The sequence below is a fragment of the Enhydra lutris genome, unplaced genomic scaffold (genome assembly GCF_002288905.1).
Source record: "Enhydra lutris kenyoni isolate GAN:26980312 unplaced genomic scaffold, ASM228890v2 scaffoldscaffold14, whole genome shotgun sequence".
NCBI classification, from domain to species: domain Eukaryota; kingdom Metazoa; phylum Chordata; class Mammalia; order Carnivora; family Mustelidae; genus Enhydra; species Enhydra lutris.
In genome coordinates, this window is record NW_019154098.1 from 49,775,813 (window position 1) to 49,910,501 (window position 134,689).

The 134,689-nt window shown below is 39.0% G+C and overlaps 2 protein-coding genes across 2 annotated transcripts; one reads left to right on the forward strand and one right to left on the reverse strand.

Moving 5' to 3' along the window:
* Positions 1-25,382: 25,382 nt before the first annotated feature.
* On the reverse strand, positions 25,383-70,203 carry LOC111146695 (ATPase H+ transporting V0 subunit d2). The gene is made up of 8 exons (XM_022502360.1): positions 69,834-70,203; positions 57,289-57,460; positions 38,982-39,160; positions 37,488-37,567; positions 36,007-36,084; positions 29,004-29,180; positions 27,732-27,809; positions 25,383-25,796 (listed from the first exon to the last, which is right to left on the reverse strand). Exons 1-8 carry the CDS (start codon positions 69,961-69,963, stop codon positions 25,635-25,637), a joined length of 1,056 nt encoding a protein of 351 aa, XP_022358068.1. The 5' UTR covers positions 69,964-70,203; the 3' UTR covers positions 25,383-25,634.
* Positions 70,204-88,936: 18,733 nt separating this feature from the next.
* LOC111146507 (protein serine kinase H2) lies at positions 88,937-108,629 on the forward strand. The gene is made up of 3 exons (XM_022502045.1): positions 88,937-89,121; positions 94,006-94,672; positions 108,288-108,629. The coding sequence occupies exons 1-3, from the start codon at positions 88,937-88,939 to the stop codon at positions 108,627-108,629; spliced, it is 1,194 nt and encodes a 397-aa protein (XP_022357753.1).
* The last annotated feature ends 26,060 nt before the right edge of the window (positions 108,630-134,689 follow it).

Sequence of the window (134,689 nt, forward strand, 5' to 3'; positions counted from 1 at the left end):
AGTATATTTATTATATTTTCTAATAAACCTAGGCCATCTATTGAATTCGAAACTTTAAAGTTTAACTTATCAGGCCTTTAACTTTAGAATGATTTTTAGTAGTATTTGAAAACTCTTAGTTTGAAAACAGAGTGGGAAAACCCAACCCATCTGGTTTTAATTAGCTCAGCCAGGGTATATTGAATTATGATGGTCAATGAAAATTAACACTGATTTTTACAAAATAAAATAAATCATGCTCTGAGCATTTGCAAAACATCTTGTTTTGATCGTTATAACCTTAAACAACCTAGTTCTCTGAAAAGTTTCAGTAAATAAGCTTCTCTAATGTTAACTTACTTGAGGCTTCTCAAAAATATCTGGTCACAGGAAGTCTTTTAATTGTCCTACTTATTAAAACAAAATGGTACACAATTTGGAAAGCCTACACATAAAATAATAAATGAAAAAAATTTTGTCCTAGAAAGTATAAAACCAAGATGATTCTCTTATTTTAGGAATATTTATAGGCCTACTGTTTGCCAGGCAAAACCTTTTTAAGACTTCAAATGTATTCTGAGGGTAGAAATGGGAAGTAATTGAATAAATAGGAGGCTATAGTATCAAGCCCCATTCCAACATGATTAATCCTCTCTCTGCAGTGTTGCTTTCCTGGTACCTGGAGAAAATGCCATGAGTCAGTGTGGAGTTTATATGGTACAGTTTCAGTTGTGACTAAAGACAGAGGTACCAAAGAGACCAGGTCAGCATTATGCCTTGTGTAGGACCAAACTTATTTCTGTAATTAGTCCAGCTAAAAGTTACTTAATTCATGAGAAGAGAATCTAAGTTTATTGGCTTAAAGCTTAAGAGGAAAATTCAGATTAACTGGCTAAAGTTTTTTTTTTTTTTTTTTTTTTTTAACTGGCTAAAGTTTTAAGAAACGTCTCACAACTGACTTCCTGCCAAATAGTGGGTAGAAACGCAGATCTGGTCAGACATGAAAGTGGCAATTCCTCTGTGCAACTTGGTTCACGTTTCTCTGAGTGTTACCAGTGATGGCACTGCACTGATCTATCCATCTAACTAAACATTTAGGAGCCAGAGAACTTTCCAAGGAGCTGGGGCCGTGTGTCACCTTCGCAAATGGTAGTCCCAGGAGTTGTTTCTAATTGATGGTGGTGGTGAGGGTTGGGGAGCTGCTCCCGCCTGAGGCTAGTGAACCCATTTCCAAACAGTGGAGGGGCTGCAGGCGTGGCCCTAAGTACAGTTTATTGTAAGAAACCCTGGGAAAAGTCTTGAAGCAGAAGGAAGAGAAATGCAGACAAATGAGGAGCAAATTCTGCTGTGGGAGCCTTGAGATTTCATTTTTGCTGCTGGAATTCTGCCATGGGGAAGAGAATCCATCTCTGCCGGATGAGAAGAAAATGTTGACTTTAACTCATCTTACCTCCTAAATTACCATTAGCATGGTCATCATCAGTGTATAATTATTGAGTGTCTTCTGGATAGCTGCCCTTTAACCAGGAGTATGCAGCCTTTATAAACCACAGAAGAGGGATCGAGACTTTCTAGGAGATTTAACAGAGAAATGAGCAGTTGCATATTCAACATAAACATAAAAATTGAATGTAAATACACACATCCATGTAAAATGAATGCATATTGATAGCCAAATGGCTATTTTAGCTTTGAATGAGTGTCCAGACTGGAGATGATACATTCAAATTGAGAACAAGTAATAATGAGTTTACATGGAAAGCAATATAAGTTTTAAAAAGCCTTTCATAATCTTTTTTAATAGTTAGTGAACTATTTACTGTGACGTTAAGCTTAGGAAATAAATGATATTTAATACAAATCCACCATGAAACTGCCTTAGGTCCTTAGAGTACTGTGTTCTGTGAATGCAGAGCTTTATTATGACACCTAACTTCCCACCAGTGATCTCACGGATCTCTGGGACTACTTAGATAACAATAACAAACGTAAATTGTTTAATATCTGTGGGCTCTCTGGCCTTTTACTTCTAGGCAAACACTTTGGAAATGAAGATGTTGAGAACAAAGTGAGCTACAGTTATAGTCCTTTTCAGAAATCTGAAATCAGAGAAGGAGACAAACCGTGAGAGACTATGGACCCCGAGAAACAATCTGAGGGCTTCAGAGGGGAGGGGGGTAGAGGGAGGGGATAACAGGGTGATGGGTATTGAGAAAGGCACATGCTGTGATGAGCTGTGGGTGTTATATGTAACTAATGAATCACTGCATCAAAAACTAATGATGCACTATACAGTGGCTAATGGAACATAAATTAAAAGTAGATAAACAGAATTCTGAAATCTCTGAACTTTTTGACATGTTAACCCAAATGTGATTGAAACAAGGAGCAATTTAGAGAAAAATCATCTGCCTGTTGGGGAAGGAGAGCTGCTTTCTGTGATTTGAAATCTTGCCTCCTTCTGTGTGGGAGTGCTACCCCCGGCCCCCATAGCATCGTTGCCCTCTTCTGGCTCTATCCCAGGCCTGGGGAAAAGCCACAGGGCTCTGTCCATGGGCACCATGGTGGGCAAGATTAACTAATTGGGCCTACACTGTGACCACCACTCTGGTACAGAGAATAACTTTCTCACACTCGATCACATAACTCGCTGTAAGTCAAGGGTGTTACCAAGTATGCACCAAATATGACCTTTCCCAAGGTCCATAGCAACAGCACCCAAGAAGCTGAAACTCCTTATAGAGGACCCCTTTCCGACACGTCCATGTTTCTTTTTTTTTTTTTTTAAATCTTCTTTTTCAAAGATTTTTATTTATTTATTTGACAGAGAGAGAGATCACAGGTAGGCAGAGAGGCAGGCAGAGAGAGAGGAGGAAGCAGGATCCCTGCTGAGCAGAGAGCCTGATGCGGGGGCTCGATCCCAGGACCCTGAGATCATGACCTGAGCCGAAGGCAGAGGCTTTAACCCACTGAGCCACCCAGGCACCCCCACATCCACATTTCTATCTGGTTTCTTACACCCCATGCTTCATTATCTGACGTCTGCCCTGCAAATTTTTACCTTCCTTTTGAGAAATCATGCCTCTCAACTACAGAGGTTGATCTCCTCCCACAATCCATTCTTCTCTTCACTGAAAGTACATTTTCCCAAATCTGAGTCATCCGTTTCAAAATAACATTCTGGGTGGGTGGGTGGGAGGTGGGGAGTCAATGATCTGTGCGGACACTCCCTAAGTAGCTGGGTAACAGCCAGAATAGATATTGAGTTTTCCATGAAAGCACGGTAAGTTCATGGAATGGCAGTTTCTTCCCCCAGTCTTGCATGGAAGAATACTTAAAATACATACACTCACCACCTCCCAAAGCACACCCTAATTCTGATAGATGGTAAATTCCAATCCTATAATAAAATAGAGAAACATTTTTCTCATCCATAACCAAATTAATACTTCACAGTTTTTAGGTTAAGCAGAAAAAAAAAATCTTTTCCTTCTTCCTTTGCTTCCCTTGCTCCCTCTCTTGACAGAAGAGAGGAGAAGGTTTTATTTTTCAAGTTACCTTTTATTCTGTCAGTAACACAGCTCAGGAGATTCATTATTCAGTCATTAATTCCTCATTCATTCAGTGACTCATTTAACAGATATTTGTTAAGTACTACTGTGTGCTATGTAGTATTTGGGGGATTATATAAATATAAACAAGATATGCTCTCAGTCCACAAATATCCCATAGTGTAGTTAACTATAATACCCTGTGATAAGTGCTATAGAGGGTGCTAGGTGGGAATGGAGAAAGTCACAATTAAAATTTCCTGGAGAGTCATGGTCTTATTTCTCATTTATTTCAATTGATAATGAGAAGTAACAATTCAGTTGTGAAAGAGAAAAATGTTTCTTTTCCCATTGTATGTTTACTGCCTATCTCTCAGAATTAATCTATGGTTTTTGGAGATATGTGTGTCCTTTTTGACAATCCTGTGTGTTCAGCTGGAAGAAGAAATTGGCACCCCTTCAATTTAAGAGTGTTGGGTAATGGCACAATGAAAGATGGCTTCACCTGGGTAGATTCTGAAACATCTTCATTTTATCTTAGGGATTAGTGATTCACACAGCCTAAGTCTCAGTTTATCTCATCAGCTTCTGCCTTGCAAAAAGGCTATTTCCTGGGGGCACCTGGGTCACTCAGTTAAGCCTCAGACTCTTCGTGTCCACTCAGATCATGATTTCAGGGTCATGAGATCAAGTCCCATGTTGGGCTCTGTACTCAGTGGGGAGTCAGCTTCCCCTCTCCCTCTGCACCATCCCCCCCAGCCCTCTGCCCCTGCTCACACACTCTCTCTCTCTAAAATAAATAAAATAAAATCTTAAAAAAAAAAAAAAAAAGCTGCTTTCTGGGCTGCTTGTTTAGCCTCTTTCCCAAAACTGTAACTCCCCTGAGCCTCCTGATCTTCTGGGTCCACAGCTATCAAATCCTGGGGAAAAGTCAGTGATGGTATGAAAATGTGAAATCCATTCCTCCATTCATCCTTAAAAATATTTACTGAGAGTTTGCTATGGGACAGGCACTGTAGTAGGTTCTGAAGGTAGACTGTGTAGTAATAACAGAGATATTGTGGCAGACTGCTCGCTGTCCCCCTAGATTTAATTTCCCCTTCTTCCCTAGGATAGGTGATTGCCAGCTAAAGATATTTCCCAGATTCTTTTGTAATTACTTTTGGTCCTGTGACTAAGTTAGGGTTGATGAGTTATGAGTAGAAGCAGTGTAGGCTTTAGTGGTCTCACCCTTTAAAGTATTGACCTTGTGCAGCTGCTCTGGCCCTTTTCTCTTTTAATCGAGAGGGAGATAGTAAGAAATTATCAGTTCCCTTGACTTAGAGAAGGAAGCCATGTGTTGAGGAAAGGAGAGCCATCCCACCAGCTTCACATTGCAACTTGTATAAATTCCATTATTTGAGGCTCTCCTTGTGAAAGCATTTTAGTCTGTACCCCAATAAACACAATCCCTGCCTTCGTGGATCTTAAAATCTGCAGAGAAACTTAGATGTTCATCAGTGAATCTCAAAATAAGTATGTAATTACAATCTAAGATACAGTTATGTAAGAAAAGGAAGTGGTGTTTTAAGAGCATAACAAGAGATCTGACTTAGTCTTGGGGGTCGGGGAAGATTGCAGAAATATCAGGAATGAAATGAGCATCAGACATGTGTTGGGTATAGTATTTGACAACTTATAAAACAGTGATTTCACAATAAGCCTTTTGGAAGGCCTAAATACTTTTCTGCATGAATTTCTCTGCCTGATGTGGTCCTTGGACTTGAGGGAGCAATTACAAATGTTAGTATATACAGAATAAGCAAGTGAAGTAATATAATAAGCTAAAAAGTATCTAGCATCTTATAAGACAGTGAATTAGGATGAAGTTCCAAAGAGTAGTGTCTAGTAAGCTATGGAAGCTATCGGTCTTTTAAAAGGAAAAAATATTAAATTCTTACCGTATGAGGACAGCTGAAATGCATAAGAAATTCAAACAGAAACTTCAAGCTATTTCTCTTATTAAGGAAAAGAATGAAGTTATTTTTGTTCTAAATTGTTGGCTTGTTGTCCACAATGATCAAATACAACCGAAGGCCTGTGCAACTGTCTGTTCGCTTCGTGTACACTTGGAAGCAGAGACTAATTACAACTAATAGTGTGTACAAACAGGGAAAGACAACATAAAATTCAACAAATGTTTCACTGAAGAACAGAAGACACTTTTCAAATGATAGAGACATAGCAACTTTAATAAGATGATGCGCAAATATGCCATTTTACAAGCGACACTGCATTGCTGAATCACATCCAGTTATAAGAATAAGAAAACCAGTCGGGAGAGACCAACACATGCATTAAGAGTTGAGCACATCTGATCACTCTGGTTTAATTCCACTGTGGTCTGAGAACAGACACTGTATGATTTCTATTCTCCTAAATTTGTTAAGATACATCTGATGGCCCAGAATGTGATCTATCTTGCTCAATGTTCCATGTGAGCTTGAGATGATTATTCCATACAGAATCTTTATTTCTGTTATGCCCAATATGGGGATAATTTGAATTTGGAACCACAGAAGATTAACTAGATCCCTAATATTAATCTAGAATATACCTACTCGATCACACCTGGTACCAACATTAAATACAACTACAAAACTAGTGATTATGGTAAAGAGCAGCAAATTACTCCATATTACAATGTTATCCCATATTATTTTATGATGGAGCCACTTGTTCTTCCCAAAATTAAGTTGCAATTAGGTGGAAGAAATAATATATATAAAATAATATATATTAAAATAGATATGATATATATTTAAAAATATATAATACATTATTAAAATATATTTATACATAAATAAATATAAATATATATTTGAAAATATATATTATAAAATATAAAATATATATTTTTTAAAAAACTATGATGTTTGTAACAAAGTCTTGCCTTGGCTAATTAGCTCACATGCTAAAATAAATCTGATTTGCATTTAGTGCCTTAGGGACAAAAGAAAAATATTCATGGTTAGGAAAAAAGTAGCATGAAAAATGAATGAATAGTTAAAAGCATTGATAGAGACATAGTCATGAACATATTTCTTTTCCATGTAAATGGAAAATTCTACTGGTGGACATAATCTTAATAATTATGTTGATGACACAATTTTCACTTCATTAGAAGTTACTGGAAATGTTTTCCAAGACAGTTCTGATAATTTAAACATCTCTTTTGAGAGGAAATAGTTCACATTATGTTTTAATTACCTCACTGTATAAAGGGGAAGAATATGTGTTTCTGGGGGCGCCTGGGTGGCTCAGTGGGTTAAAGCCTCTGCCTTCGGCTCGGGTCATGATCTCAGGGTCCTGGGATCGAGCCCCGCATCGGGCTCTCTGCTCAGCCGGGAGCCTGCTTCCCTCTCTCTCTCTGTCTGCCTCTCTGCCTACTTGTGATCTCTCTCTCTCTCTGTCAAATAAATAAAATCTTTAAAAAAAAAAAAAAAGAATATGTGTTTCTGGAAAGCTGACTTTTGAAATGGAAAGAAGAAATTTCAAAGAATTCATTGTTAAATATTACCCTCATCTGATGTAATTTTATTATGATAATAAAAGGCATATATAATTCAAGTTAAATAAACATTAATATCATGGTTCAGTTATGACTGTTTCATAGAAATAAAAATTCATCATATAGAAAATGAATTGTGATACTATCTTAAATGGAAAATAAAAAAGCTAATAAAAATAGGAATACATTTGTTCAAGAAGCAACACATCTTTTACTATGCATCATATTTAAATATTATTTTATCATTTTCAAATCATTATCACAGGTACCACTTTGTTTTGAAATTTATAATATCCATGTGAGAACAGGGTGTTTATTGAGCATCTACCCTGTGCCAGGTACTGGTAGGCACTGATAATATAATGTTGGGCCAATAGGTAGAGTCACTGACCTTTTAGAATTTATAGTATCCTGGGAAAGAAGGGGCAATAGATTTGATATTAGGAGGAAGTATGATATATTAGAGGAACTTAAAGGGCCAATAGATTTGATATAGGAGGAAGTAGGACATATTAGAGGAACTTAAAGTTAGCTAGTGTGCTGAAAGCACAGAATTCTAACGGGAGTCTGAGGCTGAAGAGAGAGAAAAGCAGTGCGCTGATAAACTGGTTCTCCCAGGGGAAAAAGAATACCCTGTTTTGTAACATTTGCCTATTTCTCCCATTGCATCCAACTTTGAACTAGCAACTGTTCAAAAATCGGTTTGCAAAATTCTGGAGAACTTAACCATCTGTATGCCATTGCCAGCAAGTATGAGCCCACCCCAACACACACCTTTTCTCACACAAGGGCCCGATCATCCAGAGCCTTTTAGGCTGTGATAAGGAGTTTATTATCTTAAGGAACAACAGAAAGCCATATAGCCTTGGCTATAGTCTGAAGAAAAGATAGAAAAATATGATAGCATGTAATGCTATAACTACTGTTGCAGGGTCCTGTGAAAGACAATGATGGCTTGGACAAGGGTGATGGCAAGGAGAAAAAGAAGTAGAAAAACTCAAGAAATATTTTGATGGGATAATCAACAAGACTTAGTGATGGACCAGGGCATAAGGAAGAGAATGGTCTGTAGTATAACTTAGAGTTTTCTGGCTTGCAAAGCTGAATAGGTGGGTGGGTAGTGGTATCAAGACAGAAAACCCTGGGGGAAAACCAGCTTTGGAGGGAAAAGATCATGAGATCAGTTTTGAACTTGGAGGTTGTGAGTCACCTTTGAGATCTCCAAGTAAAATGTTGAGTGGGCAGTGAGATACGTAGATTTGGAGATTAGATGAGGTCTGGGATAAAGATAACCCTATGGGAGTCAAGAGTTCAATTAGGTGGGCATTGACACCATGAGTTTACATCATTGTCTAGGAAGAAAATACAGAGTAAGAAAAATGAGGACACATAGGAGTAAGCCTTGAAGACAACAGCATTTAAGGGACAGGCAGAAGAGACTGAACCAGCAAGGGAATACCATGGCCAGAGAAGTAGAATTCAATTACAGGCCCCACAAAAGAATCCAATCAGACAAGCTCATCTAAGACATATACAGAAGTCAGGTGCCTTTTCATGATCCAAACAGCTGTGTGGCCAGGGACTGAGGTCACAAAGACAGGAGGGATTTGGGACTTTTAGTTTAAAGGGAGCTATGCGGAAATAGGATTGCTGTCTGGGATGCACTCTCAGTTCTGTCTTTTGTATCTTACCTTTCTCTTGGGTCTCCTTCCTAAACATAAAAGCATGTTCCTCTCAGTATTAATTGAACACTTCTGATGATGGTAAATGACAGAAGCTCGGCTAGCATTCACTGAAGCAGAAAGGGGGAATTTTATTATAAGGATCCTAATGATCTCATACATCTCAAGAGAAAGAATGTTGCTGGATGTCAGGAACAACCAGAAGCAAGGATCTAAATGTTTCTAGGACTCTGATCTTTTCTTTTTTCTGTCACTTTTGTGCCTTTATATTCCTTTTAATCTTGGTTTTGTTTGTCTTTCTCATCACAGGTTACTTTTCAACCCATGATAAAAACATGGCTGCAAACTTATTTTTACAGCTTATAGTTTCAATCAATGGAATGATATTGACTCAATATTTCCTCTGGTATGAAATATAAAAATCCTACAGTAGAGACACTTTGGTTCATTTGAGTAACTTAGCCATTCCTCATTGATTCAACTGGTTCATGAAGTAGGATTCTTTGGATCAATTTTGATTAGATTTACCCTCTACCAATTAACCTGGACCAAGAAATAGGTCATATAAGAATATAAGATCTCAAAAAGCCATAAAAACTAGGAGGAGGTGGGAAGAGGAATCAGTTTCTAGAAGAAGATCACTCCATTGTCCTCTTTCTCATGACTGTCTTCCTGCCCTTCAGACTGCACAGAATGAACTCCATTCTCGACAGTGCTGAGCTAAGTATGGTCTTAACCTCTTACCTTCCTTTTCACAGGCCAGCTTGTTGAAAGAGGAATCTATATTCCTCTTCATTTTCCTTATCATAATGTCAGGCTTCTATCTACTGTAATTTGACTCACATTTTCATGAGGTAAGAAATTACTTTTGCCAAGGTTGTTGCTGACTAATAACAGTAAACAATTTAATTCCTTATCTTACAAGAACTCTCTTCAGTTTATGTCATTATTCACCAATTCCTATATGGCAGAGACTTCCAGTTGCTTCCCTGGATCCATTTCCCCTGTCCTCCTTAGTAAATAAAATAGAGAACCATTTTTAGCTGGACTCACAGTTGCCCAAAATATGATGTGCCTTTTCCAGTCTCCTTTGAAATCGGTGTGGCCACGTGGCTAAATTCTGCCAATGGATTGGAAGTAGAAGTGTTATACAAAGTGTAGAGTAACTATCTTAAAAGGGAGTGGTGCTCCCTTCTTCAATATGTCCTCCTTCACACTGGCCTGAATCTTGGACAACCAACTTAGACTGGTAAGATGCTGAGTATAATAGAGAAAGAATTGGATGATAACCAAGCCCCTGCACTAGCACCAGCTGCCTAACTCCACCTATGTGAGAAAGCCCTGCAACCTGCAGCTAAGTCTGATCCTAACCAATGAGGACTCTTTCTTGAAACACCTCTCCTTTCCCTCTGTTTGCTTTCTCTGATTTCTGTTCCTTATTGGTCTTCTTCCTATTATTCTTAAATTCCAGCTCTGTCTTTTCCTTGATCTATCCCCCTTAATTGTCTCCAGGGTTCCATCGTGAGGCCTATGCTTATTCTTAATATTCTACAAGTGAAACGTCATAAATATCCATACTCTAATAGCTAAACTGTGTTTTTAACTCAGAAATACAAGTCTCTGGTCTTTCTATCTTCTCTTGACTGCTGACCCAGCGCTTGACTTCTGAATACTTTCACCTTCTGAACATTCTTTTCATTAATTCCACATCTCCTTTGGTGACCCCACTCTCTAGATTATTGCCTGAGCACGAAGACTGAATTTCCCTGGACCTCCCTTTTCTGTTCTGCTGTGGTGGTCTTCGAGCTGGTATTCTTCTCTTACTCAGACTCTCCTCCACCCTTACTGCTGAAGTAGCTTTCCTAAAACCAAACTTGATTATGTCAACTCACCAAATCATAAATCATTTAGACTCTCCATTATCTAAGGCATTTAGTCCACTCACCATAATGTTTCATAATAGAAAGTTCAGGGAGTTGCCTTTCTCTTCAGACTTATTTTCAGCAACTTCTCCTTCAGATTCTGAAATTCCAATGATACCAAACTATCACAGCTCCCAAGTGAGCCATGCTGTCCTTTTCTTCTATCCTTTGTAGGTGCTGCATTTTTTTTTTTTTAAGATTTTATTTGTTTATTTCACAGAGACACAACGAGAGAGGGAACACGGCAGAGGGAGTGGGAGAGGGAGAAGCAGGGCCCCGGGGAGCAGGGAGCCCAATGCGGGGCTCAATCCCAGGACTCTGGGATCACGACCTGAGCCGAAGGCAGATGCCCAACGTCTGAGCCATCCAGGTGCCCTGGTGCTGCATGTTTTAAAAATGTCCTTTTGCTATAGGACATGCCTCTCTTCCCCTGTTACATAACAAATTCCCATTGATCCTTTAAGACCCAACTTAGAGTTTTTGATCCTCTAAGACCCAAAAACTACTACTTGGGTAGTTTTTCCTCTAGGAAGCTTTCCCTGACATCTTCAGGTGCATTTGGATTGACACTTTCCTCCGGGACTTCTTGCAACTCCCTAAATACGCATAAGCCTGAATGTATTTCTTATGATGCAAGTTACATCACTTGCACATCTACATCTTGTTCTGGAGGACGAGCTTATCTTTTTGGGCTTGGAATTTTGTCATCTCCCTGGCATACTGTATACTTACTAAAGTGTTGAAATTATTTATTAATTCTAAAACATAAAAATATAGGAAAATCAATGTTCTGTGATGACTACATAAATCTAGAGCTTGATTATAAGCTCATCACCAAAGTGGGGTTGCTGCTCTGTGCACAGTGATTCTCCAGTTGGTCCTGACTGTACTGTCTTTGCTTATTCCTCCCCTTATTCTTGGCATTGGCTGTGTTGTTAATCCAAAGCTAGAGGTGCTAAATCTAGTTGGGTCCAGAGGATATTCCCTCCCCAGACATTTGAAAATAAATTAAGATATGGAAAAACTGAAGGTTCTAGAGTTGAGTCATCTGATGTGAGTGTCCTGGAGAGAAGGTTCAGGAACAACCAATCCCTGTGATTTTCCTGCATCTGCTTGGATTTCTGTCTTTTTCAAGGTTGATGAATCCTGCCCTTCCTTTGATTTTGAGGACAACCCTTTTAACACAATGTCGTGTTTCATTTGAGTTAGCCAGTCAGTTTCTTTTGCTTGCAAATAAAAGAATCTTAACCAGAGCAACCACTAGAAAAGTACTGAAGGATTGCGAACACTATTGGTAGATTCTTTGTTCTGTGGTTTAAAGATTAGGTTCTCCTAATCCCACACAGTGAAGCTCTTTGAGTTTACAGATTTGATAGCCCCTGAAGGGATTAGGTTGAGCCGAAGCTAAGGCAGGCAAATACACAATAATCTTTTCTACAAACCATATCAACTCAACTTAAATCTTTTTTTTTTTCCCCTTCTCAGATGTCCCATTTTCTTTTTTTTTTTTTTTATAAAAAGAATATTTTTTTCCCCTTCAAGAAACTGAATTTCCACTTCAAATTTAAAATGCCATGTCAAGTTAGTAAAGGATTTTGGCTTAAATTGTTCCTAGAGATTAGGTCTACTTTCCCTCAATGCCAATTAAAATGACACGGTCTAACATAATGTAGTATCTGACGTTTCCATAGCAGCTTGCACTAAGCAGCTTTCCTTGCTAATGAGCCCAACAGTGCCCTGTGAAATACCTTCTACCCAAAGATGATACGACCCCTTTGTAAATAGAACCTCATATGACAGGAAACCAGAAAAGCAAAATTTATCCAGATGAAACAGAAAGGGGAAATGCTCTCAGCCAAAGTGTTAAATCCAAGCTGAGAATTGGCAGAACCCTGGGAAGAAAATATCCTCTCCTGTTTTGTTATCACACACTCAGCGGAATACTTAATAATCAGAAGGAATTAAAGGCTTGGTTTTGTAATGCCGTTTGGCAATTGGCATCTCCGCTACCCACAAGTCTTTACGTATCAACACAGACATTATTTAATACTGATTTAGAGGACATATCAGTCTGCTGATTCAGCCCCACCACTTCCTGTCAACAGGAATGTTAATATAAAAACTCTTCACGTACCCAGCAGTTATTTAACAAAGTAATCTCAGGTCTCAGGAAATAGAAAATAATCCATCAAGCCAAAGGGTTTACTGAGAATTCAAAGCTGCAGCACAGTGCCAGGAATTAAAGTTTACACTGAGCTCTATTTACTCTTCTTTTAGACCGAATTTGAGTCGGTATAAAAGTTTAGTTTATTGCTTCCCGTTAGGTGAGCAGCAAATCAGGTTCAATAAAAAGAAACTAGAGAAAATGATTAAAAAAAGAAAAACACGTAATTTCTATTACACTGACAGTCAGAGAAAGGAAGGGAAAGTTATAGAAAAAGCAATCCCTAAACTACAAAACATTTACTTGTCTGGAGCCATTTCAGAGAAGAACAGGGGTGCCTAGCTGGCTCACATGGTAGTCCATGTGACTCTTAATCTTGGGGTCCAGAGTTCAAGCCCCATGTTGGGTAGGGAGCCTGCTTAAAAAAAAAAATGAGAATAGGGGCGCCTGGGTGGCTCAGTGGGTTAGGCCGCTGCCTTCGGCTCGGGTCATGATCTTAGGGTCCTGGGATCGAGTCCCGCATTGGGCTCTCTGCTCGGCGGGGAGCCTGCTTCCCTCTCTCTCTCTCTGCCTGCCTCTCTGTCTACTTGTGATCTCTGTCAAATAAATAAATAAAATCTTTAAAAAAAAAAAAATGAGAATAAAGAAGGGCAAATGGGCTTGTTCAGTTTAGCAGCCCCGGAGGCAACACTGTGTTATTATTATTTTGCCTTTTTTATGACTTTTTATATTCTGAAAATTAGAATGAAAGATATTTGCTTTCTAACTGTAGTTTTTTGGAAGGGAAGTATAAATTTAATTCTTGAACACAAGTAAATACTATGCGCTGCAAATAAAACACTCATATATACAAGCTGTCAAAGGGAGGGCTGTAGAGAGGGTGCCTGCGTTTGGGTGGGCTCTGGTGTGGGGACTGGCCTCCAAGTTTTGGGCAGGAGGCTTGGGACACAGCGAGATGTACTTATGTAGTGGGGCACATTCAGGGTGCTGATGGCCCTATGGACTCTTTCACCACTCCTGGTTCAGGGAGGTGCTCCATGTCCCCAAGGACTAGACAGGGGCAGAACTCCACCTGTCCAGATTCCCTGGGACCTCTCTTCAACTCAGTCTCTGGGGCTCCACAGATACTTCCTAAAAAGGCAAATCATAAAAATATAAATTATGAAAACAAAAAAAACAAAATGGAGATAGAGGTAGTGGAAGAAAGTATCTTGAGCCATCCAGAAGAATTGATAGCCAGCATGGAGGCTTATATTTAAGAAATAGGGATATATTTGCCTAACTTTCTATTAGAATTGGTTGTGGGACTGAATTGAGGAATGGGGAGGGAAGGAATAAAAAAAAAAAAAAAAGGAGGAGGAGTGATGATTCCGCAGAAACAAAATAGGAGACTTGACTACGTCCCCCGCCCTGGAGGGCAGCAGCAGGCGGTGGGAAAGGAGAGCCAGGCAGAATAACTGTAACTGCAAGGCAAGCCCAGGACCTGCTCTAGGAGTTTGGGAGGGGAGGCCTTGGGTTGGAAGCAGAATAAAGTACTGTATACAAAAGGGACCATCCAGGGTTGTGCAGGTTGATATGAGAGGCAGTAGTCCTCATTTATTTTAATTAATTAATCTTTAGCCAACTGTAATCTGAGAATAAAGTAAAATTACTTAGTCATATGTCTATATCAGTTGAGATCAAGTAGCAAATGTTTGACTTTATTTAAAAAGCATGTATGATTTATTTTAAGCAAACATTGTTTTGTGAGACACAAAGAGATGGTCTTCACTTTCCAGGTCCTTTCAGTTGAGTGACTGGGATAGACATATGCACAAGTCAGCCTAATGTGAGTCTGTCCAAAGGAATAAGAATAGAACAATTATTGAGCTTCTACTTTGTGCCTGGATGTGTACTAAGCATTTAAATAAATTATTTTATCTAAATCTTATAGCAATTGTAAGAAGTAGATATTATTTCACTTTCACAGATGGGGAAACTGAATCTTAGAAGGTTAGTTAGCTTGCCTGGGGCCACAATGTTCTGGAAATTAGAGAAGATAGATTCAAATTCCTCCAACTCCTACTCATTCCTTAAGGCTTTTTGCTCTAACCAATTAATTTCTTAGAGTCAACTCGTGTTTGTTTGATGTCTGACAAGATTTGAAATATTTATTTTTGAGGCCTTCATCTACTGAGTTCTGCCTAGCAGAGTAAAGGCAATCTGTTTTGGAGCGTGGATCATTATCCTGAAGGGTGAATATGGGAAATGAAGCTTACCTCTGAAACCGTTTTACACTTTGATTTTTTTAACTCCCTACTCCCACATACTGTCAAGGCAAATAATAGTGTTTGAGGTAGCCTTGTCTCAGAATATTTCTCCATGACTGTGAAGTAGGTTCTGGAGAAAGGAGTTAATGATAGAAGGTTAGAAAAATAGCAAAATAATGACCAGGAAGGTCAAATATCTTTGATTACTTTCTTGCACCTAGGTCTATGCTTCACATCTTCCTAAGCTGAAGTAAATTAAAGTATTAATCTATTGAACTGGTTAACTTGGGGAGTGGTACTTGAAGCTCTCTTCTTTGGAATGATGTAATTGAGAAACATTTAGCAGATTAGATGTATTATTTAAGTGTCTGAGAAGAGCAGATGTCATTGAGGAAACAATGACAGTCCAGAGTGAGTGCATTTTTAGCATTCTTCACCTTGAAAAAGTATTGTAGAATGACAGAGGTTTCATAAGATGCCATGCATTTATATGGCTTTTAGTCTGTGTTTGGGCATGGTTTACTTAATCTTCACCTATACCTGAAGGACGCTATTGTAGAATAACTCTCCTGTTCTCTCCAAGGGTTCCACATTTAAGTAAAGAAAATTGTTTTGAACAGATATCTAAATGCTGCCTAGTATCAGGAGACCATATTAAGAGTAGGTAATAAATGTGAAACCCCCAGAACAATTATTTCAGAACACCTCTGCTATTCCTCTAGTTGAAAGTAAAGTAGCCTCTATGAATACCTTTCTGTTCTTGATAGGATGAATGGGGTGTGGCTCGGTGCCTGGTAGACCGGCAGACACTGGTTTCAGTAATGTTGGGGACTTTGCAATTAACCTTGAATGCCATTTGCAGTTGTTTGAGATAATTTCTATCTATCTCCTTTTCTAAATATCATTTACCTTTTACCCTCTTAATATACTGATTTTTTTTTTTAAATTTTATATATTTATTTGAGAGAGAGAAAGAGAGAGAGAGAGAGAGAACACAAGTGGCAGGGGTGGGGCAGAGGGAGAGGGAGAAGCAGGCTCCCTGCTGAGCAAGGAGCAAGACATAAGGTGGGGTGGGAGGTGTGGGGCTCCATGCCAGGACCTTGGGATCTTGACCTGAGCCAGATGCTGAACTGACTGAGCCACCCAGAAGCTGCATATACTGATTAATTTTCATCACTGAAATGGAATATTCTGTACTTCTGCTTTTATCTGCATGTTTTGAACCCTTTTGAAGGGGCGAGATAATATAATTAGTTGATAATATATTGATATTGATATAGTTTATAATATATATATCATATATATGATAATATAGAGATAATAGTTGAATAAACAGTGCAAAGCAGAGTAAATCTCACTTGATAATTCAGTCTAATTTTTTTTTCTTTCAATACACTCCAGAACAGGGGAACTAACCAGTTCTCTATAAATTCTTGGACTCCAATAAATTTCAAAGTAAGTGTTAGGTATTTAAGCAGGCAGGGAGATTGGATTGAGAATCATTACTCAGGTTTATCTTGGTGTTCAGGGAACACCATGAAGCAATTTTAGTGAATTTCCCTGTCCTTTGAATTTGTCCTTTGTAAACACCTGTGTTTTTAAGACCACGGGAAGTAGGCTCCATTTAGTTAAGTAGTTCTTGGCCAAAGTCTATTTCTGTGATCAAATTGGCTTGGCTTCTGACTGTGAGTGCTTATGCCAGATGTGAGTACAGGCAACAATGGCAATCTGGCTGCTCCTCTTGCTCAGCAAATGCTCTGCTTGATACAGATCCCACGTCACTGTTTCCCTCTTTTGCTGCAAGGGTCAGATGTGGGTACTGATAAAATACTTGCCTCACATATGGGCTTATTCATTTAACGGATACATGTGGTATGCCTATGAGGGGGCCGAGTATTGCAGTGCACTCCACGAGCCTCAGTGCATGAACCAGCAAGGTCTCCACCTTTCAGTGTTGTTTCTGTATTTTCACTGAGCGAGACTGTGGCATTCTTTCAGTCTAATTGTTTTGCTTTTTCTTTCTTCCTGGGTGCTGAAAATACCTGTGCCCAAAGGAAATTTATGGGTCCTCTAGCCTAGTTATGTTTTGGTCCTTCCCTCTGTTAAATGTATTAAACAAGGAGGCCATTAGCCTGAGGTGGTTCTAATACCTATGTAAGGAAACCCAAACTTAGTCCTATAAATGAATGAAGATTAAGAAATTGGAACCTAAGGACAGATCACAAATAGCCAATAGGCTTTTCCAAAGAAGGCAAATGCTTAAGCTAGAGCCAATCGAATGATTTCCTCCTTTTCTTCAGCATTTTCTGTATGTCTTTCTCCTCATTCCTGTCACTGGAGTACTTCTAACTACTTCCCATGTGGAGCTTCCCAGATGGAATCAATTTTTGCTTAAATAAACTCAGAAAATTTGTAATATGCTTTAGTTTATCTTTTAGCACTTCTATGACTTGATTTATATAATTTTACTGGTGGAAGAATTTGCTCATTCATTAAAGAAATATATATTAAATGTTGCCATATGCCAGTCTCTATGCCAAATATGAAGGACACAGCAGTGATCAAAAAGAGAAGTTTCCTAGTCTCATAGAGCACAGTTGGATGGGGAAGACCAACATTACAAAACAAACACATTCATGGTTACAAATTGTGGTAGGAATTATAAGGTGAAAAAAGTGGGGGGGAGAGAAGAATTATGAGGTGAAGAGACCAATTTGAGGTATCTCCTTAAGACTCGGGGACCTCTTTGAGGAAGTGAATATGCATTATTATTGTGTACTGGTGGTTTGCACAATTCCAAAGTTATGAAAGGTGCCCACTGGAGTTGGGTTACATGGTGACATTAAAACTGGTGGTGGGTATTAAGGAGAGCACATATTGCATGGAGCACTGGGTGAGGTGCATAAACAATGAATTTTGGAACACACACACACACACACACACACACACACACACAAAATTAAATTAAATTAAAAAACAAACAAACAAACAAATAAAAAACCTGAAGGAAAGGGGCCCTACCATGTGAACATACAATGAAAAAGTTTCCTTGTAGAGAGAAGAACATGTATGATGGCCCCAAAATGGACAAAGTTTGGGGTATTTGAAATCTGAAAGGCCAGCAAGAGTGTATTGGACAGGGAGAAGCCAATAAAGACAATGGAAAAGCAACAAAGACCTGACTAATCTGGGCCAAATAGGCCGTAGTAAAGTTTTGCTTCTATTTCATAGTTGATGGAAGAGTTTTAAATAAGAGAGTGATAAGATCTTGGGTTTTAAAAAGCTCTCTCAGTTGTAGTGGGGATAATGACAGGATAGAGACGAGTTAGAGGTTTATGGCCCTAGTCTACACAAAAATGAGATTGGATTTTTTTTTTAAATGAGATTGGATTTAAGTGGTGGATTAAAGCAATATTTTTTTTTAGTAGAATTGGGAGAATTTATTATTAATGGGTTGTAAACGACAGGTGAGGGAGATTATGATGTCATGATGTAACTTAATTATTAACATTTTAAATTTAACATCTTAATAAATCAAAGCTTTGATAACTAGCATTCCAAATAATTTTATGTATTTGGCACTCAGCATTGAACAATGGCAAAATTATTTCCTACTGGAAGTCTTAAATTACACTGAGTATATTATAATATGTATACTGAGTACATATTAAATGATTAATTAAAGCAGTAGTGTTTCTACTATTCTAATAACTTACAAAAGTCAATGCTCAGGTACATATTAAATGACTACAAAAAGTAGGTAGTGTTTCTACTACTCTAATAATTTATAAAAGTAAATTAACATACTTTTAATAATTCTTCCTGATTTCTCAGTATTAGAGTAATAAATACTATAACTACAAAACTGTACATGAAATGCTTTGACAGATCAATCACTGTAAAAATCTAGAATAGGTTTGTTGGTATTGGACAAGAAGGACAGTTTCTGCTGGGTAGCTGGTAGAATGTGGCCCTGAGCTGCTGCTGGTTACCTGTGACAGTACATGGGGAAGACAAAAGGACAATTCTTAACGAAATCTTTGATGCCCTGGGTCCAGTTCCATGAGCAATTCAAATTCCCAATCACACGAGGCAATATGTTTCCTTTTTGGATTTCAAGCTGGTTTGATAGGATTTCTATCATTTTTTAAAGGTTATATTTCTTAGTAATCTCTATACCCAATGTGGGGCTCAGACACACAACCCTGAGATCAAGAGTCGCATGCTTTTCCAACTGAGCCAGCCTGGCACACCCGATTTCTGTTGTTTTTCACAAAATGTATTTGGACCAAACAAGAACCCTAGTCTTAGACTGGAGGCTGTAACTTAAGGAGAAAATAAAAAATGAAACCACCACAAAGAAAGCAGAATACGCACACAGACACACACACACAGACACACACACACACACACACACACACACACACACAAAATGGAAGAGTCAGGACACTTGAAATCCAGTTTTGACTCGTCTACTCTTAGCCCTTCTGACTATAGTTCCCTTATTTGGAAAACTAGCGTCCACTCTGTTTCTGAAACTCTGTTTCTTGTTGCCAGTTTTAGTATTTTAGTATCCAGCTTAAATCATCTATCCTATTTCTTGGTCTTTTTAGGATAGATACACCAATGAGGAAATAAAAATGTGTTCCTTAGAGGGCTATATTGAATAAAGAAACAAAAGAATATTTACCCTAATGTACTTAAGTGGTCAGATTAGAATATAACCATTAAAGTAGAGAAATTTACTGTAAAAACTTAGTGGATCGTACATATATGTCAATTTTTTTATGGAGATGTGCTGATATGTAGTTTGAATTTGTGCTGTAAGACAAAGACTCAGCTGCAGAGAATGGGGAGAATGCTAATCCCTCTGCAACCTACAAATCAAATTGTGCTGACCAGGGTTTCTCAAGTCCATAAAGGGTATCATAAAAATATAAAAATGGGCTCTGCTAGCATTGCTTCTATCTCTTTAGAGGAACCATGGGTTACTCATCTATTATCTTACTTGGTTTCTTTCCATATCACTGTGTACACATAAAATGATAGCATTTGTTTGGCATCTGTGACAACCAGCAAAGACTGCTGTGGATCAGAGGAGACTGAAGACCATGGGCACCCCAAGGCTATTGGAATCATCATCTCTACCCCACCACCCATGCGAGGCATAGCTGTGGGCTTTGACGTTCTGGCTGAGAAACTCTGGTTTAAAAAATATTTGTGACTTCTATGTCCCCATGGTTACTACTTTTCTTAATGAATGTTCAAAAACCTTTTTCCTTAAATTCTTGCTTTGGGCTTACATCAGGTATAGTATCAGAGGTCCCTGAAACACTTTAGCAGGGATGTTAGCACTTTGCAATCTGGAAAAGAAAGACCCTGAGTTGGCATCAGCTTTAGACAATAAGCAGGCTCTTTTGTGATGTCTGTTTCATGAAAAGGGAGCTTTTCCTTTATACCTGCAAACACATTCATAGAATGCCAGAGGCGGGGGGTCACTTTCTATTAACCACTTGCTGATTTTGAGATAAGCCTTCATAAGCTCTGTGTAGAGCACTTAAGTTGCTATTAGGGTAAGTCCTTTGGATGCACAACAAAAGATGTCATACTGCCTTACCTTGGTCTCCAAGAGGTTAAACCCTGCTGTTTCCATAGTGCCTGTGAGCTACATTTGAAATCAGCATTTATTTTCTTGTTCTGAGCCTATTCTTTCCTAATTAACTTAGTGCTTATAATGTTTATATCCTACTGGGAAAATATGTAGGGAAAACCTAAAAGGACTAAGGTAGAAAAAGGTTAAAGCATTAATTTGAGTTTAAAAGAATATGCTCCTCATTCAACGTTCATGACATTTACTTTTACTTATTTTTCCTGGGGTAAGTTATCTTTCAAAGGAGTCTATTCTCCAGACTTCAGCGGAGAGCTGATTTTGAAAGAAGTCGTTTTCTCTGAATTGAGTGCTGACCTTTGCTTTATTTTTACAGAGGCATCCCTTCTCTCCTTGCTGCTGCCCTCCCATGTTTTACAATTACGCCTGTCTTAAGTCGATTTATGCTTTCTGTGTGGCTCCAGAGAGGGTTAGCCTGTGCCCAGCTGTTTTGGATTTACATACGACTTGTCTCTGCGAAGTCTTGCCAGAAAATGGCTTCATCAATGCAGGATAGCACAGGTTACTTTGTGAGCATAGAGATATACATTTCCTTCTAGGAAATATACCAATTTAAATTTCCATCTGCTCTTCCTGGATTTATAATATTTACCAAGGAGGTTACGCATCTGTCCTGCCTACTCCTCACTATTCCACATGATTTACTTTTACTTGGCTATAAGCAATAAAAGGTGATGAAGAAGATAGAGATGATTCATTTCTAGGTGCCATGAGGAAATGTGAGAGCACAGTTTTCTTCTTTTTCACCGAAGATGAAGGTTTAAAAGTAATTTTTCCCATTTGATCATTCAATCCTGAAGATAAGCTTCAGGAAATACCAGCTGCTTAGAATTTATTTTTTAAGACTTTTTTAAAGAGCAGTTTTAGGTTTGTAATACAACTGAGAAAGAGGTACAATGATTTCCAAGTTATGCCCTTGCTCCCACACATGCATAGATGGCCTCCCCCGTTATCAATATCGTTCACCAGAGTGGTCCTTTTTTTTTTTTTTTCCTTTTTACCAAGGGTGAACCTATACTAACACATCATCATCCCCCAATGTTCATAGTTCACCTTAAAAATCATTCTTAGTGTTGTATATGATAAGCTTGTGGACAAATGTATAATGTCATGTATCCATTATTATAGTATCATAAAGAGTATTTTTACTGCCCTGAAAATCCTCTGTTTTGCCTATTTATCCACCCCCCCATCCCCTCCACCTCTGGTAATCACTAATTTTTTATTGTCTCCATAGCTTTTTTTTTTTTTTTCCAAAATGTCATATAGGTGAAATCAGATCATATATAGCCTTTTCAGATTGTCTTATTTCACTTAGCAATATGCATTTAAGGTTTCTCTGTCTTTTCATGGCTGGATAGCTCTTTTCCCTTTAGTGCTGAGTAATATTCCATTGTCTGGATGTACTCCTGTTTATCCATTTATCTACTAAAGGGCATTTGGTTGCTTCCAAGTTTTGGCAATTATGAATAAAGCTGCTATAAAGATTATGTGCAGGCTTTTGTGTAGACCTAAGTTTCAACTCCTTCCAACCAATAATGAATCAGAGTTCCTGTTTCTCCCTATCCTTGCCAGCTTGGGGAGTTGCCCATGTTCTGGACTTTGGCCATTCTAATAGGTATGTAACTGTACCTTATTGTTGTTTTAATTTGTATGTCCCTGATGACATATGCCATGGAACATTTTCTCGTATGTTTCTTTGCCACCTGTATGTCTTCATTGTGGAGGTGTCTGTTAAGATCTTTGGCTCGGGGTGAGCAGGTGGCTCAGTTGGTTAAGCATCTGACTTCAGCTCAGGTCATGATCTCAGAGTCCTGAGACTGAGCGCCTTGTTAGGCTCCCCACTCAACAAGGAGTCTGCTTCTCTTTCTCTATCTCGGCTCTTCCCCCTGCCTGTGTTCTCTTTCTCTCTCAAATAAATTAAAAAAATCTTTAAAAAAAAGTTCTTTGGCTCATTTAATGATCAGGTTGTTTGCTTTCTTAGTTTTTTTTTTTAAAGATTTTATTTATTTGACAAACAGAGATCACAAGTAGGCAGACAGGCAGGCAGAGGTAGAGAGGAGGAAGCAGGCTCCCTGCTGAGCAGAGAGCCCGTTTCGGGGCTCGATCCCAGGAGCCTGGGATCACTACCTGAGCTGAAGGCGGAGGCTTTAACCCACTGAGCCACCCAGCCGCCCGTTTTCTTATTCTTGAGTTTTAAGAGTTTCTTTTTACATATTTTGGATAGCATTATTTTATCAGATATGTCTTTGGCAAATATATTCTCCTAGTCTATAGCTTGTCTTGTAATTCTCTTGATTTTCTCTTTTGCACAGCAGAAAATTTTAACAAACTCTAGCTTATCAGTTATTTCTTTCCTGGATTGTGTCTTTGGTGTTGTATCAAAAAAGGCATCACCATACCCGAGATCACATGGGTTTTCTCCTATGTTATCTTCTAGGAGCTTTATAGTTTCATGTTTTATATTTAGGTCATTATATAGGTCATATATTTAAATCATAATCCATTTGAGTTATTTTTGTGAAGGGTATAAGGTCTGTGTCTAGTGCCTTTTTTCTTTTCTTTTTTTGCATATGGATGCCTAGTTGTTCCAGCACCATCTGTTGAAGGGACTATCTTTGGTCTATTGTATTGCTTTTGCTTCTTTGTCCAAGACCTGTTGACTCTATTTATAGATTAGCATTTATTTTTTAACCAATCCACGAAGTTTTCACCTACTCTTCTTGCAAAAAATAGTAACGTTGGTTAATGCATTGGATGGATATGAACATCAATCATTTCAAAAAGGAAAGTTGGATCATGTTTTGGATCATAACTTCAGTTTAGTATGACAGCAAACTGATTGTAACCTCCGTCCTTCCATCGTCTCCAAGATTGACATGACTGACCTTGCTGGCCAGGTGGGGAGCCCTTTCTACCCAAGCATGTGGCTCCATCCTGAAAATGCTTGCTCAGCTAAACAGGATGCCCTTCCAAAAGATGGAGGGGTATATGAGTACTTATATTTTATTTAAATTAAATCCTTTCTCATCCATTACTTTCTAAACTGTTTTCTTTTATTCCTTGGCCTATGCAATGGAAGTTTTTAACCTGGAGTCTGTGGACATCTAGGCTGCACTTGAATGGATTTTAGAGGATCAACAGTCTTTTCAGAAACCACTTTGGGGAATGTGCAGATGTCTATTATTCTCAGGGAAAGTGTTCATAGTGCTTATCAGATTCCTAAAGGGTCTTGTGAACCCAAATGATTAAAGCCACTGTTAACCACTCATGTTAAATTCTATGGCTCAGATAATTCTGATATTTTACAGAATTATACCTAACACAAGGGGCAATTAAACTGTGAAGTATTAACTCTCTATAACATGATTTATGTTTAGGTATTTGCATGTGTGGATATTGCATAACTTTCCTTTGATCTTTCTTCTGAAAAACCTTTGAGGCTTTGAAAGTTTGGTTCAATGTAAATCACTGTCATCACACCACCAAGGTGAATCCTTGTGTACAACCACACGATCTGGACACTGAGAGCTGAGAATCACCATCAGCTACTCTTCCATGCCTCCATAAATCTTAAGAAAAATATGACTGAATTAAAAAGTCTAATGATAAAGATTAAAATCTTAGCTATACATTTCCTTTTAATTTCCATTTCTATGTGGAATCTAAAAAAGGGCAAAAAGTTTAACTCCTAGAAATAGCGAGTAAGAAAAGTGGTTGCCAGAGGCTGGGGGTGGGGAGATATGGAGGGGTTAGAGAAGAGGACAAACTTTCAGTTACAAGATGAATAAGGTTTGAGGATCTAACTGTACAACATGGTGACTATAGTTAATAACACTACTGTATAACTGAAATTTGCCAGGAGAGTGGAATTTAAATGTCCTCATGGGGGGTGCAGGGGGGCTGGGGAGGCAACTATGTGAAGTGATGGATGTATAACTTACTTGATGGGGGGAGTCTTTTCAATATATATATGTATATATATATATATATATCAATCAAAAGATTGATTTAAAAATCAATGTGATGATTTTATATATATATAAAATCATGCGATGATTTAAAAATCAATGGGATGATTTTATATATACATATATAAAATAAATTAAAAAAATAAAATCATCACATGATTTTATATATATATATAAAATCTCACATTGATTTTTAAATATCACATTGACATTTTAAATATCTTACAATTTTGGGGTGCCTGGGTGGCTCAGTCACTTGAGCATCCACCTCTTGGTTTCAGCTCAGGTCATGATCTTGTGTGTCATAGGACTGAGCCCTACATTGGGCTCCATGCTCACCGGGGAGTCTGCTTTAGGATTCTCTCCCTCTGCACCCCCCCCACTTGTGTGTACATGCACTCTCTCTCTCTTTCTCAAAATAAAATAAGATAAAATCTTAAAAAGAAAAGAAATACAATATTTTCAGCACATATGGTCAATACTGGCCTCGCACAACCCTGGATTTTTGTGGACCTAAGTGAAGGAAAAGTAAAGCAGATAGTAATTTGGGCCTGTGGAGAAGCAAGGGAAAGCAAGAGTAAAACACTTTAATTAGATCTGATTGTTAATACAACCAAACAAAAATAGGAAAAGTACCATAGGGTTAATTAGAATTAATGTCTAAGGTCTGGTAAAGAGTGAGACATAAATGTGGAAAAAAATTTAAGGCAGCTGGAAAAAAAAAAAAAAAGAATCACTTTGTTTCTCTTGGTTTACTATGTTCCTAGTGGATCTGCAACTCATGAAGCTGCAGTGTGAATTATTTTTGTGTAACCCAGAGAATATAACACAATTTTTAATTTCCTTGGAACCTCTTCCTAATAATTAAGATGTTCTGCATTGGAAGCCCCACACTGGCTTATAAAATTGGAATGTAACTGTTAATTTTAGTTCGATGTCTTTGTGAAATGCATTCTGCTATCCACACAATATTTCTCATTTCTTGTTCCTTCAGCTTTGTGTATGCGTAAAACACGCCATAGTGGAACTGCCTGTTGAATGCCAGCACGTTCATTTGTACCTGAGGAAGGAAAAAAACCAATGAAGACCATCACTTATCAGGAGTATACAACATTTATGAAATAATATTAAACTTCAGACTGGCTTGTATTTGTACAGTGCTTATTTGTATTTAAATAGGCAACGTCCAGGGTTGCCGGGGTGGCTCAGTGGGTTAAGCCTCTGCCTTCAGCTTAGGTCATGATCTCAGGGTCCTAGGATGGAACCACTGCATTGGGCTCTCTGCTCAGCAGGGAGCCTGCTTCCCCCTCTCTCTCTGCCTGCCTCTCAGCCTGCTTGTGATCTCTCTCTGTCAAATAAATAAGTAAAATCTTTAAAATAAATAAATAAATAAATAAATAAACAAACAGGCAATGCCCAAATTGGACCAAATACAGGAAAATGGTAGCAATTCATCAAGTTCTAAAGGGAACTTTAGTGTCACTCTACAGATAAAGATAGACAATAGTAGTTTAAAAAGTAACTTTATAAAAAATAAGTAAAATAAAGTGGGTTTATAGAATCACTAGACAAACTCCAAATCTTCACAGCATTGCTAGCACAAAGATTCCCGGGAAAATCTTAGTGTTTGTGTATGTATGTGGGGAACTTTGTAGCAAAAATATGGTTGGCTTCTAGCTAGTGGGCTTGCCTCATTTAGGTAAACCACTTTTCCTAGGCCACAACTTTGAAAATGTTAAAAAGGTTTGCAGGCTGCCTAACTCTCCTCCAGGGCAACCTCACAGGCCTCTGGAATTTGGAGCGAGTGACATAAGGAGCTTTCTTAGGATGCTTGGTAGCAATTTGACATTCGGTTAAATTGTTGTTTTTGCTGTTGTTGTTTTTCTGCAGAAGGTACCTCAGTAAAAGACAACTTAAAAAAATTGTGTAACTGATGTAAAGTCTGAAATGGAACAATTCTTTTATTCCATTCCATTTTGAAAAAAGGATGAGAGGTACTGCGTCCCTCCCACAGTTCTGAAAGTGTCAAGCTAAGTATTGAGGAAGTGGAAGACTTCCTGAATGCTTTCAGCAACAGACACTTATTTTTTCTGTGAAGGGCCACTTTCTTAACAGCCTTCTTTGAAGCGGTTGTGCAACAGTGTGAAATTTTAAAAACCTCCCTAATATATGGGATATTTTTACATTGTTTTTACTTCTTTGTATGACAGGCACTAGAGAGTTGTTTGAGGATGTCTGGAGTAGGACTTAGAGGAAGAGGCCTGAACTGCTTTCTGGAGCCAGTCCTACTCTAAATTTGGGTAAAATTTCAGGGTTTTCTGTCAATCAACTGAAAGGGAAGGGCCAGTGGTTTTAGAGAAATGAATAAAACACACTAGAAAAATTCTCCAGATTTGAGAGACCTTATCTGGTATCCCCATCTCCCTCAAAAAAAGCCCTTTGTTGAATAGTTAATAGCCCAGGAATTGACTATAAATGGATTAAATACTCTTCTGTTTTTCAGGGAAAGAGAATAGTCTAGACTCTCCAGATAGAATTCCATGCAAATAATTCCTAAGTGTTATAACTGTGTTCCTAAATTGTATTATAACCATAGACAAATCCTTCTTAAGGGATGGATTAGGGTGAGATGCACATAACAGAGTGTACACCATGAGGATAATCCATACATGATCATAAGAATGTCCTACTTCTGATTCTTTAGTTAATTATGGAATAGCTGCATTCTTTCCAGAGCTTCGCTATGTGTTCTGGATAGGACACACTGTGTTTTTGGCTAGGACAAGTCAACAGGAAGCCATCATATGTGAACCACTGGGCCTCCAAGGCAGAGAGACACTAATACCCATTTGGCTGTCAAATTGTGAAAGTACTTAATCAGCTGAATTGATCAACTGAAAAAAGAAGCCCCCCAAAAGAAAACCCAAAGTAAGAAACATCTAAAACTGAGAGTAAAAGCACACATAAGCTAATAGCATTTCCATTTATATCATACCTCATGCTCATAAAACACATCTTCCAATGTCTTTCCTCCACTGCCATCACCCACAGCCTCAAACAAAGGCTTGTATACCTAAAAAACAGAGGCTATTTTTAAACAGATTCTCATTTCTTATAAATATGTATGAAGATATTTTCCTAGCAATATAGAAATGATGTCTCTCTTCTAATCTACCCGGAAGGACTGAATGATTTTTTGTGAGATCTTTGGCCTCCTGAAAACAATACCAAAAAACCCAGATAAAAGAGTATGGATGGATATCTAGCCTACTGGCTTATTCACGCCTAGAGGGGAAGAGGCAAGAGCAAGTCTACTCTGCATATACTTAGATGAGCTAATTTCTGCATTAGGTTCTTAGGGCTGGATGGGCACATTATAGAGGATAAATGAATGCTGTGGGTTCATGAACCCATCATGGGATGGGTTCATGGGTTCTTTGAAATGAAATTGATAAAATTCACATGGAATTTCAAGTGTGGAAGGGATGGAAACTGGGGAGAAGCTCGAAATTTAATATTATGCTAAAAAGCCTCTTGTGATGACATAAGCTACTACAAAGATTTATGCAGTTTGCTGACTTCTCTTTCCCAGAAGGCTTCAGAAACCCGTAAGAAAAGATAAGAGTGTCATCCCAGTTCTGGAAAAGTTACCCGGAGGGCATCATGTCACCGTAAGTCAGAAGGAATGGAATTAGGGGATGAGCTGAGAAGCCGCAGGCTCTTAAGAGAGCATTTGGATGTGGAGTAGGGGAACAACATAGCAGCCCTCCTTTCATCCCCTATTTCTGGCCCTGATTAAAGGGAATGGTAGAAACCAGTAGGTCCATATTCTCCCTTGCATTTCAAGTAGACATCCTGTACCTGAGTGTGTCTACCCAATGGGTTAGGACTGCTGGGTCAGGCTCTTTTTTGTAACTTTGACATGAGCTCACATATCCAGAACACTGCCCCAGTCCCTTGGGGAACTTGCTCTATGAAGCACTTCAAAAGACCTGTTCAAATGACTGCTCCTTGGAGATTTAAACAAGTACTTGCTTGGCAGGAACCTCCAAAAGGAAAAAAAAAAAAAAGAGAGAGAGAGAAAGAAAGAAAGAAGAAAAACCCATGGAAATTTGAAGTACTTCTTTGGGAGAAGTTCTAGAATGACATTGCTTTCTACCTTAAGAACGTAACTGCTTTAGAGAAGACATGTAAATTTAATGTGTGAACTTCTAAAGTACAGGTAATGAAATGTGAGAAATTCAGGGTGCCTGGTGTAGTTACATACCCCATAATGCTCTGCTACTCTCCTCATCTGATCAAAGTCTTCTGCTTGAGCCAAAAGGCGCAACCCTTCAGGATAGAGCTTGCCACAGGTCGGGTAGAGGGTCTCCCGGTCGTCTTTGCTCAATTCAGTGCCAAAGGAGTTAAGAGTGATGATAAAAGCACGCCTGTCAGCCTCAAACTGAATTTGCAAGACATAAAATCAGTGAAATCTAACCATGTACAAAATGCTATAAACAGAACCCTAAGTAGACAAATTCATTTCCACAGTGATTTGCTTTTCTTTCCAGATTTTTGTCTAATTGTAATACAAACATGTGTTATTAATGTTCCCTTAGCCTTTTTTTTTTTTTTTAAAGATTTTATTTATTTATTTTGACAGAGAGAGAGAGAGAGAGAGAGTGCGCCAGCATGAGCAGGGGGAGTGGCAGAGGGAGAAAGAGAAGCAGAATCCCCTGCTGAGCAAGAAGCCCAAGGAGAGGCTGGATCCCAGAAGCCTGGGATTGTGAACTGAGTGGAAGGCAGCTGCTTAACCGACTGAGCCACCCAGGTGCCCCAACCCTTAATGGAATAATTTTGCTTGCCAGAGAAGGATGACACAGTGTTAATGGTCCATGACTCTTGAAACCCCACTGAACTTTACCTCCCAGGCACTCTGCAATTAGTTACTCATGGGTCTCTGTCGCATAGGTCACTAGAATCTCAAATGTCTCTTCCATAAAAATGGGAATAGTACCTATTTGCTGGGGTCTGTCCAGGGATAGGACAAGATAAGTGGAAGTGCCTGGCAGGGTGTCTGGTACAAAGAGTGTGTGTTGTAAGTGTTAACATCTCTTTCTGGTTCCGATGTTAGGATTTTTTTTTTTTTTTTAACCTAATGAAGCTTTATACTACTTACCATTTGTTTGTACTTTGGTGGTTTTGGTTTTCTTCTTGAAAGTCCTAGGTTGGATATCAATCAGTCTAACTGTGTAGCTCAGGATCATTTGGCCCAGGACAAGGTACCTTCCTTTCAGGCCTATCTCCTCACCTGGACCTCATGCTCTCCCAGGTCGGCCGCATATACTCAGGTCCTGTCTTTGTGCTGAGCACCACCGGGCACCTGAGCAACCAGCTCCATGTCAGGCCGATTTCCTCTAACCACTCAGTTTTTCTTGAAATTTCTTACTATTCCTTTCAACTCAATGTTTCTTTTGTCTCTTGGTTCTCTTCCTATGTCCTCTGACCATACCTTCTTAGTCTGTCCTTCATGGGATCCTCTCTGCCTATCATGGGAGTTTCTCATAGTGTCCTTGAGCTGAGAAATTCTCCATCTACCTGAAACACCCTGCACTTACAGTATTTTAAAATCTGGAAATTATTTTTCTCCTTACTACACTGTAAAATCTTTGAGGGAAATCATGTTACTCTTGTTTATTGTTTATTTTTTAATATCCAGTGCTTGAAATGTACAAAGACCACAACTATTTACTGAATCCAATACAGTGATCTGTGATTCTACTACTTTCAAAATTCTCCAATATTCTCTATAATGTTGCTACTCAAGGTGTGTTTCTTGGATGGGTAGCTTTGATGTCACCTAGAGGCTTGTTAGACATGCAGTCTTGGGGTGGCTCTGTCAGTTAGGCGTCCCACTCTTGTTTTTGGCTCAGGTCATGAGAAAAAGAAATGCAGAGTCTCAGGCCATTGTCCAGCCCTACTAAACCAGGGCTTGCATTTTAACAGGATTCCAAGGTTATTTGTTCGCAAACAACAGCTGAAATAAATTGTTCTACTTTGATCAGCTTACTTTTGACGAATTAACAAATCCAGACTTGCAACAGATTTTACTGGAACTCTCTGGTTAGAACAGGTGTTTCCTATCAGGAGGGTGAGGGTTGGTTCCTTCTGATCCTTTTGACTGACCTCATGGCAAGTATGGGTGACCCACAATCAGGAAGAGACCTCATTTAGAAGCAAAGGCAGCTGCCCCTGGACACTGAATGTAACTGTCAGGAATTTTAGGCCTTCCAGGGACAGAAGAAATGCAAGAGGGAGATTTCAAGGCAATCGGAAATCTTGAAATAAAAATTAGAGCAGGAGGACCAACAATAGAGTTAATTGTCCCACATGCCCTTTAATGTGCTTTCTAGTTCTAAGACGTTGGAGTTTTGTTTTTTTTTTTCACTCCCCCCCACCCCAGTTTTATTGAACAATCATTGACATGCACTGCTGTAGAAGATGTTAGGGTTTTCAGGAGAGCAGCAGGGTGGACTGGACTAGGCAGCATTGCAGACGAGCCTAGCAGCAGAGGCTGCTGTAGAGGAGGAAGGCGCATGAAGTTAAAGCACGACGCATGGAGGAATGGTCTTGGGCAAAGCACTGGGAAAGCAGGTGAAGAAGTAGGCTGCACTGGGTACCTGGACAGGTAGTTGGGAAGAGAAAAGGCTTCACAGGCTATGCCAAGAGAGGACTTTGATTGATACAAAGGTTCTCTGAACTTGCCAACTTCATTTTCTTGTAAATACTTCTTTCTCTTTGCCTACAGTGTGTGTCCTTCCTACCAGAAACCTCCATGTTGAAACCTTATGGGCACTGGAGGGTCCCATCAAATGCCACTTTTTTTTTTTTTTTTTAACAAGAAGCCCTTTTATTTCCTCCCCAATTTGATATGATTTCCTTTGAATTCCTATTATCCTTTAATTTCCCTTTTACTATAATTGCCTGATATATCTACCTTAGAAATTTTTTCTAGTCTGGAGGTTCTGTGCGTGCGTGCGTGCGTGTGTGTGTGTGTGTGTGTATTCTTAGTGAAAGGAGCTATAGTCTTGAAATTGTAAAAGGGCTATCTTGTGTTTGACCATCCCTAAGCAGACAGTTTGACACAACATCTGATTACGGATGAGAGTAAATGGGTGGTATTCGATTTCACTTAAGCCTTCTCTGTTATTTATGGAGGGCTGGCTTCCTGTGTGGCACAGATGATGCCAGATGTCCTATGTCCTTTCACTCTTCCTTACACTCATTCATTTTAAAACCATAACTTATTTTGTGTTATTGTTGCAAAAGTATACTGTTGATGTATTCAAAATCATTATCAGTTGCACATGATCGAGTTGGGCTGATCAGGACACATTCTTGCTAGTTCATTATTGGAGGGCAGGAATACCTCGTGGGGATAGTGGGTAGAGGGGCTGATGGCCGTGGAAGAGAGGGAAGCGAACGGGAATCGAACCCAGCCTCGCTAGCTCGGGAAGATGAAACACACTTATTCTAAGCTTGTTTTTCACTGTTTCGTTAAACATACAGGTTGTCAGAAGGGCAAAGACAAATAATAAAAGGCACAAAGGCAAACGTTAAACTGCAGTACACTTGTCTTGAACATAAGTCAATTTCTTTTTTTTTTTTTTTCATGTGAAGTCACAATCTTGTAATTAGGTCAAATTTTTGCATGCAAGCCCAGGTTAACAGTGTTCTCTTTTACCATACTGAGTTTCCTGAAGTATCCTGTCAACTGAGATTAAATAAGGACAGACTTGCAAGAACTCTGTAACTGGAAGTGCGCTACTGGTGCACAAGTAAAACGGGGGCTAATTACATGATCTGATATATTTATGTAAATATGGCAATTTATTTATTTATTTTTTAAAAATACATCAATTTATATAAATTGACAGATCTCTTCTGATCATATCATTAGAGACATCACAACTGCATGCTAGTGTAATAATGCTTTTACATAAAGATAGTTAAATGTACTTTTATTTTGTTTTATTTTTTTAAAGATTTTATTTATTTATTTGACAGAGAGAGAGAGAGATCACAAGTAGGCAGAGGCAGGCAGAGAGAGAGGAGGAAGCAGGCTTCCCGCTGAGCAGAGATCCCGATGCGGGGCTCGATCCCAGGACCCTGAGATCATGACCTGAGCTGAATGCAGAGGCTTAACCCACTGAGCCACCCAGGTGCCCCTGTACTTTTATTTTTAACACAGCTTGAAGAAAACCTAATCTAATGTGGTAGTATCATGGGCATAGGAAAGGGATAATGGGAAAACTGGGTATATAGTTTGATCAAACGCTTATAGTGATAAGGATTCTTCTAATACTGTGCTGTCCTTTCTACATTACTGAGGATTACAGAGACATAATTCTTACCCAGTTCTTATTTTTATAGCACATGCAATATGATCTTGCTCATGAATTAGCACTTTAAAAGAAAAAAGATTTTATTTATCTGAGAGAGAGAGAGAGCACAAGCAGGGGGCATGGAGGAAGGAAAGGGAGAAGCAGGCTTCCCACTGAGCAGGGAGTCCAATGCAGGGCTGGATCCCAGGATCCTGGGATCATGACCCGAGGGGAAGGCAGATGCTTAACTGAGTCACCCAGGTGCCTCGAATTAGCACTTACTTTTATCCAAGAATTGCGAATGGTGAAGTTAATGTAGAGGTAATATAGTGGACAAACACAGAGGATCTGGAGCTAGGCTACCTGGGTTCAAATTCTGACGTTACCACTTATCAGCTATGTGTCCTCTGGAAAGTTACTAGCTTTCTTTGCACTTGTCAGTTCTGAGAAATAGATACTAAACTCCCATGTTGTTGTGTTGTTTTTTAGATTTTCATTGTGCTGTTTTTTTTTTTTTTTTTCAGATTTTTTAATTTATTCATTTGAGAGAGAGAGAGAGCACGAATGGGGGGAGGGTCAGAAGGAGAGGGAGAAGCAGGCTCCCTCCCGAACAGGGAGCCTGATGTGGGACTTGATCCCGGGACCTGGGATCATGACCTGAGTCGAAGGCAGATGCTTAACCAGTGGAGCCATCCAGGTGCCCTCATTGTGCTGCTTTGAAGTCCAAGTGAATTCAAGTATATAAAGCAGCTAGGATATTATCTGGCACATAATAAATGTTAACTATTAATAGTGTCATTTTACATCTTCTGTAAGGTTATGAGTTTTGCCATAGCTCTTATTTCACATATTTTGTACGTATAAAGCACACAAGCCATTTCTAAACCACAGGAATTATGTCAGTAGAAATTACATTTTCAAGCCATAGATAATGTGGCTTCTTATAGGGTAGCTAGCAGTTAAAAATTTATGACAAGGAGAGTGCTTCATAGGGCCAGCAGGTCACTTATGTTATGTGATCAGAATGTCTGAAAGAGACTAGCTCACTTTCTGACATTTAGTATACCATAAAAAATGTTATTTATTTATCCATGCCCACTTCCTGTGTAATATAGATAAAGGCAAAAAAGATTTCTTGGAGTTTTCCAGTGATAAATTGTTACTTCAAGGACTGCTTTTGCTTGAAGAGTTTCAACAGGGGATAGCAAAGTATCTTTAACTGTAAAATTTTAATGATTAGATGTTTTGAAGGAACTAATTTTATCATATGCAGTTTTAGAAATTAATTTAAAATATATGCAGATGAAGTTATTCAGGTTTTTTGTTTTTTCCTTTTTTTGCCTAAAGGGCAGTTCTTATCAGGCTTTTTCTTGAAATCAGAAGTCATTGAACTATTTAATCTACTTACCAATGAAGTCACTGTGACAGGTAATCTAATGATTAAAGACATTTTTTTTTAAGATTTTATTTATTTATTTGACAGACAGAGATCACAAGTAGGCAGAGAGGCAGGCAGAGAGAGAGAGAGGAGGAAGCAGGCTCCTCGCAGAGCAGAGAGCCGGATGCGGGGCTTGATCCCAGAACCCTGGGATCATGATCTAAGCCGAAGGCAGAGGCTTTAACCCACTAAGCCACCCAGGTGCCCCGATTAAAGACATTCTTTAGACAAAACTTAGTTTCACAGGGCAAAGCAAAGGGCTTTTTTAAATCTACAATGGTGTCTGCCTCCCGGCTGCCCCTTATCCAAGTGAAGCCAGCAGAAGAGATTTGTATGAAACACAATGTAAACTATGCCCAGGATATCCCCAGATCCTTCTGATCTCTAGCCTGAATCTCTGAGATCCACACATGCAAGCAAGACGATCTCTGAGCACAGATGAAGTCTGTGATGATAAAGAAGAATTAAAAAGATTATAGCATCAGTCAGAGAGGCAGGTTAGAAAGAAGTGGTGGCGCCTGAAACCTAATTTAGTGAGCATGCCATCTGTGAATCACCTAACCCAAAGAGTTTTCCTACCCAGAGCAGAACACTTGAGGATTGTTTGAGCCTCCTTTATTTTAGGATTTATATAAGGAACAAGGCCTACAGTGGACTTTGGTTCCACATTGTGAGAATTCCCAGCTTGCCCAATGTTGGAGGGAAGTTGCGTTATTATTACAAGTACTCATGGTCTACCAATTGCTCATAGTATACCCAAATTTTAACTAATTATAATCTACTTCATTTATATTACATCAAAATGAATCATGACCAAACTTCTATAAGCATTATTCTTTTCTAATTCCAAAATTAGAATTTCTATGTAGAAAACTTAGAAAATGTCACTCTTAACTGAAGGCATCAAATGATATATCTGATGAAATATGTTATTTTATTTTTATTTATTTTTTTAAAGATTTTATTTATTTATGTGACAGACAGAGATCACAAGTAAGCACAGAGGCACGCAGAGAGAGAGGGGGAAGCAGGCTCCCTGCTGAGCAGAGAGTCCGATGCGGGGCTCGATCCTAGAACCCTGAGATCATGACCTGAGCTGAAGGCAGAGGCTTCAACCCACTGAGCCATCCAGGCGCCCCTATTTTATTTTTAGATAAAGGAGCTTTTTAAAAAAATTTTTATTTATTATTTGAGAGAGAGACAAAGAGCATGAGAGAGAACAGGAATGAGCAGGGGGGTGGAAGGAGAGGGAGAATTAGGCTCCCTGCTGAGTGGGGAGCCCAACATGGGGCTTGACCCCAGGACCCAGGATCATGACCTGAGCCGAAGGCAGATGCTTAACTGATAGCCACACAGGAACCCGCAGATAAAGGAGTTTCTAACATAAAGATATATAAGTACAATTATGTAAATGAAAAGTGTGTAAGCACATTATTTGGCATAAAGAAATTCAAGGACTTTCTTACCTCAAGAATGGGACACATGATTTCTGCTGTGACATCACCATGATTCTTACAGAATTTATAGAATGCCTCGAGGTAAGACTTAAGAAGAAGAAAGATCATAAAACAATAAAATGAAGATATTTTCCTTTGGAAATTTGTAGACCAGCTTTTCATGGCTTATTAAATACTTTAATGGAGCTTGAATTACTTGTCCCATAGGGCGATATATTATTACAAATTTGATACAAACTTTCACATTGAAGCATGCTGCACAGCTTTAAAAAAGAACAAAATTGTATTTATCGTACCTTATGATTCCTTAATAAGCACTTTTTTGCATGGTTCTTGGGTTTATTTCACACGGTTAACTTTTGGTACTCTAATAAGAGTGCCAAGCTCTTTTATGAACTCACCAAGGAGTTCTAGATTTGGTCTTGTGCTGACATTTAATCTCTCTTGGTGCCCAGGAGACATGTTTGGGATGGCTTTGAACGTGGAGGACACACTGGAAGGCAGAGTCTGGGCTAAACAGACTGTTTGCATCCCAACTCAATTACTTACTAGCTAACTCACTTCTGCCAAGTAAATCTTACCTCTCCAGGTCTCTGCTTTCTTATCTGAGGATTGGGGAGAACAGAGAGTTTTGCTGGCTAGATTAGGTGAATTAATGCCTCTAATCTGCTTAGAACAGTGCCTTCTGTTAGCTGTATCTCAAGGATGCCTTCTCTAAGTCCATACATTTCTTCACAAAAAGGAAAATTACCTGCGACACAGTGCTTTTGAAAGGACCATATGTTTTAGCATAGCCAGTTATATAAATGGCATGACAGCATACACTCCTTTAGTTACTCTGTGAGATTGTCCAAAGATTCTATGGTTGTATGAGTGAAAATAGCCAGATTTTGCTCAGCCCAAAGGACATAGAGCTACTCAAATGGTAGCAACATAGTTCAGACCGAGAGCTGGTCAGATTGGCAAGATGAAATTCAAGGAGGACAGAGATGGATACTGTGTAACACAAGGATCACTAGGTATGCTCATTGTTTTATATTTTATTTTTCAAAATTTTTTATTTGTAAGTAATCTCTACACCCAACACGAGTCTCAAACCTACAACCCTGAGATCAAGAGTTGCAGGCTCCACCAAATGAACCAGACAGGCACCCCTGCGGGTTTTTAAAAAATGGATATGGTTCACCTTCCTCATCTGTCCACCCACCCACATCCATCGATCCAACTGCTACCTTTTATGTCCCAGGCAAGGAGCTAGGAATGAAGAGAAGAATGGGGTACATACTTCCTCTCAAAAATCTTGCTGTTTCAGGGGAAGCTGACATTTACGTACTGAACTAGAAGACCAGGACCATAAAAGCTGTATTCCAAGCCCGCAAAGCTTCATAATTGCAGAAATTGGCTAATGGGCAAAGTAACTTTTAATGAAGAACTCTGGTTAAGATGTATTATGTCATAAAGAAACACACAGTATTTTGGGAGACACTTACTTTGTACAGTTTGTTGCGCAGTAATTCAATATTCAGTTCATCAAGGGTATTTTCAGACATACAGTCTTGAAAGAATGGAGCTGAAAGCAGAAATTACCACACAAAATAAATTAATTCAAAGCATGATTATTAACTGTAGAAAAGATTTCCTGAACATCTCACCCTGAGCTCACTCCTGACCAGAACACTGTGCAGTGGCAAGCCACAGACTGGATCCACCTACCAGTAACGATGAGAATAAGAGTCATTATTTACTGAGTATTTACTGTGTGCCAACTGGTCACTGAACACTGCATCTATTTCACCTTATTTGATCCTGACGACACCTCGGAACTATTCACTTTATGGCTTACTTTTTGAAGCCCCCTCCTCACCCCTCATCTCATAGCAGCATTTATCATTTGCAGCCTTACTATGTGCTAAGTATTGAGTTGTACTAAAACTGTGTCCTAATTAGTTTTCAAAGCTCTTTTATACTAAGATACTAATATTTTTAAAATGAGGAAACAGGGGATAATGCACTGCTCTACCTCACCAGGTTGGGACCAGGCAGAGCCTGGAGTCAAATATCCATGATTATAGACTTACCCTCTTTCCACCACACTCCCTTAGCATCACACATTTAATGATGGCCATTTTTTTTTTTTTCTTTTTAAAATTTCTGTTTTTGGGGCACCTGGATGGCTCAGTGGGTTAAAGCCTCTGCCTTCGGCTCAGTTCATGATCCCAGGGTCCTGGGCTCAAGCCCCGTGTCAGGCTTTCTGCTCAGCGGGGAGCCTGCTTCCACCTCTCTCTCTGCCTGCCTCTCTGCCTACTTGTGATCTCTCTCTGTCAAATAAATAAATAAAAATCTTTAAAAAAAAATTTCTGTTTTCAACAGCAAAAATTTTGACACATGGTCAACAGTGAATTGCTATGAATTGCTACCCTCCAGTTTTCCTGACAATAACATATATAAAATGATCCTGCTAGCATTTTGAATGCTAGAAATATTATCAGTGTTAAATTATAATGAAATTAGCATTTATTTCATCATTGCTTCAGGTCATTTGACAGGCGCCCCAAGCATCTCAGAAAAATGGCATTCCTCAACTTCCTTAAAACAAAACACTGCCACGATATAGCTTTATTTAGACAGAAGTTGAAAACCAAAGGATAAGGAATTAATCATATAAAACCAAATTAGAAAATTAATTTTTTTGAAAAATTACAAGTTCTATAATTTATTTACTATGATCTGGCACAACATACAAAGGTTTGGAGGTTGGGAGGTGAGCCCCAGCTCCTACTTAGCTACCAATGGTTCTTATGTGATTCTGGGAAGGTTACTTTCATTTGTTGTCAATGAGGGAGCTGGACTAAATTATTTCTTAATGTCCCTTCCATGCCTAGGAATCTGTACAGTTTGACATCGGGCTCATGGAGAAAAGGAATTGAATGTACATGTTCTGATGACATGCAGAGGGAGTGATATAATTGCTTACATGTTCATACCTAGTGGTGTTTCCACCAGAACAGCATTAAAGAGATCAGAAGGTGTCTCCGCAATGTTGACTGCTTCCATTTCTGTGAAACGGCCCAAAGGGTGGCACTTGACCAGAATTTCTTTCACAGATTTTTTTTGCAATGCAGCATTCATCAGTAGGATCACATTGTCTATCATGTAACTGCACCTGGTTTAGAAAAAGGCTCGAGCATTAGGAAATCAACTGTATGAAAATATGAAACATACCAAAAGTTTAAAAAATATATATATATATATATATATATATATAGTTCAGGCACATACTCTTTCACTATGGAAATATATGAGTCTTCTTTTATTTTAAACTTTGGGGTTTGAGAGCTGTGAAGGGGGTAAAATATCTGACTCTCTGGAGATATCATAGTTTGAAAAATCAATGTTATTGTAACTAAGTAAAGCTAAATAAAACCTAGGCTGGTGGTAATAGGCAGAAAACGACCCATATATTTTAATTGCCAAATGTGGTAGGGTGAGGATGAGTGTGAAATTGTGTATTTTCTCAGAACAGCCTATGATGGGCTTAGGAAGTTGAGAAACACAGATCTGGAGCATTTCACTCTATCTTAAAAACTTACTTTTTAGATTGCAATAAAGCCCAACACTGATTTGGAATTTGAAATATTTTAAAATAAATAAAATACTTATTAAATTTAATATTAAAATATTAATATTTTATTTATTAGAAATTTAAAATATTCCATATTCTTTTCCTCCTATGAAGACTAGGTAGTGAATTTTCTGTTTTCTCCCAAGTTCCCCAAAAGTCCACAGGTTCATATTTTATGTGATTATGTTGCTCAATGTAAGCTCTGTCTGGGATATCCTGGGTGCATATGCTTGTTCAATCATGTGCTCATCGCCCAAGATATTCCAAGCAGTGAGGCTGAGAAGCAGAAGAAAGAGTTCTTTACTTTGCAGAGAATATAGTTTGAGGGAGGAACTTGACAAAGAATCCATTATGGTAAATTGTAACAAAGCACGGATGCTAGACAAATTATAGGGTGGTGTGGAGATTCAGATCGGGGCACCGAAGCAGTCTGGGATCAGACTTCCTAGGGAGTGATATTCAGGCTGAAACTTGTAGAATGAGTAGGAGCGGTCCAGGCAAAAATGGCTGGGAACTGAGGGAGAGAAGTATTCAAGGCAGAAGGAAGAGCATGCAGAAAGCCCCAGAGAAAAGAAGAGAAGAGTTTTCTGCCTGGCACTGGGCAATGCAGGTAGGGCCAAGGCTGAGCATGCAGGGTTTTGACAGACAAAATGAGGAATTGGGGGGTGGAGGGCGATGGAAGATTCTGAATGCCTTTAAACAGAAGCGGGTGTTATGATCTTGCAGAATAATGATTTGAACAGGAGAAGGGATAAACAGTGAGGTGCTTCACAAAACTTATTTAATCAGGATAACAACACTATGATGATAATAGGTACTGCTCTTCTCTCCACTTTATAAATGAGGAACCAGACGGGCCCAGAGAGGTAAAAATTCCACTCATGGTGACACAGCTAACAACTGAGACAACTGAGAAACTCAAGCAGTCTGCTTTTGGAATCTTCCTCTTAGCCCTTATACTATGCTGGGTTTGTTTCGCTGTCAAGGATGATCCATAGGTTTCTAGGTTTAACAGATCGTGAAGCCATTTACTGAGATGAGAGCATTAGAGGATGAGCAGGCTGTAGTGAGAGCAGATGCTTTGGACAGAGTGAGCTTAGATGCCTGTGAGATATCTAAGAGGAGATGCTAAATAGGTTTCAGAAGTCAGAGTCCTGAAGACAGCCAGGACCAGACATTTGGGGGGTTTAGTAGCATAAGTTTAATGGTGGAAGCAGAAGTCTTGGGATGGTTGGGATCACATCTTAGAGTGCACATGAAGAGTTCTGCACTGAGAACCCTGGAGAACCTCAAATTCGAGGACCTTAATGGAACCTGAGAAGGAAAGACCAGAGAATAGGAGGAAAACCCGGGGGTGGGAGGGAATTTTAGAAATTCTAGGAAGAAGTGGCCAGAGCTTCAAATGCCACAAGAAAGTCAAGGTAGACACTGAAATGTCCATAAGATGCAGCAACTTACAGGTCATCTGTCAACAGTCAAAACACTTCCAGGACAGTTTATTAGTGGAAGGGAAAGGGGAGATGGTGGCAGAAATGTGACTTGTGTATTTAAAGTGACCAGGAAGTAGGGGCGCCTGGGTGGCTCAGTGGGTTAAAGCCTCTGCTTTTGGCTCGGGTTATGGTCCCAGGGTGCTGGGATCAAGCCCCACATCCGGCTCTCCGCTCAGCAGGGAGCCTGCTTCCTCCTCTCTCTCTGCCTGCTTCTCTGTCTACTTGTGATCCATCTGTCAAATAAATAAATAAAATCTTTTTTAAAAAAATAAATAAATAAAGTGACCAGGAAATAAAGAGGTCTAAAAAGAAAAAAAGAGTTCAAACTACAAACTGACCTTAAAGGAAGGGAAAGATATCTCCGTGGAGACCCAGGGGCCAAGGGGCTTTGAACTTTGGTCTTTTTTTGTTTTGTTTTTTAAGATGGGAGAGAAGAGAAGGTGTTCCAGTGTTGTGAAGAAAGGAGGAGCTGAGAGGGTGAGGTTTTGGATCAAGACACTGAAGGGGCTGTCACCTGAGGAGCTGAGGTCCTTCAGGTCTGACAGTGATGGGACAAACCACAGCCACAATGCAGGCTTGAAAAACAACCAGGTAAAAATAAGCCAAGCCCCTTACAAGCACTGTCACTGGAGTCCGGCAGCATGGGTCACAGACCTTGCGCGCAAGACTGCATTTCCAGCTGGAAGAGAGTCTCCCTCATTGTGGACCTTCTACAATTTACTCCAATAAAAAATTCTATCTGAAGAAATTTAGAAGCAGGCAATTATCCCTTTACAAAAGGCACATGACTCTAAAAGTTTCTTCATCTCCCAAACAGCAGTACCAAATTTAGCCATTATAGAATTTTAGACTCCTTTTTATCTTTTGAAAATGATATTAAAAAGGAAGTGCTTATTTAACTGTCCCTTTATGGCTCAAAAGCTATTACCTGAGAGGAGAATCGCTAGCACTTAATAATCCTTAGCAGGCTCCAGACATTTAATTGTTCCCCACAGCACCTCTGTAATATAAAAGCTTATGAGCTGTCAACATTTGCAACTTGCAGAGGACTATTAGACAATGCTGACGGGAGCCAGAGTCTATGCTATACGGATTTAGCCCACATGTAACACTCATGCCTATGTCTTTGCAGTGTGTGTGCCCATGTCTGTATTGAGTTAAACATTCTTTTCAGGGGCATCTGGCTGGCTCAGTCCATAGGGCATGAGACCCTGATCTCGGGGTCTTGAATCTGTGCCCACATTGGGGGTAGAGTTCACTTAAAAAATAAAAGAAAATAGGAATCAAAAAATATTTTTTACTAATAGGCTAGACTCTATATATTGCAAAAAGCAAGGACTATAGGGCCTGGATTCTGTTTTATTTCTACTCACTATTTAAATTGCTTTGTTTCTAAGAAGGAATAGTGACACCAGTTCTCGTAATGTTGTTCAGGAAATGGAGTGAAAACGCAGGACTCAGGCCATGGCGGGAGGCAGAAGGAGTCCTGTCTCCTTCCTCATCCACATTACACGTATGCACTGGGTATATAATTCTCGTTGGCTCTCTGGGGTGGCAGGGGGGTGATGCGGCCAGAAACGGTTTCCTTACTTCTGCCTATAAACTTTGTAGACCCTCAGAGCCACACACAGAGCGGTTAGGAATAAAATCACTGCTGATCTTGCTTGAGTAATTTTTGAGTTTAAAGACAGCGGGGCAAAAAAAAAAAAAAAAAAAAAAATCTTTAAAGACAGCGGGGCGTTCCACTAGTTCAAAGTCCTCATGTTTTAGATAATCGTGCTCATATGTAGTGACAGAGCCAGGAGGAGCTGGGCTAATTTTTCTCTCACTAGTGGTCTGGACAAACACCCTCATTTATAGCCCCTGCTAAATATTTTATTCTGTAACTCTAATACTGGCACCTGTGAAAATCATGAAGTTCCCCTAAAACTGGGATGCAGTTACTCCAAAAATTTTAGGCTGTAAAAACTGTAATTTTTAAAATGCCAGCCCTCTTGGAGGTTTTTCCTGTGGGTCAGGCATTACATGTGTGTTCTCATGCAAGCCTCACAACTCAATACTGTAAGGACTGCTATCACCACCACTTTAAATACCTTGTCCAAGGTCACACTGTGAGAAAGGCAGAGCTGGCACCCCAAAGCCAAAACTCCGGCTCCTACCAGATTTGGAAAAAAAACAGCTCAAGGCAGGTGATATTTTAACATTTCTTTTTGATCTTAGTGCTGTTCTTCCTCTTTTTTGCCCCTGAACTTATTTAAGGATCTTGAAGCTAACTAAAATACATTTCCTGTATACTAACTATCCAATTCTGGGCTGATACAACAGCAGCTGAATGGTCAGATAATGCAGAGCCATAATTTGGTGAGTTAGAGAAATTATTCTTCAGCTCTAGTCAAAACCTCTCTGCCCAGCCCAGATCCAGACTCTTTTACTTCCTCCTTGTGGCCCTGACTGCCTGGTTTTCTTATAGACACCTCAGTTACATTATCTCAAAACATAAAGCAAAGATTTCTCATCATTGTATGCAAAGCTCTCTATTACTTGGCTTCTGATTATTTCTTCAGCTATGGATGTGAATAATACCATTTTTTTAAAAGTATGCATTTTAGGGGCGCCTGGGTGGCTCAGTGGATTAAAGCCTCTGCCTTCAGCTCAGGTCATGATCTCAGGGTCCTGGAATGGAGCCCCGCATAGGGCTCTCTGCTCAGCAGGGAGTCTGCTCCCTCCACCCCCACCTGCCTCTCTGCCTACTTGTGATCGCTGCCCATCAAATAAACAGAATCTTTAAAGAAAAAAAAGTACGCATTTTAGAAAAGTGAATAGAACAGACCACCCCCAAATTCTTAAGGGGCAGGAAGAAGACTTTGCAAGGAAGACTGAGGAAGGGCCAGAATGGAAAAAGGAGCAGAAAGAGAAAGTGTCATCCCAGAATGCATGGGACAAGGACATCAACAACTGAATACAACAGCGAGTTGTGGAAGGGCTGAAAAATATATCCACGTGACCTCGCAACCAGAGTGGTTTGAGGGGTACAATGAGGAAGGAAACAAGACTGAAGTGGTTTCAGTAAACAAGTGAGAAAACAGATGAGTATAGACTATCCTTTTTAAGAAGTTTAGCATCAAGGTGTGGGAAAGGGTAGGATATCACTGCCTTCATACAGTCTTTGTGTAAACTAAATCAAATCATACATGTGACATTTTATAAATCATTACGTTGTCACAGTAGAAGGAGCGCAGGCTTTGAAACAGAGAAGCCTAATTCAAATCCCAACTCTGTCACCTAAAAACCAGTTTAACAAGAGCTCCATTTTCCCAGGCTTAAAATGGAAATATTTGTTCTACTTTGAGTGGTTGGCACTGGATTAGTAACACATATGAAATCCTGGTAGAGTGCCTTGGATAAAGAAGGAGGGTGTGATCATAAGCTCTTAGAAGATAATAAACCAGACTCTGGAGGAAGGGGAACAGGAAATTATAAGCCACCTAATCTTTGATATAAAAAAATGTACAATGTTTAAATTCTTTTATCATCTGAGATTTCTACATCTTTGTAGTTTTACACTTAGTTCTAGCCAATAGAATCTTTATTCTAAATTTACCCATTGCTCTTAGAAGATAAGAAGTTATCAACCTTTTTGTGGTGTAGAGACAAGGAACTGAGTGGAAGACTGCATCATCCACAAGACCATAAATTATGTTTTCTGCTGAGATATTAAATATTAAATCTGACTTATACCGATTTTAGGAAACCTCTTCCCATCCTGTTCTGCATCACACAACCCTAGAATGAGCCTAGTGTGGTCATTACTTTAGGATGTTTCCTTTAAGATATCAGCACTTCAAACAGTTTATGTTTATCTTTTGGGAATGTAATCATTAATCTCAAAACAATGTCCCTTAACTCGTGGTCATAAATGGTAACTGCTTTTATATACTAAAAGGCCTGAATCCCTTTGTTAGAAGGAGGCTCTTCAAGACTCCATCTGAACTTCTCCATCTGGGTGCAGTTGGATAGTAAATAACTTAGTGACTTGGTGATTACAACAGGTTCATTATCTGAAAGCCATTGTTGACTTCGCCCTGGTTTCATCCCAAGAGCCACATCCTGGTATCAGGACTTGATTGCTCTAGGTTCCTTCCTACCAAGAGGCTGGGTCAGCATCCTTTCATCTGCAACACGTGATATACGGCGTTCTTGATGACAACGATTCTGTTTTAGGTGACTAGAACTGTGATATGGTTGCTAGGTCACACTTGTATGTATGGAATATACCGGGAGAGGGACATGAAATGCAAAATCAAGAGTAACTCTTCATGGGAAGGACTGGGCTATGTGCAAAATACACTTGGTGTACTTGAAGTTATTTCATTCCTCATGAAAGGTGCTGCTGATCCATGCTTAACAGGCATGACAGTATTTATTGTGACATGAACCATAGGGCCATGTGGGAAGTATTTGCAAATGAAAGTTTCCTCGATCACACTGGTAAACATTTATGCTACTCCAGATTCATTTAATCCAATGCTAACTCTATATCCTCACAGGGGGCAGTTCTGCTATTTTGTCTGACTTGCTAAATAGACTGTTGAGATTCAGAATATCCCCCATAAACATCTGCTCCCTCTTGAAATTTGACTTTTTTGGGTAGCATTTCTTACTTCCCTGAAGTTTCCCTTTTTTAAAATAGAAGAAGTGAAAATTAAAATAATTTTAAAAAGCAATTAATTTTGCTGTCACACTCATTTTTTCCCTTCTCACAAAATACTAAAAAATTGCTCAGAAGTCAGCATTGCCTAGAATAGAATATTTTAGAATGAGAATGTTGATCACTATGCATTTCCCAAACCCTTGGTAGATCTGGAATCTTTAGAAAACTCTTTTCTCTAGTACTTTTCTATAATCTTGGTTTAACCCATCTGTTTGGATTTAAAAATTCCTCAAACATACTTGTCCTTTTCTACATCAGTGTCTCTGTTCTTATTCTTTAGATGCATAAAACCTTCCTTCCCCACCAGTGGCTAGAAATCGAAATCCTTCTCATTCTTTAAGGTCATATTAAATTCCACATTTTTCATTAAGCTCAGCTAGAAGTGATCTTTTTTTCCTCTCTCTAAATTTTTGTATTTATATTTATCCTGGGGTGATATTAACTTTCAATATATATTGGCAGTATCAATGGTGAACATGAACCATCGGCTCATTCATTCACAGGTATTTACTGCATATCTGAGGAAAGAAGACCTGGACTGTAATACTAATTCTGCCACTGTTCAACTGTGTGCTTTTAGATAAGTCATCTTACATATTCATTTCAAATATAGTTATTTGTTGATAATTCTTACCAGTCTTTCTTAGTTACATTTTTTGTGGGGTCCAAGAAGCCTGAACCATACTTGTACAGCATAGGGACAACGATGATTTTTTTTCAATCAATGAATAAATTCTTCTTTATCGTCATTCAAGTACATTAACTCTGATACTGGGCAAACAGAAGTGAAGGAGATAACTGGCTACCTGGTAGCTTAGCCTGAGCTCCCTTTCTAGGGGTCATAGCTGTCTCTTCCTTGCCTTTTCTATGCTTTTCCATTGAGGAGAATGTAACACTAGGGAAATTCCTCCACTGCCACCCCTTCGCTCACCATGCATGTAAATATTATGGTAATTCACAAGAAAACTCCAGTGGAGTGATTCTTCTCATCAGTTAGATGGGTTTAAATAAGCTGTGTGTATCACAGCCTATTCATTCGGTCAAGAACAGTTAATAGATGGAGCTCATCTTTACCATGTTCAAAATATCAGTCACAACAGATGTTGGGAAATCTTGTGTCTTCCGATGGGGAAAGAAAAGAAGAAAAAAAAAACAGCTGAGAGGCTAAGGAAGAAAACTTTCATATATTGTTGGAGTATGAGAGAGCAATCTGCTAATATCTATCACAATCTAAGACCTGCATGTCTACTGATAATTTCACTCCTGGGAATCCATGTCGAAGAAATTTTGGCGTGAGAAAGCAGAGATATGTGTACAATGATGTTTGTTGCAGCATTACCTGGGATAGCAAAAAAAAAAAAAAAAAAAAGAAAAAAAAGAAACGACCTAAATGGATAAAAGGGAAATGGTTAAACAAACGATGGTAGACACAATGGGATATAATATATGCCTTAAATAAGACAGACCCTGTATGCTTAGGTAGAAAATTCTGACTAGATTTTGTAAAAAATGACCAAGTATAGATAATACATGTAATATGATACTGCTGTTCTAAGACAAACAATAAAACCAACTATGTATATTTATATTTGTTTACATATAAACATTTGCATACATATAAAACTTTTTTTCGCATAGGAAGTAATTATGCATCAAACTAAAAAGGGTTGGGGTTCCTTGCTGGCTTAGTCAGTAAAACATGTAACTCTTAATCTTAGGGTCAAAGGTTGGAGCCTCACCTTGGGTATAGAGATTACTTAAAAATAAAATCTAAAAAAAAAATAAAAACTAATAAAAATAAAAACAAGAGCAAAAAACACTATGAGGGTTACCTCTGGGTTTTGGGAACTGCATTCGGAAATATAGTCTCTACTTAATCTGTTTCCTTATTCCTAAAACACCAATATTAGTGCCACCCATACGGATGTCATGAGAATTAAATGAATTTAATACACGTAAAGTCATTATATAAGTGCTGGCTCCTAGTGAACACTAAAAAATCTTTAATAAAAAAAACTCTTTAAAAACACAAGCACGGGCTTCTTTTTCAATTAAAAAAATAAAATAAACACGATAAAATAAAATACGACTGAGGCAGTGGATATCTGGATCAGTACCAGGGTGGATTTCAATCCTTCCAGGTTATGAGGCAGTCTCAAATTTCTTTTACTAAACAATTATTGGGGAGGGAGCAATGCTGTGGAAAACAGGCTACTGAGATCAATCACGCCCCCTGGTGGTTGATTATCATCCCCCACCTGGAATGCGGACGAAGAAAGAAGCGAAAAAACATGTCTATCTTGGCCCTGATTATTTCCCCTTCAGGGAGAACTGTTGTAGAAATAGCATCCTAAGCTCTTTTACATCCATTACCTTAACATCCCTAACGGGCAGACGCTAATTTTGCCGATGTCACGTGGCACGGGCAACACAACAGTAATACTGGGTAAGCAGTTCCATGTTTCTGCACCCATTGCTTTGCCTCCTCCCAGGCACGTCCGCGTGCAAACACGGTCTCATCCTTCAAGTCTTCAGCTTTGGCATCACCTCCTTTGTGCAATCTTTTCTTGCCTTCACTGATGATTATACTCTATGCAAAAAATTAGCTGCCATTTTTAAAAGTATGTGTATGTGGATATGTTGTAAGTATGGATATATTCATATACTGTGTAGATATATTCATATATTGTCTATCAGCCAGTTTCTATGTGTATGTGGATATGTTGTAAGTATGGATATATTCATATACTGTGTAGATATATTCATATATTGTCTATCAGCCAGTTTCATGGGTGTGCGATCTGTGTAGTCACACAGGGCCCAATGTGGAGAAGGGCCCCATGCTTGGTTTAATTTTCTGCTGTTGCTCTCTTTGAAATTACTAACCGTTTTTTTTTTTTTTTAACAAGGGCCCTGTATATTCATTTGCACAAGGCCTTGCAAAATACATAGCTGGCCCGGTTTTCAATTACATTAACAATTCCAATTTGAATACAAATATTAGTATTCTAGATAAGGAAACCAAAGCTTTGAATGACTAAGGAACTTTTTTTCAAGATCCCACAACTGGCCTATTGTAGACTCAGGTGAGAGTCTACCAAATGGTTCTAAGATTTTCTCACCTGCAACAGAGTCACCTGGAGGGCTTATTCAAAGTGAAGAGGGGGGCCTGGGTGGCTCAGTTGGTTAGGTCATGATGCTGGTCGGGCTCCCTGCTTCTCCCTCTGACCCTCCCCCTCTAGTGCTCTCTCTCACTCACTCACTTTCTCTAATAAATAAATAAAATCTTAAAAAAAAAAAAAAAGTGAAGATTCACAGACCACATTCCAGGACCTAGTAAAACATATTTTTAGAGAAATGGTCTTGGAATCTGCTCCTTAAGTAACTATCCCACTGGCTTAAAGGACAAGTTTATGTTCAATTCATCTCTAATTTTAGAACCTAGCATAGGCTTTCACTCCTAGCACTTAGTATATGGTGTGCCGATTAAGTGAATGTCCTTCAATTCCAGACAGATCAAGTATTGCTACTACAAGATAGCACAAGGGTTTTTCAATTCTCCAAGTACTGAGAGTTTTACATGCTGGAGGCCTTATCAGCAGCTACCGATGAGACATTTTTGCCCTGAACTTGCTTGCCACTGAACATCCATATGGAATCTCTGGATATAAAACCTTTAAAAACGTTGCAGTCTTCAAGATTTCAGAAGGACTTTTCTGGCCAGAGATTCAGAATCACAAATGCAAAGTGGTATCAAATGGTCAATCTCATAGTATTATTGGGAACTTGATTACAGAAATCAAGAAATTAAATACTGTGGGGACTTTAGGTAAGGAATACACAAAACTCAGCCCTTCTAAAATGTTCATGGACAGATGGAAGGCTATATAGTCATTTACAAATGTCAGAAAAATTTTTGACATAGAAAAAAATGCTGATAGTATATATAGAAAAGTTAAAATTTGAAATTGTATTTTGAGTGATTTTTAGTTCTTTTAAAATGTATGAAAGAAAGAATATGAAAAGGATAGTGAGGTTAAGGGTGCTTTATTTGTATAATTGTCTCTAATTTACAGTGGGCTTCTTATTCTTTTTGATTAGAAATAATATCAAAATCCTTTATCTAACTTGCAGATTCTCTTTCCTTAGCTTAGAATTTGCAGGAGTTTTTGCCTGTTTTCTCTCACTGATCATAAATCAAGATGCTAAATTGTGTTACGTCTATCTCCCAAATGTATCTAACCACTGGCCCCTCCTTTCTATCTTGGCTGCTATTTCTAGTCTAAACTTTTAAAATATCTCCCTCTGGCTTCTCTGTTTCCAGTTCCATCCCTTCAAGCATCTTTCACAATTCCAGCAGAATCATCTTTCTAAAATAAACGTTAAGATCAGTCCCCTCATTTTTCAAGGCAGTGTTAAGTGTTGAAAAGTAAAAACAAATGAACAAAGAGAAAGTAGCACCTATGGAATGCTATCAGGAGTGACCTGATGTCACATCTTACTTAGCTTCTCTATTTACCAGCTACAAGGTCCTCACTTGGCCCAGAAAATGGGCATCATAATAACAATTACCAATTACTGAACAAACACTATGTAGACAATAAGAACAGATACTTTCTATCGGTTAGAGGAGAAATTAATGCCATGCTACATTGCCTTAGGCAGAGGGGCTGTATGTGTTCAAAGGCTCTTCCAAATGGCTTCCCAGGAGGCTATGCCCCACCTGACAAGATGGTGACCATTAGGTGAGGGGTTCAGTCAATAGCACATAAGAAGCATGCCGGTGGTGGAACCCTTTCTGAAAACCCTTCCTTTTTTGACTTTTACTCATAGAAACTTAAGGGTCATAGAAAATTAAGGGTCAGAGCCCTTAATCTGGCCAGACTCTCTGTTCCCAGCCCATGCTCCTGTTCTTGTCTCGGCTCCAGCCACATCTGAGCTGACTTGTCATTTCCAAATACAACATCTTCTCATGCCTCACTAATGTGTAAGTTAGTCCTTCAATGTAATGCCCATTTAATATTTTGGTTCAAATTTGAATTTTTTCTGCAAATCTTTTTTTTTTTTAATATTTTATTTATTTGTTTATTTATTTATTTAGAGAGCGCACGAGTGGCAGGGAGAGGAAGAAACAGGCTGCCAGCTGAGGACTTCGCTGGTTTTAGCAGGGGGAGACCCGTGTCCTGAGAAACCCCTCCGGGCAAATGAGGGTATACAGCCTCCTAATGTATACTGCAGTAAAAAGCCTGAAGGAGGTTTGTAATACATCATCTGAATAGTCAAGGACTTTGATTAGCCTTTATGAATAAATCTTTGAAGATTTTTTTCAATGTGTGGTCCTTAACCTACAGTTCTTGGCTAATAATAGTCCAAGTACTTAAGACTATGTTTGACTTTGATCGTGCTCTTCCTTGATCTTCCTATATTCAGAAAATGTACATCCCCTGAGGTGGAGTATTTTGAATATTGAAAGATTATTTTTAAAAGATGGCTCATCTCAAAAGGGATGGGAAGCTGAAAGGCTGCCAGAAAGTGCTGAGTAGGAGGGAAGAAAATAAAACAATCTAGTCCTATATTAAATAGTCTCTTCATTAAAATGCTATGGATTCATTCCTTTGTTTCACACAACTGTGTATAATTATAGTATACAAAACCCCCAGATCTTCCTGCTATTAAGCATTTAAAAATATCCATTCCAGATTTTCAAAATAAGTTTCACATATACAGTAATTATATCACACACATGTGCAATACTTAGATTGTATTTATTATAACAACTTAAATTTAGACCATCTCTATTAGGGTTGACTTCCCATTTCCAAAAGGATGCCCTGGGCAATTCCTGATAAAATAGAAAGTAATCCTACCTGATGATAGTTTGTGGGTGCTAGACACCTGACTTCTGAAAACATTCTAGAAGAGAAATAAGTAGTTTCAGGACTCTTTTCCATATGTACACCTTTTGTTGTGATGACACATGTCAAGGTTCTGCCCATAGTGACTGGATGCTGCCTGGGCAGGCAACTCACAGGATTGAGTGGGACAAATCATGGAGTAAGATTTAGAAGACCTAGGTTTTGGTACAGTTGAGCTATCTGGTCTCTGACTGGGAGGTGATGCTGTCTGTGCAGATAACTATAGAGAGAAACTCATGAGAATAATTGTGAAAGTGACTTCCAAGTCATAAAGTTGAAGCACCACAATGAGACATTGTTAATCAAAGGTGTTCATCAGAATAACCGGGGTGTCTTCCAAAAGGGTGTCTGTCCCACTCCAAGGCCAACAAGGTCAGAATTTTCTGGAATAAGGGTCAGGAATATACTTACTTTTTGAAGGGCCACAGACAATTCTGAATTACTTGCCTTTTAATAAACTACTGGGGAAGTGCAAGATCTTTAGCTTTCTAGATGGATGGACCCGGAGTCAAACCCCTTCCAAAGCTCTTAATAGTATTGTGACTTTAGAAAATTCATTAATTGGGGCACCAAGGTGGCTCAGTCAGTTAAACGGCTGCCTTCGGTTCAGGTTGTGATTCCAGGGTCCAGCATCAGGCTCCCTGCTGATGCTCCCCCTGCTTCTCCCTCTCCCTCTGACACTCCCTCTGCTTGTGATCTCTTTCTCTCTGTTAAATAAATAAAGTCTTGAAAAAGAGAAGAAAATTCATTAATTTATTGACCCTCAGTTTCTCTAACTTAAAAAAATGGAGATATAAACACCTTCTTTGCAGAGTTCTTGAGTGGAGATGTAAATAAAACATTTAAGTGAGAGTAAGTATCTTCAGGGATCTGATAAGTAACCTAAGATCATAAGACACAAGATAGAACAGATGATCATAAGACAAAAGACAGAACTGTTAGAGACTGTGGTTAATTGAAGAATGCAAGCTCAACTAAATACATTTTTTAAATTACTTTAAACACTGACCTTGTTATTCAAAATGTATCTGCAGGCATGATATCTGGTTTTTACTCCTAACATATTGGCCAATAAATATCCAATATTCAAGTGGTATATAAAATATAAAATTCTGAGTAGTCTGCAAATATTTTCTAGCTCTGTGTAAGATGCGGCTAAATATGGGATTATATACTGATGCAACAAATATTCAGTGCCCATTACATACTAGTAAGTACAGATACAAATACTAAAAGAACTAGTTCAAAGAATTTATAGACGAGAGAGAGAGAGAGAGAGAGAGAGAGTAGGTAAGTCAAAACATGTCCATTACCAATACCACTATCAATACTGATACCACCCAAATTACATTTCCACTTTCAATTTTGCATTAATATTCTATGCAGGGCTTTGTGACCACCTGTATTCTTATATGTAATTTTTAAACATTGTTAATATTTGGAATTTTAAGTAATTTTATTTTATTTTTTAAAGAGTTTATTTATTAATGAGAGAGAGAGAGCATGAGGAGAGAGGTCAGCAAGAGAAGCAGACTCCCTTCTGGGACTCGATCCAGGAACTCCAGGATCATGACCTGAGCCGAAGGCAGTTGCTCAACCAACTGAGCCACCCAGGCACCCCAAGTAATTTTATTTTAGAAACAGTAGATTTTCCTTTTTAAAATTTTATTTATTTATTTTTTCTAAGTGGAGTCCAACATGGGGCTTGAACTCATGACCTGAGATCAAGACCTGAACTGAGATCAAGAGTTGGATGCTTAACTGACTAAGCCACCTAAGTGCCCCTAGAAACAGAATACATTTTACCTAGATCAACATGGTTGTTTTCTGTGAAATAAGCAAGCTTGCTTAATTAATGCTAAGGCTTCTCCCAGGTTTAAGATTCTGTAGTTAGGAAACACTAAACCATGGAGTCATCACATAAGAGGAAACACTAACCAAGTGACTCAGAGTCATTCTTAGAGCTAAAGTACTTCCTAATACATTTTGAGCAAGTTTCTGTCATGTGAGACTCGTCTCTCAATGCAAAAAGTACAAAATGTGGCAGCTTTCTGACTCCATTAAAATTGGACTGTCCTCTGTTACTATCACGGGTTAGATTTTCTGAACTCTAAAATCTGAGCAAAAGATGTTTACAAAGCCTATTTCCAATGTTTATTTTATTTTTATTTTAAAATATTTTTTTTAATCTGTTGATTCATGACCCAGGCAAGCTGCTGCAATTAACTTTTAGTTTCCTCATCCTCAAAATGGTGAGGATAAGAACTAAGATTTATCAGATTTATTATTATTTTTTTAAAGATGTTATTTACTTATTGACAGAGTGCAAGAGAGGGAACACAAGCAGGCCTCCCACTGAGTAGGGAGCCTGATCCACTTCAATCCAGTTGAACTGATCCAGTTCCATCCAAGGACCCGAGGACCATGACCTGAGCCAAAGGCAGCACTTAACGACTGAGCCACCCAGGTGCCCTGATTTGCCAGCTTTGAAGGAGACAATGTTTGCAAAGCACTAGCAGAGCCTTGGCATGTAGTAATATTCCATAAATATTCTCCAGTATTTTGATTGTCATTTCTACCTCCACACAGATAGGGCCCTCTTGCCTGTCTGAAGAATCTTTAATGAGGTCTCCATAACTACCCTTGTCAGACATTTTTGCTGGAGGCATCGCTTCGAAAGCCCCTCTCCCAGGTAGTCACTGAAGATTGGATATGAACCCGGAGCTGACTCAGCCTAAGCTCAAGCACTTTGTTCTTCACCCCAACCATTACAAGGAGGTAAGAGTCCTATGAGCAGACCTGGCCTCTTCTTTTGTCTCTTTTGCATTTTGGGTTTCTGCTTCAGTTGTATGTATGTATGTATGTACGTATGAAAATATTTTTTAAGTAGGCTCCACACCTAACATGGGGATTGAACTCATGAACCCAAGATCAGGAGTCACAATCTCTACTGACTGTGCCAGCCAGGCACCCCTTCAGATTTTTAAGGGTCTTGGAGATACCAACACACACACACACACACACACACACACACACACACACACACCTCTCCAGTGTGATAAAGCCCAGTTTCCTTAGCCGCCATTGAAGACTTGCATTATCTAGCTGGAACTGACTTTTCTAACCTCCTCTCCCTGTTGCTCCCCTCCACTTCCGGCGCAGCCCACTCCTGCCCAAACTGACCTGTTATTCACCATGCGTGCTGTGTCCTTCCCATCTACATGCTTCAACCCCAGATGCTCAGCCTTCTCCCTCATATCCAAATTCCACCCTATTTCCAGGATCAAAAGCAATGTCAGATCTTTGGAAGGCTTCCCAGAATCCTTCCCAAAGAAAGTGCCTGGGCTTCAGACCGAGTAGACCCAAGTTCACACCTAATTTTCATCTCTAACCAACTGTGTATTTGTGATTCTTTAAAAAATCAGCACCTGGGGTCTTGCCAATAAATAAAAACTTAGCCTCCAGCACTGACAGGAGGTCTAATTGCACAAACAAGGTATATAGGCACTAATCACATACCTCAGGTATACCAATGATTACTTCCTGCCTCAAACTATGGTCATCTCTTCTACTTACTTATTTATAGACATGGTATATAAATACATGGTTGGGGAAAAACAATTTGAGCTGAATCCCTAGTCTCATTCCCTATACTAAAATAAATTCTAGATGAACAAAGGTTTTAAATGTTAAAAATGAAACATCAAAAAAAAAAAAAAGAAAGAAAAGAAAAAAATCAACAATAATGAATGAATGAAATAAAAGGTAAATTTACCTACAAATTGGGGGTGGAGAAGGACTTTCTAAGCAGTACACAACAATCAGAAGTCAACAAATGAAAGGACTGATGAGTATAGCTAGTGAAAAAATTCAATGTTTCTACAGAAAAAAGAAGCCATAAAAATTAAATCATATCACACTGAGGAAATAATTTTTCAACCTATATTATGAAGGGATAACTTTCTTAATTTACAAAGAGCTCTTCCATACCAAGAAAAACTGCTGAATATATCAATAACAAAAAGACAAAGTGTTTGGTCAGGTAGCAAATACACATGATTAGTAACTACAAAATTATTCGATTTTCGTAATAAAGAAATATAAATGAAAGCAAAAGATACAATTTTTAACATACTGGACAGGCAAAAACTAAAAAGATAATATTCAATGTTGGTAATGGTGTAAGGACACAGGCTTTCTCATGCACTGTTTTGGGGGTACGAACTGGTGCTACTTTTGTTGAGTACAACTTAGCAAAATTTGCAAAAATAAAACAAAGAACACTCCTTCAATTCACTACTTCCAATGCTAAAAATGTATCTTAAAAATAAATTTAAGACCTACACAGTAATAGGCTAGTTGCAAAACTTTTTGCATTGGAAAAAAATGAGTTATTTGTTAATAGATTCCTGGTAAATTGAGTCATGATATATATCAAAATGGAATTCTAGGCAGTTGTAAAAAGAATGATGTTGACAAGGATATTTCTAAGAAGTACTAGGTGGGAAAAAAGTGTAGAAAGAATATGACCCCATTTGCATAAATCTGAAGTATGGAAGTGGGGTGGGTTGAGTGAGTATCAATGAACATACTCAACTGTAAATATTTTACTAGAAAATACATATGAAATGGAAGCATTTACTTTTGGGGAAAGGAATCAAGTGCAGAAGAAGGGGACATGTGGAATAGAGGAATATTTTTATTTTATACTTTTCTAATCCAGTCTAGGGCCCAGGTCTAGTAGTAATATCTGTGTATATTACATTGGAATGGTATATACATAATCATCAGCTCTTCTACTGTGGACATTTGTTCCCAGCTTATCTATTAGAACAACTGGAGAGGCCCAAAGTTTTGAGCCCTGGACAGGATTTATTAACTGGATTAATAGAAGTACAATGCATTACTGTGTGGAAATTCAAGCATTTTTAGAATGAAAATCCTTGACAGTGAGAGACTGAAACTACTGGTTATGGAAAGCGAAAAAAATAAAACATATATAACTATGATGGGAGTTACTTCTGCTGTTGCAAGGGAATCAGGAAAAGGTAGATATGGCTTTACCAACAACTTTGATGTTTCAGCTCTAGCCTGACAAGTGATCCAAAATGTCACATAGTATTTACTTTCAGTATCATCAGGCAGAACCTTTTAATAGCACACTTACCATTTTTCTTAAAATGAAAACTAAAAACACTTTTTTTTTTTTTTTAAACTAATCTTTAGGCCCAGTGTGGAGCTTGAACTCATGACCCTGAGACCAAGAGTTGCATGCTCTACCGACCAAGCCAGCCAGACAGCCCTGAAACCATGCCTTTATGTGGAGGCTGCCATCACCTACATAATCATGTTTATAAATGAATGAAATCTCTTTTCCAACAGTGAATATGTGGCTCTGTGAGTTTATTAGTTGCGAAAATTTGAATGTATTCAAACTTACAAAAAAGAAAAAGGGTTTTAAGCTTCATGCCAGCCTAATGCCCTCCCTGTAACTGTTAGGAGTCATTTGCACAATCACACAGGAGATTAATTGGGCTTCCTGCTACCACTTACGTCATGTACGTAAAAAATGTGCTCAGGGGTTCCAGGGAATGATTCCGGAAATATTCAAATTCTCTGCATAGCTTTTTCCTCATCTCTGTGTCAATTTTGGAAACAGTAAGAGGATTTGTTTCATTAGCCAAGAAGTTTCCATAGTCAGTGGTCTGGAGATGAATTTTCACATCTGAAAATTAAATGAAACCTCAAATCAGATTAAAGTTTGAACATGCATACATAGCTTTTACAACATTAATTGAATTTATTCTGACTTTATGATAAATGTATATTAAATTATTATTATCTTATTAGATGTGTATGCCTATGTATGATTTAGGCTTGAGTGTTACTCTCTAAAGCAATAAAAAATTCAGTGTTAGTACAGATATTCTAGTACAACAACAACAAACTCAATTATCAAAACAATCTAGAACTACTTAATACAGCTAAAAAGAACACTAACAACCACCCAGTCCTAAGTTTACCTGAGCCCGTTGTAGTCATTTGGGACTAGCTGCTCAGAAAGCTGTTGAGAAGAATCCTAAAGCTTCATCTCGGCTTGATGGAAACAAGAAATTTATTAGTGATATTTACCATGGGTATGGGAGGTGGAATGGGCAATCAATAATATCCTTTTAGTATAGATGAAGAAATTGAGTCTCAGTGGGTGCTAAGTGGTAGAGTTGCAGAGAAATAAGGTTTGAATTGGGAGATGGCTCTCCTTACTCTTAAAATCCAACATCATTTCCAGAAGACCACACCAGGCATCCTGTAAATGGCAATGTTTTTTAATGCTAGGTAAGTGCTGAAGCATTACGTGGGACAGGAGAAGAGGTAAGAAATGGAGCTAGACCAGTAAGCAGGAGGTTGTCCCCAGGAACATGGGGCTTGGCCTTGGCGTGGCTTCCTTTTTATCCTGAGGCTTACCGGGAGCCCTTGTTGGCTATGAACCAATTGCTGCATTAGCTGATCGGACAGTGAATTTGCAATTAGGCCCTCAAGTGATTGTTAAGTATCTGAGAGATTCAGAGGACAGGCATGCTTCCTTAGTACCTGGAGAAGATTATGCACTGAAATATATTTTATCTGACTGCAGAATTTACTTGTTTAAATACCTATTTAATTAATTTAATTTTAAAAAATACATACTTTTGTTTTTTTGGGGCCATGTCTTGTTTGGCTTTTCTTTTGGCAGCTCAGATTTTTTATACAGTTTGACAGTTTGCTTTCTCAGCACTGAGGAATATTTGCCAACAGAAGAAACACAAATGTTATTTCTTTCAAAACCATGATATTTTGCTCATGCGGCATATGTTTCTTTTAAGCAAAAGAACTACCAAACCTTTCAGCTGCCAGTGAGATCCTGAAATTCAATGTCTCAAGTGTTTCAGACCCCATAGCAATCATATAATACTGTAGTCAATGGAAATGGAAAGGCAAATGAAATAGAAGGAGCCTTTTTTCCCCAGCACCAAAACAATCCAAAGGACCCTTGCATTGAGATTCTCGGAGAATCTCAAAATCTGAAATGTTTGCTCTGAGATGGAAACAGACTGATAATAATATCAACAATGCTTATAGTTGTATAGTTTTCAAAATGGGCTCACTTAATTTTTTCTCTGCATTTCCCCAAGCGCTTATTTAAATAGGTATGTAATAAAAAGGACTCTGTGGTCAAATAAATTTGGAATAAACGGGCTTCTTAGCTGTAGGAACTGAAAGCCTTTAACACATTACTTTGAGTGATTTTTGAAAAGAGTATGTTCAGAATCTCCCAAGCCACTAGGAAACAATGGAGCCACCACAGAGCACACTTTGGAAAATTACACCACTTTTTTATCCAGAGAAGTGATGTTTTTTCTTTTTCATTCAAATGAGGAAATGGAATGTTTTCCAAACCGGGATCACTATCAACTGAATCAATTTAATAGGTCCCAAAGAGCAAAGAATGGAAGTATTAGATTAGGCCATTGTAACAAATATGAGCATATAACACAGTGTAGCACCCACACGTGTGCCTGTGTGTCTATGGGGCAGCGTAAAAATGTGTCCTCTGTGGCTTGCAGTCACTAGGGTCAGTGAATTCTTGGAGATCACTTGGTTAGTGAGGTAGGTTGATGCTCTGGGACATCAGGATTATCTTCTATTAACTTGTTGGTCAGATTAGTTTTAGAAAATGGTAATTTTTTTTTTCCTGTGCAGCTTCCAGTCTGGGGCTCTCTCTAAAAGTGAACGTTTAGACCTTTCACACTCCAGGTAGGTTCTATGCCAAGGAAGCACCTTCGAGAGGAACACACAAGGGGTGTTTTCCTTGAGCCATCCCCTGCCTTTTCCCTACACCCTGCAGGCGCTGAACTTCAGAAGTTACCTGGCTTTTCTGACCTCTGTTTCTTCACCTATCAAATGGATACAGAAAACATACTTTCGGGTTGATGTGGGGATTAAACAAGTGGAGGTAAGTGAAGAGCCAGCATTCCTATGGAGGAGCTACTCCATAATGTTACCTTTCCTCTTCTCCCTTGTACCCACCTACTTCAGCTATAATCTGATTCAGTTGGCTGAAGACTTTGGTTCTTACTGTCTACACCAGAATATTCTCAGCCAATACACTGGCATCAGCTATCAGATCTTGTAATTACTCAGATTTTAATACATATACCAATTTCTATAAAACCAGGACGTCTCCCTCCATTTTTGCTTAATTTACTGCCTTTCTTACAGTGATAAAGCTTCAAGTCCTTTTTGGTGCTTTCTTACTCCCAATCCCTTGCACTGTTCTTTATTGTCCTCTCTGGTTTCCACTCCACATGCCCCTGGTTTAGAATGGCCACCTGACATCAAGATTACTGCTGTGAGCTCTTAAATTGAATCTCCCAAGCTCCCTTCTCCTCATGCACTCCCTGCCTCAAACTCAATCTTTCCTAAGAATTATTTGGAATTTGGAGTCACTGACAGTTGTAGGCAGATTAAAAAGGACTTTGCTAAATTTGTAACATTTTACTACTGACAGAATGGCTTTCATGGACATTATCTCTTTACTTGAGCAAATATTCCCATTTCATAGATGAAGAAACTGAGGCCCAGAGAAGTATGTTATGTTTTCTTTGCTTCCAAGTACTTGACTGAAGATTCAGACATGCCTCTTGGCCTCATTCATTTTCCTAAAGCTCCACAATCAGATCTCCAAGGCCCTTCAAGATTTTTTTCCCAGTCTAAATTCCGGCCTTATCTTCAGGTATTCTAGTATTGCAGCCAAACTGGTTTACTCCTCACCCATATGCTTTTATTTAAATACAGGAATCTGTAGTTCATTAATTTTCCCTCCTGGCCCAGAACGCCCAGCCACCTCAACACTGTTTGCTAGCATCTCACTGTCATTTTCCTAGCTTATAGCCTTGGAGATCTACTTTGATTTTGAATATATGTTTGATTTATAGGTTTAAATTGTTCTTGTATTTTATAACTTTTATTGTTTTTACTTATTTATGATATCTTCTCAACTAGAGAGCTGTTTAGGGAGTGCATAATATTTTGTTTATCATATTCTTTACATCACCTAATACAATTTTTATCACATAGTTTAGCTTCAAATATTAGTAGATACAATTTCTTTTTTTTTTTTTTAAATATTTTATTTATTTATTTGTCAGAGAGTGAGCACAGGCAGACAGAGTGGCAGGCAGAGGCAGAGGGAGAAGCAGGCTCCCCGCCGAGCAAGGAGCCCGATGTGGGACTCGATCCCAGGACGCTGGGATCATGACCTGAGCTGAAGGCAGCCGCTTAACCAACTGAGCCACCCAGGTATCCCAGTAGATTTAATTTCTGATTAAAACCTAGGACCTTGGGGTTCCTGGGTGGCTCAGTCAGTTAAATGTCTGCCTTTAGCTCAGGTCATGATCCCCATGATCAAGTCCCACATCAGATTCTCTGCTCAGTTGGGGGTCTGCTTCTCCTGCTCCCTCTGCCACTTCCTCCTGCTTGGGCTCTCTCTCTCTCTCAAATAAATAAATAAAATCTTAAAAAAAAAACACAACACACACACACACACACACACAAAACAACAGGGGCACCAGGGTGGCTCAGAGGGTTAAGCCTCTGCCTTTGGCTCAGGTCATGATCTCAGGGTCCTGGGATTGAGCCCTGCATCAGGCTCTCTGCTCAGTGGGGAGCCTGCTTCCCCCTCTCTCTCTGTCTGCCTGTTTGTGATCTCTCTCTCTCTCTCTGTCCAATAAATAAATAAAATCTTAAAAAAAAAACCACCAACAAAACAAACAAACAAAAAACACCAAAACAACAAAACACCTAGGGCCATATAGCACTTCATTATATAATTCCATGCATGTTATCAGGATTGAAACTCCTCATTCTGGCTCTTATGCACCAAACAGGTGTTCTCTGAAGAACACAATCAGCTACATAGGACCATATATGAAACACCATTAATCATAACCATGAGATGGGAAGAATTATTTCAGGAACTCAAAAGTCTAGCAAAAGAGGGAAAACTAGTTCTTGTTGTATATACACAGTTGTTCAGGGAGGGGCTTATGATTTCCTAGGAATTCTTATGATTAGCGGTTTACAAAACATTTTCAGAAATTTCTGATGCTCCTGATAACTGGGAGTTAGGCCAGGGAGATATGATCTAAGTATCAGATAAGAAAGCACCATGTTAAAAGTTAAGCAGTCTGGCTTAATATCCTAGAGCCAGAGAGTGGAATTGCTAGGACTTGAACCCAAACATGTACACTTTTCTAATGTGAATTTTCAGATTCTTTCTATGTGCAAAACATAGCCTTAGGGCCGGGGAACTAGGACAGTAAAGTAGACAGTCTCTACCCCTTTTTTAAAAAATGGGTATTTCTTTTTAAAATTTCAGTTTTATTGAAGTGCATCTGACAAATAAAACTGTAAGGTATTTCAAGTATACATCTAATATACATATACAACGTAAAAGTACCCCCCCACCTATCTGACACTTCAGTGGCCTCACATACTGATACTTTCTGCCCTTAAAGCAGCTTGTAACACAGAAGGAGATAGGTTCATTTATTAGTTTATGAGTTAAGTCCTTAACTGTTAATTCAGGGTGCGAGATAGTCAAGCAAGACAAATGTACATCCCCGGTCTGACACATCTATGCAAATGTCACAGAATCAGGTCCATCACAAGGTACAACAGAGTATGAAGTTAGGGCTTGTCAACTGTACCCCAACATGGCTGCAGTAGGAAATGATTTACAGAGGAAGTAAACTGAGTGGAGACTGGAAAGAGGAATGAGTGTTCTCCAGGCACACAGGATAGAGAACGGAACTTGTGACTGAAGGAAGAACTTTACAAAAGGTAGAAGGGTTCTGAGGAAATGCTTGCAAGGTAGAGATCAGCAAGACTCCTCCACCCTTTTGAACCAAGGGTGAAGTTGATCCGGCCTGATGAAAGCCACTGAAGTATTTCTGAACAGGAAAGTGACGGCATTGGATATGCATTTTTAATACAAGGTGGAAAAGTGCTATAATTAGAGGCACAAGTAGTATTAAAGGGAGCACGAAGAAAGTTCTTTGAGTTAAGTCTTCCTCATATATATATATATATTTTTTTCCTTTAAAAATAGATAGTAGGTATAAATATAGGTAAAAAGTGAAAGGTCGCCTAAACTTGTCAACCACCGCTGCCCACTTACTCCTAGATGCAGGTAGTTACTATTTTTAGTTTCTGTTGGATCCTTTCAGTATCTAGACCATCATATAGAAAATGTATTTTTAAATTTATCTGCCTTTTTACTAAAGAGTACTATACCACACATAGTTCTTCCCGTTGCTTTCCTCCCTTAATAGAGCTTGGTGGTCTTTCCATATCAGTCCTTGTAAGGGGGTATCCTCATGCCTTTTTTTTTTTCCTTTAATAGTTGCAGAATATTCTGTTATGTGAATGTTACATAATTTGTTTAATCAGTTCCCTGCAGATGGACATTTGATTTGCTTCCATCTTTTGCTATTCTAAACAATGCTATATGAAATCCTAGGCCAAGTGTATATGCCTTTGGAATTTTGATAGGTACTGCCCAATTGCCCCATTAAGAGTTCTTATTTTTCAATATTTTTATTCTCCAGAGTGGGAGCCCTTTTAGGGCAGGGATTATATCTTATTTAGTTTTACTTCCTCAACTCTAGCTAGAAATGCTTAACATGTTGTTAAATTAATTCCTATTGGAAAAGAAGGAAGGTTGTGTCCCCTAAAAGGGACATAATTGTTAGTACAATAGAATCAGAGTCCCTCATTCCCTTTTAAAAAAATATAACAGAGAGGACAAAGGAAAGGTTCAATCCACAGAGCCAGCAGACACTTCTCACCATATATTTTAAGAAAATATCAAGTACTCCCAGTGTCCTGGGATCGAGCCCCACATCGGGCTCTTTGCTCAGCAGGGAACTTGCCTCCTCCTCTCTCTCTCTGCCTGCCTCTCTGCCTACTTGTGATCTCTTTCTGTCAAATAAATAAATAAAGTCTTAAAAAAAAAAGAAAATATCAAGTACTAAATTCTAGAGCTCTAAAGTGTTAATTTTACCATCTTGTCTTTTTTGAAGAGGAACGAATATTTAACAGTCTTATTTGCCATTAAAAAAATTCTAATGGGGGTGCCTGGGTGGCTCAGTGGGTTAAAGCCTCTGTCTTCAGCTCAGGTTATGATCTCAGGATCCTGGGATGGAGCCCCACATTGGGCTCTCTGCTCAGCGGCGAGCCTGCTTCCTCCTCTCTCCCTCTCTGCCTGCCTCTCTGCCTACTTGTGATCTCTGTCTGTCAAATAAATAAATAAAATCTTAAAAAAAAATTCTAATGAAAATAGCCATATTGCCATCAAAAGAAATGGAAAAAAATGCATGTTATTAAGGGGGAGAAGCCAATCTGAAAAGGTTGCATGCTGTATAATTCTAACTATACCACGTTCTGGAATAGGCAAAACTATGAGACAGTAAAAAGACTGATGACTGACAGAGTAGGGTTGGGAGAGCGGAATGAACAGGTCCAACAGAGTACTTTTAGGGCAGTGAAAGTACTTTGTATGATACCATAATGACGGATACATGTCATTATCTATTTGTCCAAACCTGTAGTGTGTGACACCAAGAGTGAATCACAAGGTAAACTACGGACTCTGAGTATTATGATGCATCAGTGCAGGCTCATCGATTATGACAAATGCGCCCTAGGCTGTGCTGGGGAGTGCTGACCATGGTGAGGCTGTGCGGGTGTAGAGGCAGGGGGTGTACAGGAAATCTCGGTACTTTCTCCTCAACGTTGCTGTTAGCTTAAAAGCTGCTCTAAAAAAACAAAGTCTTAATTCTTAAAAAAAAGTGTTAATTCTCTAAAAGAATATTTCATGTCCTTTTAGCATTATTATTTCGCTGCAAAGTCACTTTTAAAGGTTTTAAAGTTTCCATATGGTACAGAGTTCCAGCACTACCAGTGGGACGCGCCATGTGCACTAACCTTGCTCTTTTGTCTCTGGGAAGGATTGAGTCACTGAGTGTCCTAGCAACTGATTCAGGTCACTGTGAGTCAGGGGCAGACCTTGGAACAGATGAGTATTCTGATCACACTGGCACAATTATATACGCAGTTAAGCACAAGAATGAATTCTAGGACGTTTCAAAGCTTTGCTAGACAATCTTCATTTTCTCTTCTAAATTTACCTGAAATCATATGTATTCTTTCTAAGTAATTATAAAATAATTTGTCAGTATCAAAACACTTCTGAAGTCTAGAGAACTTGAAAAGACTAAAGGCAAATTTAATCTTTGCTAAGTTAGCTTTTCTTCTGCAGAAAGTGTCTGTGTCAACACAGGGTGCCACAGTGACAGTCTTACCTACTCTTCTTCATCCATTACTGGCACAAGGCATATTTTGTGCAAACGTAAAAAGAAATCCCAAAGTCCTTAACATCTGTTCCAGTAAATGACCTTGATTTCTTCTCTCCAAGTCTCTCTCTTTTTTTAAAGATTTATTTATTTATTTGACAGAGAGAGAGAGATACAGAGAGAGATAGATTACAAGCAGGCAGAGAGGCAGGCAGAGAGAGAGGGGGAAGCAAGCTCCCTGCTGAGCCCCAATGTAGGGCTCTATCCCAGGACCCTGAGATCATGACCTGAGCCAAAGGCAGAGCTTAACCCACTAAGCCATCCAGGAGCCCCTCCAACTCTCTTTTTAAAAATATTTTATTTTTAAGTGATCTCTACATCCAATATGGGGCGTGAACTTAGAAGCCCAAGATCAAGAGTCACATGTTTTACTGATTTAGCCAGCCTGCTGCCCCTCTTCTCAATTCTCAAGATATCCAGTTCAGGAGACCGTTGGGTTTCTCTCAGCACATTTGCAGGTGCAACAGTTGCACTGCTTTTCACAAGTAATTTTCCAACATCCTGTGGAATAATCAGTAGAGCAGACCTTATTATTTTCTTTATCAAAATGGAGCTGGGTGCCTGGTGGCTCGGCTGTTAAGTGTCTGTCTTAGGCTCAAGTCATGATACCGGAGTCCTTGGACGGAGCCCAGCACAGGGCTCTGTGCTTGGCAGGAGTCCGCTTCTCCCTCTCTCTCTGCCTCTGCCTGCCATTCCCTCTTCTACGCTCTCCCTCTGTCTGTCAAATAAATAAATAGAATCTTTAAAAAAAATGGTATCAACATAGACAATAATCATTTATTTTCAGTTCATGCTCAGGAGACATGGACATTTTAGTGGAAAAAGAGATGCGGATATGCCTGCACTCCTTGACTAGAGCGTCAGACTAGCCGTGACCATTTTAAGCATTGGTGTGCTTAACTGTCACCTGTAGACGTGAAATCCTTATTTAGATTTCTTTTCTCAGCAGCCATTAGAACGTGCGGTTAATGACTCACACATGATATTCCTGGGAGTCTCCAAACAGACTGGCCCACGGATTCAAACATAGTTGTGAAATGAATGGTTGAAAAAAATATATTATTAGGAGGGAAGTAAGATAAAAGCTGAAGCACAAGGACAATAAAGCAATGGTGTTAAGTGCCAGGGTTTCTTAAGAGGGTGCAGGGACGGCTCTGGGTGGTCCATGACCCCTGATAGTACATGGAAAATTCTGTATGCATGCACCTGTGTATTTTCTAAGAAGATTCTTTCTTCAGGTCTTCAAAAGGGTCCGAAACCCTTTTTTCTCTCCCAAATTGAAGTTGAGGGTTCTTTAGTGAGTTGGCTAAACGTAATTTTGTATCACATTTTAGGCATCTTATGTATTGTTTGTGTTAAAATTTGCATTCTTTAGCTCATTTAAAAGCTTGGCTGGAGGTGCCTGGCTGGCTCAGTTGGCGGAGCTCAGACTCTTGACCTTGGGGTCATGAGTTCAAGCCCCACGTTGGGTGTAGAGATGACTTAAATAAATAAACTTTAAAAAAATTTAAAAAGTAAAAGCTTGACTGAAAAATAAGTACAATTCTTTTAAGTGGCTTCTGTTAGAAACACTCATTCTTTTTTTTTTATTCTTTTTTTTTATTTTATTTTTTATAAACATATAATATATTTTTATCCCCAGGGGTACAGATCTGTGAATCGCCAGGTCTACACACTTCACAGCACTCACCATAGCACATACCCTCCCCAATGTCCATAACCCCACCCCCCCTCCCAACACCCCTCCCCCCATCAACCCTCAGTTTGTTTTGTGAGATTAAGAGTCACTTATGGTTTGTCTTCCTCCCAATCCCATCTTGTTTCATTTACTCTTCTCCTACCCCCTTAACCCACCATGTTGCATCTCCTCTCCCTCATTTCAGGGAGATCATATGATAGATGTCTTTCTCCGATTGACTTATTTCGCTAAGCATGATACCCTCTAGTTCCATCCACGTCGTCGCAAATGGCAAGATTTCATTTCTTTTGATGGCTGCATAGTATTCCATTGTGTATATATACCACATCTTCTTTATCCATTCGTCTGTTGATGGACATCTAGGTTCTTTCCATAGTTTGGCTATTGTAGACATTGCTGCTATAAACATTCGGGTGCACGTTCCCCTTCGGATCACTACGAGAAACACTCCCTGTATTCATTCACTTTTTGTACTTCAGTTTAAGTACATTTTCTCTTTTTATTCAAGTATAGCTGACGTACATTATATTAGTTTCAGGTTTAGGACACAGTGATTCCACAAATATACACCCTTATGAAATGTTCATTGCAGTAAGTGTAGTTACTATCTATCACACTATGAAGTTACCACCATACTTGCACAGATTTTCTGTACACGATTCACATCCTCCAGTCACCAAACTCCTCATTTAATATGTTGATGTGAGTTAGGGGTTGGAATTATATTGTGATTATTTGCAGCTAACAGAATTATTTATCATCTGAAAGATTTTTCTAGCTGTCTCCACTGCTAGGGAAAGGAGAGCATCTACCTCAGACTGACCAGCTCTGCCTTAACTCTGGCTCTAACTGCTCAGAACCACAAACAAGTGACCCAGGACCCCCAGCCTCTGCCAAGTCACCTTCAGGTTTGTTTTGTTTTGTTTTTGCTTTTAACACCTTTCCTAGCAGTTTTGATCCATATTGCTTTCTTGTTTTTTCTAGAATAATCTTGTGGTCTTAAAGCACCTTATTATTGACATATGTTGATTTTATAAGTACATTTCAAAATGAACTAGTGTAGCTGTTTTTTTTTTTTTTTTTTTTTTTTTAAAGATTTTATTTATTTATTTGACAGAGAGATCACAAGTAGGCAGAGAGGCAGGCAGAGAGAGAGGAGGAAGCAGGCTCCCCTAGAGAGCAGAGAGCCCGATGCGGGGCTCGATCCCAGGACTCTGAGATCATGACCTGAGCCGAAGGCAGCGGCTCAACCCACTGAGCCACCCAGGCGCCCCTAGTGTAGCTGTTTTTATAATAAAAATACTGTATTAGAGATGTGAAATCTTTGGTAAAGTTTTGAAAATATTGTAGCTTAAAGATGATTTCCAGAATAAAGGGAGAAATGGGGAGATGTAAGTCAATAGGTACGAAGTTTCAGAAACACAAAGTAAATAAGTCCCAGAGATCTACTGTACAGCATACAGAAAGTAGTTAACACACACAGACAGACAGACAGACAGACACACACACACGCTCATGTGCAAACAAAATAACAGAGGGCAGGAAGAAACTTTTGGAGGTCACGGATAGATTTATGGCATCAATGATGCTGATGGTTTCATGGAGGTATACTTACCTCTAATCTTATCAGGTTGCATACGTTAAATATATACAGTTTTATGTCTGTCAATCATACCTCAATAAAGTGCTTTAAAAAAGTATTTTCTATTTACATAGTGCTTCATGGTTTCTAATGTATCTCTCAGGTATTACTTCATTTATTTCTCCAAACAAAGCAGGCAAAGCAGACATTACCATTGCATTTTACAAGTGAGGACTCAGCCTCAGAGGCCATGAGCCTTAGGCCACCCTACCTAGATAGAGCAGAGGTCAAAGTCAGTACTTTTGAATACAGGGCTGGCCTCACCACCCACCCATCTCTTGGCTTTTTCCTTAAGCTTCAGTTAAAGAGAAACCTCAAATAAATCTCATATCAATATATACTGAGAAACTGGGTATAGAATAAAATTTTCTAGCCCAAGTTTCTTAGCATTTAGTGGGGGGACATTCACCCCTGGGCACTTTGACTAAGTCCTTCTGCAAATATTATTTATAAATAATGAAATGAAAATACATACAATTACAAAGTAAACACAATATGTTAAACTATGGTTATCAAAATGTTTTAATATGTGTGGTTTGAGCATCCTGCTCTCGATTTTGGCTCTGGTCACGATCTCAGGGTGAAATCCAGCCCTGCCCAGAGTCTGCTTAAGATTCCCTCCCTCTCCCTCTGCACCTCCCCCTTCTCTTGCACATGTGCTCTCTCTCAAAAAAAAAAAAAAATTAAAAATAAAGTATGACATTGTACTTCTTTCTTAAGAGATTAAATACCAAGATTAAAGAATAAGTGCAATACTGGGGTGCCTGGGTGGCTCAGTGGGTTAAGCCTCTGCCTTCGGCTCAGGTCATGATCTCAGGGTTCTGGGATTGAGCCCCGCATCGGACTCTCTGCTCGGCAGAAAGCCTGTTTCCCTCTCTCTCTCTGCCTGCCTCTCTGCCTACTTGTGATGTCTCTGATTAAAAAAAAAAAAAAAAAAGAATAAGTTAACACCTAGTATAATTGTGAAACCATGAAATTATGATATTTCAAAATATCTGCAAGAATTGTACAGAGATATGAAAGTATCTAATTTTTACTATTTGTTGACAAAGTACTAACCACTGTGATTTGTTGCCTCCATTCATAATAAAAAGAAATGCTGAAATTTTACTTAGAGAAAACTGAAAAGCAAGATGTAATTTTTTTCCCCATCCAAGTTCACAGACCCTGAAGTCTGGACCCAGGGAATAAGAACCTGTTCTGGACTCGCAGGCCATGGGAACACAGTCCCTTCTCCACGCTTCCAATGAGCAGCATCATTTCCTTTTTCCCCTTTGTAAATGGGGAGAAGAGCAGCACGTACCTTCCAGGGTCTCACACTGGACCAGGTTGATGTAGTCCTGCTGGGTCAGGAGGCTGGCTTTGCACCCTCGCACCAGGCCTTCCAGGTAGCCATGGTCCACGTTAAAGTAGAACTCGGCACCCTCAAGCATGGGGAAAGAGATCACAGTCAATTTGGGCTGAAGCAACTGTGGCTGCTGGTTTGCTCCTGAAGATCTCCTCTAGTCTGGAAAAAAGTAGTAGTGGCAATTATCAGGAAGAAATCTATCAGCTGAGAGTCAGGGTTTTCGTGACTAGTTTCCTCTGGTTTCTGCCACTTTCAACAGCATGCTCATCCCTGTTTTCACAGCAACAGTGAGTCAGCGAGATAAGCCCAAAATACCCGAAGCAAACCGCCACAGGGAGAAGTGGAGTAGGAGAGAGGGAGGGTCAGGTCTCTGCTCTTTCCCTTGCAGGGGAGCTGGTCCTCTCCCAGCATTGCCATTGCAAGTCCTGAAACACATGAAGCTTCTGGGAACATTCCTCCCCCCATCTGAGCTTTAGAGCTTTCCATTGTGAATTGCATTTGTCCTGAATTTCTTGAGGTCAAAGGGAGGGCTTTTTTCTCTTTTTAAAAATTATGTTTGTAAATAGATCAGTTGGGAACAGGCAGTTTGAAGAATCCTGAGAAGCTAATTCAGCAATGCAGTTGTTTATAAAATGAATGTTTAGTAATGTCTTAACACTGCTAAAGCTGATAGCTCTTAACCCCCCTCATCCCTCCTCCCCCGCCCCCACCCCCGCTCCCTATCCCCTGCCCCCAGCCCCAAGTCTGGGAGCAGAGCCCAGAAAGCTATCCTGGAGGCAAATACACAGAGCTGTGATTCTATAAGTCTCTACCTTTACAAAATTGGACCGTTCATAAGGCACTCTTTATTTTCTTTTCCCATTTAAATCTCACAATCACTGGAACATGTATCTGGGCAGATATTATTATCCGAATCACAGATAAGAAACCAGATCTTAGAATCTGTGAGACAGCTCAAAATGCACAGGTGGTAATACAGTATGTACTTAATTAAGCCAGGACAATTACTGAGTTTCATGCTCCAAAAAGAGTGCTTGTTCTCTCCTATACTTAGCTCAAAAATTGTGTCAAATATCCTGAATGCTATTTTACATATATAGTGTTTCACTTTCATATATATTGTGTTAAATTCTTTTTTTTTTATAAAGATTTTATTTATTTATTTGACAGGCAGAGATCACAAGTAGGCAGATAGGCAGGCAGAGAGAGAGGAAGGGAAGCAGGCTCCCTGCTGAGCAGAGAACCCGATGCGGGGCTCAATCCCAGAACCCTGAGATCATGACCTGAGCCGAAGGCAGAGGCTTAACCCACTGAGCCACCCAGGCGCCCCTATATTGTGTTAAATTCTTAACTGAATTAAAAGTGTTAGAAATTCTCCAGTCTCTGTCTCAGTATTTTCCAACTGGGAGAAGCTAGATAAGATCGAATCACAAGAAATTCTGCTGTAGTTGTTGAAAAATCACAGATAGCCAGACTTGGTTTAGCACAGTGTCCAGCACTTTGAAAGCTTAATTTAATAGACAGTAAAGGTTCTTTTGATTACCATCATCATTATCCAACCCTCCCTCCAATAATTCCACCATCTCAAACTCCCTGAGTATGTTTTAGGTTGAATTGTATGAACTTAACCTTTGTAGATCAAAAAATGGTTGCCTATCAGTAATTTTATACAGTTCAATTTAATACAAACTTACAATTAAATAAATTATAAAACAAATTCATCATTCGCTAATCATTTCGGGATATTACTATAATTTATGCACTTGAGGTTATGTCTGTTATAAATATATGATAGATTTCTGTGTAATGGCTTGTTACCATGCATTTTTTTTCAAGTAAAGGTTTAATGATATCATTATTGTAGTTTGAAGTTGACCATGGTGGGAGTGTTTAGAACAGGGAAATAGCCAAATTAAATCAGGGCTTGATTTATTGCTGGTTGTTTGTCTAGACTTGAGAAAATGTTAACAATGCAAATTAAACTCAAAAGTATGTGCTATCTCTCTAGCCATTACATTGTGAATCACAAATTTTGAGGAAATAGTCTTTCAGTATTCAAAAACCATTATCTGATTTAGCAAAGACAGGATTCCCGTAATAAGGACTAAGTGAAGTCCTGATATATGTCTTTATTGTTTCACTTTCATTCTACTCTTTAGTATAAACAAACACATCAACCATCATTCATCTTGTAACTGAATTTATCTGTTGGTTGAAACCGAAGTTTGACTACAGATACTGGAGTTGAACAAAGATCAATGAAAGCATTCTGTGATAATTGATCGACTATATGGAATTTACAATATAGAGTATTATTTTATTGTTATTTGTAAATTGGCACACATTCTTTATAATAGTAAAAATTATCATATAGATACATATTTTGGGAGGAGAGCCAGTTGTTAAACACTTATGGTACAACACGCAATCCTCATGATAGTTTTGCCAGAGCTAGCCTTGCTTGTCAACGTGCTCAAAAGAGAATTTTGTGTATGTGGTGTGCAAAAAGACTTTTTAAAGATTTTATTTATTTATTTATTTGTCAGAGAGAGAGAGAGAGAGAGAGAGAGGGCACAAGCAGCTGGCAGAGGTGGAGAGAGAAGCAGACTCTCCACTGAGCAAGGAGCCCGATGTGGGACTTGATCCCAGGACCCTGGAATCACGACCTGAGCCAACTGACCGAGCCACCCAGGTGTCCCCAAAAAGACTTTTTAATTTGTCAACTTTTACATTTATATGGAGAGCCAAGTTCCAGTGTTTCTTTAAAATGGTAGATAGAAGGACTCCTTGCTGGTTCAGTCCACAGAGCATGTGATCTTGATCTCAGGGTCACGAATTTCAGGCCCACGTTGGGTGTAGAGGTTACTTAAAAGACTACAGAATAAAAAAACAATGATAGACACCAACTTCCCCTGTGACTACAAAATTCATGAATGAGGCAGGCCAATTTCTTCTCTTCACATAATCCTTCAAACTTTGCACAAACAAAAATGTCTCATTCCTGGGGTGCCTGGGTGGCTCCGTCATAAAGCGTCTGCCTTCAGCTCAGGTCATGATCCCAGGGTCCTGGAATCGAGCCCCACATTGGGTTCCCTGCTCAGCGGAGAGCCTGCTTCTCCCTCTCCCCCTGCCCCTGCTTGTGTTCCCTCTCTCGCTATGTCTCTCTCTGTCATATAAATAAATAAATAATCAATCTTTAAACAAAAGTCTCATTCCTATTAAAGTTACTCATCAGAGATGAGATCCAACTCATGAGAGATGAGGGGAAACCCAGTGCAGGGACACGCATCCGGAGCTTCTTTATAAATGCATCCCCACGGTGCAAACAAAAGAAAAATGTTCATTTCGGCGTTTAAACGACCAACAGTGTTTAGGAGAGTAGCTTGGACTACGGCAGAGCATGGGTGTAAGTCACTTCCTCTCTAAGCACTAGTGTTTCCATGTGTAAAATGAGGACAATAATACTTACCTCACAGTTGACTGTAAAGATGAAGTGAGATAAAATCCTTAGAATGTTCAACACATGCAGGTGAGTGTACTAAGTACGTAATAAGAGAAACTACTGCGATGGCTTCTCCTCTTCCTCTCGTTTCTACCAACCGCTGCAATCCTAATCCTTTACCACCAGACCCTTCAGGCCAGGAACACTGTTTCACTCATCTTTCTGGCTCTCAGTGGTTCAGTAGCACACCTTGAGAGGACCTGTTTGCTGGAGCAACCAGAACTGGACTTCTAAAATGACCTAACTTGCTCTTACAGTTGTTAGCTCTGCGTTTCTCTAGGAAACCCCACATTTGGTCAATGTATTTGAGGAATGAGGTTATTTGGGGGTTTTGCAGCATGATACATACGTGTGTGTATGCTTATCTATAAGATATATAGGATTTATCGTGACTATGTTTCAATTTTGATAGCTTTCGTGTCATTAGCTTCACAGCATTAGAGGATCAATTTATTTTTCCAAGAAACAGAGATACTCCTTGGAGAGGTACAGTGTCTGTTATCCTGAAAACAAAGGATTTCTTTCTAGAAACAGTAGGCTCTTCAAAGGACAGTGAGTAAGCAAAGACGATCCAAGCGGCTTCCTACGAAATCTTCTGGATGTTTTTGTTTCTCTTTTGTTTTGTTTTTAAAGATTTTAGTTATTTATTTGACAGAGAGAGACACAGCGAGAGAGGGAACACAAGCAGGGGGAGTGGGAGAAGGAGAAGCAAGCTCTCCACTGAGCAAGGAGCCCAAGGCGGGGCTATCTCAGGACCCTGGGATCATGACCTGAGCCGAAGGCAGATGCTTAACCGACTGAGCCACCCAGGCGTCACTGGACATTCTGATGTGGCAGACTAAGGCAGGCCAAGGTCTTGCTAAGCTCTGAGGTAGTTCTCAAGGTGGACAGATACACCACATTTGAACAGTCTCTGGGATTGTCTTGAGTGTTGGGGAGGATGCACTATGGGGTGGAACAAGGATGCCATCCTCAGTGATAAAGTCAAGGGCCAAGTTAAAGCCTTTTCCTAAAGCTGTATGTACTGGTTGGTGGTTTAGATTTTAAAACATTGCATGTTCCATAATACAATCTCTCATCGCCATATAAGCATCACCCAGCTGTGCTTATAATCCACTCATAGCCCATTTTGATTTTGCTATAACAGGTATCAGAAGCTTTTTCTGCATAGGGCAAGACAGCAAATATCTTAGGCATTGAGGGCCATATTGTTCCTATCACAACTACCGAACTCTGCCATTGTTGCAGGAAAGCGCCCACAGACCACACATAAACAAATGAGCATGACTGTGTTCTAATAAACTTCATTTGCAAAAACGGGCGGTGAGCTGGATTTGGCCTCTGGGCCATAGTTTGCCACCGCCTGAGCTATAACCTTGACCACTTACTCCTCCCCCTGAATAATTTTCAAGTAAACCCAATATAGTATATTATTTTGTGCACAAATTTCAGGATCTCTAAAAGATAAGGGCCCTTTTATGATATCACTATATTATAATACTAAAGTTATTTATTAATTTTAAATATCCACTGTTCAAATTATCTCAGCTTCTTTTTTTTTTTTTTACATTTGGTTAGTTTGAATGAGGAGACATTACAATTGGTTTACATGTCTCTTAACTTTCTTCTAGGTATACTTTCTCTGCCACTCGTGCTGTTTTTTGTTTAAGAAGCTGGGTCACGTGTTCTATAAAGGCTTCCACAGTTTGGTGATTGCACCTGAGGTGTCATTTACCTTGTTGCTCTGTCTCCTATAATTCCTATACATTGGTAGTTAGATCCAGAAGCCAGATCACTTTTAAATTTAGATTGTTTTGTAAGAACACATCACAGCAGTGTTGAATATTTCCATGAGGATACATGTAACATCTGCCTCTCCCTTCTCTTTTTTAAAGATTTTTTTTATTTTTTATTTTTAAGTAATCTCAGGAGTTGGATGCTTAGCAGACTGAGGCACCCAGGGATCCCTAACTTATAGTTCTTATACAGAAAGGCAAGCTAAATCCTTAATTAACTACTACTTACCACTTTCCCATATAATGAGTTTGTTCCCCTGCATCCTCCAAAAACGACCAATAAGAGCTTTATTTTTATAAACAATTGTGTTTTTAATTTATGTATTTAAACATAGTCAGCATGTTCTTTTGCTCTAAGTCTGGTAGTCTTTGACAGCTTCCTTGCTTTCTGTAACGACAGGACGTTCCATGCTCATTCTGCAGTTTTTGCCCAGGCCTGGAATCAGCCATTTTTCAGAAAGCTCTGGTTTCACCCTGCGTGCAGAAAAAGGCACTCAGCAGCATAGTGGGCGGTACAGGTGGTGATGGCCCCACACTGTTCACCAGAAGCTTAGGTCAGTAACCAGGAGCTGTGGATTGCTCAGAGCGGATGCGCTCGGTAGATGCCTCGTGTTTTTGTAGATGCGTTTGCTATTACCTTTCCGTAACATTCCCCTGCACGTGAGCCGTTCTAATCAGAACTTGCCAAAACAAGCAAACCTCCCATGTCAGCCCAAGAAAAACATTATCCTGGTGAAAATGAGTTTTAAAGCCACATGAACTGAACTCCTGTGTATGTTCCTCAAGAATCTTCAACTTGATTAACGTGGATGATGGTGAGAAAAAACAGAAAGCATGTGACTGAATTCTGAACTCGGCTCAGGAACGCTGTAAGCAAACCGAGATTGCTCTCTTGTCGTTGATTCCAAACAGAACAGCTCTCGTGTTACCCCGCCAGAAGACGGTTCTGGGCTCACCTGCCTCTTACAAACAGGAGAATTTGCGAACTGTCATCAGAATCATTGACTTTTCCAGGCTACTTTACGCTTGGGATCAGAAGTGGAACTATCTATGCTTTGTTGATTTTGGAAATTCAAAGTTTTAAGGGTATTTTAATACATTCTTCTTCCTGAAGAGAAAATGACAAGTGTTTCAGGTGTTGGCTGGCTCTGAAACCCGTTCTGTGAGTGATCTGCAATGTGCTGTCTGCCCTAACGATTCACTTTCTGTACTTTAACAAAAGAATATTTTTGCTTTCAAAAAAAAAAAAAAAAAGAATATTTTTGCTTTCATATACTAATTAAATCTGGATCTAAGACAGTACATGCCTTCCTTCATAATATCTCATTGTTCTTCAGTGGCCCTATTTCATTTCTTATTACAAAACCCAGTCTATGGCAAAAATTTTTAATCCGATTAGAAAAGAACAAAAATCAATCATCACTCATAATATCCAGATACAATATTTATGTAAGTATGACTATGCAAAGTTAAAAAGTTCAAAATCTTGGAATGAATATTTGTTTCCAGAGCTTAAGGACATTAACTAGTACTTTAATCCAAATTCCATATTCTGAATAATTACCTGAGAAAGATTATTTCCTCTTACATTTTATGCTTTGTTCTTTTTGTTTTCTTTTCTGCTCACCCAAGCAACGCATGGTTTTTGCAAAACTTCAGCCATTACAGAAATACATGAGATGAAATTTCCTCTAATACCACTCTGAAGAGATAACCACTGATAACAGTTTGGATGGACACTGGAAAAGGTTATTTAAGCTCCAACATATTTACCGCTATGGTGCCAGACTTGATTTTTCAAAGAGAGGGTCACTTTGGTTTTGAACCACAAGAGGTCACCATAACATTATAGTAAGCCTCTCTTTGTTTGACTTACCTTACCTGTAAATCTTTTCTTTGAAAAATGTCACATCAAAGTTTTAACAAGTGACTTCCAGTTGTTTATGTTAAAAGATTTCTTTTAGACATCTCACTAAGCTCAAGGAGTCTTGCCATGACCTTTTACTCCATTCCCCGAGTCATCATTGGTCTTAAATGCAAGCCCTTCTTTTCTTCTTTCTAGACTACAAATTATTTTTTTTTTTTACCTTTTCATCTGTGATTTCACAAATTGGTTTCATTTAACCTTTATATTCACAGCAACTTATCTTGTTTTCAGCATCCCTGAGAGATGGTCTTGGGGAGGGAAGGGAAGAAAATCTCTGTGGACAAACAGGTTTGAGAAATGTAAGAGATAAGTGTATCCCATCTTGGACAAAGTGCATATTAACAGAAAAAGTCTCTGAGAAGTCCTTTGGTGATTAAAGATGGTTAACTTTAAAACAGCATTTTTCAAACAGCTGGTTGGACGATGGCTCCCTTTCTTTGGGTAATTCATGCCTTTAACAACCAGAAGTAGTATTCTTTGGAACGTTGGGGAAATCCTGATTTATAACATTAATTATTTTTTAAACGTTACAAAGCTCATATTGCACTATTATATAAAAAAAACTATCTGTAACTTGAAGAAATTATATATTTTTTTGAATTCACATGTATTTTAATATGTAACAACCTTACAGTGTTTTCTTCTCTCCTATAAGTATTTCCCATTTTTAAATTTTTTCAATCTTGATGGCAGAAATCCCAGGACCTGTCTTGCTAAAGCAGTAAGCTCTTATAGTAATTACATGAACTAATGATGGAAAATTTACCACTAGATATAATAAATGGCATTATTATGCCAAGAACATTATTTCTATAAGAAAGTATGAACTGAGAAAAATAGATTATTATAGGTAGAAAGGTCATTATTTTACATTATTAGAAGGCTAGAAAAATGTCACAGAAGAAAGATTTATAATCAGAAAAGATTTTATACTAATAAACCTTACAATCAGAATAAGATGGGATCTTGGATGTCATTTGACATAATGTCAAGCCAACTGCAGAAATAAGGAGGAACTCATGGTTTTTTGAGGCTAATCATTACATTTTCAGATATTTCCAAGTATTAAAAATACCTCTTTTCTAGTAAAGAAAATCATGCTTTCATAGAACTCTAAATCACTAGTTCTATTTCAGCAAGATTGATTTTTTTTTTAAAGATTATTTAGTTCACCATTACAAAATGGCTTTTAAAAAACATTTGATATATGATTTTTTTTTTCCTGGAAAAGAAACCTTTTGATGTAAGAGTGCTTCAAATGCCACATGAAATAGAGTTATAAAACATATAGGGAAATGACAGAGAAGTTGGGAACATAAAAAACATCCTTCTCATCTTAAAAATGGGAAACACAGCTTCAAAAGAGTTGAGCATTTTTTTTTTTTTTTAAACAGACATGAGAAACCAATAATGGCAGAATTGGGGATAGAGCAAAGATGTTCTGAATACAGTTTTTATGATTCATTCCACTATTTTAAAAGTGATTTATAAATTGTTAATAATTTTACACAATATGAGTTTATTATGCAATTGTCCTTAGAGCTATATTCTGAAATGGAGTTGTTCTTTGGGGGAGAAAAGCCTTCTTCTCTATTCGCACCACTAGATGGAAGGTTCCTGAATGACACGCAATATGCTCGGGACCTCCTATAGATCTAGAGTGGGAACTAGGGTCATTGACAAGAGTAGTGAATTGCAAAGTCACAAAAGATAGGAAGTTGTAAGGATTTAGGTGAAAGGGATTTGCTTGCTGAGAGTGAGGTCATCATTTTCCCCCACTTCACTTCACTCGGAAAGCAGTGAGAGCCATTTCCAATGACTCTTAAACCCTGACATACAATTTGCTTTGGTGATCTCACGTCTGTGTGTTGAGTAGAAAACGAGAAGTTTCGATCAAAATTACAGAGACTGATTACACAGCGCATTTTGGCATCAGAATGTTCCCACTGTAGAAGACCTTTCTCAGTACAATGTAAGGGGCAGAAACAATAAAGGAACAAATTGAAAAGACTTTTCCACAAATATTTAAAATACTTTTATAATGGGGCACCTGGCTGGCTCAATCCCTAGTTCAGGAGACTTAGTTAGCACTTACCTAAAAAAAAAAAAAATCCTATGTGTTGAAGGTGATGTTGGTAGCACATTCTAGTGTCCTCTACACAGTGGAATGAAATATTCAGTAACAAAGGAACGCTTAATCACATTGTAGAAGGTGTACATGATGGACTGCTGGTCAGCCGTTTAAAATTCATCCTTTAGAGGAGTGCCTGGGTGGCTCAGTCAGTTAAGTGTCTGCCTTGGGTTCAGGTCATGATCCTAGCATCCTGGGATAGAGCCCTGCGGTCAGGGAGCCTGCTTCTTCCTCTTTTCCCAGTTCCTGCTCTCAGTTGTTATCTTTGGCTCTCTCTCCAAATAAACAAATAAAATCTTTAAAAAAATCAATCAAATCATCCTTTAGATAAATGTATATTTTTTTGACATGGGAAAATAAGGATACTGACAGGCAGAAAAAAATGTTACTTTGCATTATATACACCACAATATTTTTAATAAATAATAAGTTACAAACATGGAAATGAATGACATTTATATACATCTATAAGTTAAAGTTGATTCTCTCTCTCTCTCCACTCCTCTCTATCCCCCTATCCTGTGGTGGCTACCTAATATCCTCATTTCCCTAGAGGTAAGGCATTTGGGGTCTATGAACTAGATGGCCAGTTTTGCCATTTATGAGTTATAGTACTGAGTATGGCTGTAAATTTTTTTTTTTTTTTTTTTGGCCGTGAATCTTTGGGTTGCATTTTAATGACCTTTAAATTTGAATGTCTAAAATAGTATTTTCAAACTGTAGTTTATAGACCATTTGCACTGGGTTAAAAATGCAGATTCTTGGGCTCTTTCCCAGGCTCAATGAATCTGAAATTTGGGGAATGGCATTCAGGAATTTGCCTTTTAAACTAGCTCCCTGAGTTGTTTTTAGGTACATTAGTTTGAGAATGATTGGTAATGGCTGGTATCAAGGGTGAGAAAAATGAGAGCAAAAATATTTGAACTAGTGAATGATTTTCAGCACTGTATTTTATTTATTAGACTTCTTGTCTGAACCATTTTTCTGGCAAATGGTTCTATACTCAACACTTTAAAAGGCACAAACATATAGGGACAAACCAGTCATGTAATTTTAATAACTTGAGATCTTCCCACCAGGCAGCCCAGCAATTTACTACTTCATTAAAGCACCAGCATGATTTGGAAATTGAAGTGAATAAACCAAGAAAGAATGTCTTGAAAAACAACACAAAACAACATTTCAGAAATAAAGCCTTACATACTGGAAGAATAAAATCTGGACTTAAACATTCTCTCTTATAGCTGAAGCCAAACAGCACCTGACACATTTGGACACCGGAAGGGTTGATAATAGAGTGAAGAAAATTAGTCTTGAAAGCTTTCACAGCTGGCTTCAGCTTGACCATGGGCTCCTCTTGGGTAGAAGGGCTTTGTCCTACATTCTGAGATTAATGTTCGGAAGGAAACTGTGACCTCCAATTTCAATCCACAGCAGGTTTCTCCAAAATGCCGGCGTGAAAACATTGGTCACAGACTAACAGTTGGAGAGAAAAGTATTGCCAAGAATGCAGTGGACTGTGTTGTAGGAAGAGAAAGCTACTTCCCTGGAGAGAAAGGTTTGTGTCAGAATTGTTATCTCATACCTGTGGAAAGGCCCCGAGACCACAAGTCAATCAAGAACCAAGGTTCTTTTCCCTATTAACTTCTTTTAAAGAGTTTGGTTTGGTTTAAATAGTACAGCAAAGAAATCCAAGGCATGTTTCAGTAAATAGGAAGCAAAATGTTGGTTTAAGTTAGAAATCAGTCTCTAAACCACTGGTGTTTGAGATATTTATGAAAACTTTGCAAAAATTCTTTGAATACAAGTTTTGATTTTTGTTAAAATGCTCATCTGAAAACTGTTTGTCTAGATAATTCAAATACTGCTTTTTTTCCCCTAGTAATTGTATTGATAGTTGGTATCTGAGGCAGCCATGAGAACTGCACCTTGAGACCCTCTTACTTCCGGGAACTTGACTGAGGTCCAGCCTCTGCACTTTGAAATCCACTGTGTTTGCCCAGAGGCCACCTGCTCCCCCAACATCGCTGTGGTGGAAATCCTAAAACCTGTTCCTGAGAGATAAGGGACTCTTTTCTCAGATGATTTGGCTCAAGGACTTCCTGATGACACTCTGCATGTCACTTTAGAACTCAGCCTTTTTTAATGGCTCTTTTAGTCTTTTTTGGCTCCCTCCCTGTTTCCTTTTGCACACGCATTTCACCGCATAAAATTCTTGCACATTTAGTCCTTTTTCGGCACCTGCTTCTCGCAGGGACTGGAATAACACAATATCTCTTTGGTTTCTTCCCTCAGCACTGCATTCTTTTTTTTTTTTTTTCCTTTTCTTTTAAATTTTATTTATTTGACAGAGATCGAGAACACAAACAGGGGAAGCAGCAGAGAGGGAGGGAGAAACAGACTCCCCGCTGAGCAGGGAGCCAGATTTGGGGCACCATCCCAGGACCCTGAGATCATGACCTGAGCCGAAGGCAGAAGCTTAACCGACTGAGCCACTCAGGTGCCCCTCAGAACTGCATTCTGATGGGAGGTTAAAGTGGTTGAATTTGAAGTGTAGGAGTAGACATGCATTCTTTGTTTTCATAATGGAAGAATATGGAGATGGAAAATTACAAAACGTCCTACTCTGCTGAGATGCCACTGGTAGTATTTATCCCCTTTGTATTTCTATTCTCCTCTTAAATATCTTGGATCCTTTTTGAAATTTTTATTTCTCTCTCTCCTAGCAACTGCATATTTTCCTTGCGAGGGGTTTTATCTGAAATCACTTGTATTTGTAGTTATCACAACTTAATTTTTTTTTTATTATTTCAGTAGTTAGACTCAGACCTTTGAAGAGTTTATAAAATGAAGTCCCTAGAGAAACGCAATGGAAGTGAATAGAAAGGGGGTCCTGGGTGGCTCAGTCGGTTAAGTGTCTGCCTTCAGCTCAGGTCATGACCTTGGGGTCCAGGGATCAAGTCCTATATCAGGTTCCCTGCTCAGTGGAGCATCTGCTTCTCTCTCCTGTACTTCCTCTGCCCCTCCCCCAGCGCGTGCTTGCTCTCTCTCCTTCTCTCTCTCCCTCTCAAATAAATAAATAATCTTTTTTTAAAAAGAAGTGAATATAAAGGACTTACTATGGCAAAATAAGTGTTTGATTACAAAATTATGGATATAAATGTATTTCAAAATGTATAAACATACAGATGTGCATACATTCATTTTGATTCAGTCCGATAGTAGTTTTAATGTCTGTTGGTTACAAACTGAATCAACATGAATTTACGGAGATCTTCCTTTTATTTCAACAGCTGGATGGACACAGCGATCCGGATCCTCAAGAGCCTTACTCTCTAGTAATGATTAGACTTGACCACATGGAATATCATAGAAACCCACGCTTCGAAGAGGTTTGAATGTTCATCAAGTCCAATCGTGTCGAATATTCTCTTCCCCAACAAGGCCAAGTGCTTGCAAGACTACTTCATTCCAGTGAGAGAAAGAGCCTACAATTTCATATCTAGCTATCTTTGACTTTGAAAATACCTCTTCATGATGAAGTTTCCCTCTCTGGTCTGAGCGCTACCTCTGAGGAAGCCAGTTTTCAAGATGGCCCCCTCAAATACTCATCTCTTGGTAGTCATAATCTTGCACGCCTCCTGCCCACATGAGAACAGAGATGCTGTGTGACCAAGAACAGATGGCAAATGTGATGGGATGTCACTTCTGAGATGGAGTTATACAAGACTGCAGCTTCTGTTATCAGTGCTTTCTTCCTCCTTCACCTGTGCATGCTTACTTGTTCCCCTTCCTTGTCGTAGAGGAAGCTGGCTGCTGTGTGGAGGGGACATTCAGGCAATCTGTGGAGAAGCGCGTGTGATGAGGCTGTTTGTCCAACAACCAGCAGGGAACTGGGACCCGCTAATAGTTACAGACATAAAATTGGAAGGGCATTCAGGCTCAGTCTAGCCATGAGATGCCTGCAGGCTCATTAGACAGCTTGACGGTAACTTCCTGAGACCCTGAGCCAGACGCACCCAGCTAGGGAGCACACCTCCTAGATGCCTCATCTTCAGAACTGGGGAAAAATAAATGCTTGTCTGAAAGCTGCTAAATTTGGGGGAAATTTGTTACATAATAATAGATTAGTAATATCCTTTGAAGTCATTTACTTATATTTGTTTTTAATGTAACATATAATAATTATATATAATACATAACAAAAATGATATTTATTGAGCATCTGTGCTCTTCCAGGCACTGCTCTAAGGGCTTTACATGAGTTAAGTTATTCGCAACAATCCTATGACATTTATATTTTTATTATTTCAGGTTCCTAGATGAGAAAAATTGCGGGGGTGCCCAGAAGGTTAAGTAACCTTCCTAAGGTCATAGAGCTGGTAGAGAGTGTCACTGGGACTTAAACATTTGAGTTCTATTTTCTGAGCCAAGCTCTCAGGAGCTCACATCAAGCTATAGGCTGGGGCTTTAGCCATCTCAAGGCTCAGAGGGGGTTGGAGAATCTGTTCCCAAGTTCACTCACATAGTTGTCAGCAGGCCTAATTCCTTACTGCTTATTAGCCAGAGGCTTCCTTCCTCACCACAGGAATTTATCTCATTAGTGAGTTTAAAAATGATATCACACCATATAGGGCTTTTTTTTCCCACCCGCCAACATACTGTAAATATGTTTTGATGTAACTAAACATGTCTAACCATCATTTTTTAAAGGCTTTGGATTCAAATCGCCACCTTGAAAAGACAGAATAGGCGAATCAGCTAAAATAGTGAAATACTTTCCCACTTTAGCTGATGCATTAAAATAGGGAAACTTCACCATGATGTCTGTCCACTTCTTTGGTTCACTACTGTAAACAAAGTGAAATTTGTGTTTTTACTTGACAGCAGAGCTCTTACCTACAGTATAGTACTATATATACTAATAATTTGTCTTCTTTTTTGTAATTGCAAGATAAAGAATGTTTTAAACTTGAAATCGTACAAAAGCTAAGTACTCGTTATTTAGTGCCCAATGCAGAGAGGCAAGTGAACATGAATAATTCATTACTGTAGTGAAGGAAAAACATTTTCAGTCATTGAAAATTTCTTCCTGACTTGTCGGGATTATGGTCTTTTTTTTTTTTTTTTTTTTTTTAACTTCTTCTTTCTTTTTTGGTGAGGTGTCGTGAGAGTGAGAAATAATCTACCAAGGGAAGCTGGAAGTTTTCTCCCGTCTCTGACTTCCACACAAAGGCATCCTACTTAGAGACACTTGTATTATTTGTTCATGGGAACAAAGCCCAGCGAGCAGCTTTGCGCTCTTGCTTGAATGCCGTGGCGTCGCTGGGTATGTGAAATTGGCTTGAAAGAGCCCCGTGGGAGTCGTCATTATAATCACAAATCCTACACCTTGGGAAAAAGGAAGTCAATCAGAGGAACACCTTCAGACTGATGTTTCAGGCGTGAGATCACTTTAGGGAAAATGGATCCCAGCAGGAGGGCTCTAAAGAGAAGCAAGACTGGAAAAAGAACCACAGCCAAATTGCAGCTATTCCAGGAGGATCTAATTCTAAATGAAACAAATTCTTCATGTTATCTGTTTAAAATGTGTTTTGGTTAGTTATATATATATATATATAGGTTTTATATACATATTTTGGTTATATATATTTCGGCTATACATATATTTTGGTTATAAATATTTTGGTTATAGATATATATTGTTTTTAAGATATGGGAGGGCATAGAATTGAAGGGCTTCCCAGTGTTTCACTCCTTGTGATATCCCTAATTTCTTGTTTTGCTCTTCTTTACTACAGTGTACTGAAGATTGACAATAGACTAGAATATAAAAATGTTTAAATTTTTTTCATGTTTTCCACCAATCTTGCTCATGTAAGAGTTAAATGAATTCTCTCTAAATGATAATGAGTCTTTAATGGGTTTTGATTTGACATAATTCCTTACTTGCTCTCAGTGGAATACTCTTTAAGAGCTGGATTATAACTGTATAGCTCTCACAGGTCAAGTTACATAAATCTATTTATGAAGTATAAGCCAGAGGGCTATTTTAGGAAGTTTCTATGGGTTCAGAATATGTATTGCCCAGAATGGTTTTTAGGATTTATCCTCATTTTTTAGGATTTAACTTCTGTCTCATTAAAAAAACAAAACAAAACAAAAACTAGTTACAGGATGGAACCTGGCACGAAGTGATTGGAGCAGTATTTACATATGGTTAGGAACGTTACAGCTGATCATTTCATAAGAATTTGTGACTTATGGGCAATGAGTGGAAGTTGAGAATGAGGTAAGGTGTTTTCCTTTGGAAGCTGGAGGTTCAATTCATTTAATCCTCTTCAGAAAACACCACTGGAGTCAAGTTTAGCCCAGAAACAGATGTTAAGCACCATTTCGATGTATTCAGCTGGTATAAGTGTTATAGGAAGCCACTTGTAGGCACGAAATACTTGATGTAAAAATAAAAATTCATTTAAAACTGGTCTTAAGTCTAAAGCTCATTTTAACAATTTTATTACTTCAACTAAGATAAAATGTGTAATTTAAATAACGACATATAGTAATTAATGTATACATAGCACGTATCCCAAGCAGTGTTTGAGAGGTGTCTTAAATAATGTAGCGATTACGCATGATAAAGAGAAATACACGTAGGAGATTGTGTCGTATGGCGTTACGCCACACGTTACTTGAGCTATCACCTTTTCTTGAGGGTTACTTAGGCTAAAAGAACTTGCTTATGATGTGACTTTAACATTTCAACATTTTAAAACTTGGTGAAAGCTTTAAAAGTAGCAGTTTTTTTCCCCATTTTATTTTATTATTAAGTATTTTTATTAACATTTAATGTATTATTATTTGTCTCAGGGGTACAAGTCTGCGAATCCTCAGGCTTACACAATTCACAGCACTCAGCATAGCACATACCCTCCCCAAGGTCCATAACCCAACCACCCTCTCCGTATCCCCCTCCCCCCAGCAACCCTCAGTTTGTTTTTTGAGATTAAGAGTAAGTAGCAGTTTTGAATGCATTAAGTAGTTCATTTTTTCTCCAGGCACAAGATTTATTTCACCAATAACACTTCTAGTTAATAGCTGATGCTTTCCCAAAAGAGAGCTCATCAATGGTTTCTATTACTGTTTTCATTTTAAAAGGCTTTAAAATCAGTGACTGTTTTAGCCGATTTTCAAGGAATGTGGCTCAGGCTTAGTGAGAGGCTCTTGACAAAGCTTTTCCTGCTTTGTGGTCAGCTGCAGCCAGGAGACCAGTGCTCTGTGAGACCTGGAGGACGGGGACACACCAGAGGGCTGCCTCCTAACTACCGGATCCCTTCCCCGCTGTCCAAGTTCTGGACTTAGAGTGGATGTGTCCTAGTTGCTGGGCCACACGTATCCAAACGACCCATACTCAAGGGCCCTCTGAGTAACAAATGTAGTTCTTTGAGCATCACCTTGACATTTTACTTCTGTCCTTTTATTCTTTTCCATTTTGCTTTATATTGTTTACTCTGAGAATTATTTTAAAAGCTTGAGCCACTAGCACCAGCTTAAAACCAATCTTCTCGGGAGCCTGGGTGGCTCAGTGGGTTAAGCCTCTGCCTTTGACTCAGGTTATGATTTCAGGGTCCTGGGATAGAGCCCCACATTGGGCTGTCTGCTCAGCAGGGAGCCTGCTTCCCCCCCACCCCACCTGCCTCTCTGCCTACTTGTGATCTCTCTTTGTGTGTCAAATAAATAAATAAAATCTTTAGAAAAAAAGAAAAAAAATCAATCTTCTCTCTTGGTTTCCTAGTACTCAGAGGATTCTGAGGGTTCTTAATCAAGAAAAGTTCACTATTTGGTAGTTCAGCTCCCTTTGCAGGATAGGCTCATTATTCTCTCAGCAACCCTCAAGTCATATTTCAAATCTTCCTTCAAAATACAGTTCTTCTGGGCAAATCCATGAGTAACTGATTCATCACAGATATTGTGTTAAATCAAACTAAAAATTAAACAAATTTATAAAGGAAATGTCACAACTGAAAGAGCACAACCCTGGGCGTTTGGAGACTGGGCTGCAGTGCTGGTTCTACAACTTGCTAGGGGTCCCTCATCTTGATTTGCTTGGTGTTCACTGAATTTCACTTTCCACACATCATTTACTTAAAATTTAGCAAGGTAAACTATATATAATCAATATCTTGATATCTACTCAATACATAAAATACTATTTATCAAAAAGAAATATTTACCAGATATATAAAATATGCCTATCATGCATATAATGCATATATGGATAATTATGAATACAAAGATGAAATATATAAAACATAAGATAATATATAGTATAATTATAATTAATAATGTAATTATTATATATTATAAGATAAAATTACACAATCTCTACATAATAGAAGGATTATATAATTTTCTTCTTATTACTTTTACATATTTTATTCTTGTATTTGCACAGCGTGTTGGGCTGGGTTCTAGACAACTGGTTTTCTCCCAGTCTTTCTATTTCAGTTGAATCATCCAGAAGGAAGGCTCTTCCAGCTGCAGGAGAGTTAGTGGAGTACCAGAACCAAATGAGTGTGTTTAATTAATGCATGTTTAGTTAATGCAACAGAGTACAATAATATTACATACATCCAATATTATAAGTTCTTCTAGTTTAAGACATTTTATATATATATATATATATATATATATATATATATATATATATATTTCATGTTCCTGTCATCTAGATACAGCTCAGCCTTGGAAACATAAAGGTTCTTTAGGATAGGATGATGAAGGAGATGATATGATATGAAGGAGATGATATCCTTCATTGGCTCATATAATTTTTTATGTTCACGTCATCACCACTCTTGTTCAACATAGTATTAGAAGTCCTAGCAACAGCAATCAGACAACAAAGAGAAATAAAAGGTATCCAAATTGGCAATGAAGAGGTCAAATTCTCTCTCTTCACAGATGACATGATACTTTATATGGAAAACCCAAAGACTCCACCCCCAAACTACTAGAACTCATACAGCAATTAGTAACGTGGCAGGATACAAAGTCAATGTACAGAAATCAGTTGCTTTCTTATAGACTAACAATGAAAATACAGAAAGGGAAATTAGAGAATCTATTCCATTTACTATAGCACCAAGAACCATAAGATACCTGGGAATAAACCTAACCAAAGAGGTAAAGGATCTGTACTCGAGGAACTACAGAACACTCATGAAAGAAATTGAAGAAGACACAAAAAGATGGAAGACCATTCCATGCTCTTGGATCGGAAGAATAAACATTGTTAAAATGTCTATACTGCCTAGAGCCATCTATACTTTTAATGCCATTCCGATCCAAATTCCACTGGTATGTTCACATCTTCAGATGAGAAAACTAGGGCCCAGAGAATTAAGCCGAGGCACGAGAGGCTCCTGCCTTTTCTCTGTCTGCTTTGCTTTTACCAGGTCAAACTCTACGCAAGACAAATCGTCAGTGACCATCAAGGTGGCCTTATGGCAGCAGGACCCTTTGAAAGTTATTTTCCTAACAAAGATCCACAGTGGGGTTTCTTTCTAAGCCGGCCCTGGGGGTGGACCTGATCTGTCCTGCGTCCCTCTCCGCCCACCACCCCCAAGCTCCAGGGGAAAAAACTGCTCAGCCCCACCTACAGTTCCCAGCCCTTTGGCCCCTCTCCAGAGCAGAGAAGGCATGGGCTGCGGTGTGAGCACCAAGGTGGTCCCAGGGTCGCCTGTGCTGGCCCCGGTCAAGCAGGAGGGTCAAGGCCAGGGCAACTCCAGAGGCGTAGGACCTGGGCCTGAGGCGGTGTCCGAGGCGGCTCGGAGGATGCAGGTGGCCCGCTTCCGTGCCAGGTTTGACCCCCGTGTCCTTGCCAGGTAAAGCGCCAGGTGAAACAGTGGCAAAGGGGCTGGCCTGGGACTGGGTTGAGGAAGATGAACCAAGCTCCCATCAAGATGGCCTTAATGTTCCCCCCAGCTTGATTAAACCTTAGACAGCCTTCTTTCAGATGACAGGTCCCTGATGTCCCTACTTTCTCTGCCTCTTTGAGATGTAAGTCTTCTACGATCTAGGAATGTCTTTCCCAAGGACTAGGGGACCATCCCTTTGAAATGTAATCAGGAGGCCACTTTCTCCCAGTCTCTGTGGGAAGGCAGGAGCCCAGCTTCCCTAAGCACTAATTAGCAAACACAGGTGGCCTAGTCAGGTCCACCAATCTCCCCTCCCCGCCCCGCCCCAGCCCCCCACTAAGTTCCTCTAGGACTTTTATACTAGCTTGCCCAGTGCTGAGTATTTTCTTGCCTTTTGTTTCAAAAGAGTTGAAGTCAGTCTCTCTCCCCTACTGCAATAGTTTTGACTCCAGTTGTAATAGTCTGGAATAAAGTCTTTTCCTCTGTTTTTAGCAAGTGTTGGGACAAATTCTCTTTGACACCTCTGAGCAGGGAAGGCAGAGGATTAGGAAAATTCCAGACTGAAAGTAGAGGGGAGGGGCTGGAGCGCCTGGGTGGCTCAGTGGGTTAAGCCTCTGCCTTCGGCTCAGGTCATGATCTCAGAGTCCTGGGATTGAGCCCCGCATCGGGCTCTCTGCTCAGTGGGGAGCCTGCTTCCTCCTCTCTCTCTGCCTGCCTCTCTGCCTGCTTGTGATCTCTCTCTGTCAAATAAATAAATAAAATCTTAAAAAAAAAAAAAGAAAGAAAGTAGAGGGAGAACAGGAGTGAGGAAGGGGAGGGAATCTTGACCTCAGAGCTGGGGAAGGAGGAAGGCCTCCCAACCCCTACAGGGCTGATGGGGGCCTTGCCACAGATATGCTGAGGCTGGGACCAAACAGGCATGTTTGTGAAGGATCTTTACCATATTCTTGAAAAGGAGACCATAAATCATGGAATAGAAACAAGTCTTTGAATCAGCCAGACTTGTGATCCACTCTTGTGTCTTTTATCATGTGTGGTTGAGAATGTTCCTTAGCCTTTCTCCTTCCTCATTTTTTGCTTCAGTAAAGTGGGAATAATAATAATATCTACCCCATACAAATGTTGTGAGGATAATTGATGTAATATATGCAAATTGTGGTGAACAGTGCATGACACAAGTCTGTATTGAGATATTAGTGCAGTATTTTTTATTGTCTTCCTAAGGCACACATAAGACCTAGCTGACTTGGGGTGCCTGGGTGGCTCAGTGGGTTAAGCCTCTGCCTTTGGCTCAGGTCATGATTCCAGCGTCCTGGGATCAAGCCCGGCATCGGCATCATTGGGCTCTCTGCTCAGTGGGGAGCCTGTTTCCTCCTCTCTCTCTGCCTGCCTCTCTGCCTACTTGTGATCTCTGTCAAATAAATAAATTTTTTTTTTTTTGGAAAAAAAAAAAATAGACCTAGCTGACTCCCTGTAAGAAATGAGCGAGGATGACAGGTTGGTTGGACCTGAAAACTACCTTCCTCTGAACATACCATGTTGGCCATAAAGAGGAAGGAAATCATTAAGTCCTCTTCCACTCTGCAGGGCTTGGTGGGACACAGTGGTGGGTGGCTCATCTGGCTTCTCAGGGACATTCCTTTTTTTTTTTTTTTAAGATTTTATTTATTTACTTATTTGACAGAGAGAGAGAGATGACAAGTAGGCAGAGCAGCAGGCAGAGAAAGAGAGGGGAAGCAGACTCCCTGCTGAGCCCCAATTCAGGGCTCAATCCCAGGACCCTGAAATCATGACTTGAGCCAAAGGCAGAGGCTTAACCCATGGAACCACCCAGGTGCCCCCTCAGGGACATTATACTAGCCCTCAAATGATATGCTTACTTTACTGCATTGCTGTGAACACAGTCTGTGCAGAGCCACTTCCCAGCCTACTTGGGAACTTCTAATACAAGGAAACGTTTTGGATTAGTCCAGTAGCTGCTAAGCTTAGAGACAAAGTTGGCTGATCCAATTGAACTTGAATCAGAATGGACATGGGATCTTATCATGACTGAATTGGTTAGATGGCATCTCTGGTCATCCATACCCAGAGAGAATGAGGTTGCTGTGGTCCAGTCTTATCTACTCTCATAACCTCCATCTGCAGGGTAGTCCTAGTCCTTTAGAGTGTGAAGGGGTCATAGAGGTGGAAGGTCACAACATTGCAAGGGCCCTAGTGACTAACTCAAGGCTCCTTACCTGATGAGGAGTTAAGTCCCAAAAGATTAAGTGACTTGCCCAAGTTAGTGACAGAATTGAGTCTAGAATACAGTTGTCTTTCTTATTCATTGTGATCCACTTAGAACTCTTGCAGAATAGAGACAATAGAATTTAAATCTTACTATATGCCCTTTCTCAATTGCTTTTATCAAACAGGTTGTGATATTACTATTGTTTCTGGCTTTCATTTTTTTATACACGTTGAAAAAATTTCCCGTTTGTAGCAGCTGTAGTTAAAGTAATAATTTCAATTTCGAGGGTGATGTAAAATTGCACCACCTACAAAAGTAATGTTGAGGCTGCCCTGTTGGGTGGTGGGTAGGAGTGGAGCAGTGGAAGGGCAAGGAATGGCATAGCCTTGTAAATGCCTTCTCTAATGCTTGATTTGATCCTTAATGTTTTCAAAATATATGTGATCATTTGGAAATAATATGTATTCAATGAGTGATTCTTTCATTCAACATTTATTGCTGTACCTTCTGTGCCAGGCGCTGCAGAAGATATAGCCACTCAAATCACAAAAATAGTCACCGTCCATGGCCATCACGGGATCACAAGCAAGGTTGCAGTTATAGGAATTTGTTATGAGACATTGGTTATTCAATCTGAAACCATTTATTTCTACTACTCTACATTTTGGCTTAAAGCTTCAGTTCCCTTCAGTGCCAAATTACTAGCATTTTTTTTTTTTCAAGTATTTGGTATATGAAGGTCCCTTAGCAGTACTGAATAAAGCTCCTTTTCTTTAAACAAAAGAGTGTAGTTCCTCAGAGATGGTAATTCATCTGATAGCTGATGATTAATTTCATGAGCAAATGAATTTGCCTGCAGTTTTGAAGGCATAGTGATAAATTAGTATTTGCAAAGTGCTTTCATTTCCATTAAAGGTAAATGTAAATTTTGGCTAGTCTGCAAAGTAACAGAATTTGAAATGCCCGTGATTATCTTCAAAATCAACCTGAAAGTGCATGTGAATAAAAAAGCAAAGTTGGAAAGAGAAGAGGTGACAGAATCCACTTAAGATGAGTAAATTGCTCTCTGTTTTGATAAAGCAATTGGCCAGAAAATTAAATGCACTGCATAGAACAAAGCTGTTTTCTGTAAGCTGGTACAGCCAAATGACACTTTTATTCAGGAAGCACAGGACTATAAGGAATAGATAGGTAGAGGGAAGAATTACTGGAAGAATAAACTCAGCAAAAAGAAGTAAGGCTATTTTCAGCACAGATTGATGTTTGCATTGGGATCTCTGTTACTGAGTATGTAACCGAAAGCGTTACCTTTCCCTACATACTCCCAGAGCTCATTCCACTTGCTGGCATCCTTTCCGGGGAGAAGTTTTAACAAAGCGGAAGAGCAGCAAATTACAATAAAAGTAAGGCGACCTGGGTTCTCATCCTCACTGTAGAATTTAAACAACCAATCTGCTAACCTGATCTTGAAATTTCTTCATTTGTCAAATGAGGGGTTGGAGTAAGTAATTCTCTAATATTCTTTCCAACTGTAAAATCATGATTCTAAGTGGAGCACTTTCTCAACATTTCTTCTTCTTCTTTTCTTTTTTTTTTTAAGATTTTATTTATCTATTCAGCAGAGAGAGAGAGAGAGAGAGAGAGATCACAAGTAGGCAGAGAGGCAGGCAGAGAGAGAAGAGGAAGCAGGCTCCCCACTGAGCAGAGAGCCCGACGCGGGGCTCAATCCCAGGACCCTGAGATCAGGACTCGAGCCAAAGGCAGAAGCTTAACCTACTGAGCCACCCAGGCGCCCCTTTCTCAACATTTCTTAAATAGAGGATTGAACTTAATAGAATTCTCAAATTGACATAGGCGTTTACACAGATAATTCAAGTTTAAGATCACCACTCTTTGAAATCCTAGCTGACCTCCTGGCCTTTCCCAGAGAGAGAGAGAGAGAAAATAACTTTATGCATTGACATATATCCCATGTTAAAATTCTGTTTCTTGTGTAGAAATTGCAAGTGCAGGGGGATAGCTGGGAGAAAACTGTGGCTGTTAACACTGTCCCCACCTGATGTGTTTATTTTATCAGTGCTTGTCTATCAAGGTGCTACTGTGGACGAGATAGGGCATGGGTACTCAATAGGTGAAATGCCTTTGAAGGGGTTGGATTTAAATCCTATCCATTTCAACCATATCTGTGTGACCTTGGAAAATCACTTAATTTTTGTTATTCTTAATTTCCTTATCTGAAAAAGGGAGATAGTATCATGTTAGCCAATAGGGATATTGTAATTAGAATTTTTTTCAAAAAATAAATTTTCTGGCACACAATAAATGTATAATAAGTTGCTGTTGCTGTTATTGCTGTTATTAAGACTTGCTGTTGCTGTTATTAAGACTGTTGTCTTAATAGTTACCTTTCCACCCACTAATTACTTTTATATCACTTACCTCCATTTCAAAGATGAATCTGGGGAGGCTTTCAAAAATAACAAATACAGTTAAGCAACAATGAGTAAGGGAGTCAGATGGGGGGGATGTAAAGATCAAAGAGATGATAGGAAGCACCAACTTCGGTAATTTTAAGAATCTTCCCTTCAGAGGATAACAGATTTGGCTTTTCTTCCCGACAGATATGACATCAAGGCTCTAATTGGGACAGGCAGTTTCAGCAAAGTCGTCAGGGCGGAGCAGAAGACCACCAAGAAACCTTTTGCAATAAAAGTGGTGGAAACCAGAGTGAGGGAAGGCCGGGACGCTTGTGATTCTGAGCTCACCATCCTGAGGCGGGTTAGACACCGCTACATTGTTCAGCTGGTGGAGATCTTTGAGGCCCAAGATCGAGTTTACATGGTGATGGAGTTGGCTACAGGAGGAGAGCTCTTGGACCGACTCATGACTCAGGGCTCCTTTACAGAGCAGGATGCTGTCAGAATTCTCCAGATGGTTGCTGATGGCATCAGGTATCTGCATGCCTTGCGAATAACTCACAGGGACCTAAAACCTGAAAATCTCTTATATTATCATCCAGGTGCTGAGTCGAAAATTTTAATCACAGATTTTGGTTTGGCACACTCTGGGAACAAAAGTGGAGACTGGACGATGAGGACACTCTGTGGAACCCCAGAGTACATAGCCCCCGAGATTTTGCTAAGGAAACCATATACCAGTGCAGTGGACATGTGGGCTCTTGGCGTAATCACGTATGTTTTACTTAGTGGAGTCCTGCCTTTTGATGATGAAAGCCATACAAGACTTTACAGGAAGATTCTGAAGGGCAAATATAATTACACAGGAGAGGTAAGAAATAATTTCACTCCTATTGAGTTAGCCTAGTGTAGTTTCTCAACCTCAGCACTATTGACATTTAGTTGACCTTTAGGTCTGGATGAATCTTCTTTTTTTTTTAAACTTTGAACAAAAGTAGGAGTTAGTAATTTATTACTCACAAGTTCTGGAGGGTACGTGTTATGCCCAGAGCCACACAGTGAGGTTGGTGAGGTTGATGGGCGGGGGTGGGGCAGGAGAGTCAGGTTGGGTGATTCTTTACGGAGCCGGGGTGAGTTGGGGGGAAGGGGGTGGGAGTGGGGGTGTCCTGTGCATTGCAGGGTGTTTTGCCGTAGCCCTGGCCTCTACTCCACCCTCCATACACTACTGGTAGATACTGGTTGGTGCTGGATATCTAGTAAATACACTAGATTCAACACCTTCCTCAAGTTGTGCTAACAAAAATTGTCTCCAAACATTGTTAAATGTCCCCTGAGGGGCAGAATCACCCCTGGCTGAGAGCCATTGGTCTCAAGATAGCAAGAGCCTGTGTTACTGAGTTGTCTGTGGTTAGCACATGTCATTGATAAGTAGACCAGGGAGTTTGTAGTTTTTCTTTCATCAGCTGAGTAGACTGGTGTGTACTCAGAAGCTCAGCATGACGCTTGGGTGTCTGGTGAGAGATTTTCTGCCTTGAGTCTAGATGATCCAAGCCCTTTCTGTAATGTTTCCTTAGTGAAATGTTTAACCTCATAGCTTGTGTAAAATATTTATCCATTGTTTAAACTTGGAACTCCCAATGTTTATGAATGTGTTCATTTCCTGTTGTTTTTGGGTAGAGAAGGAGAGTTGTTGATGCTTGTGTGTAGGAAGCTTGATAAAAGGGGAAATTGATTTCATGTTCAGCAAGTGATCAAATATATGTTCAACTATGAAAGGTTCTTTTTGTCATGAAGAAAAATATTGATAGTTTGATTATAGCTACTTAAGGGATAACATCTATATGTAAGCATCTTAAGCAAAATCAAAAGCTAAATAACTAATTTAAATATTGTATTTTCTATACTTTGACAAAGCTTTAATATCTTATCGTATATATGTACATTTTTAAAAAAACTTATCTAAACTGGTATTTGAGACCTAAGACTTACATGAGAAAGTAGGAAAGGATGGGGAGAATTCACAGACAATGTAGTACCATTGACTATTAAAAGTTTAAAAGATGTCTAGCCTCACTAATAACCAAAAAATACAAATGAAAACAAAGTCTTTTTTTTTTTAAATTGAAATCAATAAAGATAAAAAAAAGCATTTCAACTCTACTCATTGCTGTTAAGAGATCAACCATCTCATTCACTGTTGGTAGAGGGCAAATTTTACAGATTTCTTGGGATGCAGTTTGAAAATATGCATCTAGAACTTTTGCAGAATACAAATTATATAGAACATGATCACAATCATGTGGAAAAATGTATGCATAGGAAAAAAAGGTTAAAAGAAATACACTAGGGACGCCTGGGTGGCTCAGTTGGTTAAGCAGCTGCCTTCGGCTCAGGTCATGATCCCAGCGTCCTGGGATCGAGTCCCACATCGGGCTCCTTGCTCGTCAGGGAGCCTGCTTCTCCCTCTGCCTCTGCCTGCCATTCTGCCTGCCATTCTGTCTGCCTGTGCTCGCTCTCTCTCCCTCTCTCTCTCTGACAAATAAATAAATAAAATCTTTAAAAAAAAAAAAAAAAGAAAAAGAAATACACTAAAATGTTAACAGAACTTATTCCTGGTTTGGGAATTATGGGTCATTTTTTTTTTCTTTATAATTCGAGTATCTTTCTGTTTCTGTTGTTCTTTTGTTTACAAAGAATACATATTTCAGTTTTGGTTATAGCTTGGTGACTCTTCCATTCTACATGATGTTGGGAGGAGCTGCCGTCATTGGGGTTTGACTGGGATGGAATGTCCATGATGATCCCTCAAATAGCTGACATCTTGGTGGGGATGGCTGGAAATCTGGAGTCAATTAGGTCACTGAAAGCATGAGGCTTTATTTATCCTCCTCTCTCTATGCTTCACAGGGCCTTCTCTTCATGAGGGTTTCTCCATGGCATCTTCCCAGCGGGGTGGTCAGACTTTTTACATGGTAGTTTAGGCCTTCCAAAAAGGAGTATTCCAAGAGGGAAACAGTGGAAGTTGCCAGTGCTTTTCAAGGCTGGGGTTGGAAATTGCACAGCATTACCTCTGCCTCATTCTGTTGTGAATTCTGTGAGTCTTGGGGTAGCCCAAATTCAAGGTGGGAAGAGATCACGCACAGTCTAACCACTGGGGGTGTGGTTTATTGGGTCATATTTGTACTAGATATCACGATTACTTTTTCAATGTGCAAAAATAATAAGCAGTATACTGTTTTAAAAGTCCTTTTTGTCAGGTTTAATTCAGAGGGTTTCTAGGATTGGATTCTCCAAAAATGAGAAGACAATTCATGTTCAAGTGACTTAGTAAGGGTAGACTCCCAGGAAGACAGGTAAGGGAGTGGGGCGAGGAGGGCAGGGAAGATGAGGAGGCCAGAGCCATAAAGGTAAGCCTCATCTTGCAGGGAAGGATTCTTCAGCATTCTTCCAACCTGAGGCAGGCAAGCTGGGTTTTCACATCTATCACTCTTTGTTAGTCAATGGGGGTGATGACGGTAGGGAGCTGGTGGTAAATTTTTTCATTCTCTAGGGATCAAAGGCAAGTGGCTCCAGGAGCCCCAGGGTGGTCACTGAGAAAAACAACAACAACAACAACAACAACAACAACAACAACAAGGTGTTGGCTTTTAGAAAGAAAGCACTCCCAAGGAAGGGGGTGTGTGTACATACAGAAAAGAGGGGCTAGGGTCTGGATGGAGCACTGACATTGTCTCCATGGTGGCAATTTCTACTTCTTGAGGAAGTGCCTATTTGTAACTTCAGACAACATGCAACACAGTAGGATTGCGGCTGCTTGTAATACTGGGTTAATAACTCCTTGGCTTTCTTTCCTGTGTTTGTCAGGCACCCGTGTCTATCATATTCATATTCTCTTATAATATTACAAAAGGTCTTAGCCATCTCAAGCTGCCATTGCAAAATACCACAGACTGGATGACTTAAACAATAGAAATTTATTTCTCACAGTTCTAAGGGCTGAGAAGTCCAAGATCAAGATGCCAACAAGGTAGTTTTCATTATGAGGCCTCTTGTCTTGGCTTGTAGGCAGCTGCCATCTCATGGTGTGCTCATGTGACTTACTTTTTGTGTGTGTGTGGGGAGAGAGAAGGGGTAGAAAGAGGCAGAGAGGGAGAAAGGGAGGGAACACTGGTGTCTCCCTTAGAAGTTCACTAATCCCGTCAGACCAGGACCCCTCCTTTATGACCTCATTTAAAAACTTAATTACTTCTTTGGAGGCCTCATCTTTAAATATAATGATACTAGGGATTAGGGCTTCAACATATGAATTTCAGAGGGACACAAACATTCAGTCCATAATGTCAGGGTAACAGATTGATAGAAAAGCCTATCATCATGTTCTCTCTGTCATATTATTATTATACCTGCCACTTATTAACAAGCATACTAATTTGTAAATGCACCAATTTTATTTAAATACCGGGATGACCATCAATTCTGGAAGCATAGGTGTGGTAGATAGAATACTAGCCCCCCCAAAATACCCAGAATCCGTAGATGGGCCACCTTACATGCCAAAAAGAATTTGCAGATGTGACTAAACTAAGGATCTTGAGATGGAGAGATTATCCTGGATTATCTGGATGAACCCAATGTGATCACTAGGGCCCTTACAGTAGGTAGGTGGGAGACTCAAAGGTAGAGGAGATGTGATGAAGGGAACATCGATTGGAATGATTTGCTTTGGAGATGGAGGAAGGGGCCATGCACCAGGGAATATGTGCAGTCTCTAGAAATGGGAAAAGGCAAGGAAAGAACTGTCCCCTGGAGCCTTTAGGAGGCAGCGCCACTGATACCTGATTTTAGCTTGTTAGACCCATTTTGACCTGCAGAACTGTCAGATAAATGTGGGTTCTTTTTTGTTTGTTTGTTTTTTCTTGAAGATTTTACTTATGTATTTGTCAGAGAGAGAGAGAGCACAAGCGGGGTGCGTGGCAGGCAGAGGGAGAGGAAAGCTCCCCACTGAGCCAGGAGCCCGATTCAGAACTCGATCCCAGGATCCCAGGGTTATGACCTGAGCTGAAGGCAGGCATTTAACCAACTGATCTGCCCAGGGATCCCATTGTTGGTTGTTTATTAAAGTCCTTTTGTCTATAACTAAAATTCCAAGTATGACACATTGTGTGAATCACTTCTTTTCTCTAGAAGTCAGGTGAAGAAGTGCAATAAATGGGACAAAACTTCCAGAGAGTTAAGTGTTGTATCTCTTATGATGAAGAGGAATGATGTTTATTATTTATAGAAAATATTTTGTAGACACCTGGCAGGTATATACTCTGACTCCAACCATGTATAAGCAAAATAATTAGCTATAATATTAATGTTTAATTATTCTTGATTTTGGTGTGAAATATATTACTTTTCATGGAGCTTTGATGACCATTACACTTGTGTTATTCTTTCCTTTTTCTGAATAGTGTTTAGGATTATAATAAATTTCTTTTGTTTTGACATTTAATCTGAATGTCAACTTTCTAAGGCATTGTTGGCTCTTTGAAGGCTAGGACTGTATCATATTTTCCCCCTTATATCCAATAAATTTCATGAAAAGTTAAGTATAGAGAATGCATTTAAGAAAAAGAATTGCTTTTAAAAAATTAAGAGATGTTGGTTTATAACTGCATGAATAAATGTATCTCAACTATAACTGCATTGAGCATAGAATACAAATTTTAATTTATAGTAAGGTGGACTATATTTATTTATTTATTTTTATTTTGTTTTGGTTTTTAATTTAAATTCAATTTAAATTTAAATTCAATTAATTGCATATAATGAATTATTAGTTGCAGAGGTAGAAGTCTTATATAATACCCATTATATAATTATATCAGGTTCCCTTCTTAATGTCCATCACAGAGTTACCCCATCCCTCCACCCAGCTCCCCTCCAGCAACCCTTAGATTGTTTCCTATGATTGAGTCTCTTATCATTTGTCCATCTCTGATTTCATCTTGTTTTATTTATTTCTCTCTTCTTCTATGATCCTGTTTTATTTCTTAAATCCACATCAGTGAGATCATATGACAATTGTTTTTCTCTGATTGACTTATTTCGCTTAGCCTGATACCCTCTAGTCCCATCCATGTTGTTGCAAATGGCAAGATTTCATTTTTTTGATGGCTGAGTAGTATTCCATTATATATATAAACCACATCTTTTTTTTTTTTAAGATTTTATTTATTTATTTGGCAGACAGATCACAAGTAGGCAGAGAGGCAGGCAGAGAGAGAGGGAAGCAGGCTCCCCGTTGAGCAGAGAACCCGATGTGGGACTCGATCCCAGGACCCTGAGATCATGACCTGAGCTGAAGGCAGAGGCTTTGACCCACTGAGCCAACCAGGTGCCCCGTAAACCACATCTTCTTTATCCATTCATCTGTTGATGGACATCTGGGCTTTTTCCATAACTTGGTTATTATGGACATTGTTGCTATAAATGTTGGGGTTCAGATGCCCCTTTGGATTACTACATTTGTATCTTTGGTGAGTAAGGTGGATTTTAGGTAACTAAAACCTTCAGTTGTTAAATTTATTAGATTCATTCTGGAATGTTAGGATGGTTTGGAAGGGTACATTTACTCTACTCACTGGGCTTTGCAGAGTAGGGGGTAGGAGTTCCCCTTTCCAGTTGCTTCCTACAATGTCTGAGAGGCAACCAGGCTAGAAAGACACAGCACATGGTGAAGAAAAAAGACACCCTGTGTCTACTGTGTGAAGGAGGCCTTTACTTATCTTTTTGATTACTAATACCATCATGATGTCTTTCAGCTTGGTGGCAGGGCTCATGCTGGAGAGAGTAAGACTCATCCATCGTTTCTCCCAGAGACTGTTGGAAAGCATCCTTAGGAGGTCTCCACCCTCCTTCTTATCTGGCCTTCCTCCAGCCAGGAATCATGCTGAGCTCTGGGAATACCCACGTGAAAATGCTCAGTGTCCCTACTCTGTGGGCTCAAGTAATCTTGTCTGAGAGACCAGGTTGTTGTCATCATTGTCTCCTTCTTCCTCTCCTTCTCCTTCTACCCCCCCTTCTTCTCCTTCTCCTCCTCCTCTTCCTCCTCCTCCTTCTCCTCCTTCTTCTTCTTCTTCAGATTTATTTATTTATTTGAATATGAGAGAGAGAGAGAGTGAACAGGGGTGAGAGGCCGAGGGAGAAAGAATCTCAAACAGACTCCCTGCTGAACATGGAGCCTGACGCGGGGCTCAATCTCACACCCCTGAGATCATGATCTGAGCCAAAATCAAGAGTCACATGCTTAGCCACCCAGGTGCCTGAGAGACCAAGCATTCTTGTGTATCTCTTCAAATGTAAGTGCTTTGATACATGTAGGAACAAAGGTGGAAAGTCCACGGAACAAGGGAAGATATCCCCTTATTGGTTAGGAAATTTGGGTCAGATTTCATGAAGGAGAGGACATTTGTGCTGTGTCTTGGAGGAGGGGTAAGAGTTTCTGAAAGGGAGGGTCATCTGGGTGGCTCAGTGGGTTAGAGCCTCTGCCTTAGGCTCAGGTCATGATCTCTGGGTCCTGGGATCCGGCCTTGCTTCCTCCTCTCTCTCTCTCTCTCTGCCTGCCTCTCTGCCTACTTGTGATCTCTGTCTGTCAAATAAATAAATAAAAATCTTAAAAAAAATAGTAAGGGAAAAAAAAAGAGTTTCTGAAAGGGAGATTGGCACATTCCCAGTAGAACAACATATGCAAAAACACATAAAAGGGAATATGTTGCATAGTAGTAAAATACAAGAATTTTGGAGCATTATGTGTAGGTGAGTGTATATTTATGCAGGTATTTTGTAAAGGAGTGCAGTGTCCTGGTTAAAGGGCATGATCTGGAGCAGTGCTGGCTGGATCATTTCCCGGCTCTGCCACTTACTAACTGTATAACTTTGGGCACGTTTCTTAATTTCTCTGTATCTAAGTTCCTTCATCTGTGAAACAGTCATAATGATAGTGTTTACCTAACAGGGTTGTAGTGAAGATCAAATGAGCTAAAAGATGTCACGTGCTTAGAATAGTTTCACATAATAATACATAGGGCTATGTATGCGTTAGCTCTTTCTGTTGGGAAACAGTGGGAATACAAGTTTGACTTTTGCTTAAATAACAATTATATATAAAAATATGTAAATATATTATTACAGTGCCAAGAATACCTTTTTCATCCTTTAAATGGAAAAGTGAGAAAAGTGAGGTATTAACATTTTAATGCTAGTAAAAATTACACATTCTTGCCCATGAGTTGGAAATCATGTATTACTGTCCAATTATATTGCACTGTATCACAGTAATCTTTTTTTGATGTGAAAAAAGTTGATAATAAAGTGAGTCTTATAGCCATATTAGCCAGCCAGCAAAGATAAACACTGGTATTAAAACATATTTTTAAAAAATCCTACATGGAAAAAAAATAAATGAAAAAAAGTTCCGTATAGATATTGATAGAAAATGGTCCCCATGTTCTTAGATTCACCTATGATTGCCATACTGGTAGGAAAAATTTATTGATGCACTCCCTTAGGAGGAATAGATCTGATTAATTTTACTCACCGGCCATGACCCCAATTTTCTTTCTGTATCTTTATCTCCATTAATTTCTTTTATTTTTTCTTTGCTCTATTTCTTTTTCATTCAGGTTATTAAGTAGGAAAAAGGGAAAGGAGAGCAGAAGATCTGGTTCCCTAATTCTCTTTTATTCTCTTTCCATCACGACTAGAATTTCAATAATGAAATGAACCACATTTTAGTTAGGTCATAATTCTTGTAACTTGGTTCCCATTCCTGTGATTTAGTTCTTAAAACACTTATGCTCACAAAAATGTGGTGCTCAACTTTTTCAGTGATATTTTTACTTTAAAAGTTTTACAGAAAATAATTTTAATGGCTATAAAATCTCTCATAATGTATTTCATTTTCTGCTTATCACTTTCTTCATCTCTTCTCTGACTTAAATTGTACAAGTACATACTGTCTTACCTTTAACTCAAGCACACTGAGTGCTTCTTGGAATTGAGACCACGTGCATTTCACTTTGGCTATGTAGATGCTACCTTTGGTGTAAGGAGTAGTGATTAGAGTGGAAAGTAGTTACCTGTTTTCTTGATTATGTTGCACTTTTTGACCTTGATATCATCAGTAGAATTCATGGAGTTGAAGAGAAAAGAACTATTTGTGTAAAGCTCTTGCTAACCGAGAAATATCTAATTTTAATGTTATGCTTATGTTGCTTATGTTCTGGCTTATAGGGTTTATAATAGGAACTAGTTCTAATATATATTATATATGGAAGAACATATTTTATATGGTGGGTTTCAAAGGCCAATTGAATTTTTTGTTGCTCTTATGTTCTTCTTCTTCTACTACTTTTTATTTGTTAATTTTAAAAAAAATTATTTATTTATTTGACAGAGAGAGAGATCACAAGTAGGCAGAGAGAGGGAAGCAGGCTCCCTGATGAGCAGAGAGCCTGATGTGGGCTCAATCCCAGGACCCTGGGATCATGACCTGGGCCGAAGGCAGAGGCTTTAACCCACTGAACCACCCAGGCACCCCTGTTTGTTAATTTTTTTGAAGAATATTGAACACATCTCTTTTTAACCTTGAGTGCTTTGAAATATGATAGGTATGCAAACAAATTAGGCTTTGTCCAGTCCTCTTTAAATTTCAGTGTTTTCCTTATAAGAAAAACTGGAAGCATCATTTCTCTCATGTCAAGAACCCTTTAGCTCACAAAAATATTCTCTTTATGAGCCTGGTATATGATTAATTGGTTCTTTTTCCATTTTTTAATTTGATGTTACCTGTAATAAACTTGTATATATCTCCTGACTTTTCCCAGGTTTTACAAATGCCCCAATGGATATTGCATTCTGACAAAATTAGCTTTGTCTTTGAACAATTTCAGCTTTGGCAAAGATAAAACAACTTAAAGTCTGCTCTTAGATTGGGAAGAAAACATTTAAAATTTTAAATATTTATAACATAATGATGTACAGAATCTCCTGCTTTCTGATAGAAGGAAGAGTGATTTTCCTGGTCTCAAGTAATAAAGTTATAGAGAGTTCATTGGTACTTTGGGGCACATTTACATAAAATTTAATTGCAGAGCTTAAGTGAAGTCCTACAAGGCCCTACACTAAAGTTCAAAGGAAGAGAAATGCTAGTCAGAGAACTGTCATCAGTAGAAGTTTTTTTGTTTGTTTTTGTTTTCTGTTTTTTTTTTGTTTTTTTTTTTTTTTAAGATTTGATTTATTTATTTAAAGAGCAGGGGAAGGAGCAGAGAGAGAGGGGGAGGGAGATAATCTCTAGCAGACACTGGGCTGAGTGCAGAGCCCTACACGGGGCTTGATACCAGGACCCTGAGATCATGACCAGAGCTGAAACCAAGAATGGATGCTTAACCAAATGAGCCACCCAGGTGCCCCTAGTAGAAGTTTTATAATAAATGTTACTATTTGAAAATTTAAGAAAATTTTTTATATATTTAATTTTTTTAGTAAACTCTACACCCAGTGGGGGGCTTGGGGCTTGAACTCACCATCTCGAGAGCAAGTGTCACATACTCTTCTGACAGAGCCAGCTGGTGCCCCTAAAAGCTACTATTTTTAAGGAGATAAATGCTACTTAGAGTGCGCTTAACCCAAGAATTTGAATGATAGCTTATCCATTCACTTAAAAATAGATATTTGTAGTTTTCTGAAAACTCTATAATTAAATCCATCAATAATTATTACCCTGTATTTCAGTAAGCTCTATATTTAGCAAATTTTAACATTAATTATAATCCTTAAAATTTGAGATGTTGCATCTAGAATTTTAGGAACTGTGTATATTCTGTGTGTGCTTTTGTGTGTGTTTGTAGTATCTAGCTTCCTTTTTTTTTTTTTTAAAGATTTTATTTATTTATTTGATAGAGATCACAAGCAGGCAGAGAGGCAGGCGGGTGGTGGGGGGAAGCAGGCTCCCTGCTGAGCAGAGAGCCCGACTCGGGTTCGATGCCAGTACCCTGGGATCATGACCCGAGCCTAAGTCAGAGGCTTTAACCCACTGAGCCATGCAGGCTCCCCTAGTGCTAACTTTTTTTTTTTTTTTGTAGTTTGAAGTTTTTATTTAAATTCCAGTTAGTTAAAATATAGTGTAACATTAGTTTCAGTACTAGAATTTAGTGATACATCATTTATATATAGCACCCACTGTTCATCACAAGTGTCCTCCTTAATGCCCATCACCCACTTAGCCCATCCCCATCCTCCCTCCATCAACCCTCAGTTTGTTCTCTACAGTTAAGAGTCTGTTTTATGATTTGCCTCTTCTTTTCTCTTCCCCAATGTTCATCTGTTTTGTTTCTTAAATTCCACATATGAATGAAAAATTATGTGGTATTTGTCTTTGTCTGACTGACTTATTTTGCTTAACATAACACACTCTAGCTCCATCAACATCATTGCAAATGGCAAGAGTTCATTCTTTTTGATTTCTGAGTATTATTTCATTGTATACATATGCTACCTCTTCATTGGTCAGTGGACCCTTGGGCTCTTTCCAAAATTTGGCTCTTGTTGATAATGCTGCTATAAACATTGGGTGCATGTATCCTTTCAAATCAGTTCTTTTGTAACCTTTGGGTAAATACTTAGTAGTGCAATTGCTGGATTGGAGAGTAGTTCTATTTTTAACTTTTTGAGGAAGCTCCATAGTGTTTCCCAAAGTGGCTGCACCAGTTTGCATTCTCATGAACAGCGTAAGGGGTTCCCCTTTCTCCACATTCTCGCCAACATCTGTTGTTTCCTGGGTTGTTAATTTTAGCCATTCTGACAGGTGTGAGGTGATGTCTCATTGTAGTTCTGATTTGTATTCTCCTGATGATGAGTGATGTTGAGCATCTTTTCATGTGTTCGTTAGCCATTTGTATGTCTTGCTACCTTTCTTCTTATTTGGTTCATTACCGTTGAACGCAGAACATTGTTTTGAGGACACACATTTATCATGATAATAGTAAGTGGACTCAGTATGAGAAGTTTTAGGTAATTTTCATCTTCCAGTCCTCTGAATATAGTAGGTGGATATGTCTACAAAAGAACTGAAGGAGTTTCATTGTGGTTTAATAGTAAAAGAACAAGAGCAATTAAAGCTTACCCCATATTTTATATTTTGAAAACCATTTTTCACATACTTGATCTAAGTTGGTTCCGATAGCGATCTTGTGAAAGAGATATGATGCCCATTTTTTTTTGATGAAGAAACTGAGAATATTTAGAGCTGTATAGGACTGGGCAGCCTTGAATCCAGATCCACTCGCCTCACTCCCAGTCTTTCTTCACATTAAGATGGGGTAACCAGCTGACTGATAGCAGTGTCTCTTTGAGACTGCTGAGAAAAGCTGAATAGAGGAATTTTCAAGGTAAAGAGTGGGAATGGCGAGGTGAATGTCCAAACTGGTGAAGGGACTGAATAATGTCATCAAGTGAGATTTGGTCCATGATATGAACTTGATTGAATGTGTAGCCTCCAAATCATTTTAAAAATTTTTTAAAGTAATCTCTATGCTCAGTGTGGGACTTGAACTCACAACTCTGTGATCAAGAATCATATACTCTACCGACTGAGTCAGCCAGATGCCCTTCTAAATTGTTTTTTGGTCATATACCTCTATTAGTCAAAAAATTATGAGCATGCACACTCAATTTGTATTCCTTTATAGAATACATACATATAGTATATTAATTTATTTTATACTTGATACAACATAGACAAAAATAAATTTTAGATTAAGAAGGTAAAAATAAATAGATCTGACATTTTTTTCTACATCTGTCATTTTCTACTGTGTAATGTATAATTGACTTCTAGGTACTCTCCAGTTGTTCTTTATGGCTCAGGAATCCTGTAATTTCTAACCCATGTTGAAATAATGCACTTTGGCTGAGGAACTTTTTTTCTATGTTACCTTTTTTCTGCAACTGCATTTTAAGTGTAAATTCATTTGGGGGTCTTCTTAATGAGCTCTTCATAAATCTCATTACACATATTTTATGTTTTCCAGAAAGATTCACTTGCTTGTCTTATAATGCTCCATTAGAGACATCTAACTTAACCTTGAGCCTAGATAAATGTGTCTGGATCCAGTGCCAAACAGATGTCTGGCCAAAGCAAAGGACATGCCATTGTGAGTGTCAGCCACTGACGTACTTTGTCTAGACATGTGGTGTTTACATTTTATTTTCCCTGTGTTTTGAGTATTTGGCAAATGTGCTCATTTATTTCACGCATTTTATTTTGGGGGAAAGTATTTCTCAGATCTCATTTGCCTAAATAAGCTGAAGGAACAAAAAAGAGCAATTCTATTACTGGTTTCTTTTGATTCAAATTCTAGGTTAATAAACTGTTAAGAGATTGGAGAGTGTGACATCTGAATTGAGTCTGATTTTTCCTGACACAAGGACAAAGACAATAGGTTGTAAGGATTTCCTTATCTTTCTTGGGAGAGGCAACTTTTTAAGAACACATGTCAACCAGAAAATGTTTGAGATACTGGTAATTTTGTCAATGTTTCTGCTTTGTAGATGACAAAGGATACAGAACTACAGTTTTGTTTTGTTTGGTCTATGGTATGTGTTGATAGATAATGCAGAAAACAAGTGTAAAGCAACAGCTCTCTTGTCTCCATCCTCACAAAAGTCACCCTGAATTGCTCTTATTGTACTTAAAATATGTGCGAAAGCTGTAAATGTCACCAGAACAAATCCCTGAAACATCAAGTAGCTGGTGTACACATCACATCCTGCAGTATCTCTGCTCCATGCCGAATCCCGCTTGGAGCTACCTGATGGGGAACAACGCGGCCCTGAGTGTGTTGAGGATCTGCACAGCAGGAGGAGTCTTCCCTGAAGAGCCATTTTGTTCTGCCCTTTCTCTCTGAAGGCTGGGAGATGGAGGCATCCTAAGTATGGAGCAAGCTTTCAAAGGGAGAGAAAATTTGATGATTTCTCAATCCATTTCACTTTCCGCTCTAGCTGATTCTTGGAGTCCTGGGAACTCTAGGAGATGACCAGAGTGTGGTAAATACTAACCCGAGGCTGGTGTACTTCATGGACGACAGCTGCTTTGCCTTGTCCAGCCCACATAAATGTGATGTGGGAACTCACATTGCTAACTGAAGCACACTGGACAGATTTCTGGAAAGGAAGTTTCCTTCACTGAACAGAGAATTTGGAAGACAATTTGTGTTTGGCTTTTCCTTTTACCAATAGATTTTTTTTTTTCTTGGCTCTCTCAAAAGTGGATTTTCAGGTTCCTGATATATTTAATGATATAGCATTTAACTTGCTTATTTGAAAAAATCTTCCAGGTTTAATATGTGTTAATCATGTAACTAAGAAGATGATGCTCTATGTGTGTTTGTGTATTTTTATTTTATTAATTTTATTCTATTTTATCTATTTTTCCTTCCTAGCCTTGGCCAAATATTTCCCACTTGGCGAAGGACTTCATAGACAAACTGCTTATGTTCGAGGCTAGTCATCGCATGTCAGCTGGGCAGGCCCTGGGTCACCCCTGGGTGATCACCAGGGCTGCCGGTTCTTCCATGAAGAATCTTCAGAAGGTCATATCCAGGAACCTCATGCGGAGGGCGTCTCTCCCCTCTCAGAGTCCTGAGTCTGCACAGTCTTCTAGGTCGCGTTCTTATCACAAATCAAAGCATATACAGAGCATGAGAAACGTAAGGGTAGAGGAATCATCACTGTCTGTACTTTTGGGAACAGATAACCTTCAAAACCATTTTAACCAATTTTAAGGCAGATCAACACTGATAGCATTAGGTCAGTAGGGACCATTCAATTAAGATTAAAGCACCTAAGAAAGCTCCATGGACCTGGGAACATGTGGTTATTGTTGGAAAAGGTAGACTTTAATTTTAAACACTTTTTGTCTGTAATGTTTCCTATGTCTGTATTTATTCCCCAAAATATACTTCTGTGAAAGATAAATAGTAAATACTAAATATGTTTATATAATTAGAAATAGATGAAGAAAATATTTTGAGAATTGATGGATTAAGTAAAGTGGGGGATAATAGGAATAAGGGATGTATATATGAAGAAATGAAGAATCAGAGACATAGTGATAGTTGGAAATGAGGAATTAAATGTACTGATACTGAAATTACTGAATTATATTTATGACCACTGTATGGTGTTAATAACCACTAGATAATTACAATAACAAGATAATTACAAATACCTCTTAAGTTCATATCTAGTCAGCAATTATTAACAGAAATTGCTAATTATAAAGCATATTGAAAAACTTAGGTGGCAATAAAACCAAAAATAAAGCAGTGAAACTATCTCAAACTAAAAATCTGCACAGCAATGGAAACAACTAACAAAATGAAAAGGCAACTGATGGAATGGGAGAAAATATTTACAAGCCACATATCTGATAAGAGGTTAATCCCCAAAATATCTTCAAAACTCCTAAGATTCATTAGTAAAAAAAAAAAAACAAAAACAAAACCAATAGCCTGATTTTAAAAATGGGCTAAAGACTTAAGTAGATATTTCTCCAAAGAAGAGGTCAAATGCCGAATGATATCTCTATACCTATTAGGGGGGCTATTATCAGAAAACCAAACCAGAAGTGTTGGTGAGATGTGGATATACACTGTGGGTGGGAATGCAAAATGGGGCAGCCACTGTGGAAAGCAATATGCAGGATACTCAAAAAATTAAAAATAGAAATGCCACATGACCTAGCCACCCCACTTCTGGGTATTTGTCCAAAATAATTGAAATCATGATCTGGAAGAGATATTAGCAAGGCTATGCTCACTGCAGCACTAGTCACAAAAGCCAATATGTGGAAATAAGCTTAATGTCTATCAACAGATGAATAAAGAAAATGTGGCATCCACATGTGATGGAATACCATTCAGTTTTAAAAAATAAGGAAATTCTGCCATATGTGACAACATGGGTGGACTGGAGTATATTATGCTAAAGTTTAGAAGCCAGTCCCAGAAGGCCAAACACCACGTGATTCCACTAGACATCTAACGTAGTCAAACTCAGAGGCCATTGCTAAGGGCCAAGGAAAGGGAAAATGGGGAGTTACTAATTAATGAGTATAAAGCTTTCATTAAACAAGATGAATAAACTCTAGAGATCTGCTGTACAGCCTAGTACTTAGAGTCAATGTTAACGTATTGGACACTTAAAATTTTGTTAAGAAGCTAGGTGTCATCTTACCACAATAAAATTTTTTAAAAAGAATCTAAAGATATGTCTTCTATCCTTAAGATACTCAGTTTAATTCGGGCATTATTCACTGGAACATGGGAGTTCTGTGGAATCAGACAATAGTGATTTTTTTCTGTAGTTAGTCTTTATCACACACTATAGTTTACAAAACAGTACGTGATCATCTTGCTTCATTCTTCTACTGTCAGTTCTTTTTGGTTATCACAGCTTTTTTCTAGAATCATTTAATCAAATACCTTGATAGCCCTAAATACCTACCATGGGATAATTATAAATGGTGTGTTAAAAGAAGTAAGCTCTGGGGTGCCTGGGTGGCTCAGTGGGTTAAGCCTCTGTCTTCGGCTCAGGTCATGATCTCAGGGTCCTGGGATCGAGCCCTGCATTGAGCTCTCTGCTTGGCGGGGAGCCTGCTTCCTCCTCTCTCTCTGCCTACTTGTGATCTCTCTCTCTGTCAAATAAATAAATAAAATCTTTAAAATAAAAAAAAAAAAAAAGAAGTAAGCTCTAAAACTCCATTCTCCAGGCAAGGCACTTATGGTCTGATCCCTAGTACAGTAAATTTTTATAAAGTGATACAAAGACTGTGATATTACTGTTAAGTATATCTGAGGGACACTCGTATGAATGGATATAGTAAGTAATGATTCATCAGCTGACATCACTTAATTTGTTTAATGAAGTATAATAATAAAATGCTAGAGTGACATTTTCTACAACTATAAAATCAGTCTTAGTTTTCTATTTTATTTTTCTCTTTTAGGTTTCATAAGTGGAACAATTGTATGTGACATAGAGATATGAATGTGTAATTAGTGACAACAGTATTTTCACTATAAATTGTAATGCTGCACCACGTATGGCAAACAATGGGTTAGTTACTTTACTATAAAAGAAGTCAGAGTCATTAAAAAAATAGGAAAGTGGACAAATATTTTCACAGGTAGTTTATAAAAATCCAAATGACGAATAAGCATGTGAAAAAATACTCAATTTCACTCCTAACTAAAAAGGACATTAAAACAACAAAGACATAATAACTTTTCATCTATCAGATTAAGGCAGCTTAAAATTTCTATAATATATTTGGTGAAAGGTTACAGGAAAGCAGATAGTGTCATGCTCCATTGAGATATTGGAGTGCAATCTGGTTCTACCTCAGAGGGTAAGAGTTTGGCGGCAATATATTCAAATTAAAAATGCATTGACCCTTTGGCCTAATAGTGGCATTTCTAGGAATTTGTTCTACCCATATTCTTGCCAATGTGTGCAAAGACATGTGTATAAAAGCATATAAAACATTGGTATTTATATAAACAAGAATCAAAATAAATTTCCATCAATAGGGGAACTCAAATAAAGCATGTTACATTTAAGCAAAGAGCTACTATACATTAAAAATGACATGGTACTTCTGTATCTTTTGTTATATGATATGCTATTGTATTAAATGGAAGGGCAAGGTGCAGAAGGGTATTACAATATGATCTTATTTGTGTGAGAAATATTTTCAGTCTTGAAGATTTGTAAAAATTTGATAGAGTTATTATCTCAGGGGAAAAAGAATAGGAAGTCTGGTGGAAGAGAAAGGTTTATTTTTCATTTTAAACTTATTTTTACTTTAAAAGTTTTAAAATTGATGGATTTTCTTTAAATCTATAGTAACAACAAAAAAAAAAATCCAGTTAAAAATGCAAGTGGCAGGAGGGAAAAAATAAAAAGGGAGAAGCCTGACTATGGAGCCCTCAAGAAATTGGGACTGACTAATCAGATGTGAAACTTGGTTCTTTATCTAATGGGATAGTTTACATATTTTCCACTTGAAACTTTCTGAATAAAAATACAAACAATAAAAATTCTAATTGTAGTACTTTCAGATTTCTTAAGTAAAAAGAAATTAGTTCTAAACTGTAGCTGTGTTATTCTGTCCTAACATTTATTGCTCATTCTGTGCCAAGTACTATGCCCAATACCCTTAACCTATATTATCGCATTTACTTCTCCTAACAAACCTATGACGTTAGTATTATTCTTAATTTGACCTTACAGATGAGGAAGCCTAGGCTCACAGATGTGCGGTAACTTCTGCATGGTTACACAGCGTGAAAATAGCAGATCTGGAAGTAGAAGCTCAGAACTCCTCCTTCAGTCTCTATGATGGATCAGTTCCAGGAGATAAGAATGCGAAAGGCAGGCCCTGGTGCCTTCAGTTCTGCCCATATTGACACAAAGAAATAGCGGGATACAATGTTGCCTGAAGTTATGATGTGAATATTTGTCATTTCCATGAATAGTTTACTTTTCATGTCCTTTGCTTAAAACCTAAAACAACAGGTTACGCTGAGGTGCTTTCCTCTCCAGGCAACACTTCAAGAGCCCACTGCAGGCATCCTCTGGCCCAAAGTCAGGACTAGGTTATTGTAGCCAACAGAGGAAACTGATTGCAGGGTGCAGAGCCCGGTTTAGGAGAGGCTTAGGAAGATGGGTCGTGTCTCTGAGATGGGCAGACAGGGAGTTATCCAGGGAGGCTGTCTGGGGCAGCAGGAACCAGACAAGAAGGGTCAGGAAAGGGGTGCTTCTCCATTAGATGGGGCCCCCAAATGTGGGGCAACGATCAGGTGGACCTGAGCCAAAGCCCGATGCATAATCGACTGAGCTACCCAGGCACCCCAGCTCTCAGTGTTTTTAACTTTTCATGGGCAGGGACCAGACCTTATTTATCTTTGAAACCCCAGAACGTGGTAGGCTGCAGCTAACAGGACCTCAGTTACTGTTTGAAAAGAAGATGTGGGCCATTTACTGCCTGCCCTTGACCCCCAGTTTTCCCCCATTCGGCAGCAAAAGTTCCTGTTGAAGATCAAAATCTCTTGATCTTTTGGTAGAAGTTGGGTGGATGAGATGAGAAGAGTGTAAGAGTCCTAGTGGGGTGCGCACTGGGAATTTTCATGAGTAGGAAAAAATACCCTTCTCTTTTGTGCTGGCTGCCCCTGACCCCTCCCAGCGTGTCCCCAAATGCTTTAAGGGTTTTGAATGGAAGATTGTGATTGGGTAATAAGTTCCCTTCCCTCCAACTTTTATAAAGTTCTTACAAATCAACTCAGTTTGTTTATAACTGTCTCTTTGAAAACTGTTCTTTCACAGGCTTAATTTCTTATTGATTTGATGTGACAAGGAACTTGTAGGTCATATGTAATGTCCCAGGGTGGAGTGTTCCCCACCCTTCTCCCCCTACACCAGAAGAATCAGACTAACAAGCAAATCAATCAAACTAACAGCCAACTCTATGTATGTATTATCTACCTATTTTTCTGAATTTTAAGGATTTCTTTTTTTAAGTAATCTCTGTACCTATGTGAGGTTCAAACACACAACCCCAATATCAAGAGTCATACACTCCATTGACTGATTGAGACAACCAGGTGCCCCACTAATAACTGTTTTTGAATAAAAAGGTTTTGATAGTTCTGCAAGTTAGACATATCATATGATTTCATTGTGTGAACTGGGAGAAAAATATGGAGTAGTATTTTTCATATGTTTTGACCCTATTCTACCATCCTCTGGTGAAATTAGGTATTGCAAACTAATTTCTAAACATTTGGATATTCTTTTCTTACTTCACTGAGCTTAACATGAATAGAGTAAAAAAGAACACCGAATTATTTTGTAAAAAAATACAAGAAACCTCGTATTTCCTTCTTATTTCTTTTACGAAATGATTTCCATTTTTTCTAAAACAATTCTTAACAATAGTATTAATTTACCTTTCATCACTGTCTAGTATCCATTCAGATTTTGTCTTGTATTATTATATGTCCTGAATTTTCTTGTCTTAGTAAATTCTCTCTTACTGGTAGTTTTTCCTTTTCTCCTAGTGGGCATGTAATGACTTATGATTATCTTTGCTTGTGTATTTTAAAAGTGTTTGTCAAGAAGATCTACATTCCATGATATAAACACAAGGTTAATAACCATATTTTGAGGAATTCTATACTTGACTGACATACTCTGAATAATAGAAATCATGCACACACGAGTTGTATTTTTTCCTTGTATTGTATATCATACTATTGTCTATTAAAATACAAATGTGATGTTATGTGTATACACTTCTGGAAAGTTAAAATATTTAGGCTGAAGTATAAACATCTTCAGCTTAATATCACAAATAATTACTGATTTGTATTTGGAATATATTTTCTAAATATTTAATATTTAAACTACTTCATTTAGAAAAAGTCACTTTAACCAAGAGTTTAATTCACAGGTAAAGTTTTTAAAACCTAAAACATGAATTAGTGTGATATTTATTTTTGTATTTATTTATTTTGAGAGAGAGAGGGAGTGGGAGAGAGAGAGAGCCTGTGTGAGTGGTGCCAGGGAGCAGCAGAGGGAGCGGTAGCGAGAGAATCTTAAGTGGGCTCCGTGCCCAGCGTGGAGATTAGAGTAGGGCTCGACGTGGGGCTCAATCTCAGGACCCTGAGATCATGACCTGGCCCACCTAGGTATCCCACATTGGTGTGAATTTTAATTTGGAGACTTAAGATGGTGCATTAGTTTCCCAGGACTGCTGTAATAAGTTACCACAAACAGCATGGCTTAAAACAACAGAAATTTGTTCTCTCATGGTTCTGGAGGCCAGAAATCCAAAATTGGTATATGGACAGGTTTGATTCCTTCTCAAGAATGTGAGGGAGAATCTGCTTTATACCTCTCTCCTATCTTCCGGTGGTTGCTGGCAATCCTTGGCTTTCCTTAGCTGGTGGCTGCCCTCCGATTGCTGCTCCAGTTTTCATACGCCTTCCCCTCTGTCTTCCCTTCTGTCTCTTATAGGGATGCTTCTACTGGGTGTAGGACCCACCTTAATTTAGGATGATTTCCTTCCTAGATCCTTTCCTTCATTACATTTTGAAAGACACTTATTCCAAAAGTTCAGGAAAAAAGAGATGTAAAACCAATAAATCACTGAAGTAGTAATTAGTAAAAATATATCGTGTATACATCAAATAGACAGTTAGCTGACCAAGAGCATCCAAACCAAAACATAGAATGATGCTCAGAGATACATGTTGTTAGAACACAGTTCACATAATCTGGAGGCAGTAGCTGTTTACTCTTCACAGTGACTGGTTACAATATTAGAATCTTTTTTTTTTTTTTTTTAAAGATTTTATTTATTTATTTGATAGACACAAGTAGGCAGAGAGGCAGGCAGAGAGAGAGGAGGAAGCAGGCTCCCTGCTGAGCAGAGAGCCTGATGCGGGGCTCGATCCCAGGACTCTGGGGTCATGACCTGACCGAAGGCAGAGGCTTTAACCCACTGACCCACCCAGGCACCCCAATATTAGAATCTTCTTAAATGAAAGGGAATTGGTCAGTGGTTACCTCATATCAATTTTGGGGAACAATTTGTTACTTATGATCTTCACAGGCACAAGCAAGAAGTGACACAGGGTCAAGTTAGCCTCGCTTGTCTTGCAAAATAAGCTAAAGTAAGCCTCACTTGTATGACTAAGCTGGTTTGATCTGCTCAGGGAATTTTCAAGTCTGGTCTCCGTTTGCATTTCCTTTGAACACAGACAAGGTCACATTCTAAAGTTCTGCTTGGATATATCTTTAAGGGGTCACTATTCAACTCGATAAAGATAGGAATTAACCCATATGGTTGTGACTCTGGAGGTAATGCTGGGTACCTTCCTTTAGATCTGGCTTCCTAAACCATTGTCTTCCTCTTTCTGAAGCATTTGCTCCTGACTTTGGGTTCACTTCAGTCCTTCATGCGATGGTGCTTTGAGCAATAACTAGTGGATTTGTTTGCAACACTGTTCTATATAATTATTCCAACTTTCTAAAATTCTATAATTGCATTCTCTTTCCTGGTATATCAGTTCAGGAAAAAAAGAGATATTTTCTTTGTCACAGGGAAATAATTGGATATGCCAGTCTTTATTTATTTTTTCCCTGTTTCAAAGGTTTTTAATTATATAAATAGATAAAACTGAGGTAAAAATCTGAATTGAACGGAAGAGAAAAGCAAGAAAAAATTAAAATGAGAGTAGAAAGAATAGGAAAAAACTAGAAGGTAAAATTAGCATATAAAAATTATAAATAAAAATAAAAATATTAAAAATTTTTATTATTTTATTTTATTTTCATCATGATAAGTATACTCTTCAATCCCCATCACCTATTTCACCCATCCCCCACCTACCTCCCCTCTGGTGACCGTCAATTTGTCTCTATAGTTAAGAGTCTGTTTCTTGGTTTGTCTCTCTCTCTCATTTTTCCTTTGCTTCTTTGTTATGTTTCTTAAATTCCACATATGAGTGAGATCATATGGCATTTGTTTTTCTCAGACTAACTTATTTCTCTTAGCATTACACTGTCTAACTCCATTCATGTTGTTGCAAATGGCAAAATTTTATTGTTTTTTTTTTTGTGGCTGAGTAATATTCCATTACCTATTTATACCACATCTTCTTTATTCTTTCATCTGTTGACAGAAACTTGGGTTGCCCTCATAGTTCAGCTACTGTAAATAATGCTGTAATAAACGTAGGGGTGCACATATCCCTTTTAATTACTGTCTTTGTATTTTTGAGGTAAATACTCAGTAGTGCGATTCCTGGATCATAGGATAGTTCTATTTTCAATTTTTTGAAGAAGCTGCATACTGTTTTCCACAGTGGCTTCACCAGTTTGCATTCCCACCAACGGTGCCAGAGTGTTCCTTTTTCTCCACATCCTCGCCAACACTCATTTCTTACGTTTTTGATTTTAGCCATTCTGACAAGTATGAAGTGATATCTCACTTAGTTTTTTTTTATTGTAGTTCTGATTTACATTTCCCTCATGATAAGTGATGTTGAGCATCTTTTTTTAATGTGTTTATTGGCCTTATGTATGTTTTCTTCAGAGAAATGACTCTTCATGTCTTCTGCTTCTTTTTAAATGGGATTATTTGGTTTTGGGCTGTTGAGTTGTGTCAGTTCCTTATATTTTTTTGATACTAAAACTTTATTGGATATGCCGTTTGCAAATATCATCTTTCACTCAGCCTTTTAGTTTTATTGATTGTTTCCTTCACTGTGCAGAAAATATTTTTTAAAAATTTAAACTATATATTGTAGAGGATGGTTTGCTAAGGATAAACTTCAGAAAAGCTGACTCTCAGTTTTCTAGCAGTCCATTCAAAGAAGAAAGATAACATGCTTCAAAGTGACAATAAAATTAAAACAAATTAATTTTAATTAGTTACACAGAAGAACCATATTCATTCCTGACTCTGAGACTCAAAGTAAAATTTCTTGTGGGATCTCCTGGAGAGGATGTGCAATGTAATTAGAGGGTGCAATGCAATTAGCAACCTCTTTACAGTAAACACACTGAGAGACTCAACAAGTTCCTTGTTCGTGATGTCCCTCAATGTAGGCCAAGGAGTAATTTGTGAAAATAGCTCCAGCACCCTCAAAAGCCTATGGTCCAGGTACAGAACTTGTTGGTCCCAATGGCTGAAGACAGAGGTTTCTAGAAAATCTAAAGGAATGGGTATACCAAAATATTATTTCTCAGCACTCTTTGATTTATATTGTGCTGTAGTGATTCCAGGCACTACTTGTGACAAGAATATGGAGGGTGACTGTCCCACAGTGCCAATTCAGGGTACCGTCATATACTCCAGCTGGCAGCCCGTGGGGCTGGACCATCAGGCTATGGTGCCCACATGCTGAAGAGAAGCTGCCCTCCAGGGCAAGACAGGATGAAGTCACAGGAAAGAAACTGAAGCCTGCTACACTGCCCTGAGGAAGGGGCAACAAGGCCACCACAACTCTACAGCACATGGTGTGAATAATTTTATATTTGAAAAATCTTTAAATGGCTGTGGAAAAGTATTTATTTCAGATATAAAAAAATGTCAACCTGTTTCATAGAAGCTAGAGGGGTGGTATTATCCCTTCTTAGTGTCCCTTCTTCTGTAATAAAATAAAAGAGTACAAGAACTCTTTGTAAGGTAACAATAAATTAGCATGTTGTCTAGAACTAATATCTTTATTCTGGTTAAAAGTTAAGGATTATCCAAAAAAAAAAAAAAAAAGTTAAGGATTATCTGACAAAAAGGATCACTTTGATTTTAAACGATCACCAGCTCTTCTTTCCAGCAGATACAGGGTGGTAGAATCATTTATCTATTAAAATCATACCTGGTTTGTGACAATAGGGCCTCTTAAGCTACATTTTAAGAAGTGACTACCTATGACTTTGTTTTGTTTGCTTATTTCTAGGGTTTTATTTTTAAGTACTCTCCACACCCAAAACAGGGCTCAAACTTACAACCCTGAGATCAAGAGGTACAGGCTTCACTGACTGAGTCAGTCAGGGGCCCCTGGATTTATTTTATATTGGATTCCTTACCAATTATTAGCACATTTGCTTAAAAAAAATAAGTGATCTAGCTATAGATAGAAGATAATCCTTCATTGAGAAGGGAAAATCCTTGTTTTAGCAAGACAGCAAGACCCTTTTTCTTGGATACTTTATGCCAGAGCAAGTCCACAGAAAAGACAATTTCATTTGTTTTCCAGGATGCTGCAATGGTTTAGGATGAGTGGAAGGATCATAGACTTTTATGTTGGGTCCTTGACCGCTCACACCTCCTGCCCACTCTAATACCAGTACTTCTAGTATTAAAATAGTGGAGCAGAGAGCCTGGGCATTGGTGCAGACGCTGTTCCATGTTTGTGGGCTATCTATGGGACTAGCTTGCAGGGTTGAGCTGGGTAGCTCTCCTCTGGACCTAGAGGCAGAGTTCTGTTTGTTCTCACAAACCATCTAAGGGTAGATTCATACCAGGGAATTCTCATGGTATGAGCTTTGAGAGGCGGCTCTGGCCACAGTGTAGAGGAACTTCAGAAGAACCTTGTTTCACTCCATACCAGAGCTGGCCTTGGTTTTAAAGTGATTAGTGAAGCTCAGGGCTAGACGCTTTGCATTAGCATCACTTCTTTTCTAAGAACATTCTCTGCTATAAGAAATACCATCTATCCATACCCACCAGCGTGGGTTAGGGACAAGCCGAACAATGAGAAGGGCATGAATGGTGTGCGAGAGTGAACTTCATGGCCTTTTAGAAGAGATTTATGCTCAGAATGGAAACAGGAAAGAAAAGGGAAGAAAGTCAAGGACATGGTTCCTTTCTAGCATATACTCCAATGTTGTTAAAGAAACTGAGGGACTCTTCTTCCCAGCCAGAATCAGGTTGAAGCAAAGCCTCCCTCCAAAGTGGAGAAACTGTCCTCGAGTAATCTGGGAATTCCAGCTCAGGTTGCAGGTTTTCACTAATCCAGGGTCCTGCTAAGACAAAGGGCCTGGGACTGGCATCTTTCTAAGGGGGGACTTGTTTCAGTTGGTTTGCAGACAAAGCAGGAGACACTAACAACTGAGGGGCCGTGCTCATTGCTCTTTGGCAGGGAAGCCAGGGAGGAACAGGGTGGTTTGAGAACATGACAGTGCACAAATAACCTTTGTGAAGTCCTGAGCCCCATGGCCAGTGCAGAGAATGGTCTTTTTGGGTTGTCCCCGTGGGAACTGTTTTCCATGGAAGATAGTATGACAGAGCAACTGTTTTTCTATGTTCAGATAGGGGTGATTCTGAAAATAGGGTTTTATTTAAAGTCTTTAAAGAATATTTTGTGTCTACTCGGTGGAAAAAGAAAGAAAATGGACAAAAAAATCAGTCAAGAACGGAGTTCTCAAAATTTCCACCCATTCAAGTCTTCGAAGAAGGGGGAAACTGATGAACACAATTTTATTAACATTTATCAAGAAGAGAAAATGGAAAATGGCATTATTTTCTTTGTAACAGCTAATGAGCTAATAGTTTTCTACTTAGGAAACTGATCACTTTCTTAAAAATGGGGAAGACCACCTCTAGCTATAGAGAGAAGGAACCAACTTGTAGATGTTACAAAGATAATAAGAGAGGTGAAGCAGAAGCCCAAGTTTCCTTCCAGTTGTTCTGGGAGCAGAATATCACCTTGTTAGTCAATCAGTATCTTTTTTTTTTTTTTTAAAGCTTTCTCCATATACAAAGCACTATTATTTTAAGGCTATATTTTAAAACGTTTTGTTTTGTTAAAACAAACTTTAAATATAACTGTATGCTTACCCATTCTATTTTAAGTCTTCATTGGATTGCATTATCATTTCCAAACAATGATAAATATTATAAATATTATACTTTCAAAAAAATGCCAGTTCTCTTTTTTTGAGATATAATTGACAAATAACATCATAATAGTTTCAGGTATACAACAGAATGAGTCAGTATGTGTACATATTGAGAAATCATGACCACAATAAGTCTAGTTAATGACCACCATTATACACGTTGGAAAGTCTTTTTTCTTATGATGAGGACTTTTAAGTCTACTCTCTTAGCAACTTCCAAGTATCAATTACAGTATGATAACTGTGGTCACCATGTCCAGGACTTATTTATTTTATAACTGAAAGTTTGTATCTTCTGACCACCTTCATCCATTTCACATATCCCTACCCGCTACCTCTGGCAACCACCAATCTGTGCTCTGAAAGATATGGCAGTTCTGAAATTTGTTTCAGTCAATGACCATTTCTATCGTAAACCTACAAGAGGAACATGGAAAGGGAGATGTGGCCTGTAAAAGTCAATGACCAGAAAATACACACTTTGCTTAGAGATGGTTACCCTTTCATGAGAAGCCAGTGAGGCAGACGTACGACTCCTGGTCACCCGTGGCTTATCTACCAGATGATGACTACCCAGCCCTGCTCAACCCCCCAGCTTCCTTCTGTCTGACCCATCCAGGTTCTGCACCTGAATGAGGCTCAGGGAAGAACTGAGAACGTCTGCTTCACACATCACTTAACAGAAAAACAACAGCAGCAGTAGCAACAACAACAAAAAACTAAAAATATAAATATAGTGAATTTTTTTGGGGGGGTGGCTAGGTCAAAATTTGCTTCTTTATAAACATACCTATATTCTAAAGATGTATTTTAAAAAGATCCTAGGGGTGCCTGGGTGGCTCAGTCGGTTAAACATCTGCCTTGGGCTCAGGTCATGATCCCAGGGTCCTGGGATGGAGCCCCATGTTGGGCTCCGTGCTCAGAGGGAGCCGGCCTCTCTCCCTCTCCTACCTGCTTGTGCTCTCTCTCGCTATCTCTGTCACTATCTCTCTCAAATTAATAAATAAAATAAAATCCTTTAAAAAATTAATAAAAAAATAAAAAGATCCTATTTTTAAACTATCCGTACCACTGCTCCTCTAACCTTGTGCTTACTGCAGAGGTAGCTGGACTTCATAGAGCATATATGGTAACACATATAGTATGTAACATACTTAATAGCATATATAATAACATATTGTAACAAATGCCATGTCCTCCCAGGTTGGAAGGGACTCTTTGTAGCTGTAATAAACTAGGAGTGGAGTGGCACAGTATCACTTGTTAAAGGAGAACAGATTAGTGGAAATTGTCTATTCAGATAGACAGTGAGGGTAAACACATCCAAGATTTGTGTTAACTGCACCACCACAGCCTGAACAGTGTCTTCTCAGCCACTTCCTGCTTCCACTCCGTCATCAAGCCCTGTTCCTTCCACCCCCGCAATGGCTCTCTAATATGTTTCCTTCTTCCCATTTCTGTTGTCCAACTACCATTTCAGGAATTTTCATTTATTTTTCTAAATTCCTATTGCAGTACCTTTCATACTAGTAGGCTTGCCTCTGGTTCCTTTGTTTTCAATTCTTCTTCCATATGACACACACGATGTCCCTTGATGGGACAGCATGGTCTCACAAACTGGAGGAGAGGTAGGCTGGGGGGTGGGGTAACTGGGTGATGGGTATTAAGGAGGGGACATGTGGTGATGAGCCCTGGGTGTTATACACAAGTAATGAATCATTGACCGTTACATCAAAAACTAAAACTTGGCTAATTGAATTTAAATTAAAAAATGAGAAAAACTTAAGAAAAAGAAAGAAAGATGAGCTATTACAATGAATACCACAAAAATACAAAGGATCATAAGAGAGTACTATGAGCAAGTAGAGGCCAACACCTTGGACAACCTAGAAGAAATGGATAAGTTCCTAACAACAACATAGAAAGACTGAACTGTGAAGGAAAAAAAAATCTGAATAGACTGATCACTAGTAAAAACATTGATTTGATAATCAAATCATCCCAACAAAAACAAGTAGCCCAAGACCAGACTGTTTCACTGAGGAGTTCAACTGGACAGTAGATGAAGAATTAATACCAACCCTGTGTCAAGTTGTTTAAAAAATAGGAGAGAAGGCTGTATGTCCAAACTCATTTTATGAAGGCAGCATTGCTCTGCTGCCAAAACAAGACAAAGACACTACCAGAAAAGGAAAGGCCAATATCCCTCATGAACAGAGATGCAAAAATCCTCAACAAATTAGTGGCAAAATTAACTCAACAATACATCAGGAGAGTCACACAATAGGATCCAGTGGATTTATTTCAGGGATGCAAGGATGATTCCACATCTGCACGTCCACCAATGGGATACACCACCTTAACAAAATAAAAGATAAAAATCCTAGGATTTTTACAGTAGATGCAGAAAGAACACTTGACAAGATTCAATACGCATTTATGATAAAGACTTTAAACCATCTGGGTATTGATTGAACATACCTCAATCAAACAAAGGCCCTATATGAAAAGCCCACAGCTGACATTATACTCGAGGGTGAAATGCTAAAAAGTTTTCTACATGATCAAGAACAAGATAATGATGCCCACTCTTACCACTTTCATTCATCATAGTATTGAAAGCCCTTGCCAAACCATTTAGACAAAAAACAAAACAAAAAAAGATATGAATCTAAATAGGAAAAGAAAATGGTCACTATTTGCAGATGACATGACACCATATGTGGAAGTCCCTAGACTCCACACACACACACACACACACACACACACACACACACACACAGCCTGTTAGAATAAACAAATTCAGTAAAGCTGTAGGATACAGTGTTAATATAGAGAGACCTGTTGCATTTCTTCTTTTAAAAGAATGTATTTATTTGACAGAGATAGAGAGAGAGAACACAAGCAGGGGGAGCAGAGGAGGGCCAGGAAAAAGCAGACTCCCTACTGAGCAGGGAGCCCAATGCTGGACTCATTCCCAGAACCCCAGGATCATGACCTGACCTGAAGCCAGACACTTAACTGACTGAACCACCCAAGTACCCCAACTTGTATTTCTATATACAAATACCAAACTTTCACAAAGAGAAATTAAGAAAGCAATGCCACTGACAATTGCATCAAGCAAAGAAAATCTAAGAATAAAAGTAACCAAGAATGAGAAAGACCTGGTATACTGAATGCATGGTGGAGAAGGAAGGAAAAATATGCGTGTGTTGGTGGGTGAATGTATGGACCAAAGATTTGGAAGATGACACAAATAAATGGAAGCATACACCATGCTCATTAACTGAAAGAGTTAATACTGTTAACATGTCCACTGTACCCAAAGCAATCTACAGATGTGATGAAATCCCCATCTGAATTCCAATGGCATGATTCAAAGAAATAGAAGGCAAGGAGTGCCTGGGTGGCTCAGTGGGTTAAAGCCTCTGCCTTCAGCTCAGGTCATGATCCCAGGACCCTGGGATCATGACCCGCGTTGATTTCTCTTCTCAGCAGGGAGCCTGCTTCCCTCTCTCTCTCTGCCTGCCTCTCTGCCTACTTGTGATCTCTCTCTGTCAAATAAATAAAATCTTAAAAAAAAAAAAATAGAAGACAATCCTAAGATTCGTATGGAATCACAAAAGACCTCAAACACCCAAAGCAATCTGGATAAAGACGAAGAGAGAGAGAGCCCAAGATGGCAGAGGAGTAGGAGATCTTAATTTCATCTGGTCCAAGGAATTTAGCTAGATAGCTATTGAACCATTATGAAAACCTGTAAATTCAAGATCAAAGAAAAGAATAGCTGCAACTCTACATACAGAAAAGCAATCACTTTCCACAAGGTAAGAGGTACAGAAAAGTGAGTCTAAGTCTCTAGGCGGGAAGATAAACCATGGTGGGAGGGATCCTCCATCAGCCAGCTACCGCCAAGTGCTAGGGGCAGCAGAGCACAAAATCGGAACTTTTAGAAGTCTGCTCTGGTGAGGGACATTGCTCTGGCGGCAAAGCAAGGGGTGGAACCCTCAATGGGACAGTATGTTCTCAGGATCCTTGGGGTCCCAGGAAGACTAGGGGTGCTTGAGGGCAGCAGAGCCCCCAGGTATTGGAGCAGGGAAGCCAGCTGTATAGAGTGAGCCAAGGAGTGGGCTCTAAGCTGGAGGTTGCCATAAACTGTGATCCACAGCGCAGTCTGGCCACTCTTCTTTGAGAAGGGGCCCAAGAAGTGGCACAACTGGAGAGAACCCCATCTGGAGAGAGCCCCCTTCTTCCCCCAGGAGGAGTGGTGCCTGAGCATGCTGCAGGAATCTGCTGGGTTTGGAGACCCCAAACAGGGTCGTGGGCCAGAGATAAGAGATGTTTGATCACAGGACCAGTTAGCACGGAGTGCACACAGAGACCAGGGAGACACGAAGGATCGACCGCTCTTCTGTGAGGCACACTGAGGAGTGGGGCCCCAAGGTCCCAGCTCCAGGGCCAGAGATTGGAAGGCAGCCATATTCATTCTTGTCCCAAAAGATTGGGATCATTTCTTGCATATTATCAGACCACAATGCTTTGAAAATGGAACTCAATCACAAGAGGAAATTTGGAAAGAACTCAAATACATGGAAGCTGGAGAGCATCCTGCTAAAGAATGAATGGGCCAATTGGTCAATTCAAGATGAACTTAAAAAATTCATGGAAACAAATGAGAATAAAACATAACTGTTCAATATCTTTGGGATGTAGCAAAGGGGGTCCTGAGAGGGAAGTATATAGCACTATAAGCCTTTCTCAAGAACCAAGAAAGGTCTCAAATATATACCCTAATCCTACACCTAAAGGAGCTGGAGAAAGAGCAGCATAGAAAGCCTAAACCCACAAGGAGAAGAGAAATAATAAAGATTAGAGCAGAAGTCAATGAAGTAGAAACCAAAAGAACAGTAGAACAGATCAATGAAATAGGATCTGGTTCTTTGAAAGAATTAATAAGATTGATACACCCCAGATTTCTCCAGAAGAAAAGAGAAAGGACCCAAATCAATAAAATCATGAATGAAGAAGGCGAGATCACACCGAACACCAAAGAAATACAAACAATTATAAGAACATAGGATGGCAACTCTATGTCAACAAATCAGGGAGTCTCGAAGAAATGGATGCATTCCCAGAAACCTAGAAATGACCAAAACTGAACCAGGAAGAAAAGGGAACCTGAAGAGCCCCATAATCAGCAAGGAAATTGAAGCAGTCATCAAAAATCCCCCAGGAAACAAAAGCCCAGCACCAGCCAGATGGCTTCTCAGGGGTATTCTACCAAACATTTAAAAAAGATTTAATACCAATTCTTCTAAAACTTTACAAAAACAAAACAAAACAAAAAAACAAAAACAAAAACAAAAACAAAAACAAAAAAACCTGGAAGGAAAACTTCCAAACACTTTTGATGAGGCCAGGATTACCTTGATCCCAAACAAGACAAAGACCCCACCCAAAAGGAGAATCACGGACCAATATCCCTGATGAATATGGATGCAAAAATTCTCACCAACATATAGCCAAAAGGATCCAACAGTACATTAAAAGGATGGTTCACCACGACCGAATCAAATTTATCTTACACATCTGCATGACTTAATGTAGTTCTCCATAGGACTCTACTAGTGTAAGTTATGAAAAGAAAATCTGAAATAGATTCCTGGAATCTTATCACGTAAATTATGAACAGCAATGACACTTGGCTGGCCCCTGTGATGGTTGCTGAGTTACAATTACAAAGTCATGATTATTTGGAAGAACAATGGATATTTTTGTTTCTTCACTCAGGCTTGTGACTCTATCCACTACATGACTCTTCTACTTTGGCATTTTTTATACATAACCTATTGTTTATTTTTCAGATTATAGTAGGCAATTGTGCTCATTGGACAAATCTATAAACTCCAGAAAGAAAGTCAAATTGCCCATACCAATACCTAGAGATATCTATTGCTCACTTTACCATATTTTATAAACAGGTACACACTGTTTGGTGGTATGTTATTTTCCACTTTCATATTGTGACGTTTTTCTATCTCTTTAAATAATCTTCCATGTACTTTTTAAATGACTGCATGGTGCTTTATCATGGGCTATCTCATAACTTAGTTAACCATTATCCTACTTTTGAGGATTCAGGTTGTTCCAAAGTTTTTCAATTATAAATAAATAGTATAATAAAAATTTTGGTGCTGTTCTTCTTTCCACGTTTGTTCTTGGGAAACACCTCCAGAATGGAATTGCTGGGTCAAAGGGCATGTACTTTTTATTCTCTAGAAAACTTGTATAAATTTATACCTCCTGCACCCTTGCCAAGATATTGGGTATTGGTAATTGAAAAAGAATCTTACTCAAAAAGATGAAAAATGATATCTTGATTTAATTTGGATTCTTTTCCATTCCACTTGCAAATGATCCCAAAGATGAATTAGAGGGTAGAGAACAGAAGTAAGACATGTATGAAAGGATAATGTGTTATTTTGACAAGCTTTTTAAATTCTACCTCTGCCCCTATTAGCCTACCAGGAATAAGACAAACAAATCCAGACCTGTAATAGCTTGTTCTATAATTTATTGACAAATAGTACAGAATAATTTATTTTCAAGAGGTATTCTTGGTAATGCCCTGTCCTGCCTTTGACTGTGCGCGGCACACCTCAGAGCCTGGATGGGGCTAAGGAGGCACTTCCTAGTCACGGTGGAGACCCATCTAAACTCAGGCCCAGAGGCACATTAGCAGTGATGGTTCATGACCTTCACTTGGAGGCAGCGGCAGGATTAGCCCGTTTTTTGCTCCCACGTTTGTGTGAGCTGGAAGGAATTGGCCTTATTGTTACTGTGGAGTGTCTGCCACTGTTCTCACTCGGTTTTGTGGATCTGACAACTGTATGCTTTTAGGTAAGCTTTAGTCAAGTGTCTTTACTCAATTAGGGGGAAGTTATTGGTCTCTAACAGGCAGTTGCTTATGAAAGAAATGGCAAATGTAAAAACCCTTATTACCAGTAGCTGGCAACTTCTCACAAGAGATGAAAATACCATTTTTTTACTCTGTTTTGTTGAAATATCGGAGACAGTTCAATTTACAATTAGGAAACCAGTCCCTACCCCTGAAAAACAAACAAGCCAACCCAGGCAAACGAAGTGAATGGATTTCTTCTTCCCTGAAACTGGGCAGGCTGGCCCTAAGGAGAGAGATCACATGCTTCTCGTTGGGCAGATGCTCTCACTGACTTCAGTTCATCCCTCCAGAGCACCACACAAATGTGAGGCATTTTCTGTGAATAAGGAAGGACCCTTGACAACACAAGCAGGCTATCAAGCCCCAAATGCTGAAAGCCTCAGTTTAGCAATTTACAGAAGAAATTATTGTATATAGTTTTACCACGAGAGACTATTGTCATTCTTTGTAAAGATACACCTTTTTCTTATTAGGCAATCTCTTTGGGCATCAAAATTTTTCCTTTTAAATGGCAGTGTAATTCTACCAAATTGTTGATATTTCTACTCATCCATGCAGATTGACTTACCTCCTAGTTTGTATATAACATGGCAGCCACAGACATGAGTGAGAGTGGATTCCAGCATGTGCAGACAGTGGAAATGGGTAGGGACATGTGGGCAGCAAAAACACACGGATTCCACCGGTAATATGTATAGAACGTGATTTTAACAGAAATACAGAACCGCTAACCTAACATTGTAGGCATTCATAGCCCTTCCAAACAATGGCTCATGAAATCTCTAGATACCTATGATAGAGATGTTTATTGTTTTTTAAATTTTTTATTTAAATTCTAATTAGTTAGCACACAGTGTAATTAATATTGGTTTCAGGAGTAGAATTCAGTGACTCATCACTTGGCTGTTTATTCTTAGTAGAGCAGATTGGCTATATAATCCTTAGACACTAGATGGCGCCATAAGATATTCCTATGTTAGTATATCTGCGCTCTGGAGTGATACTGGTTCAAACCCAAGCTTGTGGTTGAAAATTTCTATTAAGGAAAAGGCAGTGTTTATAAAGTCAACATTTTCTTTTTACTTTCATGAAGTCTTCATATAATCTTCAAAAATGGACTAGAGACATACATGTTACATAGGCATTTTACATGTCCCATACACTGGGCTGTGAAAGTGTCCTTAAGGGATAGGTTCATATTTGCCTGGGCAAGTCTGTGCCACATCTGATCCCACACTCTTATGGGGCGGAGGTGTGATGTCTGATTCCTTAGGACCGAGTCTTCTTCTACCAAAAGACCTTTCATGCTGTGTCCCTGAGCCCGAAAATGTGAGTGGGTCAGTTTCTAAGCTAAAATTAGAACTTGAAAGACTCCCAGTCTTGGGACGGGGTGGCCTTTTGCGACTCCTGGATTTGCACGGAAAAATCTCTCAGTTGAGCACCCCATCCCCTCCATATTGAGGGGACTATCATCTCACAGAAGCTCAAAGCTCACATCCAACCTGAGTCTCTAGTTCAGCTCAAAGATCCAGAGGCCTCTCTGGCTTTGCTTCTGCTCACTGCCCTGGCTGCCGCTTCTGGCTTTGATTAAAATGTGCCCGAGAAGTGTTTCACACCCTTTGCACTCAGGCGTGTATTCTAAACATTTCCTTCTTATAAGATCTCCAGAATTTTCATGTTTTCAGAAGAGTGATTCCGGTCCCCTCCCCCATTATCTCAGTCCACCATTTAGACTGGAAGTCCTTTTTTGCCATTTGAAAAAGAAACACCCTTGAGATAGATAAATGAGAAGGAGGTAAAGGAAATGATGGTGTTCTCAGGTGGCGTGAGCTTTGGTTTCCAGGCCTCTCCAGCCTGGGTTATCCCAATCAGGAGGTTGTCAGCTGTGAGGGATGGCCCTGCAGCACTTTCTTTTCTTGAAGGTGAAACAATTTTCCCGAAATTCCCACCTTGTCTAAGGTTACACGTTGGCAGAAAATGCAAGTTTTATGCTTTCCTCAAACACTCTCCTCTTATGATTCTGCCTCCCATCCATACTGATATGACCACTTAGGTTAAGCAGTCTCACTTGTGAGTCCTCAGAGTGTGTGCTCTTTGTGGCTGTCAAGCCAGACAGAGGCTTACATAGAATGTGTTCCAGACAATGCCAACATATTCTCCATTATTGCCACTTGCTCAGGGACCCATGGCAAGGCGCCACCAGTACCCTCTTTTGAATAGTCTCTCCTTTCACCAACCCAGTCCCCACATTCCACCTCACATCAATCTGATCCCCATGCCCTGACCTCCTGGTCTCCAAAAGTTACAATATGAGATTGAAATTGTTTTATGAGAAAAGAGAGAGGAAAGAAAACTTCTAGAGATGATGCTTATGTTTATGGTAGTGTTTATGATGGTGGTTTCACAGGTGTATACTTGGGCTCAATACATTAAATGTGGACAGTTTCTTTTGCCTGTCAAGGATAACCTAAATTTAAAAAAAAAAAAAAAAAGGAGTGTTCTTTGGGAATTCACTAGTAGGAGAGTCATTTTAATGAAGATATCTTTAATCCAATGACATCAATTTGTATTTTAAAACTATCCCTTAGAAACAGTCTCCCCTCTCTCAGTTCATGTAGACATCTACAGGATGCTATCATCAGCAGCAGATTAACCAAAGCTTGAATTGAAAGCTGCTGAGAGGGGCGCCTGGGTGGCTCAGGGGGTTAAAGCCTCTGCCTTTGGCTCGGGTCATGATCCCGGCGTCCTGGGATCAAGCCCCGCATCGGGCTCTCTGCTCAGCGGGGAGCCTGCTTCCTCCTCTCTCTCTGCCTGCCTCTCTGCCTACTTGTGATCTCTGTCTGTCAAATAAATAAATAAAACCTTTAAAAAAAGAAAGAAAGAAAGCTGCTAAGAGCAGGCATTTCCGATAATTCAGTGGTAGAGTCTTTCTGGTCGTGTGTGTATCTGTTTTTGTATTGAACTTACTCCTCGTCCTGCTTTGGTGGTTTTTTTTTTTTTTTTTTTTAAAGATTTTATTTATTTATTTGACAGAGAGAGATGGCAAGTAGACAGAGAGGCAGGCAGAGGGAGAGGGGGAAGCAGGTTACCGGCTGAGCAGAGAGCCTGATGTGGGGCTTGATCCCATGACCCTGAGATCATGACCTGAGCCGAAGGCAGAGGCTTTACCCCACTGAGCCACCCAAGCATCCCTGGAATAAAAATTTTTTTGAGCCCAAGTTAGGACAGCTGCCCAGAATACACAATCTTCAGAGAGAAGAGGATGCTCCAGGGAAGGAACATTTGGTGCAGGACTAAATACTTTTTTTTTTTTTTTTTTTTAAACATAAAGAGTTACATATTGTTATAACACAGGACACTCCAGAAAGTTAAAGACTTTCTCTTATGTTTACAGTGTGCATAAGAATGTTTGACTTCAATCTTATGGGAACCAGAGAGGGTCTTTCTTTTTTTCTTTTTTCTTTCCTTCATGCTTGGAATGCTCCTTCTTGGTTATTTTTTTCAATGAAGCAGATATACAGTGTATGCCCAGGGCAGAAATTGAACCCATGCTTTGACATTTTGGGGAATCTTTTTTACCTTGGTAAAAGTATAGTTTCCCTGGGAGGCCCGGAGCAGGGCCCGCAATATGAAAAGTTGAAAATCAGGATGCCTAGGCGGTTCAGTAGGTTAAACAACACACTTGATTTCAGCTCAGTTTGTGATCTCAGGGTTGTGAGCTGGAGCTCCGTGTCAGACTCCATGCTGGGTGTGGAGCCTGCTGAAGATTCTCTCTCTCCCTCCGCCCCTCCTTGCTGCTCTCTCTTCCCCCCAAAAATGAAAAGAAAAAAAGTGGAAGATTCTTGTATTTTATCATCTCTGTAGTCTCTTTTCCTATGTTTCTTTCTCACAATCCTTTTATGTGTAACTATCTTTTATCTTGAATAATAATCACCTATTTAAGGAGTGATTAAATGTAACAAATATTTTCTTTATTTTTTTTTAAGATTTTATGTATTTTTTTGACAGACAGAGATCACAAGTAGGCAGAGAGGCAGGCAGAGAGAGAGGAGGAAGCAGGCTCCCTGAGGAGGGAGCCCGATTTGGGGCTCAATCCCAGGACCTTGAGATCATGACCTGAGCCGAAGGCAGAGGCTTAACCCACTGAGCCACCCAGGCGCCCCCAAATATTTTCTTTAAATAAAAATAAAAAAAGTTTTGTTCAGTATCTCTGAAATACCTCTTTGCATTTGCATATCTATACACATAGCTAAATGTATACATAAGCCATGTGTACAGCTGGCATCTTGGACCAATGGCTGGACCCTTTTTGGTGGGACATTCTCTCTGCTCTTGACTGGTTAACGACTGCTCACTGTCCCTGCCTCAATTTAAATGTCCTTTTCCGAGAGACCTGCTGAGAATCCCTGCTGTTGTTTTTCAGAGGACCCATATTACTTGTTACTGTGCTTGCACAATTGGAAATACATGCTTATTTGAGTGATTGCTTATTAAACCTTTCTTTTTCTTTTCCTCTAGACAGTCCACTATGAAGCTCTTGTTTCCCCCGGATCTCATACAATGCTTGGCACATGGCAGACAGTCTAAACATTTATTATGTGAAGGCATTAATGAACTTTACTTTTTTTTTTTTTTATAAATTTTATTTTTCTTAAACATATATTTTTATCCCCAGGGGTACATGTCTATGAATTGCCAGGATTACACATTTCACAGCACTCACCATAGCACATACCCTCCCCAGTGTCCATAACCCCACACCCCGCTCCCAACCCCCCTCCCCCCAGCAACCCTCAGTTTGTGCTTTGAGATTAAGAGTCACTAATGGTTGGTCTCCCTCCTAATCCCATCTTGTTTCATTTACTCTTCTCCTACCCCCTTAACCCGCCATGTTGCATCTCCTCTCCCTCATATCAGGGAGATCATATGATAATTGTCTTTCTCCAATTGACTTATTTCGCTAAGCATGATACCCTCTAGTTCCATCAATGTTGTTGCAAATGGCAAGATTTCATTTCTTTTGATGGCTGCATAGTATTCCATTGTGTATATATACCACATCTTCTTTATCCATTCATCTGTTGATGGACATCTAGGTTCTTTCCATAGTTTGGCTATTGTAGACATTGCTGCTATAAACATTCGGGTGCACGTGCCCCTTTGGATCACCACGTTTGTATCTTTAGGGTAAATACCCAGTAGTGCAATTGCTGGGTCATAGGGTAGTTCTATTTTCAACATTTTGAGGAACCTCCATGCTGTTTTCCAGAGTGGTTGCACCAGCTTGCATTCCCACCAGCAGTGGAGGAGGGTTCCCCTTTCTCCGCATCCTCGCCAGCATCTGTCATTTCCTGACTTGTTAATTTTAGCCATTCTGACTGGTGTGAGGTGATATCTCATTGTGGTTTTGATTTGTATTTCCCTGATGCCGAGTGATATGGAGCACTTTTTCATGGGTCTGTTGGCCACCTGGATGTCTTCTTTGCAGAAATGTCTGTTCATGTCCTCTGCCCATTTCTTGATTGGATTATTTGTTCTTTGGGTGTTGAGTTGGCTAAGTTCTTTATAGATTTTGGACACTAGCCCTTTATCTGATATGTCATTTGCAAATATCTTCTCCCATTCTGTCAGTTGTCTTTGGTTTTGTTAACTGTTTCCTTTGCTGTGCAAAAGCTTTTGATCTTGATGAAATCTCAATAGTTCATTTTTGCCCTTGCTTCCCTTGCCTTTGGCAATGTTCCTAGGAAGATGTTGCTGGGGCTGAGGTCGAAGAGGTTGCTGCCTGTGTTCTTCTCAAGGATTTTGATGGATTCCTTTCTCACATTGAGGTCCTTCATCCATTTTGAGTCTATTTTCGTGTGTGGTGTAAGGAAATGGTCCAATTTCATTTCTCTGCATGTGGCTGTCCAATTTTCCCAACACCATTTATTGAAGAGGCTGTCTCTTTTCCATTGGACATTCTTTCCTGCTTTGTTGAAGATGAGTTGACCATAGAGTTGAGGGTCTATTTCTGGGCTCTCTATTCTGTTCCATTGATCTATGTGTCTGTTTTTGTGCCAGTACCATGCTGTCTTGATGATGACAGCTTTGTAATAGAGCTTGAAGTCCGGGATTGTGATGCCACCAACTTTGGCTTTCTTTTTCAATATTGCTTTGGCTATTCGAGGTCTTTTCTGGTTCCATATAAATTTTAGGATTATTTGTTCCATTTCTTTGAAAACAATGGATGGTACTTTGATAGGAATTGCATTAAATGTGTAGATTGCTTTAGGTAGCATAGACATTTTCACAATATTTATTCTTCCAATCCAGGAGCATGGAACATTTTTCCATTTCTTTGTGTCTTCCTCAATTTCTTTCATGAGTACTTTATAGTTTTCTGAGTATAGATTCTTAGTCTCTTTGGTTAGGTTTATTCCTAGATATCTTATGGTTTTGGGTGCAATTGTAAATGGGATTGACTCCTTAATTTCTCTTTCTTCTGTCTTGTTGTTGGTGTAGAGAAATGCAACTGATTTCTGTGCATTGATTTTATATCCTGACACTTTAATGAATTCCTGTACAAGTTCTAGGAGTTTTGGAGTGGAGTCTTTTGGGTTTTCCACATATAGTATCATATCATCTGCGAAGAGTGATAGTTTGACTTCTTCTTTGCCGATTTGGATGCCTTTAATTTCTTTTTGTTGTCTGATTGCTGAGGCTAGGACTTCTAGTACTATGTTGAATAGCAGTGGTGATAATGGACATCCCTGCTGTGTTCCTGACCTTAGCGGAAAAGCTTTCAGTTTTTCTCCATTGAGAATGATATTTGCGGTGGGGTTTTTCATAGATGGCTTTGATAATATTGAGGTATGTGCCCTCTATCCCTACACTTTGAAGAGTTTTGATCAGGAAGGGATGCTGTACTTTGTCAAATGCTTTTTCAGCATCTATTGAGAGTATCAAATGGTTCTTGTTCTTTCTTTTATTAATGTGTTGTATCACAGTGATTGATTTGTGGATGTTGAACCAACCTTGCAGCCCTGGAATAAATCCCACTTGGTCGTGGTGAATAATCCTTTTAATGTACTGTGGAATGTACTATTGGCTAGTATTTTGGTGAGAATTTTTGCATCTGTGTTCCTCAAGGATATTGGTCTGTAGTTCTCTTTTTTGATGGGATCCTTGTCTGGTTTTGGAATCAAGGTGATGCTGGCTTCATAAAATGAGTTTGGAAGTTTTCCTTCCATTGCTATTTTTTGGAACAGTTTCAGGAGAATAGGAATTAGTTATTCTTTAAATGTTTGGTAGAATTCCCCCGAGAAGCCGTCTGGCCCTGGGCTTTTGTTTGTTTGGAGATTTTTGATGACTGTTTCAATCTCCTTACTGGTTATGGGTCTGTTCAGGCTTTCTATTTCTTCCTGGTTC

Coding starts and splice junctions, on each gene's coding strand:
- LOC111146695 (XM_022502360.1), bottom strand. CDS start 69,963: ATGCTTGAGGGTGCCGAGTTCTACTTTAACGTGGACCATGGCTACCTG. Junction 39,161..57,288: donor ACATTTTTTACGTACATGAC/GTAAGTGGTAGC, acceptor TTTCTAAACCAG/GTGCAGTTACATGATAGACA. Junction 29,181..36,006: donor TCATGTGTCCCATTCTTGAG/GTAAGAAAGTCC, acceptor TTGCAAATTCAG/TTTGAGGCTGACAGGCGTGC.
- LOC111146507 (XM_022502045.1), top strand. CDS start 88,937: ATGGGCTGCGGTGTGAGCACCAAGGTGGTCCCAGGGTCGCCTGTGCTG. Junction 89,122..94,005: donor GACCCCCGTGTCCTTGCCAG/GTAAAGCGCCAG, acceptor TCTTCCCGACAG/ATATGACATCAAGGCTCTAA. Junction 94,673..108,287: donor AATATAATTACACAGGAGAG/GTAAGAAATAAT, acceptor TTTCCTTCCTAG/CCTTGGCCAAATATTTCCCA.